This window comes from Scyliorhinus canicula, chromosome 9, assembly GCF_902713615.1.
Source record: "Scyliorhinus canicula chromosome 9, sScyCan1.1, whole genome shotgun sequence".
NCBI classification, from domain to species: Eukaryota; Metazoa; Chordata; class Chondrichthyes; order Carcharhiniformes; family Scyliorhinidae; genus Scyliorhinus; species Scyliorhinus canicula.
Genome location: NC_052154.1, coordinates 198609981 through 198754159, shown reverse-complemented (window position 1 = coordinate 198754159; position 144179 = coordinate 198609981).

The window sequence follows — 144179 nt, the reverse complement described above, 5'->3', positions numbered from 1 at the left end:
ATGGAAGCTCAGAGCGAGAACAAACAGAGTTGTTATCTCTGGGTTGTTGCCCGTGCCACGTGATAGTGAGATGAGGAATAGGGAGAGAGAGCAATTAAACACGTGGCTACAGGGATGGTGCAGGCGGGAGGGATTCAGATTTCTGGATAACTGGGCCTCTTTCTGGGGAAGGTGGGACCTCTATAGACAGGATGGTCTACATCTGAACCTGAGGGGCACCAATATCCTGGGGGGAAGATTTGTTAGTGCTCTTTGGGGGGGTTTTAAACTAATTCAGCAGGGGCATGGGAACCTGGATTGTAGTTTTGGGGTACGGGAGATTGAGAGTATAGAGGTCAGGAGCACAGATTTGACTTCGCAGGAGGGTGCCAGTGTTCAGGTAGGTGGTTTGAAGTGTGTCTACTTCAAATGCCAGGAGTATACGAAATAAGGTAGGGAACTGGCAGCATGGGTTGGTACCTGGGACTTCGACTGTTGTGGCCATTTCAGAGACATGGATAGAGCAGGGACAGGAATGGTTGTTGCAGGTTCCGGGGTTTAGGTGTTTTAGTAAGCTCAGAGAAGGGGGCAAAAGAGGGGGAGGTGTGGCGCTGCTAGTCAAGGACAGTATTACAGTGGCGGAAAGGATGCTAGATGGGGACTCTTCTTCCGAGGTAGTATTGGCTGAGGTTAGAAACAGGAAAGGAGAGGTCACCCTGTTGGGAGTTTTCTATAGGCCACCTAATAGTTCTAGGGATGTAGAGGAAAGGATGGCAAAGATGATTCTGGAAAAGAGCGAAAGTAACAGGGTAGTTGTTATGGGAGACTTTAACTTTCCAAATATTGACTGGAAAAGATATAGTTCGAGTACATTAGATGGGTCGTTCTTTGTACAATGTGTGCAGGAGGGTTTCCTGACACAATATGTTGACAGGCCAACAAGAGGCGAGGCCACATTGGATTTGGTTTTGGGTAATGAACCAGGCCAGGTGTTAGATCTGGAGGTAGGTGAACACTTTGGAGACAGTGACCACAATTCGGTGACCTTTACGTTAGTGATGGAAAGGGATAAGTATACCCCGCAGGGCAAGAGTTATAGCTGGGGGAAGGGCAATTATGATGCCATTAGACATGACTTAGGATGTGTAGGTTGGAGAAGTAGGCTGCAAGGGTTGGGCACACTGGATATGTGGAGCTTGTTCAAGGAACAGCTATTACATGTTCTTGATAAGTACGTACCAGTCAGGCAGGGAGGAAGGGGTCGAGCGAGGGAACCGTGGTTTACCAAAGAAGTGGAATCTCTTGTTAAGAGGAAGAAGGAGGCCTATGTGAAGATGAGGCGTGAAGTTTCAGTTGGGGCGCTTGATAGTTACAAGGAAGCGAGGAAGGATCTAAAGAGAGAGCTAAGAGGAGCAAGGAGGGGACATGAGAAGGACAGTGGTGGGAAGTTGTGTGTGGAGGCTGAGGAGATAAGCGAGATACTAAATGAATACTTTTCGTCAGTATTCACTCAGGAAAAAGATAATATTGTGGAGGAGAATGCTGAGACCCAGGCTATTAGAATAGATGGCATTGAGGTGCGTAGGGAAGAAGTGTTGGCAATTCTGGACAAGGTGAAAATAGATAAGTCCCCGGGGCCTGATGGGATTTATCCTAGGATTCTCTGGGAAGCCAGGGAAGAGATTGCTGAGCCTTTGGCTTTGATTTTTAGGTCATCATTGGCTACAGGAATAGTGCCAGAGGACTGGAGGATAGCAAATGTGGTCCCTTTGTTCAAGAAGGGGAGTAGAGATAACCCCGGTAACTATAGGCCGGTGAGCCTAACGTCTGTGGTGGGTAAAGTCTTGGAGAGGATTATAAGAGATATGATTTATAATCATCTAGATAGGAATAATATGATTAGGGATAGTCAGCATGGTTTTGTGAAGGGTAGGTCATGCCTCACAAACCTTATCGAGTTCTTTGAGAAGGTGACTGAACAGGTGGACAAGGGTAGAGCAGTTGATGTGGTGTATATGGATTTCAGTAAAGCGTTTGATAAGGTTCCCCACGGTCGGCTATTGCAGAAAATACGGAGGCTGGGTATTGAGGGTGATTTAGAGATGTGGATCAGAAATTGGCTAGTTGAAAGAAGACAGAGAGTGGTAGTTGATGGAAAATGTTCAGAATGGAGTTCAGTTACGAGTGGCGTACCACAAGGATCTGTTCTGGGGCCGTTGCTGTTTGTCATTTTTATAAATGACCTAGAGGAGGGCGCAGAAGGATGGGTGAGTAAATTTGCAGACGACACTAAAGTCGGTGGAGTTGTAGACAGTGCGGAAGGATGTTGCAGGTTACAGAGGGACATAGATAAGCTGCAGAACTGGGCTGAGAGGTGGCAAATAGAGTTTAATGTGGAGAAGTGTGAGGTGATTCACTTTGGAAAGAATAACAGGAATGCGGAATATTTGGCTAATGGTAAAATTCTTGGTAGTGTGGATGAGCAGAGGGATCTCGGTGTCCATGTACATAGATCCCTGAAAGTTGCCACCCAGGTTGATAGGGTTGTGAAGAAGGCCTATGGTGTGTTGGCCTTTATTGGTAGAGGGATTGAGTTCCGGAGCCATGAGGTCATGTTGCAGTTGTACAAAACTCTAGTACGGCCGCATTTGGAGTATTGCGTACAGTTCTGGTCGCCTCATTATAGGAAGGACGTGGAAGCTTTGGAACGGGTGCAGAGGAGATTTACCAGGATGTTGCCTGGTATGGAGGGAAAATCTTATGAGGAAAGGCTGATGGACTTGAGGTTGTTTTCGTTAGAGAGAAGAAGGTTAAGAGCTGACTTAATAGAGGCATACAAAATGATCAGAGGGTTAGATAGGGTGGGCAGCGAGAGCCTTCTCCCGCGGATGGAGGTGGCTAGCACTAGGGGACATCGCCTTAAATTGAGGGGTAATAGATATAGGACAGAGGTCAGAGGTGGGTTTTTTACGCAAAGAGTGGTGAGGCCGTGGAATGCCCTACCTGCAACAGTAGTGAACTCGCCAACATTGAGGGCATTTAAAAGTTTATTGGATAAGCATATGGATGATAAGGGCATAGTGTAGGTTAGATGGCCTTTAGTTTTTTTCCATGTCGGTGCAACATCGAGGGCCGAAGGGCCTGTACTGCGCTGTATCGTTCTATGTTCTATGATACACAGGCAGGGTGCCCGATACCCAGGCAGGGTGCCCGATACCCAGGCAGATCGCCCGATACCCAGGCAGGGTGCCCGATACCCAGGCAGGGCACCCGATACCCAGGCAGGGTGCCCGATACCCAGGCAGGACGCCCGATACCCAGGCAGGGTGCCCGATACCCAGGCAGAGCGCCCGATAACCAGGCAGAGTGCCCGATACCCAGGCAGGGCGCCCGATACCCAGGCAGGGCACCCGATACCCAGGCAGGGCGCCCGATACCCAGGCAGGGCGCCCGATACCCAGGCAGGGCGCCCGATACCCAGGCAGAGCGCTCGATACCCAGGCAGGGCGCCCGATACCCAGGCAGAGGGCCCGATACCCAGGCAGGGCGCCCGATACCCAGGCAGAGCGCCCGATACCCAGGCAGGGCGCCCGATACCCAGGCAGGGTGCCCGATACCCAGGCAGGGCGCCCGATACCCAGGCAGGGCGCCCGATACCCAGGCAGGGTGCACGATACCCAGGCAGAGCGCCCGATACCCAGGCAGGGTGCCCGATACCCAGGCAGAGTGCCCGATACACAGGCAGGGCGCCCGATACCTAGGCAGGGTGCCCGATACCCAGGCAGGGCGCCCGATACCCAGGCAGAGCGCCCGATACCCAGGCAGGGTTCCCGATACCCAGGCAGCGCCCCCGATATCCAGGCAGGGCGCCTGATACCCAGGCAGGGTGCCCGATACCCAGGCAGGGCGCCCGATACCCCGGCAGGGTGCCCGATACCCAGGCAGGGTGCGCGATACCCAGGCAGGGTGCCCGATACCCAGGCAGAGTGCCCGATACCCAGGCAGGGCGCCCGATACCCAGGCAGGGCGCCCGATACCCAGGCAGGGTGCCCGATACCCAGGCAGGGCGCCCAATACCCAGGCAGGGTGCACGATACCCAGGCAGGGTGCCCGATACCCAGGCAGGGTGCCCGATACCCAGGCAGGGCGCCCGATACCCAGGCAGGGCGCCCGATACCCAGGCAGGGTGCCAGATACCCAGGCAGGGCGCCCGATACCCAGGCAGAGCGCCCGATACCCAGGCAGGGCGCGCGATACCCAGGCAGGGCGCGCGATACCCAGGCAGGGTGCCCGATACCCAGGCAGAGTGCCCGATATCCAGGCAGGGCGCCCGATACCCAGGCAGGGCGCGCGATACCCAGGCAGGGTGCCCGATACCCAGGCAGAGTGCCCGATATCCAGGCAGGGCGCCCGATACCCAGGCAGGGCGCCCGATACCCAGGCAGGGTGCACGATGCCTTCATCTTGGCACACTCGACGTTTCACGGCCTCTTTGAGGCCACCCCCGGGTTGGGGGGTTGGCACCTGGGCGACAGGGGTACCCGCTGCCACGGTTGATGATGCCTATCCGATGGCCACAGACCGACGTGGAGACCCGCTACAGCAACATCCATTCAGTGACCAGAAGTGCGATCGAGCGGTGTTTTGGCATCCTGAAGATGTGGTTCAGGTGCCTGGACTGCTGTGGACCTGCCCTCCAGTGAGGGTCGCCTGGATTGTGGTGGCCTGCTGCACCCTCCACAATATCACGCAGCAGAAGGACAACGTGTTGGAGGAGGAGGATGAACACCAGGCCTTGTCCATGAGGCCATAAGATATTCGAACAGAATTAGGCCACTCGGCCAATCGAGTCTGCTCCGCCATTTAATCATGGCTGATCATTTTCTCATCCCCATCTCCTGCCTTCGCCCCATAACCCCTGATCCCTTATTAATCAACGAGGCGGAGGATGTGGAGAAGAGCAAAGATGGGCCGGACATGGGGCTCAGACAGTCATGGGATGCCGTACCCCCCTGCCACACCCTGGCTTGATACCTCCTCCGTGATACATACCTGCCACACAATGGGGTGGGGGCCCTGGGTTGGCAATAACAGCAGGTTTGGTCCATGGGATGGAGGATGATGACAGCTGCTCTGCGATGAGCTCCGAGCTCCACATCGTTTGACAACGTCTGATTCCTGCCCTCAGTAGTACCATCCACCTGGGTGATCCCTGCATGCGAGCTGGCTAGTCTATCACACGGTCCCATCGAATCCTTGGGGTGGCAGAGCTGGGGACCGGGGGTGGGGTGGGGGGGGTGCGAGTGGCGTGAGGTAGCACACTGGAGTGAAGAGTGCTGGCTGAACTGCTGTCCACTTCTAATGTCCGCCAATTCCATTCCACCCGCACCCCCTCTACAGCCAGTCCAGACCAGTCCACCCCTCACACCCTTCTGACAGATTTGTGTCGTAGCCTCTATAACTAAGCTGTGCCCTGCACCCATGCTGACTTAACTAGTGTCTATCTTTTCTGGCATTACGGCCCCGAACACTATACCGAGTACTGACTGGCAGAGAGATCTGGCCGTGCATGTCCAGCGATAACTAAACATGGCAACGTGTGGATAAGGTGGTCAGGAAGTCATACGGCATGCTGGCGTTCATCGGTCAGGGCTGTGAATATAAACATTGGCAAGTCATGTTGCAGCTGTACAGGACCTTAGTTAGGCCTCGTTTGGAATATTGATTGATTGATTGATTGATACCAAAGTACAGTGAAAAGTATTTTTCTGCGGCCGAGGGAATGTACACAGTACGTACAAAGCAGACAAAAGAATAATCGACAGAGTACACTGACAATGGGAATGTTGTGTACAATTCTGGTCGCCACACTACCAGAGGATGTAGATGCTTTGGAGAGGGTACAGAAGTGGTTTACTAGGATGTTGCCTGGTATGGAGGGTATTAGCTATGAGGAGAGGTTAGATAATCTCGGTTTGTTCTCACTGGAACGATGGAGGTTGAGAGGCGATCTGATAGATGACTACAAGATTGTGAGTGGCATGGACAGAGTGGACAGTCAGATGCTCTATCCAAGGGTAGGAGAGTCAAGTACTAGGGGACATAGGTTTAAAGTGCGTGGGAAAATGTTTAGAACAGACGTGCGAGGCAAGTTGTTTACACAGAGGGTGGTAAATACATGGAATGCGCTGGCTGGGGAGGTGGTGGGAGCAGTTACGATAGCGGCATTTAAGGGGCATCCGGACAAATATATGAATAGTGTGGGAATGGAAGGATATGGATTCCGTAAGTGCAGACTGTTTTAGTTCAGACAGGTACCATGGTCGGCGCAGGCTTGGAGGGCCGATGGGCCTGTTCCTGTGCTGTATTGTTCTTGTTCTTTGTTCCAAGTGCAATGGAACTGAACCGTCAGCACATGAAATGAAAATCGCTTATTGTCACGAGTAGGCTTCAACGAAGTTACTGTGAAAAGCCCCTAGTCGCCACATTCCAGCGCCTGTCCGGGGAGGCTGGTACGGGAATTGAACCGTGCTGCTGGCCTGCTTGGTCTGCTTTATAAGCCAGCGATTTAGCCTTGTGAGCTAAACCAGCCCCTGGGACCCCACAGTGTGTACAATTAGTTACATACAGGAGGCGAGTGCACGGGGAAAAATCTGCAATTCACTATCCCAGTGTGCAATGGATCCTGGGACAGTGAGTAACTTTAAGGAGGAGATGGACAGATTTTTAATTGATAATGGGTTGAAGGGAGAATGGACAGGACGGTGGACTGAGGCCGAGAGGAGATCAGCCATGATCGTATTGAAGGGCGGAGCGGCCCGAGGGGCTGAATGGCTGACTCTTGTTCCTAGTTCTTGGATGGGATTCTCCGTCCCGGCAGCCGGCCAATGAGGTTTCCCATTGGAGCTTCCCCACACGCCGCAGGAGAGAGTGAGCTGCTGGGGAAACGGAGGATCCAACAACGGAGAATCCAGCCCTATTCGTTACGTTCACCACGAGGATAACTTTGGAAGATTCTGATCCGGGAATTCCAGATTAACCAAGAGCTTTGAGTTCACGAGTGATTGTAATATTCTGAAATAAGAAACACACAGTTGTTGCATAAACTAAATCGAGAATAGGCAGGGAAAGTATCTCCCTGCAGGTGAGAACAGTTCCGTGGTCCCAGAGGACTGAGTGATCATTTGTAGCTGGTGGCAGCTCCCTTTGGCTTTCCAGCTGAACGTCCCACAATGCTCTTCCCCGGGCCTCCTCCTTCATGTCGGAGGCCAAAGATGACTTGCATCACTTTGAAAATCTCTTTACTACCCAAAGTGATTTTTGGACAGTAAAGAGATTTTTCTCCCGAACAGAAGCCTCTTTTTAACTTTTTATAAGATGATTGGTATTCAGAGAGGTCATAAGATCTGGCCTTATCTGTGTCTGTGGTCTGGCGGCTCGGTGGCGCAGTGGTTAGCACTGCTGCCTCACAGCTCCGAGGACCCAGGTTCGATCCTGGCCCCAGGTCACTGTCTGTGTGGAGTTTGCACATTCTCCCCGTGTCTGCGTGGGTTTCACCCCCACAACCCAAAGATGTGCAGGGCAGGTTGAATGGCCACGCTAAATTGCCCCTTAATTGGGAAAAAAAGAATTGTGAACTCTAAATTTAGATTAAAAATCGGAATGTTTGAGCTGGTGACATGTCCTTGACAGAAATAACCGGCCAGTTCCACAAGTAGAGACTTTCAATTCAATGATGATTTCCTGAAGATGGAAATCGCTAACTGTGCTGGTGATGAAGAAGTTGATGACTTTTCCTTCAGCTGCTGCAAGCCTCCATTTTATCTCTCCGCCTCCTCTCGTCCCATTCACCAGGATGTGGAGATGCCGGCGTTTACTGGGATGAGCAGAGTAAGAAGTCTTAAAGTCTTAAGAAGAACTTTAACCAGGTTAAAGTCCAACATGTTTGTTTCAAACCCTAGCTTTTGGAGCACTGCTCCTTCCTCAGGTGAATTCACCTGGTGTTGTGAGACTTCTTACTGTGCCCATTCACCAGAGCAGCACTCTCACTGCCGATACAGTGAAGGCTGCTGGGCACCCTGACTCCCCGCCTTCAACCTGGACAGAAATCCTGGAGTTGAGCTTTTTATTGGATGTTTTCTGGGAAATTGGACTTGAAGGTGTGTTTCTTTATCCCGCTCTGTCTGAACTGAGAAATTAAGACATTTAAAAACTGAATTGGGGGAATTTAGCCACTATTTTAACAGACCTTTCGACTGAAATGCGAACTCCCTCGCGACGCAAAGACTGCCCCTTCCTGTTTATTTTTAGCATTTTTCATCCCTCCATCAGCAGTTAAATTTGGCTTGGAGAAATTGACCCCGGACTTTTTCACCCCAAAATTTGGAAATTTTGGATTTCAGACAGTACGTCCCTGTTAGTTAATGAAATGGAGAATTAATTGGATGGGGGAATCACAAAGAAAAGGCTGAACAATGGTCTCCTGCCCAAAGCAAATCACTCAGCCCAGACTGATCAACTCCAAAATTGATCCTCGTGTATTGGGGGCTCCATTTATGTCCCAAAAGGCCACACCTCAGTCCTGAGCAGCATAAAGAGGAGTTAGTGAGGATATCAGCAATGGAGCAATGGTGATGCCGGGGGGGGGACCCAGAGTTGGGGTTGGAGTTGTGGTAAGGTGAGGGGTATCTGGCAGCAACCCACAGTTTTACTCTGGAATTCAATAGGAGCACCCCCAGCCCCCTCTAGCCCCACATTGACTTGGCTTTTCAATGTCTTTAATAACAGCTGGGTTTGGCTGCAAAGCAACTGAAGAAACTGATCAGTCTGCTGCCAAAGAAATTCAGGCAAAGGAGCCTGAAATAGACTTTGAGGCCTCCCCAATCATTTTAGTTAACATACCTGTGGAATGTCTGTGGAATATCGTGCACCTGGAGACTACAGAGCACCCTAACCAATTACCCAGACAATGACACCCTGTGTGTCAATGACAGTCAGGTGCATCACACACCTTTCAGTGCCTGCTGCCTGCATGAGAAATAGATGGACCACTTTCTGTCACACAGTCAATTATCCCATAACTCAACATATCAGAGCATCATCATCATCATTGTTATCTTGAACCATTAGTTTGCTTGGCATCTTCTCCACTGGCTTGTTTCTTCACTGTCAAACACTGAATCTCATGGACAAAGACTAAATTGGGTCTGAGTCAGGGCAGGATCAGAGGAGATTTGGAAAATTATACTAAAGCTGTCACTTTGTTTTATTCATTGCAGACCCGTCTCACTGGGGCATTTGGATATTAACCTGTTTCGGGGCAATTCTGCTATTTCATCATCTAAAGATGTAATGATGTGAACGATGCTGACAACAGACCATATTTCAATCTCTCACTGCACTGATTCAAGTGTCTGGCTGAATCGCTGCCTCAATTCTTGAACTGTCCAACTGCACATTGAGAAGAATCATGCTTCAGTTGGCCTGGTAGCTCAGGCACTTCAACAGTTTAGGGCTCGACGGGTCACACTGAATTACATCGAATGTACCGGCCAGACCCAACTTGTCCATGTTGGTGTCTATTCTCCACACATCCTCCTACCTTCATCACCTGTCTTCTTCGACATTTCCTTCTATTCTGTTCTCCCTCCTGTATCCAGCTTCCCCTTAACTGCATCTTCTGCCTCAGCGTCTCTCTGTGGTAGCAAGTTCCATATTTAACCACTCTCTGTGCAAGGAGGTTTCTCCTTCCACATGAGCAATTATTGAACATGCAATAAGAAATGAACGTAGCTCTGAATTCAAACTAATTCCTATCTCTGGGGATATTCAAGCACTAATTTATTTCCTCCCGGAACATAATTCTTCCTGTTACTTGCAAGAAATAGGTTCGATGATTGTGTGATAACCTTTAAAAGGCTGTTGGTGCTGGTATTCTATCTGGGGGGAGGGTGTGAGGAGTTAAGAATCTTGGCCGTGCTGGTTGGCAGTGTAGAACAAAGAACAAAGAACAAAGAACAAAGAAAATTACAGCACAGGAACAGGCCCTTCGGCCCTCCCAGCCTGCGCCGATCCAGATCCTTTATCTAAACCTGTTTCCTATTTTCAAAGGTCTACTTCCCGCCCATTCATATACCTGTCTAGATGCTTCTTAAATGATGCTATCGTGCCCGCCTCTACCACCTCTGCTGGTAAAGCGTTCCAGGCACCCACCACCCTCTGCGTAAAAAATTTTCCACGCACATCTCCCTTAAACTTTCCCCCTCTCACCTTGAAATCGTGACCCCTTGTAACTGACACCCCCACCCTTGGGAAAAGCTTGTTGCTATCCACCCTGTCCATACCTCTCATAATTTTGTAGACCTCAATCAAGTCCCCCCTCAACCTCCGTCTTTCCAATGAAAACAATCCTAATCTACTCAACCTTTCTTCAGAGCTAGCACCCTCCATACCAGGCAACATCCTGGTGAACCTCCTCTGCACCCTCTCCAAAGCATCCACATCCTTCTGGTAATGTGGCGACCAGAACTGCACGCAGTATTCCAAATGTGGCCGAACCAAAGTCCTATACAACTGTAACATGACCTGCCAACTCTTGTACTCAATACCCCGTCCGATGAAGGCAAGCATGCTGTATGCCTTCTTGACCACTCTATCAACCTGCGTTGCCACCTTCAGGGTACAATGGACCTGAACTCCCAGATCTCTCTGTACATCAATTTTCCCCAAGACCCTTCCATTGACCATATAGTCCACTCTTGAATTTGATCTTCCAAAATGCATCACCTCGCATTTACCTGGATTGAACTCCATCTGCCATTTCTCTGCCCAACTCTCCAATCTATCTATATTTTGTTGTATTCTCTGACAGTCCTCCTCGCTATCTGCAACTCCACCAATCTTAGTATCATCTGCAAACTTGCTAATCAGACCACCTATACCTTCCTCCAGGTCATTTATGTATATCACAAACAACAGTGGTCCGAGCACGGATCCCTGTGGAACACCACTAGTCACCCTTCTCCATTTTGAGACACTCCCTTCCACCACTACTCTCTGTCTCCTGGTGCCCAGCCAGTTCTTTATCCATCTAGCTAGTATACCCTGAACCCCATTCGACTTCACTTTTTCCATCAACCTGCCATGGGAAACCTTATCAAACGCCTTACCAAAGTCCATGTAGCCGACATCTGCAGCCCTTCCCTCATCAATTAACTTTGTCACTTCCTCAAAGAATTCTATTAGGTTTGTAAGACATGACCTTCCCTGCACAAAACCATGCTGCCTATCACTGATAAGTCTATTTTCTTCCAGATGTGAATAGATCCTATCCCTCAGTATCTTCTCCAACAGTTTGCCTACCACTGACATCAAGCTCACAGGTCTATAATTCCCTGGATTATCCCTGCTACCCTTCTTAAACAAATGGACAACATTAGCAATACTCCAGTCCTCCGGGACCTCACCCGTGCTCAAGGATGCTGCAAAGATATCTGTTAAGGCCCCAGCTATTTCGACCCTCGCTTCCCTCAGCAACCTGGGATAGATCCCATCCGGTCCTGGGGACTTGTCCACCTTAATGTCTTTCAGAATACCCAAAACTTCCCCCTTCCGTATGACAACTTGACCGAGAGTATTTAAACATCCATCCCTAGCCTCAACATCCATCTTGTCCCTCTCCTTTGTGAATACCGATGCAAAGTACTCATTAAGAATCTCACCCATTTCCTTTGAGTCCACGCATAAATTCCCTCTTTTGTCTTTAAGTGGGCCAATCCTTTCTCTAGTTACCCTCTTGCTCCTTACATACGAATAAAATGCTTTGGGATTTTCCTTAACCCTGTTAGCCAAAGATATTTCATGATGACTTTTAGCCCTCTTTATTGCGTGTTTGAGATTTGTCCTACATTCCCGATATTCCTCCAAAGCTTCATCAGTTTTGAGTTGCCTCGTTTATACTCCCGGACTCACAGCCTGGAGATTATGGTATGAGAGGTATGAAATTGAATACAATAAAGCTGATAATTTGTGGTTCCTGGCACCAGTAAAAATGGCCTCCTTCTGTCTGAATTAATATATGAACCCTTTTTAATGGAAGGGCATTTGCTGCATTACAATTTTATTGGGAGAAAGTTTCATTACATCAGGGGTCAGTTCCTGGAGCTATTCCTTTGAATTTATTTCCTGAAATGAGTTTCAGAATTTACTCCTTTAATTAAGCTGTTGTTATACGGGTTAGTGGAAGGGTGGTGTCTGAAGTTGTCTCGACTACAGATTCTCATGTTCAAACCCTTCCATTTACAGTTATCAGCCCTTTAACCATGCAGCTAAACAACATTAAAAATTGGCTTAGCCAGAACTCCCATAATGAGGTCATCCACAGTTGCTACGATCACAATATTTGGGAGTTCACAGTTCCTACACCGCTTAGCATGGCACAATAAGATCATGAGAAATGGGAACAGCAGAGGCCATTCGGCCCCTCGAGCTGCTCTTCCGAGCTGATCATGGCTGATCCAACATTCCTTAAATATACACAAGGACTCTGCCCCCGCAGCTCTCTGTGACACGGACTCTGTCCCCCACAGCTCTCTGTGACACGGACTCTGCCCCCACAGCTCTCTGTGACACGGACTCTGCCCCCACAGCTCTCTGTGACACGGACTCTGTCCCCACAGCTCTCTGTGACACGGACTCTGTCCCCACAGCTCCCTGTGACACGGACTCTGCCCCACAGCTCTCTGTGACACGGACTCTGTCCCCACAGCTCTCTGTGACACGGACTCTGCCCCCACAGCTCCCTGTGACACGGACTCTGCCCCCACAGCTCTCTGTGACACGGACTCTGCCCCCACAGCTCTCTGTGACACAGACTCTGCCCCACAGCTCACTGTGACACGGACTCTGTCCCCACAGCTCTCTGTGACACGGACTCTGTCCCCACAGCTCTCTGTAACACGGACTCTGTCCCCACAGCTCCCTGTGACACGGACTCTGCCCCACAGCTCTCTGTGACACAGACTCTGCCCCCACAGCTCTCTGTGACACGGACTTCCCCACAGCTCTCTGTGACACGGACTCTGCCCCCACAGCTCTCTGTGACACAGACTCTGTCCCCACAGCTCTCTGTGACACGGACTCTGTCCCCCACAGCTCCCTGTGACACGGACTCTGCCCCCACAGCTCCCTGTGACACGGACTCTGCCCACACAGCTCTCTGTGACACGGACTCTGTCCCCACAGCTCTCTGTGACACGGACTCTGCCCCCACAGCTCTCTGTGACACGGACTCTGTCCCCACAGCTCTCTGTGACACAGACTCTGCCCCCCACAGCTCTCTGTGACAGACTCTGCCCCCACAGCTCTCTGTGTCACGGACTCTGCCCCCACAGCTCCCTGTGACACGGACTCTGCCCCCACAGCTCCCTGTGACACGGACTCTGCCCACACAGCTCTCTGTGACACGGACTCTGTCCCCACAGCTCCCTGTGACACGGACTCTGCCCCCACAGCTCTCTGTGACACGGACTCTGTCCCCCACAGCTCTCTGTGACACGGACTCTGCCCCCACAGCTCCCTGTGACACGGACTCTGTCCCCACAGCTCCCTGTGATACGGACTCTGCCCCCACAGCTCTCTGTGACACAGACTCTGTCCCCACAGCTCCCTGTGACACAGACTCTGCCCCCACAGCTCTCTGTGACACAGACTCTGCCCCCACAGCTCTCTGTGACACAGACTCTGTCCCCACAGCTCTCTGTGACACAGGCTCTGCCCCCACAGCTCTCTGTGACACAGACTCTGCCCCCACAGCTATCTGTGACACGAACTCTGCCCCCCACAGCTCCCTGTGACACGGACTCTGCCCCCACAGCTCCCTGTGACACAGACTCTGTCTCCACAGCTGTCTCTGACACGGACTCTGCCCCCCACAGCTCTCTGTGACACGGACTCTGCCCCCACAGCTCTCTGTGACACAGACTCTGCCCCCACAGCTCTCTGTGACACGGACTCTGCCCCCACAGCTCTCTGTGACACGGACTCTGCCCCCACAGCTCTCTGTGACACGGACTCTGCTCCCACAGCTCTCTGTGACACGGACTCTGTCCCACAGCTCTCTGTGACACGGACTCTGTCCCCACAGCTCTCTGTGACACGGACTCTGTCCCCCACAGCTCTCTGTGACACGGACTCTGCCCCCACAGCTGTCTCTGACACGGACTCTGCCCCCACAGCTCTCTGTGACACGGACTCTGCCCCCACAGCTGTCTCTGACACGGACTCTGCCCCCACAGCTCTCTGTGTCACGGACTCTGCCCCACAGCTCTCTGTGTCACGGACTCTGCCCCACAGCTCTCTGTGACACGGAGTTCCAAACACTCACAACCCTCTGACAGAAGAAATTCCTCCTCAGCTCTGTCTTAAACTGGCTCCCCTTTATTCTGAGGTTCTACCCTCTGGTCCTAGACTCTCCCATGATGGGAAACACCCTCTCAGCACTTCCCCTGTCAGCCCGGAGAGAATCCGAGATATTTCAATGAGGTCCCCTTCTGATTCTTCTAAATTCCAACGAGTAGAGTCCTAACCTGTTTAACCTTTGCTCATAACACAATCCCTCCATACCGGGGGTAATCTGAGAGAACCTTCCCTGAACTGCTTCCAATTAAATATTGGGGATGATTGATTGGCTTCATTGCGCTTGGCTCGATGATGTTACCAAGCTGTTAAATCTCGCTAGAGGCCTCTCGAAACACCTCGCAAAATCTAATGGGATTGCACAAGCCATTGCGATCTGGATTTTACCCTCGCTGGCAGAGACCCGATTAACATATTTAAGTGAGCCATTAGGCTCTGGCCCGAGAGGGAGACTTAGAGCTGCTTCTTCCAAGCTTCAGAACCAAAAGTGAAACGAGAAACCCAGCCTTGTCTCTGAAAAACCCTCAGTGTGATCAGGACCAATCACCACTGGTTACCGGGCAAAACACAGCACTTCAAGCCAGTTCACTGGCCGCCAGCCAAGTCAGTCAAAGCGACTCACCACTCATCAATCCTGCTGCTATAATCCTCCGCTCGAATTAAAGGCACAGACCATCCACAAACTGCTTTGCCTTAAAGTCACAGGTCCATTAATCATCCCTGTATCAAAATGGTAATTGCAAAACTAAAAGAAAGGGAACAAGAAAGGAATAAATAAGGAGGAACAGGAAGGATGATGATACCGCCGAAAAGACTGATGTCAAATATCTCTTCAACTCCTCTGCCATTTCCTTCTTCCCCATAACTATCTCTCCAGATTCATTTCTAAAGAGCCTATGTTCACCTTTACCTCTCTGTTCCTTTTTATATATCGAAAGAAGCTCTCATTGGCACTTACACAACAACCTGGGTTTTCGAATATCTTCATGGCTTTGTTCCTCTATTCATGCGTAGACTTCTCCAGTCCAACAAACCTCCCATCTGTTCTTTCCTCCATTTCTGCCCACTTGCATATCCGCAATTTTAATCACTTCATCATTGGTGTCAATCTTCCCAAGGCCCCAAACTTTGGCATTTTCCTAAACTTCTCCGCTTCTCTCTCCCTTCCTGCTCCTTTATGACATTCATTAAAAATTTACCTTTGACCAAACTATTTACTCACATGTCCAAATAGCTGCTATGTGACTCGCTGTCAATTTCTTTTGATTGCACTCCTGAGACATGCCTTGGGACAACCTCATTACATTCAAGGTGCTATATGTCTGCAGGCTGTTGTTGTAAGTGGTTTTCCACACAGCACTTGGTTCATGTCATCTCCTTGACTGGTTGAGGAGGTTGGAGAGGACACAACCATATCTGAACATCTACAGCAGACTGAGGTGAATGCAAGTTTTCGTACACAAACGGCCTTCAGTGCAGACACAGACAGATCAGCGTGATTGGAATAGCTTCAAACATTCCCAGTGGTTCATAAGGTTCTGAAGCTGGGAAGCTTATCAGGCTCGACTAGCGTGATAGGATTCAACATGTGGCCAACTGGGAAAGAGTCCAACAACTTAAATGGCTCCAGTGGAGTAATTGAAAGGATTGCTGGGGGGGGGGGGGGGGGGGGGCATCATTAGTGCATTTCTATGTCCCGAATGGTTGGCTGGGATTTTTTATTAATATCAATTCAACTTTCATCCATTTTCTTGACAATTAGACTTACAGCCATGCACAAACACAGCTGCCTCAATGTTCCTGAGATTGCAATCCCAGAGGTTGATCAGGATTAGTTGGGGTTAGCGGGGGAGTGGCTCTATGCAGGTGTGTAATGACCTCCAATTGGCTTTATTGGTTGGCCAATTGGAGTATGAGCTCCCTCAATGATAGCTCATTGAGGGGGCCCATATAATCACCTGTGTAGGCTTTGTGAGCCAGTCTTAAGTTGACTGGACTGCTAGCAGCACTGTTTGTAGCTGCTCCTGTAATATCGTTATTGTAAATAAATATTGGTGTGGTGACGGGACTCCTGCCTCCTGTGGATTATTACAGTGGCGACGAGGTAAACAAAGAACTTTGCAGAGACCAGCTGCTGCACTCGGAGGGTAAGCTTTGCTATTTCAAAAATGCAGTTTTTTGGGAGGTTAGATGCATTCGACCCGACTATTGAGGACTGGTCCCAGTATGTGGAGAGAATGTGTTACTTCTTTCGGGCCAATGATATAATTACGGACGAAAGGAAACGGGTTATCCTGCTGTTGGCGTGCGGACCCACACTCTTCGCCATTATACGTAGTCTAACTTATCCCGATGCGCCGAACACAAATTCTTTTCAAGAATTAACGGAATTGATGAAAGAGCACTACGGCCCAAAACCACCCTTCATTTTGCGTAGATACAGATTCTACACAGCGAAGCAGGAAGGCAGAGAGTCAGTCACGAATTTCTTGACCTGCCTGAGGTGGCTGGCGGAAAAATGTGAGTTCGGCCCGACGCTAAATGAAATGCTTCGGGACCGGTTAGTGTGTGGTATAAACAACCTCACAATACTGAAGCGCCTGTTGGCGGAAATGGAGCTAGACTACAGGCAGGCGTTACAGCTCGCACTGTCCCTAGACAAGGCAGCAAGTGGGGCGCAGGAACTACAGGGCACGCCAATGGAGGTAGATACCTGTGAGAGGGACTACCACAACGGGTCCAGCTACCAGATAGCCACACTCAGGAAAAGCCTGAGGAATAGAGGGCCAAAGGAAAACCCCAGAACTGCCCCCAAGTCTGCTAGGACTAACTGGAGACAGAGGGAAGTACCGGCTGAGGCTCCCCCAACAGAGATGGACCGTTTCTGGCACCAGACAGAGTGGGGTAACAGCGACAGCAACCCGAGAAGGAGGTGGCAAAAGAGAAATAGCAGGTGGGGATGCAGGGAAGTACACAATCTAGATGCCCCATCCTCCTCCGAAGGGGAACAATTATATAATATTGCGATGAATTAAGATTACCCCACGGGTGAACGGTCGGCCGACAATAATGGAAATAGACACGGGGGCGGCCGTATCAGTAATGGGAGTGGCAGCATTTAGAAAAAATCAAAGATAGACTCCAGCCGCTAACCCTAACAAAAACATCGACGAAACTTAAAACCTACACGGGGAACCCCTGGAAGTTCTAGGCATGACTCATGTACCCGTGGAATATGAGAAACAATTGCTCAGCTTACCGTTGACGATAGTAGAGGGCTCCGGACCGAGCTTAATTGGACGGAACTGGCTGAAAGACCTAAAATTTGATTGGATGAAAATTTTCCAGAGTGGAAGCGGGCAGTTGAGTGGAGTACTCCAAAAATACCCAGAGGTCTTCCAAGAAGGTTTGGGGGAAATCATAGGCGCCAAAGCAACTTTGCATGTGGACCCAGAAGCCCTTCCGAAATTTTGTAAGGCCAGGCCGATACGTTTTGCGTTAAGGAAGAAAGTAGAGGACGAAATAGAAAGATTAAGGCGCGACGGCATTATCAGACCAGTACAGTTCTCGGAATGGGCAGTGCCGGTGGTACCAATTTTGAAGCCAGACAGCTCGATACGTCTCTGTGGAGATTTCAAACAGACGGTAAACAAACACACACTGCTGGACAAATACATGATCCCGAAAATAGATGACCTATATGCCAAATTGGCAGGTGGGCTTTTGTTCACGAAACTGGACATGAGCCACGCCTACCTGCAGTTAAAACTGGACAAGGACTCCCAGAAGTTCGTTACGATCAACACCCTGAAGGGCCTTTTTCGTTATACTAGGCTACCTTTCGGAGTGTCATCAGCCTGTGCTATATTCCAGCGTACGATGGAAAATATTCTGCAGGGACTACCGCAGGTAGCGATTTATTTGGACGATGTCTTAATCACGGGTAGGACAAATAGGGAACACTTAAGGAACCTGGAGGAAGTGCTCAGGCATTTCGCAAAGGCAGGCGTACGGCTAAAAAGGGAAAAATTTGTTTTTCTGGCCCCACAAGTGACGTACCTGGGATATAAAGTAGACGAGTCAGGCTTACATCCATTAGAAGACAGAGTAAGGGCAATAAAAGAAGCCCCAGCTCCCACCACGGTCCAGGAGTTATGATCATTTCTAGGGTTGGTAACCTATTATGGCAAATTTATTGAAAATAGGGCGTCCATCCTAGAACCCCTCCACCAGCTACTAAAAATGGGGCAAGAATGGAAATGGTCCGCCCGCCAAAACCGAGCATTTAGAGACATTAAGGAACAGCTGTCATCCGAAAATGTCCTAGATCATTATGACCCAAGGAAGGAGTTGGTGGTCACTTGTGATGCATCCCCCTACGGGGTAGGAGCCGTCTTAGCCCAGAGAAGAAGGAATGGGGAAGAACGGCCAATAGCCTATGCTTCGAGGACCTTGGCGATGGCTGAGAGGAAGTACGCCCAAATCGAGAAGGGCGGACTGGCGGTGATATTCGCAGTAAAAAAATTTCACCAGTATCTGTACGGGCGGAAATTCACCATAGTGACGGACCATAAGCTGTTATTAGGGTTATTAAAAGAAGACAAGTCATTACCCCCGATTGCATCATCTAGAATCCAACGCTGGCCGTTGCTACTGGCGGCGTATAGATACGTTCTGGAGCACAGACCGGGAACACGAGTAGCAAATGCAGATGCTTTGAGCAGACTTCCCCTCCCGGACACTCTGCCGCTAATACCGAAAGTAGAGGCGACAGTAATGACTCTAAATTTTTTGGACACCCTACCAGTGGACGCACAACATATTCGGTTGTGGACGCAAAAAGACCCAGTTTTAGCCAAAATGAAGCATTTACTGCTAACAGGAGAACTGGAAAGACCAGTGGAGCCCCAGATGCACCCATACTGGAGCAGAAGGGACCAAATAACCGTAGAAGACGGCATCCTATTATGGGGAGCCCGGGTAATAGTCCCAGCTCAGGGCCGTCAGGCAATCTTAACTGAGTTACATCACGGACACCCAGGGGTGTCTAAAATGAAGATGCTAGCTCGAAGTTACGTTTGGTGGCCAGGATTGGACACAGACATAGCAGCCTTGGTACGTCGGTGCCAGGAGTGCCAACAGGGGCAAAGAGTGCCACCAGCTGTGCCATTGCACCTGTGGGAATGGCCAGGCAGACCGTGGACCCGCCTGCATATTGACCATGCCGGCCCTTTCATAGGCTCAATGTTTTTGGTGATAGTGGACGCCCACTCCAAATGGTTGGACGTCCACCGGGTAAACACGGAAAGCACAGCATCGACAATCGAAAAGCTCAGGGCCTCATTTGCAACAGATGGACTTACGGAGGTATTGGTGTCAGACAATGGAACGGCATTCTCAAGTGGGGAATTTGGAAAATTCCTAAAAGAAAACGGAGTCTGCCACATCAAAACAGCCCCTTACCATCCAACGGCCAATGGCCTGGCAGAGAGAGCGGTCCAGACACTAAATGCGGGACTCAAGAAGCAGCCGGCAACGTCAATAGACACAAAGCTCTCCCGCTGGCTGTTTGATTACAGGACTACACCGCATTCCACAACGGGCATACCACCAGCTGAACTCTTAATGGGAGGGCGGCTGCGAACGAGGCTGAGTCTCCTTTTCCCAAATTTAACGGGGAAAGTGGAGAAACAACAGGAGGCCCAACGCAGGGGGCATGATAATAGTCGGCAGCAGAGACATTTCCAGGTGGGGGCACCGGTTTGGGTCAAGAATTATGGGAATGGACCAACGTGGGTCAAAGGCACGGTAGAGTCCCAAACAGGGACCATATCCTATGAGGTTTCAATAGGAGGTAAAGTGCTGAAGAAACACCTAGACCAAATAAGGGCAGCGGAACCAATCTGGAGGCAGGCGAAGCAGGACCGCCTCCAGCTAGGGTAGCCCAGACAGAAAAGATACCCACACCCCAGCCCCGAGCAATTTCTCCAGACCCCGTCATCCAGTCGTCAGAGTCGGAGATGGACACGGTCGACGAGGCCGCCGCGACACCTCTCCCCGAGGAGGAGGAAGAACAACTTCCAAGGAGGTCGTCAAGGAAAAGACGGGCACCTATAAGGTATACCCCACCCACTTCGGAGAACGACCCGGCGGACGACACAGAGGTGACAGACCCAGACATGAGGAGCAGGAAGAAGCTCAGAGGAATGCCAGCTGGCAGGAATTCCTCGGACCTTGGGTGGGGTGGGGGGGGGGGGGGTGTAATGACCTCCAATTAGCTTTATTGGTTGGCCAATTGGAGTATGAGCTCCCTCAATGATAGCTCGTTGAGGGAGCACATATAAGCACCTGTGTAGGCTTTGTGATCCAGTCTTAAATTGACTGGACTGCTAGCAGCACTGTTTGGAGCTGCTCTTGTATATAATTATTGGAAATAAATATTGGTGTGGTGACGGGACTCCTGCCTCCTGTGGATTATTACAAGGTGCATTCCCAATTCGGAGGCCGTCTCTGACACCCACCTCACCCATACCCTCAGAAAGCTCCAGCCTCCACCCCTGCTCCAGAATTGGATGGAGCGATTCCTACTGCCCTCATCCTCCACCCTGTCTGGCCCATTGAGCAAGGGAGGGAGTCACAACCTGAGACTGTAACTCAAGCCCTTTTTCCAGCAGTTTATTCTCCATTTTGTCCCAGGTGATGTTGGTGCTGAATGGAGACTGGCAGGAATGAGAAACTGACATTGAGAGAAAGGTCAGGACAGGAGAAAAGGATAAACTGTTAACACATGGGATAAATCTAACTCCTAAAAGCAGGTAGACTTGGGTTGGGTTTGATGTTAAAATGTGAAATGTTCTCACGCCTGGACACAACCTGTCACTAATCCATCCATTTCTAGTATTAACAGAGATGGAACAGTGAGGGAGTCACCAGCAAACTCGCTCCCTGGAGGCACCTCACTCATTTAAATATTTCAATGAGGTTGGTGCCACATATGTTGTCTCCATTTTAAAACTCAAATAGTTCAATAGAGGTGAGGACATCTATACATGGTTCAGCTCAGTAACTTTCCAGTGTGGCCTGCAGGCCAAGAGACTGAAATGTTTCTGCCCAGTCCCTCAAACTAACTTACTGTTTGATGTACCATCAATTGAATGCGAGACGAGTTGCTGTACAAAAGTATGGCTTTAATCAGCTAGATGTTAGCCCTGCGGTCGATTACAGTATAAGGACGACCGCCGGGAGTACTGGATATTTATACCCCGCCCTGGAGGCGGGGTTAACTCAGCCTCTCGACCAATCGGGGAGCCGTCACATGACTGGTCTCAACCAATCGGTCGAGAGGCACATGGCCAATGGTAAACCGGTGTTCTGCACCAATGGCAGGCAGCTATGCTAATCATACCACCACACTGTTCTTGCTACAATCAGAGACCTGCCCACCGTAATCACAAACTTTGTGACCAGATAGACGTCCCCACTCCTATTGTGAATTGCGCTTTCACGTATCTGATCGTCAGTCCAGAAGTAAAACATTCGAACACGTCAGTAACGAATATTCGTTTATTTACGGCCGGGACAAATCTCTAAGCAGTCGGGTAACTACCTTCGAGAAGTGCCAAAGTCCAAAATATGGACGGTATCTTTATACAATCACAGCTTAGGGGTGGTCACTTTAAATTCCTAGATACACCTATGATTTGGCAAGGATCCAGAACATGTACATATATGGAATTATTCTTCGAGGTCGGGAGGTTATTTTTGACATAATCATTAGCACAAGTCACTATCAATATTAATACAAAGGTTTTTGTATCCCATGGCCATATGGCTCAACTCACTCCAAAGACAGTCCCCCTTACATTTCAATGTTTAATTGTTCCAACTGGTCAAACGAGCTTAATTATGTTTATCTCTGCAATAAAGTAACGGTTCCCATTCATTCCATTCTTTGCCTTTTTGACCTCTCTGCTTTTACAGATACGGGTCAGAACATTAATTAGTACCAATGCCACACTCCCTATATTCCATCCCATAACCTTCTGACATCTTTGCTTTTACAGATACGGTCAGAACACACTCCCTTTATTTCATCCCTTGACCTGTTGACATCTCTTTCACAGAGCTTTTCAGAACTGTTATATTAACCCTATCAGCGAAGTTCCAAATGAAATCCACTTCTACATTCCCCCCTTTGATCATTCCTTGATCACATAACACTCAGGATACTTTAGATGGAAATGAGAGCGAGGCGGAGGTACTCCTCCTCTACTAGGCTCCGGCAGGATGCCACTTCCTCATATAGGTCAGGGGTAGGTGGAACCAGTGTTTCTTTTTCGTCTAGGGCAGATCTCTGAAGCATCTGTGGTAATGCAGTGGCACCCAAACGGTTGCATAGGCATTTCACACCAGTAGCTATGATACAGAGCAACAAACAGATGGTAACGAAGATAATGAGCCCATGGAATAGGTAAGTGGCCCAAGAATTGGACCACATCCAGCTCCACCAGTCAGCCTGACCGGCGAGTCGCAAGCGCTGTACTCCATCTCTGATATGGGTTACCAGACGCGTGATATTCTCTGAACTGTCTGGAATATAACCCATGCAGCCGTCTGTTCGATCGAGAAAGGAACAGATATCAAGGGAATGCCTCCATGGGCATGGGTCGGGACCTGTGTACATACCCAGCAAGAGGAGACACCCACTTTCTTAGCATAGACATAGGACATAAACAGAAAAGAATTTGCCGTTACATGGTGCGTTGCCCGCTTCCTTCTGGAAGGCGAGTAGGGGTGAGTAGTCCTTGATGGTAAAATTTGTACCCTGTCCTTATCAATGCACCGGTGGTTCCACCGGCATGTGCGGCGATCGTAGATCAGAACCATGTACGTAGTCCGGAATCGGGGCTTCTGGTCGTCGGGATGAACGGTGGTCGGGCAGGTGTTGATAGGGGTGGTGATCCATCGGAGATCTGTCGTTGTTCCACATCGTGGGGTTCCTTCTCGGCACAGGGGTGGACGTCGGCTTCCATACGGGCATCTCCTTCTTCCGGATGCAGCGAGAGAGAGCAGGGTGGCGAGTATTGTGACGGTGAAGAGGGGCCTCATCCTGGTACTCGTGTTCCTAGGACTTAAAGGAAAAGTTTAGAACATCATGGATACTTAATTAACTTACAATGGTGCATATGTACCCATGCGTTCCGGCCCTCCACTTTTACTGCAGTGGGGGTAGTGAGTAGAACCTGTAGGGGACCCTCCCATCGAGGTTCCAAACCCTTACGTGTCCAATTTCGAATTAGGACATAATCCCCAGGGTTGATGGAGACGTCATGAGTAATGGAGGGGACTTCTTCCTGGGTGGCACGAACTCGGGAGTGTAATCCTTTCAAAATTCTAGTTAGTGTTAATATATAATTAGCCATCTCGGTAGTCATGTAATGGAATTGAACATTCCGTGGAACACTGCTGTCCCAAGGCGTTCGAAAGGGTCTGCCATATAGTATTTCTGCTGGGCTTAGGCGAGTTTTTCCTGCGGGAGTGGCACGTAGCTGGAAGAGTGCTAAAGGCAGGAGTTTGAGCCAAGTGGCCCCAGTGTCTGCTTGTAGTTTAGCGAGTTTAGTCTTTAGAGTCTGATTAGCCCTTTCCACCACTCCAGCGGCTTGTGGTCTGTAGGCACAATGAAACTGTTGCTTTATTCCTAGCAGAGCACAGAATTCCTTATTGATTTGACCTATGAAGTGGGGACCATTGTCAGAGCTCAGCCGGGCTGGAATTCCAAATCGCGGAACAATTTCTCGCATTAACACCTTAACTACTGTCGAGGCCTTGTTATCCGTAGTCGGGTAGGCCTCGATCCATTTGCTAAAAGTGTCCACAATGACTAACACATATTTATAGCATTGACATCTTTCCAACTCAATGTAATCCATTTGCAGGGTCTCAAATGGACCCTCAGGTAAGGGGGTTGTGCCAGGATCACAGGGGACGGCCTTACCGGGGTTGTGCTGTTGACAGATTAGGCACCGACTGCTAATTTGTTGGGCCATTTCTTGCAGTCGTGGGTGCCACCAGCTTTTTAACAATATGTCCCCTGTGGCACGAGCTCCACAGTGAGTTGCAAAGTGTACACATTCGGTCACCCAGGCTGCTAATGCATCGGTCATACATGTTTGTCCTACCGGGGTGACCCACAGCTTATTTTCAATATCATATATACATCCTAAGTTTTTCCACATATTTACAGCAGTTGCAGGAGCGTCCTCCTGCATTTGGGTTATGTCAGCAATGGTTGGCATAGGTTTTTCAGAGGGGGACTTTCCCGAGGGGGTTTTAGTCTGCCTCATCATTCTAGGCACCATTAGTTTGCCAGATTTAGAAATTTCTTTTGCCTTCTCGTCCGCTCTCCTGTTGCCCGTTTCCACCAGTCCTGTGCCTTTTGTATGCGCTGTGCATTTTATCACCGCTATCTTGTCTGGGAGCATAAGGGCCTACAATAACTGGGTTACTAACTGCTGGTGTGAGATGGGTGTACCAGCGGAGGTTAGAAATCCTCTGTTTTTCCATAATTGCCCGAAATCATGTACTACCCCGAAGGCGTATCGGGAATCTGTATAAATATTAACCTTCCTCCCCTGTGCCAATATGCATGCTCGTATTAATGCAAACAATTCTGTCTGTTGGGCAGAAAAGGGAACTTCAAATGCTGCTGCTTCTACTACGTCACCGTCTTGATCGATGATTGCATAGCCAGATTGTCTATCCCCCCTTTCGCCGACGGAAGAACTTCCATCGGTGAAAAAGGAACAATCTGCACTCGGGATGGGTATATCGGAGAGGTCGTCTCGAACCGAGGAGACTTCCTGCAACAGTTGCAGACAGTCATGAGTTGGGTCGAGCATGTCTGTGGGAGGATGCGTCAAAAAGTCAGCAGGGTTGATAGTGGTGCAGTGGGCAAACTGGACTTTCGGGTTATTAAGGAGAGCAATCTCATATTTGTTCTGACGAGCCATCGTGAGATGCTGAGTCTGTAGCTGTCCCAAAAGGGCCGTAACAGAATGGGAACTATAGACAGTGATATCTTGTTGGAGGGTAATATTAGCAGCCGATTGCTGGCTGTGTGGTTCTGCTAGTGACTGTTTGTGATCAGCGGGCACTAGGACCCTGCGGAGCCATGCAGTGTCAATTTCAACACAGCAGTTTCGAAACTGCCCAGCACAAATCCTTTATCTGTTTATTCTGAGACCAATGTAGTTCTGAACATACTGAGTTACTCATAATACTGATCACATTCCAGGGGCGGTGGCGGAGGTGGCTGTGGGGGCTGTGGAGGCTTCTGACGTCCCCCGCAATTGAACAGATGTTCCTCATCCCCATCGTCCCCCTCCTCCCAACCTTGCTTCGCATTGCTGACCGGCGCCAGGTTTCTTATATTGTTTACATTCCCTTTTTAAGACCTCTACTGCTTTAGCAATTCCCCCTTCAGTGAGGCCAATACCCAATTTTGAGGCATTTGCCTGCCAGCTAGCCAGTATAGATGCATCTTTCATTAACTGACAGTATTCCCTCCACAAGGCAATTAATTTCTTTGCGGTGGGTTCTTGATAATACAGAAAAATGTGTCATTTGAAACATGAAAGTCTGGCAATATCTGGTTTGAGAGGGTACAGGGAAAGATCCCACAAAAGGTTAATAGCAGCTGCAAAGAGCAGGGTTATAAAATGCAGATACTTGCTCACAAGCAGGCCTCAGCAGACACACAGGCTTCATGTGGTAAGCTAAAACAATGGCTCACACCTTCATGGAATGTAACTATCTCAGAAAGCATCTGAAAAAGCATGGATGAGAGTTTCAATTGCATTAAGTGATGAATGTTTAAAACAGGCAAGTCTTTCAAGTCACAACCAAGTTAAATTTTAGCATACAGCTAAGGGCAAAGTTTCACACCTTAATTGAAATAAACTCTCTTAGTAAACAGCTGGAAAGAATGGAAGATGCGCAGTCGAATTTAGTGTCAATTTAAGGGGTAAAATTCTACAAACATCAAGTTAATTAAAAGAAAATTGGAGATGACCTGGCTACGAGAAACAACATTTAAGTCAAAATCAAAGGCAAAGTTATGAACTGGGGACAATTGGAAAATTAAACGATTTGAAACCACAGAAATAAAAGTTAACTATTGAAACAAAAGCATTTTTTAAAATCAGATCTGAGAGGAGACGATATGCCTGAAATGAATAATTAGTTGTAGTAAGATGTTTACATCAAAGATACTTTTAAACTATCAAAGTGAAACAAGCCCATATACAATACAGTCGTTAAAACTTAATAACTCTTCGAAAGAGAATATAAACCCAGGGAGCAGAAGCACCAGCACTCTGCAACAGCAACAGGAGAGAGAGAGAGAGAGAGAGAGACGCAGCCTGCTGGAGAAAGACAAGGAAAGCAGCCGAGTTTAAACAGCTAATTCAACTCAAGAAGACCAGATTTTAAGTGGTTATTAGCTTACTTTACTTCCTTAATAACACAGGACCCAGGACACCAATGCTATCAAGGGGTAAGTAGGTAAAATTCTTCAGTGAAGGTATGGGTTACACCGGGGGATAGGCTCCGAGAACCCCGCCCGTAACTTCCAGAGAACGCTGCCTGGAATCACGGCGGCAGTCCCGTCCAGAGCCCACAGCCCGTTAACCGTCCCCTAGCAATCCTGAGAACCCCGCCCGTAACTCCAGCGAACGCTGCCTGGAATCACGGCGGCTCCTCAGGCTGCCTCTAGCAGTCCTGGCAACCCCGCCCGTAACTCCAGCGAACGCTGCCTGGAATCACGGCGGCAGTCCCAGGCTGCCCCTAGAGACGATAACCACAGGGTTCACTCACTTACCCTCTTTAAAACGGGTTCGCTGGACTGACCTGGATCTCGCAGAGGCTTCTCGACAAACCAACGGCAAGGCTGAGCAACGATCAAACTAGTAGTAGGCGAATACCAAGGTGGAAAACAAATTTTTACTCACGTTGGGGGCCAAATTCGTCCTCTACTTTGAACGAGCTCAGTCGATTACGCCGGTTAGTTGCGCAGACCCCTCTGGAGATCCCCGTACGGGCCACCAAATGTGAATTGCGCTTTCACGTATCTGATCGTCAGTCCAGAAGTAAAACACTCGAACACGTCAGTAACGAATATTCGTTTATTTACGGCCGGGACAAATCTCTAAGCAGTCGGGTAACTACCTTCGAGAAGTGCCAAAGTCCAAAATATGGACGGTATCTTTATACAATCACAGCTTAGGGGTGGTCACTTTAAATTCCTAGATACACCTATGATTTGGCAAGGATCCAGAACATGTACATATATGGAATTATTCTTCGAGGTCGGGAGGTTATTTTTGACATAATCATTAGCACAAGTCACTATCAATATTAATACAAAGGTTTTTGTATCCCATGGCCATATGGCTCAACTCACTCCAAAGACAGTCCCCCTTACATTTCAATGTTTAATTGTTCCAACTGGTCAAACGAGCTTAATTATGTTTATCTCTGCAATAAAGTAACGGTTCCCATTCATTCCATTCTTTGCCTTTTTGACCTCTCTGCTTTTACAGATACGGGTCAGAACATTAATTAGTACCAATGCCACACTCCCTATATTCCATCCCATAACCTTCTGACATCTTTGCTTTTACAGATACGGTCAGAACACACTCCCTTTATTTCATCCCTTGACCTGTTGACATCTCTTTCACAGAGCTTTTCAGAACTGTTATATTAACCCTATCAGCGAAGTTCCAAATGAAATCCACTTCTACACTATAAGAGGATACACTCTCCATGTGGTAACAGGGATAAGTTATTTCCCCATCACATCTGTTTTGCCATTCAATGAGATCGTGGCTGATCTATGCCCTCATTCCATATCCCTGCCTTCACCCCAAATCCCACCACAACTTTTGCTAACAATTGATTTAAAATTTACAATTGACCTAGCACCAATCGGTATTGTGGAGAGGGGTTCCAAACTTTTAGCACTCGTTTTGTAAAAGTGTTTCTTAATTTCATGCCTAATTTTCAGATCTGGCTCTAATTTTTAAGCTATGCCCATAGTCCTGCAATAAAGAACAAAAAACAAAGAACAAAAAAAAAATACAGCACAGGAACAGGCCCTTCGGCCCTCCAAGCCTGTACCGGTCATGATACCGCCCTTGGCCAAAACCCTCAGCCCTTCCTTGTGCCGTATCCCTCTATACCCATCCTATCCATGTGTTTATCAAGATGCCTTTTGAACGCCGTTAATGTATCTGCTTCCACAGCCTCCCCTGGCAACGCATTCCAGGCACTCACCACCCTCTGTGTAAAAGACCTGCCTCGCACATCTCCTCTAAACTTTGCCCCACGGACCTTAAACCGATGCCCCTGCTGAGTGACCCCCCCACCCTGGGAAAGAGCGCCTGCCCATCCACTCTATCCATGCCCCTCATAATCTTGTAGACCTCCATCAGGTCACCCCTCAACCTCCGTCTTTCTAATAATAATAATAATCTTTATTGTCACAAGGAGACTTACATTAACACTGCAGCGACTTTACTGTGAAAATCCCCTAGTCGCCACATTCCAGTGCCTGTTTGGGTACGCAGAGGGAGAATTCAGAATGTCCAAATTACCTAACAGCACGTCTTTTGGGACTTGTGGGAGGAAACCGGAGCCCCCGGAGGAAAACCACGCAGACACGGGGAGAACGTGCAGACTCCGCACAGACAGTGACCCAAGCCGGGAATCGAACCTGGAACCCTGGGGCTGTCATGGTCCTGCTGGTCGTGATAAACCTCCATTACACCCACTCCAAAGCCTCCACATCTGGTAGTGTGGTGACCATTAATCTCCAATGAACAAAAATACATTCCCTCTATCTGCCCTGTGGCCCTTAATATATTAAACATTGTGTTCAAACCATCTCTTCACCTTCCAAATTGAAGAGAATAACCTCTAGTTTGTTTGATCTCTACTCAACCTTTGGAGTCCAGTTGTTATTGTGGTAAATCTGTGCTGTGGTCCCTCCTTCCGAAGCTGCTGTGCCCAGAACTCCCACCGTACTCCAGCTGGAGTTTAAACAGGGCTTTGCATCGTGACTTCCACACCTTTGTATTCTTGTCCTCCAGATATAAAAACCAGAATTCTGTTCACTTTTTTGATTATTTTTCCATACCTATCCATGGTATTCCATTGATCCTTGCGCAAGGTTCCCAAAACTCTGGACCTCAGCTGCTTTTAGCTTTCTTCGTCCATTTAGAAAGAATCCTGTTTTATCCTTTTGAAGTAAAAGTGGATGACCTCACATTGAAATCCATTTGTTACGTGTTCATTTTACCTATTCATTTCATTGATCGATGCCTCTTTGTGATCTCTGTTTCACCTGCACTGCTGACAATGCTGCTTGTGTTTGTGTCATTGACAAACTTAAACATGTGTCTTTCTATCCCATCATCTAAGTTGTTAATTAATAGTTAAGACCCAACACAGGTTCTTGTGGGTTATCACATGCCGTGTCTTTAATAAGGACATGAGGAGTCCACACCAGGCAAAATAAAGAAACATAGGGCACGATTCTCCGGTAAACTGGTAGTGAGCGGGAATTGCTGTGAATTTCCCTGCGCACGGCCCAACGAGGCCGGCAACACAATTCAACATGAATTCACGACTCAATAGAAGGCTCGTCAGCTGATTCGCCGGAACCGCGCTCGCCAACCCCCCGCTAACAAGGTCAGCAGCTCTTAAGTTGCACTTGCTCAACCAACCCCAGCCAGCTCGCAATAATGGTTTTGGATCCCATGTTTGAATGTCTGGATTGCCCACTCAAGACAGGACAGACCGTAAGGATGTGGCCCATTTGCTGCCTAAAACCCCCAATCACTGTCCAAAAAAGGGCGTCCCGTTATCTAAAACTAAGACCTCTGGAACGCTGAGGATGCTGAAGGAACAAAGAAAGAACAAAGAACAAAGAAAAGTACAGCACAGGAACAGGCCCTTCGGCCCTCCAAGCCTGTGCCGACCATGCTGCTCGACTAAACTACAATCTTCTACACTTCCGGGGTCCGTATCCCTCTATTCCCGTCCTATTCATGTATTTGTCAAGATGCCCCTTAAATGTCACTATCGTCCCTGCTTCCACCACCTCCTCCGGCAGCGAGTTCCAGGCACCCACTACCCTCTGTGTAAAAAACCTGCCTCGTACATCTCCTCTAAACCTTGCCCCTCGCACCTTAAACCTATGCCCCCTAGTAATTGACCCCCTCTACCCTGGGAAAAAGCCTCTGACTATCCACTCTGTCTATGCCCCTCATAATTTTGTAGACCTCTATCAGGTCGCCCCTCAACCTCCGTCGTTCCAGTGAGAACAAACCGAGTTTATTCAATCACTCCTCATAGCTAATGCCCTCCATACCAGGCAGCATCCTGGTAAATCTCTTCTGCACCCTCTCGAAAGCCTCCACATCCTTCCGGTAATGTGGCAACCAGAATTGAACACTATACTCCAAGTGTGGCCTAACTAAGGTTCTATACAGCTGCAACATGACTTGCCAATTTTTATACTCAATGCCCCGGCCAATGAAGGCAAGCATGCCGTATGCCTTCTTGACTACCTTCTCCACCTGTGTTGCTCCTTTCAGTGACCTGTGGACCTGTACACCTAGATCTTTCTGACTGTCAATACTCTTGAGGGTTCTACCATTCACTGTATATTCACTGTCATTTTTATATTCCCTACCTGCATGAGACCTTCCAAAATGCATTACCTCACATTTGTCCGGATTAAACTTCACCTGCCATCTCTCCGCCCAAGCAATCTAAATCCTGCTGTATCCTCTGACTGTCTTCATCGCTATCCGCAATTCCACCAACCTTTGTGTCATCTGCAAACTTACTAATCAGACCAGTTACATTTTCCTCCAAATCATTTATATATACTACGAACAGCAAAGGTCCCAGCACTGATCCCTGCGGAACACCACTAATCACAGCCTCCAATTAGAAAAGCACCCTTCCATTTCTACCCTCTGTCTTCTATGACCTAGCCAGTTCTGTATCCACCTTGCCAGCTCACCCCTGATCCCGTGTGACTTCACCTTTTGTACCAGTTTACCATGAGGGACCTTGCCAAAGGCCTTACTGAAGTCCATATAAACAACATCCACTGCCCTACCTGCATCAATCATCTTTGTGACCTCTTCGAAAAACTCTATCAAGTTAGTGAGACACGTCCTCCCCTTCACAAAACCATGCTCCCTCTCACTAATATGTCCATTTGCTTCCAAATGGGAGTAGATCCTGTCTCGAAGAATTCTCTGCAGTAATTTCCTGACCACTGACGTAAGGCTCACCGGCCTGTAATTCCCTGGATTATCCTTGCTACCCTTCTTAAACAAAGGAATAACATTGGCTGTTCTCCAGTCCTCCGGGACATCACCTGAAGACCGTGAGGATCCAAAGATTTTTGTCAAGTCCTCAGCAATTTCCTCACTTGCCTCCTTCAGTATTCTGGGGTAGATCCCATCAGGCCCTGGGGACTTATCTGCCTTCATATTTTTCAAGACGCCTAATACCTTGTCTTTTTGGATCAGTGTGACCCAGGCTATCGACACACACTTCTCCAGACTCAACATCCACCAATTCCTTCACTTTGGTGAATACTGATGCAAACTATTCATTAAGTACCTCACCCATTTCCTCTGGCTCCACACATAGATTCCCTTGCCTATCCTTCAGTGGGCCAACCTTTTCCCTGGCTACCTTCTTGCTTTTTATGTACGTGTAAAAAGCCTTGGGATTTTCCTTAACCCTATTTGCTAATGACTTTTTGTGACCCCTTTTAGCCCTCCTGACTCCTTGCTTGAGTTCCTTCCTACTTTCCTTATATTCCACACAGGCTTCCTCTGTTCCCAGCCTTCTAGCCTGACAAATGCCTCCTTTTTCTTTTTGATGAGGCCTACAATATCTCTCATTATCCAAGATTCCTGAGATTTGCCATATTTATCCTTCTTCCTCACAGGAACATGCTGGTCCTGAATTCTTTTCAACTGACACTTGAAAGCCTCCCACATGTCAGATGTTGATTTACCCTCAAACATCCGCCCCCAATCAAGGTTCTTCAGTTCCTGCCTAATATTGTTATAATTCGCCTTCCCCCAATTTAGCACATTCACCCTGGGACCACTCTTATCCTTGTCCACCAGCACTTTAAAACTTACTGAATTGTGGTCACTGTTCCCGAAATGCTCCCTGACTGAAACTTCTACCACCTGGCCGGGCTCATTCCCCAATACCAGGTCCAGTACAGCCCCTTCCCTAGTTGGACTGTCTACATATTGTTTTAAGAAGCCCTCCTGGATGCTCCTTACAAACTCTGCCCCGTCTAAGCCCCTAGCACTAAGTGAGTCCCAGTCAATATTGGGGATGTTGAAGTCTCCCATCACAACAACCCTGTTGTTTTTACTCCTTTCCAAAATCTGTCTACCTATCTGCTCCTCTATCTCCCGCTGGCTGTTGGGAGGCCTGTAGTAAACCCCCAACATTGTGACTGCACCCTTCTTATTCCTGATCTCTACCCATATAGCCTCACTGCCCTCAGAGGTGTCCTTCCATGGTACAGCTGTGATATTCTCCCTAACTAGTAGCGTATCTCCGCCACCCCTTTTACATCCCCCTCTATGCTGCCTGAAACATCTAAACCCTGGAACGTTTAGCTGCCAATCCTGTCCTTCCCTCAACCAGGTCTCTGTAATGGCAACAACATCATAGTTCCAAGTACTAATCCAAGCTCTAAGTTTATCTGCCTTACCCGTAATACTACTTGCATCAAAACATATGCACTTCAGGTCACCAGACCCGCTGTGTTCAGTAACATCTCCCTGTCTGCTCTGCATCAGAGCCATACTGGCCCTATTCCCTAGTTCTCCCTCAATGCTTTCACCTTCTGACCTATTGCTCAGGTGCACATCCCCCTGCCATACTAGTTTAAACCCTGTAAAGGAGAGTTGGAGCTTCCCAATCATCATCTTGGAGGTTGTGGATGGCATAACATAGACGTCCAGCCACTTTGAGTGAGCGCAGCAGGAATAAATCAGGGCCACTGAACCCTGGAAGGGCTGGTGAAATCAGCATGGAGACGAGCCAAGGGACGCTGTAGCCTTTCCCATGGGTGAAGAGACTCTGCCAGGGGATCTTCTGCTGCTCTGGGCACAGATTGCAGTGCTGGGCAAGCGGTTCAATTTCTGCATCCATCCCCAGCTACCACACAAAGTGCGGACTATAATGGAGGTCTGCCAGAATGGGGTCTTGCCCTTTCTTTGGAACCACGATGCACGTTCCCCACAAGAGGATCTAACTCTCATCGCCAGTGTTATGTTTCAACGCAGTGACCACACGGGCACATGAAGAAAACAAAGAGCGGTTTAATATAACACCAGCCAACACAATACACTCCACTCCCTGAAGGACTCCTGTGACCCTGCCCACATCCAGGCTGGGGTTTTTATATCCTCGTTCATCCTGCTACAGAAGGATGCTCCATTCCTTTAACAGGAGAATATTCACAGAAGGTTGTGGGGAACTAGATCGGACTGGTCCCGGAACGCTCATACATGTTAGAACAGGGAGGCAGAGAGAAAACAGGGAACTACAGACCAGTGAACTTAACGTGGAAGTTGCTGGAGTAAATTATCAAGGATTTGGAAAGCAGTGATGTAATCAGAAAAAGTCAGCATGGATTTATGAAAAGGAAATCATGCTTGACAAATCTCCTCAAATTCTTTGAAGATTTAACTGGTAGAGTTGACCAAGGAGAGTCGGTGGATGTGGTTTATTTAGACTTTCAGAAGATTTTTGACAAGGTCTCACATAGCAGATTAATATGCCACTTTAAAACACATCGGATTATGGGTAGTGTCTTGAGATGGATAGAAAGCTGTATCCCGTACCAGCCTCCCTGAACAGGCGCTGGAATGTGGTGACTAGGGGCTTTTCACAGTAACTTCATTTGAAGCCTACTTGTGACAATAAGCGATTTTCATTTCATTTCATTTCATTTCAAAGCTGGTTAGCAGACAGGAAGCAAAAAGTTGGAATAAACGGGTCTTTTACCAATTGGCAGGCAGTGACTAGTGGGGTATCGCAGGGATCTGTGCTAGGACCCCAACTGTTCACATTATATATTAATGATTTGGACGGAGGAACTAAATGCATTATTTCCAAATGTGGAGATGATACAAAGTTGGGTGGGAGGGTGAGCTGTGAGGAGGATGCAGAGATGGTTCAGTGGGATTTGAACAGGCTGAGTGAGTGGACACATGCATGGCAGATGCAGTATGATGTGAATAAATGGGAGGTTATCCACTTCAGTAACAAAAATAGGAAGGCAGATTATTATTTGAATGGGTGTAAATTGAGAGAGGTAGATACTCAGCGAGACCTTGGTGTCCTTGCCAGTTGCTGAAACTAAACGTGCAGGTACAGCAGGCATTAAAGAAGGCAAATGGTATGTTGGCCTTCATAGTGAGAGGATTGAGTATAGGAGTAAGGAAGTTTTATTGCAATTGTACCGAGCATTGGTACGGCCACACCTGGGGTATTGTGTGTAATTTTGGTTTCCTTATCTGAGGAAGGATGTTATTGCTATGGAGGGAGTGCAGCGAAGGTTTACCAGGCTGATTCCTGGGATGGTGGGACTGTCACATGAGGAGAGACTAAGTCGGTTAGGATTATATTAATTGGAGTTTAGAAGAGTGAGAGGGGATCTCATAGAAACTTACAAAATTCTAACAGGATTAGACAGGGTAGAAAGAATGTTCCCGATGGTGGGGGAGTCCAGAACTCGGGGTCACAGTTTGAGGACAGGGGGTAAACCTTTTAGGACTGAGGTGAGGAGAAATTTCTTCACCCAGAGAGTGGTGAATCTGTGGAATTCGCTCCCACAGAAAGTAGTTGAGGCCAAAACGTAGATCAGTGTGGATCCAGATGACGAGTGGTGTGCTGTCCTCACAGTTAACAAGGCTCGCATCCGGTTTAAACTGGATACCGGCACATCAGCGAACCTCATCTCGAAATCCGATCTCGACACCATCCGCGTCAGACCAAGTATTCTTCCACCGGCCTGCCAGATCCTTGACTACAATGGCAATGCCATAGGTGCCAGTGGCTCGTGTCAACTAGGGGTGTCCAATAAGGCGATCAAGGCGACTCTGCGGTTTGAAATCGTCGGGCCTGACCGAGCATCCCTGCTCAGTGCTCAAGCCTGCAAGCTCCTGAACCTGGTTCAGCGCGTCCACACCATGTCATCGTCACCAGCGACGGCCTCGCCCGATGGAAACTTGCAAGTTGACAAAGATCACATCATCACGCAGTTCCACAGCCTATTAGATGGAATGGGCACGCTCCCATACCGATACAAAATCCTGCTCAAGCCGAACGCCACCCCTGTAATTCATGCACCACGCTGGGTGCCGGCACCCCTCAAGGATCGCCCCAAGCAGCAATTACAGGACCTCCAAGACCAGGGCATCATATCGAAGGTCACAGAGCCAACAGTCTGGGTCAGCTCCATGGTCTGCGTAAAGAAGCCGTCAGGGGAGCTTCGCATCTGCATTGACCCCAAGGATCTAAACCGCAACATCATGCGGGAGCATTACCCGATACCAAAACATGAAGAGTTGACCAGTGAGATGGCTCATACCAAATTCTTTACAACGTTGGATGCCTCCAAGGGTATTTGGTAAATACAGCTGGAACGCATCCAGTCGCAAGCTGCGCACGTTCAACACCCCGTTCAGTCGCTACTGCTACAACCAGATGCCTTTCGGCATCATCTCTGCCTCAGAGGTATTTCACCGCATCATGGAGCAGATGATGGAGGGGATCGAGAGGGTGCGAGTATACGTTGACGATATCATCATCTGGTCCACAACGCCCCAGGAACACATCGCTCGCCTTAAGAAGGTATTCCAGAGAATCTATGAACATGATCTCCAGCTGAACAGGGCCAAATGCTCGTTCGGTCGATCAGACATCAAATTCCTTGGTGACCACATCTCGCAGCAAGGCTGGCGGCCAGATGCTGACAAGGTCTCGGCGATCAACGCCATGAAGACCCCGGAGGACAAGGCGGTCCTCCGCGTCATCGGGATGGTCAACTTCCTCGGGAAATTCATTCCCAATATGGCATCCCAGACCACGGCCCTCCGCCATCTCGTCAAGAAGTCGACGGAATTCCAGTGGCTGCCCACACATGAAGAGGAATGGCGTGAGCTGAAAGCGAAGCTCACCACAGCCCCGGTTCTGGCGTTCTTCGACCCAAACAAGGAAACCAAGATATCAACTGATGCAAGCCAGGACGGTATTGGGGCGGTGCTCCTTCAACGGGATGACTCCTCGTCCTGGGCTCCAATGGCGTATGCCTCTAGGGCCATGACGCCCACTGAGTAACGATACGCTCAGATTGAGAAGGAATGTCTGGGCCTCCTGACAGGGATAGTCAAGTTTCACGACTACGTTTATGGACTGCCAAAATTCTTGGTAGAAACGGACCACAGGCCTCTAGTCCACATTATCCAGAAGGATTTAAATGACATGACACCTCGGTTACAGCGAATTCTTCTTAAGCTGCGCCGCCACGACTTTGAACTTGTCTACACGCCAGGCAAGGAGCTGATTGTTCCAGATGCCCTATCCAGGTCCATTGCCACACCGTGTGAACAAACTGACTTCATCTGCGACATAGAAGCGCAAGTACAATTGTTTGCCACCAACCTTCGGGCCTCTGACGAACGGATGGTCCAAATTCGTGAGGAAACGGTGAAGGATCCTCTGCTGCAGGGGGTGATGCAGCACCTTACAAATGGCTGGCAGAAGGGACAATGTCCCCAGTTCTACAACGTAAAAGACAACCTGATGGTGGTGGAAGGCATCCTTCTGAAACTCGACAGGATCGTAATTCCTCCGAGCATGCAGGCTATGGTGCTGAGCCAACTCCATGGGGGTCACCTTGGGGTCAGGAAATGCCGACGCAGAGCTCGGGAGGTGGTCTATTGGCCAGGCATCAGCCAGGACATTGCCAACACAGTCCACAACAGCCACTCGAGTGGAAAGAGCCGTGAAGAAGGCTTATAGTGTGTTAGCGTTTATTAACAGGGGGCTTGAGTTTAAGAGCCGCGGGGTTATGCTGCAACTATACATGACCCTGGTGAGACCACATTTGGAGTAGTGTGTGCAGTTCTGGTCACCTCATTATAGGAAGGATGTGGAAGCATTGGAAAGGGTGCAAAGGAGATTCACCAGGATGCTGCCTGGTTTGCAGGATAGGTCTTATGAGGAAAGGTTGAGGGAGCGCGGACTTTTCTCTTTAGAGCAGAGGAGGATGAGAGGCGACTTAATAGAGGTTTATAAGATGATGAGGAGAATAGATAGAGTGGACGTTCAGAGACTATTTCCTTGGGTGGATGTAGCTGTTACAATGGGGCATAACTATAAGATTCAGGGTGGGAGATATAGGAGGAATATCCGAGGTAGGTTCTTTACTCAGAGAGTGGTTAGGGTGTGGAATGGACTGCCTGCTGTGATAGTGGAGTCAGACACTTTAGGAATTTTCAAGCGGTTATTGGATAGACACATGGAGCACACCAGAATGACAGGGAGTGGGTTGGTTGATCTTGGTTTTGGACAAAGCTCGGCATAACATCGAGGGCCGAAGGGCCTGTACTGTTCTATGACACGTGTTGTCTATGCTGTGAACTATTTATACTGCACTACTGCTGTCTAGCCACTCCTGTGTGGAAAAGAGACCAAGATCCTCTGGGAGCTAGTATATATAGTGGGATCTTGTGGTGCCCTCTCGTGGCAGTGCCATAGCTCAGTGTTATGATTAACCTTTTAGTTACATGTCTGTCTATATATCATTACAGCTACAATCTCTCAGCTCTCATATCATCCTCTCTATTGTGCAATTTCTCCAATGCCTCTATTAAGTTAAATTAAGAAGTTGCTGTTGAACGACAATTGAAAGAGTGCATGAGGATATAAAAAATGTGTAGAGAGGGTGAGGGTGGAAGGCAAGACTCTCAGGCACAGGCGTGGGCGAGTCTTACAAGGAGGCAGAACAGTGAGGAGAGAAATTAATTGCAGAGACAACTTTCACTTTCCAAGAAAAAAGAGCCCAGCCGGTTTAGTTTTAAGTTAATGTTTACTGGCCTCACATCCCTACTCAATTATACAGACAGCATCCAGTATTGGTTGGAAACCTGGTCTTCGAGCTAAAGCATTCATTGCAGCGTGGATTTTCGCAAATTGAAGACGTGTTTCATTATAAAACTCAATAACAGAATACAATGACAAATGAAAGCTAATCCTTCAGATTGCTGCTGTAAACTCAGTCCTGCTGTCCAACATTATTGTGTTTCACCTGGGAATTCAGACAATAAGGTTAAACAGCTGTCTGTCACTGAGCAGCTAATGAATGACTTGAGGCCCATGCTGCTGTGATGCAGACTTTAATTCATCAATTTTCAGACTGAATCAGCTTCTCCATGTCAACTACAGTTTAACCTGCCAGCGCAGCCCTTTAAAAAAAATTGTTTGTAAGAGCAATTTGGTGATTCAATTTGAAGAAAACAAATAGTTTCTTGGGTTAGATTATTCGAGTCTTGGTTGAACAATTTAATAAAGAGTGTCTGGATGTGTCGATTAAATGAATGAGCAAATGGCTCACAACTGGTATTCCCTCTAAACAGTGAGGCTGACTCTGAGGTGAGTGCAACAATCAAACCAACACTGGAACAGTGTAGAAACTTGCAATTCCCCCCACACACTGTGCAGAAATTGCCCTTTTTAAGTTACTGAATCTGCGTGGCTGTGTAAAATATTTTTTAAAGGGGCCATGTAAAATCTGAAATAAAATCACGAGTTCTGAAAATAAATTAGAGGGAGCGTTGCTCACAAACTTGCTGGTTTAGCTCAGTTGGCTGGACAGCTGGTCAGTGATGCAGAGCGAGGCCAGCAGCGTGGGTTCAATCTCCATACCGGCTGAGGTTATTGAAGATTCCGCCTTCTCAACATTGCCCCTCGCCTGAAGTGTGGTGATCCTCAGGTTAAATCCCCATCAGTCAGTTCTCCCCCTCAGAGGGGAAACAGTGTATGGTCATCTGGGACTGTGGCGACTTTACCTCATTGTTAAAGACTTTTTTTTAATTGTTTGTCTTATGCAGAGACCGCATGGCATCCACCTGACGTCATCACTACATCAACATTGTGGCTCCGTCTTCCACCTCTGAAGCATTAGGTTGGCATATTCCTAATCCCACTCCAGAAACCTGAGCTCAAAACCTACCACTCCAGCCGATAGTGAGGGAAGGCTGCATGGTTAGACATGTTGATGGATCTCTGTGTCTATTCGGAATCCTGGATATCCCCGGATATTTGGATCTGTTCCCAAATAACAGAGGTAAACTCTGTGCTTTTTGGCAAAGTCCACTGGAACTTTATTTGTCAGCTGTGCCACTGGTAAACTCATTTTCAATACATAATTTAGAAATTTTCTAACCAGCTCTGCAGCAAGCTAGTAAGATTGATCGTCTTTAGCGAATACAGTAGTTGAGTTTTCATCCAATTACAGATTGCAGTAATTCTTCAAATCATAATATACAGGATAAAATAACTAAGTAATTTAAACAAAAGAAATATGGTGATTAGCAAAAGCAAACAGCAAAGGAAATAGGTTTCAGAAATATAGATGGTGGTCGCGGGATGCATTTTCCACCCGGTAAGTGATTCTTAAGGAGATTATTATCTTAAGGATTAGCCTTCTTTTTACTTTGATTGGCTTTAACTAATTTATAATTTACTCAATTAAGCCAAAATGCCAGTCCATCAATTTAAGAGATATATGTATTTAAATGTATTGGTGCAAATTTCCCATTCCATCGCTTGCCAATTTTCCAAATTATCCACATCTCCATCTAACATTTAATTAGAAAAACACAGTTTTTGTTGAGACATTATCCCCTTAGACTCGCTGTTACCATAGAAACGGGACTACCCGTACTGGGACAGCCACACCAGTTCTTACAATAAAATGGGGCCTAGGTGGATTGGCCATATTAAATTGCCCCTTAATTGGAAAAAAATTAATTGGGTATTCTAAAAATTAAAAAAAATAAAACCTTCTGCCCTTACTCTGTCCATATCCCTCTATTTCCTCCCTATTCATGTATCCATCCAGATGCTCCTTAAATGTTGCCAATGTGCTGCTTACACCACATCTTCCGGCAGCGAGTTCCAGGCACCCAACACTCTGTGGAAAAACTCACCCCACACATCTCCCTTAAACTTTCCCCCTCTCACCTTGAACCTGTGCCCCCTGTATAATTGACACTCCCACCCTTGGAAAAAGCCTCTGACTATCCACCCTGTCTACGCCTCTCATACTTTTGTAGCCCTCTATCAGGTCTCCCCTCAGCTTCTGACCTTCCAATGAAAACAATCCTCGTTTATTCAACCTCTCCTGATAGTCAACACCCTCGAGATTAGGCAACATCCTGGTGAATCTGTATCAACACTGATATAGCTGGTATAGTGATACAGCACTGATATAGCTGGTATAGTGATACAGCACTGATATAGCTGGTATAGTGATACAGCACTGATATAGCTGGTATAGTGATACAGCACTGATATAGCTGGTATAGTGATACAGCACTGATAGAGCCTGATATAGAACATAGAACGATACAGCGCAGTACAGGCCCTTCGGCCCACGATGTTGCACCGACATGGGAAGTCAAAAACTAAAGGCCATCTAACCTACACTATGCCCTTATCATCCATATGCTTATCCAATAAACTTTTAAATGCCCTCAATGTTGGCGAGTTCACGACTGTTGCAGGTAGGGCATTCCACGGCCTCACCACTCTGCGTAAAAAACCTACCTCTGACGTCTGTCCTATATCTATTACCCCTCAATTTAAGGCTATGTCCCCTCGTGCTAGCCACCTCCATCCGCGGGAGAAGGCTCTCGCTGTCCACCCTATCTAACCCTCTGATCATTTTGTATGCCTCTATTAAGTCACCTCTTAACCTTCTTCTCTCTAATGAAAACAACCTCAAGTCCATCAGCCTTTCCTCATAAGATTTTCAATCCATACCAGGCAACATCCTGGTAAATCTCCTCTGCACCCGTTCCAAAGCTTCCAAGTCCTTCCTATAATGAGGCGACCAGAACTGTACGCAATACTCCAAATGCGGCCGTACCAGAGTTTTGTACAGTTGCAACATGACCTCATGGCTCCGGAACTCAATCCCTCTACCAATAAAGGCCTATGGTGACCTGAAATGAAATGGAAATCGCTTATTGTCACGAGTAGGCTTCAATGAAGTTACTGTGAAAAGACCCTAGTCGCCACATTACGGCGCTTGTTCTGGGAGGCCGGTACGGGAATTGAACCGTGCTGCTGGCCTGCCTTGGTCTGCTTCAAAACCAGCGATTTTGCCCAGTGTGCTAATGTATCCATCTTGCCAGCTCACCCCTGATCCCGTGTGACTTCACCTTTTGTACCAGTCTGCCATGAGGGAGCTTGTCAAAGGCCTTACTGAAGACCAAATAGACAGCATCCACTGCCCTACCTCCATCAATCATCTTTATGACCTCTTCGATAAACTCTGTCAAGTTAGTGAGACACGACCTCCCCTTCACAAAACTATGCTACCTCTTGCTAATACGTCCATTTGCTTCCAAATGGGAGTAGATCCTGTTTCGAAGAATTCTCTCTAGTAATTTCCCTACCATTGACGTAAGGCACACCGGCCTGTAGTTCCCTGGATTATCCTTGCTACCCTTCTTAAACAAAGGAACAACATTGGCTATTCTCCAGTCCTCCGGGACATCACCTGAAGACAGTGAGGATCCAAAGATTTCTGTCAAATATAGCTTGATATAGTGATACAGCACTGATGGTGCTGTAGCATGGTAGCCTTGTGGATAGCACAATCGCTTCACATCTCCAGGTTCGATTCTGGCTTGGGTCGCTGTCTGTGTGGAGTCTGCACATCCTCCCCATGTGTGCGTGGGTTTCCCCCGGGTGCTCCGGTTTCCTCCCACAGTCCAAAGATGTGCAGGTTGGGTGGATTGGCCATGATAAATTGCCCTTAGTGTCCAACATTGCCCTTAGTGTTGGGTGGGGTTACTGGGTTATGGGGATAGGGTGGAGGTGTTAACCTTGGGTAGGGTGCTCTTTCCAGGAGCCAGTGCAGACTCGATGGGCCGAATGGCCTCCTTCTGCACTGTAAATTCTATGATATAGCTTGATACAGTGATATGGCACTGATATAGCTGGTATAGTGATATAGCACTGATATAGCTTATTATAGTTATGCAGCACTCTTATAGCTTGATGCAGTGATGTAGCACTGATATAGCTTGCTGACGAATACACATTTGATAGATCTTTGTTACCATCAACTTCACCAAACTCAGTGAAAATGAGCACATGATAGATTAAATTGTTCCACAGTAATGGACATCACCCTCAATCACTTGCTTCGCCCTTTTCCAAACACTGTGTTGGAAGTATTTCAATCTGCCATTGTGAGCTGATTTACCCATGTTCCCTGGTCCTCGGTTCCCCTGATGTTCAGAGATGGTCCAGGAGGCCGAGGTAGAGATACAACATTTATCTGGAATGAAATTACTTGCCACATTCATCTCCAACATTACATTCTCCTTACAAATACTAACATTGAATAAAGGAGATTGGGAAACAAAGAACGCAACACATTGAACAAGGGACTGGAATCGATTAATTAGGCCATTGAACACAAGTTGGTTCTTCAACAAGCGACTGGAATCAAGGAATACAGGGTATCATTTGCTCTACTTCACTGAAAAGGAAACATCTAAATTGGAAGAATTTTCTGATTAAAAATGTTGAAAGCCTGAAAGGTATCTATTCTAAAAACATCAGTTGTAAGCGATGAAGAGAAATCTAATTGGTACTTTTCTATCTGATTGTGTTCTGGTCGGGAGCTATTGCCTCCAATCTTTCGTTATTCTCTCATTTAATTTAAAAAGAAAGCAGCTGTGTGCAAATGCAATAAACCAGTGTGAGGCGATGAAGGAGCTGCTTACATCTTTAATGTGAAATTAATGAGGATAGTGGCTATGGCTTGATTTAATGGCAGAGGTGTTGTGAGGTTTTATCCTGAACTTTCTTTGAAAATGCTTTCAAATCTGCTAACTTCAGATGTATTCACTGGGATATTATTTTGCAATTTAAGACTGCGGGATCTGAATTAGAGATTGTTTCTTGGAGCAACATGTTGTGGGACAAACCAGTGAGCGGGCTATTCTGCATTTGGTACTGTGTAATGAAGAGGGATTAATTAATGACATCATTATTATGGATCCTCGAGGGAAGAGTGATCATAGCATAATAGAATTCCAAGTTCAGTTTGAGGGCGAGAAACTGGAGTCCCACACCAGTGTTACAGAACATAGAACATAGAACAGTACAGCACAGAACAGGCCCTTCGGCCCTCGATGTTCTAGGGTTTTACATTAACACGAGGACAGATTTAGCCCCAATGGACTGGGCAGAAAGACTAAAGTTAGGACAGTTGATGAGCAATGGTAGTTGTTTAAGGAGATATTCAATTCCTCCCAAATTAAATATATCCCAGAGAGGAAGAACAATTGTGATAGGGGGAAACACCCATGGCGAAGTACAGACGTTAAAGATAACATAAGAACATAAGAACTAGGAGCAGGAGTAGGCCATCTGGCCCCTCGAGCCTGCTCCACCATTCAATGAAATCATGGCTGATCTTTTGTGGACTCAGCTCCACTTTCCGGCCCGAACACCATAACCCTTAATCCCTTTATTCTTCAAAAACCTATCTATCTTTACCTTAAAAACATTTAATGAGGAAGCCTCAACTGCTTCACTGGGCAAGGAATTCCATAGATTCACAACCCTTTGGGTGAAGAAGTTCCTTCTAAACTCAGTCTTAAATCTACTTCCCCTTACTTTGAGGCTATGCCCCCTAGTTCTGCTGTCACCCGCCAGTGGAAACAACCTGCCCGCATCTATCCTATCTATTCCCTTCACAATTTTATATGATTCTGTAAGAATTCCCCGCATCCTTCTAAATTCCAACGAGTACTGTCCCAGTCTACTCAACCTCTCCTCATAATCCAACCCCTTCAGCTCTTGGATAAACCTAGAGAATCTCCTCTGCACACCCTCCAGTGCCAGTACGTCCTTTCTCAGGTAAGGAGACCAAAACTGAACACAATACTCCAGGTGTGGCCTCACTAACACCTTATACAATTGCAGCATAACCTCCCTAGTCTTAAACTCCATCCCTCTAGCAATGAAGGACAAAACTCCATTTGCTTCTTAATCACCTGTTGCACCTGTAAACCAACTTTTTGCGACTCATGCGCTAGCACACCAAGGTCTCTCTGCACAGCAGCATGCTTTAATATTTTATCATTTAAATAATAATCCCTTTTGTTGCTATTCGTACCAAAATGGATAACCTCACATTTGTCAACATTGTATTCCATCTGCCAGACCCTAGCCCATTCACTTAACCTATCCAAATCCCTCTTCCGACTTCCGGTATCCTCTGCACTTTTTGCTTCACCACTCATCTTAGTGTCATCTGCAAACTTGGACAGATTGCACTTGGTCCCCAACTCCAAATGATCTGTGTAAATTGTGAACAATTGTGGGCCCAACACGGATCCCTGAGGGACACCACTAGCTACTGATTGCCAACCAGTGAAACACCCATTAATCCCCACTCTTTGCTTTCTATTAATTAACCAATCCTCTGTCCATGCTACTACTTTACCGTTAATGCCATGCATCTTTATCTTATGCAGCAACCTTTAGTGTGGTACCTTGTCAAAAGCTTTCTCGAAATCCAGATATATCATATCCATTGGCTCCCCGTTATCTACCACACTGGTAATGTCCTCAAAAAATTCCACAAAATTAGTTAAGCACGACCTGCCCTTTATGAACCCATGCTGCGTCTGCCCAATGGGACAATTTCTATCCAGATGCCTCGCTATTTCTTCCTTGATGATCGATTCCAGCAGCTTCCCTACTACCGAAGTTAAGCTCAGTGGCCTATAATTACCCGCTCTCTGCCTACCTCCTTTTTTAAACAGTGGTGTCACGCTTGCTTATTTCCAATCCACCAGGAGCACCCCAGAGTCTAGTGAATTTTGGTGAATTATCACTAGTGCATTTGCAATTTCCCTAGCCATCTCTTTTAGCACTCTGGGATGCATTCCATCAGGGCCAGGAGACTTGTCTACCTTTAGCCCCATTAGCTTGCCCATCACTACCTCCTTAGTGATAACAATCCTCTCAAGGTCCTCACCTGTCATAGCCTCATTTCTATCAGACACTGGCATGTTATTTGTGTCTTCCACTGTGAAGACCGACCCAAAAAACCTGTTCAGTTCCTCAGCAATTTCCTCATCTTCCATTATTAAATCTCCCTTCTCATCCTCTAAAGGACCAATATTTACCTCAGCCACTCTTTTTTGTTTTATATATTTGTAGAAACTTTTACTGTCTGTTTTTTATTCTGAGCAAGTTTACTCTCATAATCTATCTTACTCTTCTTTATAGCTTTTTTAGTAGCATTCTGTTGCCCCCTAAAGATTTCCCAGTCCTCTAGTCTGCCACTAACCTTTGCCACTTTATATGCCTTTTCCTTCAATTTAATATTCTCCCTTATTTCCTTACATATCTACAGTCGATTTTCCCTCTTTCTACCGTCCTTCCTTTTTGTTGGTATAAACCTTTGCTGAGCACTGTGAAAAATCGCTTGGAAGGTTCTCCACTGTTCCTCAACTGTTCCACCATAAAATCTTTGCTCCCAGTCTACCTTAGCTAGTTCTTCTCTCATCCCATTGTAATCTCCTTTGTTTAAGCACAAAACACTAGTATTTGATTTTACCTTCTCACCCTCCATCTGTATTTTAAATTCCACCATATTGTGATCACTCCTTCCGAGAGGATCCCTAACTATGAGATCATTAATCAATCCTGTCTCATTGCACAGGACCAGATCTAGGACCGCTTGTTCCCTCGTAGGTTCCATTACATACTGTTCTAGGAAACTATCGTGGATACATTCTATAAACTCCTCAAGGCCGCCTTGACCAACCTGGTTAAACCAATCGACATGTAGACTAAAATCCCCCATGATAACTGCTGTACCATTTCTACATCACCAGTTATTTCTTTGTTTATTTCCTGCCCCACCATAATGTTACTATTTGGTGACCTGTAGACTACTCCTATCAGTGACTTTTTCACCTTACTATTCCTGATTTCCAGCCAAATGGATTCAACCTTATCCTCCATAACACCGATTTCGTCCCTTACTATTGCCCGGATGTCATCCTTAAATAACAGAGCTACACCACCTCCTTTACCATCCACTCTGTCCTTCCGAATAGTTTGATACCCTTGAATATTTAACTCCCAGTCGTGACCATCCTTTAACCATGTTTCAGTAATGGCCACTAAATCATAGTCATTCACGATGATTTGCGCCATCAATTCATTTACCTTATTCCGAATACTACGAGCATTCAGGTAAAGTACACTTATGTTGGATTTTATACCTCTGTTTTGAATCTTAATACCTTGATCAGTAACCTCTCCTAAGTTATTTTTCCTCTTAACTTTTCTCCTAATTTTCCTTGTCGTTGAACCCATATCTTCATGTAACATCGCATGATGTCGCATCGCTTTTCATTTATGTTTTACTTTCCGTTTTATTCCTTTTGGTATTACTGGGCCTATTCACTGAGCTCCCCTCAGTCACTGTACCTTGTACTGTCGCCCATTTTGATTTTTGACTATGGCTTCTCTGCCTTACACTTTCCCCCTTACTGCCTTTTGCTTCTGTCCCTGTTTTACTACCTTCCAACTTCCTGCATCGGTTCCCAGCCCCCGGCCACATTAGTTTAAACCCTCCCCAACAGCTCTAGCAAACCGCCCCCCCAGGACATCAGTTCCAGTTCTTCCCAGACATAACCCGTCCAGTTTGTACAGGTCCCAATGCCACAGGAATCTGAAACCCTCCCCTGACACCATCCCTTCAGCCACGTATTCATCCTATATATCCTGTCATTTCTACTCTGACTAGCATGTGGCACCGGTAGTAATCCTGAGATCACTACCTTCAATGTCCGATTTCTTAACTTCCTTCCTTGTTCCCTGAATTCTGCTTTTAGGACCTTGTCCCTTTCGTTAACCTATGTCGTTTGTACCGATGTGCACCAATACCACTGGCTGTTCCCCCTCCCCCTCCAGAATGTCCTGTACCCTCCCCACTGCACAGAACCAACAGTGGTGGCACGAGTTTGGCTGTTGCTGCTTTCCCCTGAGAGGCCATTCCCCTCAACAGTATCCAAAGCGGGATATCTGTTCTGCAGGGGAATGGCCACAGGAGATTCCTGCACTACATGACTCGCTCTTTTGCTCTGTCTGGTGGTCACCCATTCCCTTCCTGCCAGCGGAGTCTGAGCCTGCGGTTTGACCACCTCTCTACATGTGCTATCCACGATGCTCTCCGATTCACGGATGCTCCACAGTGTCTCCAGCCGCCGCTCCAGCTCTGAAACGCGAGCTTCCAAGAGCTGTAACTGCAGACACTTCCTGACACTGGAGACTGGAACTGTCCCCAGCCTGCCACATGGAGCAAGAGGAGCAGACCATGGCTTGGAGCTGTCCTGCCATGATTTATTCCTTTAAATTAAACTTTTGAAATTAAACTTTAGAAAGATGGTTTTGTGTCGGATTATATCCAATCTATTGTATACTATTTAATTAGTTTGATCCCTGAGTATTTATCTTACATGATCTGACAAAAAATTAAATAGTTATTTAACTGAAATTAAAAAAGTTATTTAATTGAAATTTAAAAAGTTATTTAAATCCACTTAAAAATAGTAATTTAAATCAAATTAAAACTAGTAACTCGACAAATATTCAAATTTAGCCCAGTCTGCCTTTGAGCAAATCAGGTCACAGTCTCTTGTGACGTTACTTTACCGGGCTTTTTTCAATTTTGAAATAAACAAACAGACAAGCAGCTGTCCTACCTGCAGCGCAGTGCCCCACGCAATGTCCCGAGCAGGTCCGCTTCTCTCTGCTCCTGGAAGGTAATATAAAGATAAAATCTAAGGCAAACCATATTGTGGCAGGCTAGAAGATTCGGAAACTTTAAAGATCAAGAAAGGGTTACTAAAAATGTTACAAAAAGAATAAAGGTAAATTATGAAAGAAAACTAGAGCAAAATATAAAAAAGGCTAGCAAAAACTTATCTAAGTTTATCAAACGGAAGAAAGTACCTAAAATAAATGTTCATCCCTTGGAGAATGAGACTTGGGGCTAATGGTGGGGAATACAGAAATGGCGGAGGCACTAAATCATTATTTTGCCTCAGTTTTCATGGTGGAGGACACTAGTAACAGGTAATGCAGATGTAACAGAAAGGGAGGAACTTAGAAAAATCATCAATAGGGAAAATACTGAGAAAACTATTGGTATTAAAGGCAGACAAGTCCCCTGATGGCCTACATCCTGGTGTGTGAAATGAAATGGCAGTGGAGATAATGGATTCATTGGTTAGAATATTCCAAAATTCCCTGCATTTGGGAAAGGTTCCAGTGGATTGCAAAAATGCTAATATAGCACTCTTATTCAAAGAGGGAGGGAGGTAGTAAGTAGGAAATATAGAACCCAGTTAATTTAACATTTATCATTGGGAAATTGTTTGAATCCATTGTCAAGGAGGTAATAATAGGACTTTGGAAAGTCAAAAAGCAATTCTTCAGAATCAGTATGGTTTTATGAAAGGTGTAAAAAGCCAAGTGGAAACTGGACATCCTGTAGATGTACTATATCTGGACTTCCAGAAACATAGAAAATAGGAGCAGGAGGAGGCCATTCAGCCCTTCAAGCCTGCTCCGCCATTCATTATGATCATGGCTGATCATCCAACTCAATACCCTGATCCCACTTCCCCCCCATATCCCTTGATCCCCTTCACCCCAAGTGCGATAGCTAACTGCTTCCAGAAAACATACACTGCAGGATTCTCCGTCGGCAGGACCCTCCGCTTAGCCAGCAGTGCCCCAATGCCCGCGGATTTCTCAACAGCGTGGGATGACCAAAATGGGAACCCCCATTGGCTGGATGCCAGAACAGGGGATCCCACTGCTGGCGGGGGTGGGCTGTCCCAGGAAATGGGACTGGCGAGTCAGAGAAACCTTCCCACAATGTTTCGGCTTAACTATTTCCTGTGGCAACAAATTCCACAGGCCGACCACTCTGGCCGAAGAAACTTCTCTTCATCTCTGTCCTAAATGGTCTACCCCGAATCCTCAGACTGTGACCCCTGGTTCTGGACACCCTCCATCGGGAACATCCTTCCTGCAGCTACCCTGTCCAGTCCTGTTAGAATTTTATAGGTTTCTATGAGATACCCACTCATTCTTCTGAACTCCAGCGAGAACAATCCTAAATGACTCAATCTCTCCCCATACGTCAGTCCCTCCATCCCAGGACTCAGTCTGGTAAACCTTTGCCGTTCTCCCTCGAGAGTAAGAATATCCTTGTCAGCAAACGAGACCAAAACTGCCCACAATATTCCAAGTGTGTCCTCACCAAGGCCCTGTATAATTTCAGCAAGATATGCCTGCTTCTGTACTCAAATCCTCTCGCAATGAAGGCCAACATTTGCCTTCTTTACCACCTGCTCTATCTGCATGCTTACCTTCAGCAAATGGTGTATGAGGATATTCAGATCTCATTGCACATTCCCCTATCCCAATTTACAGCTACTCAGATAATAGCCTGACTTGTTTTAGCGACCAAAGTGGATAACTTCACATTTATCCAAATTTTACTGCATCTGCCATTCCCACTCACTCAACTTGTCCAAATCACACTGAAGGATCTCTGCATCCTCCTCACAGCTCACCCTCCCACCCAATTTGGTATCACATGCAAATTTGGAGATATTACATTTTGTTGCAAAATCTCGAGCTTAGAAGAATGAGAGGCAATCTTATTGAGGTGTATAAGATGTAAAATAGGTATTGACAAAGCAGATGTGAAGCGGTTGCTTCCTCTAGTGGGGTAATCTAGAATGAGAAGTCGCAGTTTTAGGATACTGGGTAACAGATTTAAAACTGAGATGAGGAGAAATTATTTATTTCAAAGGATTCTGAATCTGTGGATTTCACTACGGCAGAGAAGGGTGGATGCCGGGACATTGAGCAAATTTAAGGAGGAGATGGACAGATTTTTTATTAGTAATGGGTTGAAGGGTTATGGAGACCTGCAGGATGGTGGATTTGAGGACAGGATGAGATCAGCCATGGGGACAGGATGAGGGCAGCAGGGTAGCATGGTGGTTAGCATCAATGCTTCACAGCTCCAGGGTCCCAGGTTCGATTCCCGGCTGGGTCACTGCCTGTGTGGAGTCTGCACGTCCTCCCCCTGTGTGCGTGGGTTTCCTCCGGGTGCTCCGGTTTCCTCCCACAGTCCAAAGATGTGCAGGTTAGGTGGATTGGCCATGATAAATTGCCCGTAGTGACCTAATAAAAGTAATGTTAAGGGGGGGGGTTGTTGGGTTACGGGTATAGGGTGGATACGTGGGTTTGAGTAGGGTGATCATGGCTTGGCACAACATTGAGGGCCGAAGGGCCTGTTCTGTGCTGTACTGTTCTAAGTTCTAAGCCATGATCGTATTGAATGCTGAAGCGGGCTCGAGGGGCTGAATGGTCGACTCCAATGGGCGGGATTCCCCGCCACGCCACATTTCTGCCCTGACCGGCCGGTGGAATTCTCCATTACTCCGGCCGGTCAATGGAGTTTCCCATTGTGGGGCAGCTGACAGGAAACCTCCGAGCAGCGGTATAACGGAGCATTACCCCGGCGGACAATCCCAGCCCTTGTTCTAAAGCATTTTACAGCAGTATTTTGTGCAGAAACGTCCTCAAACAGCAACGAGATAACTTCCATTTAAATTGTGTCATAGTCATGTTGGCCAAGGGATAGGTTTTGACCATAAACCTGAGGAGAACTCGCTCTTCTTTGAAACAATGCCATGGAATCGTTTACATCCACACAAGGGGACAGACAGTGAAAATGATAGTTTTAATATAAACATCGGGCCAAACAATTTCTCCCTCTCTCCAGTTCCGAAGAAGAATCATTTAGACCCGAGACATCAACATTGTTCCACAGATACTGTCAGAACCTGCCGGGTTTTTCCAACATTTTCAGATTTTACTTCACTTGATTCTGTAGATTTCCTGAATTGTGATAAAATTACCTCCATAAATATCAAAACAAAATATGCAGTTTTGCACTTTAAAACATAACAGTGACAACGCTGAGGGGTTTGTGCATCACTTTTGCTTGTAAGATGCTTTAGAACACAAGAACTATGAGCTGGAATGGGCCATTCAGCCCTTCAAGCCTGCTCCAGCATTCAGTCCGATCACGGCTGATCTTCTCTGTGCCTCAACTCCACTATCCTGCCCGTTCTCCAGAACCCTTCACTGAACTCTTCAGACCAAATATTGGCAGCGAGTTTCTTTTAAAATGATTTCCTACATTCTCGTTTGGGGAGGGTTAAGTAGGAGCAGGGGTGGGGGGGGGGGGCAGGGCGGGCGGGGGCAGGGGGGGCGGGGGGCGTGGGGGGGGCGGGGGGGGCGGGTGTGGAAGGATTCAGCTGTTGTGGAAAGTAGATTATCAAAGTTAAATGAGGAGGTAAGAGTGCAGGTTAGTGATGTAGCAGGTGGTTACTAGAAAATAAAGGTGAGGGACAGAGCGGGTGAATGTCTTCTTGCAACAAGGAATTTTAAAAGAGTAGGGAAACTTGGCAATTGAACAAATTTAAAAGCTTTGTATCTGAATGCACAAAGCATTCAGAACAAATGTAATGAGGTAACGGCGCAAATAAAGACAAAAGGGGGATGATTTGATGGCTTTGTTTTGGAGATTGTTTCTTGGGGCAATATATTGTGGAGCCAACCAGGGCTGTTCTGGATTTGATATTGTGTAATAAGGAGGGATTAATTAATGACATCATAGTTCAAGATTTTCTGGGGAATAGTGACCATAATATGATAGAATTCAAAATTCAGTTTGAAGGGGAGAAAGTGGAGTCCCACACAAGTGTTCTGGAATTAAAGAAAGGAAATTGCACAGGAATGAGGACAGATCAGCATAAGTGGACTGGGCAGGAAAACTAAAAGATAGGACGACTGATGAGCAGTGGCAGTTGTTGAAGGAGATACTCAATTCCTCACAACTAAAATATATCCAGCATGTGCTGAGTCTACAAATCCTCCCCGTGTGTGCGTGGGTTTCCCCCGGGTGCAGGTTAGGTGGATTGGCCATGATAAATTGCTCTTAGTGTCCAAAATTGCCCTTAGTGTTGGGTGGGGTTACTGGGTTATTGGGATAGGGGGAGGTGTTGACCTTGGGTAGGGTGCTCTTGCCTAGAGCCGGTGCAGACTCGATGGGCCGAATGGCCTCCTTCTGCACTGTAAATTCTATGATAATCTATGATTCTATACACTCCAGAAGATTTCCAGTAGATTGGAAGGTAGCTAGTGTAACCCTTAAAAAAGGTGGGAGAGAGAAAACAGGGAATTATAGATCGGTTAGTCTGACATCATGGTGGGGAAAATGCTGGAGTTAATTATTAAGGATGAAATAACTGAGCATTTAAAAAGTGGGGACAGGATCGGTCCAAGTCAGCATGGGTTCACTGAAGAGAAATCACGCTTGACAAATCTTCTGGAATTTTTTGAGGATGTGCCCAGTAGAGTGGACAAGGGTGAATCAGTGGATGTTGTGTATCTGGACTTTTAAAAGGCTTTTGACAAGGTCCCACACAAGAGATTAGTGAGCAACATTAAAGCTCATGGTATTGGGGGTAAGGTATTATTAGAACATAAGAACTAGGAGCAGGAGTGGGCCATCTGGCCCCTCGAGCCTGCTCCGCCATTCAATGAGATCATGGCTGATCTTTTGTGGACTCAGCTCCACTTTCCGGCCCGAACACCATAACCCTTAATCCCTTGATTCTTCAAAAAACTATCTATCTTTACCTTGAAAACATGTAATGAAGGAGCCTCAACTGCTTCACTGGGCAAGGAATTCCATAGATTCACAACCCTTTGGGTGAAGAAGTTCCTCCTAAACTCAGTCCTAAATCTACTTCCCCTTATTTTGAGGCTATGTCCCCTAGTTCTGCTGTCACCCGCCAGTGGAAACAACCTGCCCGCATCTATCCTATCTATTCCCTTCATAATTTTAAATGTTTCTATAAGATCCCCCCTCATCCTTCTAAATTTCAATGAGTACAGTCCCAATCTACTCAACCTCTCCTCATAATCCAACCCCTTCAGATCTGGGATTAACCTAGTGAATCTCCTCTGCACACCCTCCAGCGCCAGTACGTCCTTTCTCAAGTAAGGAGACCAAAACTGAACACAATACTCCAGGTGTGGCCTCACTAACACCTTATACAATTGCAACATAACCTCCCTAGTCTTAAACTCCATCCCTCTAGCAATGAAGGACAAAATTCCATTTGCTTTCTTAATCACCTGTTGCACCTGTAAACCAACTTTCTGTGACTCATGCACTAGCACACCCAGGTCTCTCTGCACAGCGGCATGCTTTAATATTTTATCGATTAAATAATAATCCCGTTTGCTGTTATTCCTACCAAAATGGATAACCTCACATTTGTGAAGGTTGTATAAGGTATTGTATAAGGTAGTGCCGTGGATAGAGAACTGGTTGGCAGATAGGAAGCAGAGAGTGGGAATAAACGGGTCCTTTTCAGAGTGGCAGGCAGTGACTAGTGGGGTACCGCATGGTTCAGTGCTGGGACCCCAGCTGTTCACAATATGCATGAATGATTTGGACAAAGGAATTGCAACATCTCCAAGTTTGCAGACAGCACTAAGCTGGGTGGCAGTGTGCGCTGTGAGGAGGATGCAAAGAGGCTGCAGGGTGACTTGGACAGGCTGGCTGAGTGGGCAAATACTTGGCAAATGCACTATAATGTAGGTAAATGTGAGGTTATCCACTTTGGTGGCAAAAGGGAAGGCAGATTATTATCTGAATGGGGGCAGTTTAGGAAAAGGGGAAGTGTAATGACACCTGGATGTCATGGTGGGACAGTCGCTGAAGGTTGGGATGCAGGTACAGCAGGCGGTGAGGGTTGGGATGCAGGTACAGCAGGCGGTGAGGATTGGCCTGCAGGTACAGCAGGCGGTGAGGGTTGGGATGCAGGTACAGCAGGCAGTGAGGGTTGGGATGCAGGTACAGCAGGCGGTGAGGGTTGGCATTCGGGTACAGCAGGCGGTGAGGGTTGGCATGCAGGTACAGCAGGCAGTGAGGGTTGGGATGCAGGTACAGCAGGCGGTGAGGGTTGGGATGCAGGTACAGCAGGCGGTGAGGGTTGGGATGCAGGTACAGCAGGCGGTGAGGGTTGGCATGCAGGTACAGCAGGCGGTGAGGGTTGGGATGCCGGTACAGCAGGCGGTGAGGATTGGGATGCGGGTACAGCAGGCGGTGAGGGTTGGGAAGCATGTACAGCAGGCAGTGAGGGTTGGGATGCAGGTACAGCAGGCGGTGAGGGTTGGGATGCAGGTACAGCAGGCAGTGAGGGTTGGGATGCAGGTACAGCAGGCGGTGAGGGTTGGGATGCAGGTACAGCAGGCAGTGAGGGTTGGGATGCAGGTACAGCAGGCGGTGAGGGTTGGCATGCAGGGACAGCAGGCAGTGAGGGTTGGGATGCAGGGACAGCAGGCAGTGAGGGTTGGGATGCAGGTACAGCAGGCAGTGAGGGTTGGCATGCAGGTACAGCAGGCGGTGAGGGTTGGGATGCAGGTACAGCAGGCAGTGAGGGTTGGGATGCAGGTACAGCAGGCGGTGAGGGAAGCTAATGGCAACCTGGCCTTCGTAGCGAGAGGATTGAGTATAGGAGTGGGGATACCTTGCTGCAGTTATACAGGGCCTTGGTGAGGCCACACCTTGAGTACTGTGGGCAGTTTTGGTCTCCTAGTTTGAGGAAGGACATTCCTGCTATTGAGGGTGTCCAGCGAAGGTTCCCCAGACTAATTCCCGGGATGGCAGGACTGACAAATGGAGAAAGACTGGATGGACTGGGTTTGTACTCACTGGGGTTTAGAGGAATGAGAGGGGATCTCATAGAAACATATAAAATCCTGATGGGACTGGACAGGCTGGATGTGGGAAGAATGTTCCGGATGTTGGGGACGTCCAGAACTAGGGGTCACAGCCTGAGAATAAGGGGTCAGCCATTCAGGACTGAGGTGTGCAAGAATTTCTTTTCTCAGAGAGTTGTGAACTTGTGGAATTCTCTACCACAGAAAGCTGTTGGGGCCGGATTGTTGGATATATTCAAGAGGCGGCTAAAGGGATCAAGGGGTATGGAGAGAAAGCGGGAGTGGGATACTGAATTTGCATGATCAGCCATGGTCACATTGAATGGTGATACAGGCTCGATGGGCCAAATGGCCTCCTCCTGCTCCTATTTACTATGTTTCTATCCCAGTGAGGAAGATGGGAAGAGGGGTAAAAAACATCCATGGCTGAACGAGGAGGTGAAGGACAATACAAAGACAAAAACGAAGGTATATCATGTTGCGAAGGCCAGTGTAAGGCTGTAAGATTGGGAAACTTTCAAACATAAATAAAGCGATCCTGAAAAATTTATAAAAAGAGTTATGCTAAATTATGAAAGGAAACCAGCACAAAGTATCAAGAAGGATAACAAAAGTAAATAAAAGGGAAGAGAGTCTCTAAAGTGAATGTTCTTCCCTCCGATGAAACTAGAGAGTTAATAGTGGGGAAAACGGAGATGCTAACTCAATACGATGCCTCAGTTTTCACAGTGAAGAACACGATTACCATCCCTATGGGAACGGGCAATTCAGAGGCAACAGAAAGTGTAAAACTGAGAACAATCAGCATAGAGCAGCACGGTGACGCAGTGGTTAGCACTGCTGCCTCATGGCGCTGAGGTCCCAGGATCGATCCCGGCTCTGGGTCACTGTCCATGTGGAGTTTGCACATGCTCCCCATATCTGCGTGGGTTTCGTCCCCACAACCCAAAGATGTGCAGATTAGGTGGATTGGCCACGCTAAATTGCCCCTTAATGGGTAAAAATAATTGGACACTTTAAATTTATATATAAAAAAAGAAAAATCAGCATCAATAGGGAAACGGTGCTCAACGAATTGTTGGGATTGAGGGCAGACAAGTTCCACAGGCTGTTAAATGAATTGGCAGCGGAGATAATAATAATCTTTATTAGTGTCACAAGTAGGCTTACATTAACACTGCAATGAAATTATTTTGAAAATCCCCTCATTGCCATACACCAGCAGCTGTTCAGGTGCAGAGAGGGAGAATTCAGAATGTCCAATTCATCTAGCAAGCACCTGGAGGTAACGCACGCAGACACGGGGAAAACGTGCAGACTCCGCACAGACAGTGGGATCCATTGGTTACGATATTCCAAAATTCCCGAGACATGGGAAAGGTTCCAATGGATTGAGAAAATGCTAATGTAATGTCCTTACATTGTAATGCTACATGACTCTCAGGTCCCGGTTGAGGCCGTACACATTTGTGCGGAACTTGGCTATAAATTTCTGCTCAGTGATTCTGCATTCTGCACCTTTCCAAGATCTGCCGCCCAATCTGTTCCTCTATCTCTCTGCTACTATTGGGGGGGGGGTCTATAGAAAACTCCCAATAAAGTGACTGCTCCTTTCTTGTTTCTGACTTCCACCCATACTGACTCAGTAGACAAACCCTCCTCAACTACCTCCTTTTCTGCAGCTGTGGTGCACTCCCAAATTAACAGTGTCACTCCCCCTCCTCTTTTACCTCCCTCCCTATTCTTCTTAAAACAACTCAACCCTGGAACATCCAACAACCATTCCTGCTCCTGTGAAATCCATGTCTCCATAATAGCCACAAAATCCTAGTTCCAAGTCCTGATCCATTCTCTAAGTTCATCTCCCTTATTCCTGACACTCCTTGCATTGAAACAGACACACTTTAACCCATTCCACCGAGTACAACTTTTCCCTATCAACTGTCTATCCTTCCTCACAGTCTTGCTGCATACTCTTTCTGCCTGTTCAACAGCTTCCCTATCCTCTGATCCATAGCACAGGGGCGGGATTCTCCCATTCGGCGGTGGAGTGTCTACGCCATCAGAAACGCCGTTGCATTTCACGACGGCGTGAATGGGCCACTGGGAGTACTGATTCTGGCCCCTACAGGGGGCCAACAGGGTGCTGGAGCGCTTCATGCCGCTCCAGCCTCCCATCCCACCGTGAACTGGGCGCCATGGGATCTGCGCATGCACAGTGGCGCCGGCGCCGAACCACGCATGCACGGTGGCTTCCCACAATGCGTTGGCCCCGGCGCAACATGGGGCGGGAGTTCAGGGGTCAGCACGGAAGGAAATAGGCCCGAGGAGCAAGAGGCCGGCCCACCAATCGCCGGACCCCGATCGCGGGCCAGTCCCCATCGGAGGCCCTACAGGGGTCGGAGCCCCCCACCTCCTCCTCCCTTCCCCACATGCCGCCCCCTGATCCTGTGCGCAGTGTTCCCATCGGCTGCGACCAGGTGTGGACAGCGCTAGTGGGACTCTGCCTTTTTAGAGCGGATGCTCGGCCCATCCAGGCTGGAGAATCAGCAGGCCAGCCGCGTACAGTGACAAGCCACCGGTGACACGCCAAACGCGCTGGCACCAATGGCGCCAGTTGCTTGCTCTGCGGAGAATCATGTGGGGGCGTCGGGGCGTCGGGGCGTCGGGGCCAGTTTTGGGGATTCTCTGACCCGGGCTGGGAGAATCCCACACCAGGTTCCCATTCCCCTGCCAAAGTAGCGACTATTCCTTTGAATAAATGCAATCCCAATTTTTAGGATGTGTATTTTTATAATTTAGATTGTGCAATTTCACACATGAGATATTTTAATCACATGGGAAAAGATAGCGATGAAAAGAGTTTTCAGAAAGCATTTTGAATGAGCTATGGGAATTCGGAGAGACTCCGGTAATGTTTCCTCAGAGGGGGAAAACTGGATGGATTAAATCTGAAAGTGACAAAGGCCCGGATGGAGATTTCAACAGCACAGAGATTTTTTAGTAAGGATGGAGGTTTGGAGTGTTGGGGGGGCGGGGGGAGTAGATGGAAACATGCATTCCCGGTGATGGATCAAATGTGGTGTGTGGTGTCAAATTCTCATGTTTTTTCCACAGCAAAGATTTACATGACTCTGTTCGAATACTATGGACCGGCAGCTACAGTTTCATTAAAATGTATTTACTTTCATTTCAAAGCCCAAAGTAAGTAAGAAAGTATTGAATGGACCCATCAACTCCCACTGAATCAGTACAAGAGTATATTAATTGTTAAAGCTACTGGGAAAACAAAGAGACTTGTCAGTAAGAGGCAGTGACTCCAGCTTCGCATTTCAAAAGCTTTTGAATGTCAAGAATAGATAACACTTGTTTTCCTCTTTTCTTCTTGTTTCTCAGTTTGGAAACTCGAGGGGAGACGCACACAAGACGGTGAAACGCACAGCAGCAGCCTTAGTTGGGATTTGCAAAACTCCTGCAGTGTTAAATCAAACATTCTCTTCCTGTCATTGCCGTGGCCTTTCCTGAGGGACCCGACTGTGTATCTCACAGAAATGAGGATGGTTTCCTGTCTCATATAATTTGTTTATTGTACATGGGCTGTGAGGAATGTTGGGATTCTGTCGCTAACCAGATGTCACACAGGGAACTATAAAAAGGACTTTAAAGCATCCATTCTTCAAAGCTCTGATTGGATTTGATTTGATTTATTGGCACATGTACCAAAGTACAATGAAAACTATTTTTCTGCGGCCGAGGGAATGTACACAGTACGTACATAGTAGACAAAAAGAATAATCAACAGAGAACATTAACAAATGGGACATCGACAAACAGTGATTGTTACAGTGCAGAACAAGGGGCCAAACAAAGCAATTACATGAGCAAGAGCAGCATAGGGCATCGTGAATAGTGTTCTTACAGGGAACAGATCACTCCGAGGGGGAGTCGTTGAGGAGTCTGGTAGCTGTGGGGAAGAAGCTGTTCCTATGTCTGGATGTGCGGGTCTTCAGACTTCTGTACCTTCTGCCTGATGGAAGGGTCTGGAAGAAGGCAATGCCAGGGTGGGAGGGGTCTCTGATAATGCTGTCTGCCTTCCTGAGGCAGCGGGAGGTGGAGACAGAATCAATGTGGGGGTGGCGAGTTTGTGTGATGCATTGGGTTGAGTTCACCACACTCTGCAGTTTCTTGCGATCTTGGGCCGAGCAGTTGCCACACCAGGCTGTGATGCAGCTGGATAAGATGCTCTCTATCGCACATCTGTAGACGTTTGTCAGAGTTGATGCAGACATGCCAAATTTATTTAGTTTCCGTAGAAAGTAGAGACGTTGTTGGGCTTTCTTGACTGTTGCATAAACGTGAGTGGACCAGGACAGACTGTTGGTGATGGCGATGATGGAACCATCAATTCACCAGACACATGCTTTCCAATATGAACAGTAGTTTTAATCTACTTACTACAGAGCCAGCCTGTTACCCGTTGATGAACTCTCGGTGAACTGCAGGCTGACTCTGGACAAGGGTATTTATACAGCAGCAAAAGGGGGAGGAGTCATGGGCGGAATCAAGGGTGGAGCCCCGTACAAACTCCTGAGCATTCCCAGAGCTACTCCCCATAGTGGTCAGATAGCGCTACTGCGCTTACAAAGATACAGTGTGAATTACCAAGTTACATTCACCACATTCACCCCCATCAAATAAAATCAAGTCCGGCGGGGGTGGTGGTCTACAAAGTCAGTCTGTCCAGTGGTTGAATTGTCCGCTGTGATCTGTGGAGCACCGGGGTTGCAGCCTCTTGCGGTGGCTGGATGGGTGTTTTGTGCTGGGGTATGATGGCGGACTCCAGGGAGGGTTGTATCCGAGCTTCATACTCTCCTATTTCGACCGGGGACTGGGGGCGCTGGGGGCTGGCCGGCGCGGGTGCCCGGAACTGGTGGAGCGAGCTCGTGGGCTCGGGAGCGCGAGGGGGCGGCAGCATGGGGTGTAGGGTGAGGGGTCCTTCTGTGGGGGTAGAGGGGGCGCTGGATCCGGCGGGTGCCAGATCCCGGAGGGATACTGTGTCTTGCCGGCCATCTGGGAACTCGACGAATGCGTACTGGAGGTTGGAGTGGAGCAGGCGCACATTCTCAACAAGGGGGTCGGTTTTGTGCGCCCTGACGTGTTTCCTCAGGAGTACGGGGCCCGGTGTCCTCAGCCATGCCGGAAGTGAGACTCCCGTGGTAGTGCCCCTGGAAAAAATGAAGAGCCTCTCATGAGGGGTCTGATTGGTCGCTGTGCATAAGAGGGACCTAATAGCGTGGAGCGCGTCTGGGAGGACTTCCTGCCACTGGGAAACTTGGAGCTTTCTAGACCGGAGGGTCAGTAGGACGGTCTTCCAGACCGTCGCGTTCTCCCTCTCCACCTGCCCGTTCCCCCTGGGGTTGTAGCTGGTAGTCCTGCTCGAGGCAATGCCCTTGTCGAGCAGGTACTGACGCAGCTCGTCACTCATGAAGGACGAACCCCGGTCGCTGTGTACGTAGCTGGGGAAACCAAACAGGGTGAAGATGCTATGCAGGGCCCTAATGACTGTGTGGGAGGTCATGTCGGGGCACGGGATAGCAAATAGGAAACGGGAGAACTCGTGACGTTTAAAAAGTAAACGTTCTTGTTAGTTGAGGGGAGTTTCCCTTTGAAATCAATCGCGAGGCGTTCAAAGGGCCTAGAAGCCTTGACCAGGTGGGCCCTGTCTGGTCTATAGAAGTGCGGCTTGCACTCCGCACAGATCGGGCAGTCCCTGGTGACCGCTTTTACCTCCTCGTTGGAGAAAGGCAGGTTTCGGGCCCTGATGTAGTGGGCGAGCCGGGTGACCCCCGGGTGGCAGAGGTCATTGTGGATGCTTTTTAATCGGTCGATCTGCGCGCTGGCGCATGTCCCACGGGATAGGGCATCCGGAGGCTCGTTGAGCTTCCCGGGTCGATACTTAATGTCGTAATTGTAGGTGGAGAGTTCGATCCTCTACCTCAGAATTTTGTTGTTTTTAATTTTGCCCCTTTGCGAGTTGTCAAACATAAAGGCAACCGATCTTTGGTCGGTGATGAGGGTGAACCTCCTACCTGCGAGGTAGTGTCTCCAGTAACGGATAGCCTCCACAATGGCTTGTGCTTCCTTCTCGACTGAGGAGTGTCGGAGTTCTGAAGCGGAAAGGGTACGGGAGAAAAATGCAACTGGTCTCCCTGCCTGATTTAACGTGGCTGCTAGAGCTACCTCTGAGGCGTCGCTCTCTACCTGAAATGGAGTGGATTCATCCACCACCCGCATGACCGCTTTGGCGATGTCCTCTTTGATGCCGTCGAAGACCTGGCGTGCCTCGGCTGACACGGGAAATCGTGTGGCCCTAAAGAGTGGGCGGGCTTTGTCCGCATATTGAGAGACCCACTGGGCGTAGTAGGAGAAGAAGCCCAAGCACCGTTTGAGGGCCTTGGGGCAATGGGGGAGGGGGAGTTCTAAGAGGGGGCGCATACGGTCCGGGTCTGGGCCCAGGACTCCGTTTTCCACGACATAGCCGAGGATGGCCAGTCTGGTTGTGCGGAAAATGCATTTCTCCTTGTTATGCGTGAGTTTCCGTTTCTGTGCCGTCTGGAGAAAACGGTGGAGGTTGGCGTCGTGGTCCTGCTGGTCATAGCCACAGATGGTGACATTGTCCAAGTACGGAAACGTGGCCCGCAGCCCGTACTGGTCCACCATTCGGTCCATTGCTCGTTGGAACACCGAGACCCCATTAGTGACGCCGAAAGGGACCCGGAGGAAATGGAAGAGGCGGCCATCGGCCTCGAATGCCGTGTAGTGGCGGTCCTCCGGGCGGATTGGGAGCTGGTGGTATGCAGACTTCAGATCCACCGTGGAAAAGAGCTGGTACTGGGCGATCTGGTTTACCATGTCTGCAATCCTGGGGAGGGGATACGCGTCGAGGAGCGTAAATCTATTTATGGTCTGGCTATAGTCGACAACCATGCGGAATTTTTCCCCGGTCTTAACGACCACCACCTGAGCTCTCCAGGGACTATTGCTGGCCTCTATAATCCCCTCACTGAGAAGCCTTCGGACCTCTGCTCTGATAAATACCCTATTCTGCAGGCTGTACTGCCTGCTGCGGGTGGCTACGGGTTTACAGTCCTTAGTGAGATTGGCGAAGAGAGGAGGTGGGGGATTCGCAGCGTAGCGAGGCTGCAGATAGTGAGTGGGGGTAGGGGCCCGCCGAAGCTGAGGGTGAGGCTCTTAAGGTTACATTGAAAGTCTAGGCCTAATAAGATTGGCGCGCAGAGGTCGGGCAAAACGTAGAGTTGGAATTTTGAGTAGCTAGTGCCTCGGATTGTGAGTGTCGCGGCGGTGCGCCCCTGGATCTGGACCGAATGGGAGCCTGAAGCGAGCGAGATAGTTTGCTGCGCGGGGAAAACGGGGAGCAAACAGCGTCTTACCAGGTCTGGATGTATGAAGCTCTCAGTGCTCCCGGAGTCGAAGAGGCATGGCGTTTAGTACCCGTTGATTTGGACCTCTGCCATCGAGTTTCGCAGATGCTTCGGGCGTGATTGGTCCAGAGTAACTGCGCTGAGTTGCGGGTAGTCGGCGGCTCGATCAGCTGTGCTGGAGTGGCCCCGTGGTGACTGCCCTCTGAGTTCATAGTCGTACTCTTCCGATGAGTTGTCCGAGTGTGTAGATGCAGGTCGGGCCCGTGGATCGCACGTGGCGGGCGGCGTGGAAGATGGCGTCCATGAGTAGCACGTGGCCGGCAACGTGGTGGAGGTTTGCCAAGATGGCGGCCCCCATGGATCGCACGTGGCAGGAGGGGGCGGGGTCGGGGCAGAGGCCGCAGGGTTTCGGGCCCCGCGGGCCTGCGGGTGTGGGGAGCGATTACTTTGTGCCGCTGGGGAGTTGGAAGCTGGGGCCCTTTTTGCGAGGCACACTCTTGCGTAGTGGCCTTTCCGCCCGCAGCTTCTGCAGGTCGCGTTGCGGGCCGGGCAGTGCTGGTTCTGGCCGCAGAAATGGCAGGCTGGAGCAGCATAGTGGCTGGCTGGAGCAGCATAGTGGCTGGCTGGAGCAGCATAGTGACTGGCTGGGGCAGCATGGTGGCTGGGTGGCCGCGTCGCACAGGCCTGGGGGAGTCACTGGTCGGGGGCCCATGATTGGGTCGCGGGGTCCGCGGGGAACGAGTTAAGGCAGCGGAAGGAGACCTCCATCGTGGTAGCAGCTTCCACAGTTGTTTCTAAGTCTTGGGCCCCCTTTTCCAGCAGCCGTTGGCGCACATAATTAGACCTGAGGCCCGCTACAAAAACATCGCGTACAGCAAGTTCCCTGTGTTCAGCCGCGGTAACCGCTTGATAGTTACAGTCATTTGACAAATTATTGAGTTCCTTAAAAATTCGGTGAGTGATTCTGTAGGCCGCTGGCAGCGAGTCGTGAACACATGGCGTGCGTAAACTTCGTTAATGGGCCTTATATATATCTTATCGAGTACCGCTAGCGCTGCAGTATATGAACCGGCCGAGGTTAGTTGCGTAGAGATTCTGTGGCTCACCCTCGTGTGCAGTAGACTTAACTTCTGTTCCTCTGTCGTTTCAGCTGTGCTCGCTTCTGCCAGGTCGGCCTTAAAGCACCGCAGCCAGTGGGAGAAGATTTCTTTAGCCTCTGCACCCTGTGGGTCGAGTTCCAGGCGTCCAGGCTTGAGGGCCGATTCCATGGTCGATCCTGACTGTTCTTAAGTAGATTAAATTGATGGAACCATCAATTCACCAGACACATGCTTTCCGATATGAACAGTGGTTTTAATCTACTTACTACAGAGCCAGCCTGTTACCCGTTGATGAACTCTCAGTGAACTGCAGGCTGACTCTGGACAAGGGTATTTATACAGCAGCACAAGGGGGAGGAGTCATGGGCGGAGCCAAGGGTGGAGCCCCGTACAAACTCCTGAGCATTCCCAGAGCTACTCCCCCTAGTGGTCAGATAGTGCTACTGCGCTTACAAAGATACAGTGTGAATTACCAAGTTACATTCACCACAGGTGACCCCCAGGAACTTAAAGCTATCGATCATCTCCACTTCGGAGCCATTGATGCAGACGGGTGTATGTGTCGTGCTGCGCTTCCTGAAGTCGATGATCAGTTACTTGGTGTTTCCGACATTTAGAGGAAGTGAGTTATCCCCCTTCTGTAGTCTGATTCGTCATTTGAGATACGACCCGCCACAGTCGTATCATCCTCAAACTTATAGATTGAATTGGAGTTAAATCTTGCCACACAGTCATATGTGTATAGGGAGTACAGTAGAGGACTGAGCACACTTCCTTGCAGGGCTATTGTGGAGGAGGTGTTGTTACCTATCCTGACAGATTGCGGTCCGTTGCTGAGGAAGGCAAGGATCCAGCTGCACAGGGAGGGGTCAAGTCCAAGATTGCAGAGTTTAGTTATTAGTCTTGTTGGGATAATGGTGTTGAAGGCGGAGCTGTAGCCTATGAACAGCAGTCTTACATAGGTGTCCTTGTTGTTGAGGTGTTTGAGTGTTGATTGTAGAGCCAGGGAGATAGTATCTGCTGTGGACCGGTTGCAGTCTGGGAGGCTGGTGTTGATCCGTCTCATGACCAGCCACTTGAAGCATTTCATGATAATAGACGTCATGATAACAGTGCGAACCTCAACATGGTTCTTGTATCATTTCTGACGGCTTCACTTAGAGTCAGATAGATTGCAAGTACCAGATGTTGATACAAAATTATGAGAGGTATGGAGAGCAACAAGCTTTTTCCAAGAGTGGGGGTGTCAATTACAAGGGGTCACGATTTCAAGGTGAGAGGGGGAAAGTTTAAGGGAGATGTGCGTGGAAAGTTTTTTACGCAGAGGGTGGTGGGTGCCTGGAACGCTTTACCAACAGAGGTGGTAGAGGCGGGCATGATAGCATCATTTAAGATGCATCGAGACAGATATATGAACGGGTGGGGAACAGAGGGAAGTAGATCCTTGGAAAATAGGCAACAGGTTTAGATAAAAGATCTGAATCGGCACAGGCTAGGAGGGCCGAAGGGCCTGTTCCTGTGCTGTAATTTTCTTTGTTCTTTGATATTATTATGTTTATATTGCAATGTATATTACAGGAGCAGTTTATTGCATATTACAGGAGCAGTTTATTATATATTACAGGGGCAGTTTATTGTACAGGAGCAGTTTATTATATATATCGGGGAAGTTTAATATATATTACAGGAGCAGTTTATTGTATATATCGGGGAAGTTTAATATATATTACAGGGGCAGTTTATTGTATATTACAGGAACAGTTTATTATATATATCGGGGAAGTTTAATATATATTACAGGGGCAGTTTATTGTACAGGAGCAGTTTATTATATATATCGGGGAAGTTTAATATATATTACAGGAGCAGTTTATTGTATATTACAGGAACAGTTTATTATACATTACAGGAGCAGTTTATTCTATATTACGGGGCGGTTTATTGTATATTACAGGAACAGTTTATTTATATTATGGGGCGGTTTATTGTATATTACAGGAACAGTTTTTTTATATTACAGGAACAGTTTTTTAATATTACAGGAACAGTTTATTTATATCACATGAACAGTTTATTAACTTCAACAGGATGATTTATCCTGAAATGTAGGTTTGTTTTTCTTTCTCGATAGTGAAAATATGTTTTGACAACTCAGTCAATTCTGTCTGTAATGACTGACAGCACTATGCCAAGCTCAACATGGTTCTTATATAATTTCTGATGGCTTCACTTAGAGTCAGATAGATTGCAAGTATCGGATGTTAAACAAAAGAACACCAATGTGCTTGTTTCTAAAGTCGTGGTTATTAGAAACAAAAGCATTCACAGATTGGGTGATATCTGTAAGCAAATTGAATTGTCTATGCTAACTTCACGGAATCATCATTACCACCCCTGGTTCTGAAAGCCAGACGTAAACAATATTTGATGGACAATATTGTGTCTTCATTTTCCTCACAATCACTGGGTACTGCAATAGACCTTCTCAGTCCTGCATATCCCTGAAATTTGTTTGTTTGCAGATGAAAGATGCGATCACACTCGAGAGGGTTTCAGAGGAGATTTATGAAGATGTTGCCTGGACTGGAGCATTTTAGAGAGGAGGAAAGATTAGATAAAAGAGAGTTCTTCTTTCTGGAACAGGGCAGGATGAGGGGAGACCGAAGTTAATTGTATAACTTACAATCCAGAATGATAAAACAACAAAACAGGGAAATCAGAATAATGGTCCAGCCTCTTCTTTCCTTCTTGGGAAGGATCTGGATGGAGTGAATAGGGAAGATCTATTCCCCATGGTTGAGGGATTCATAACCAGGGGGCCTAGGCTGGATAGGAGGTTCAGAGGGATTTCACAGGAATCTCTTTCCACCCACATGGTGATGGAAAGGGGATTATGAAGCAAAGAGGTGCCGTGGGCAGGGAAAGAAGCCAACACAACCTCAGCAATTTTCTCTGCTGGGTTTTCCCTCCAGTGCTGTTTTCATCAATATTTTAAAATACTTTCTTTCACTATTTGGTGAAAGTTGTGGTTCCCTGCCCACTATAGCAGTGACTCCACTCCTGCTGTTCAGCTGTCGGACATTTTAATTGGCCACCACCCATAATAAGCTCTCCCAATATCACTCTCTCTCAATACCACTCTCTCCCAATATTGCTCCCTCCCAATATCCATTCCCTCCCAAGTTCACTCCCCCCCACTATCAGTCCCTCCAATATCACTCCCTCCAATATCACTCCCTCCAATATCACTTTCTCTCTTTCAAGTCCAAAGATGTGCAGGTTGGGTGGATTGGTCATGATAAATTGCCCTTAGTGTCCAAAATTCTATGATAAACCTAGGACAAAAGTTCGGCACAACATCGTGGGCCGAAGGGCCTGTTCTGTGCTGTATTTCTCTATCTATCTATCTATCTATCTATCTATCTATCTATCTATCTATCTATCTATCTATCTATCTATCTATCTCTCAATACCACTCCCTCCCAATATCAAACCACCTGCCTGATCAATAAAATCCTGCATAATAAACAGAGACAAAATTATTGTGACTTGGAAAAATAGGGGCTGTCACAGTGGCACAGTGCTTAGCACTGCTGCCTCACAGCTCCAGGGTCCCAGGTTCGATTTTCGTCTTGGGTCACTGTCTGTGCGGAGTCTGCACATTCTCCGTGTGTGTGCGTGGGTTTCCTCTGGATGGTCCGGTTCCCAACCACAGTCCAAAGATGTGCAGGTTAGGTAGATTGGCTGTGATGTGCTGGGGCTTGGGTGGGTGATTGGGCCTCTGTAGAGAGCTGTTTTGGAGGTCAGTGCAGACTCGATGGTCGAATGGCCTCCTTCTGCATTGTAGGAATTCTATGGTGTCTATGGAAATGATGGCCAGGACAAATTTGTTTGAGTTAAATCATGCATGATTGACATGGTTTAGGTCTTTGTTGGAATAATGGAGAGGATTACTGAAGGTCAGCTGGTGGATATTGTCCAGAGGGATGGTGGAAAGGTTGTTTGTTAAAAGACCACATGCCAGATCTATCAGTAAGTTTGAAGCCAGTAGAATTAAAGGAGAAGAGCCAACTCGGAGATGAAATTGACCAAGAGACAGAAGGCAGAGAGAATGGCAAATGGCTGTTTTTGGACTGGAGGGATGTATAAAGTGACGTTCCCGAGAAATCAGTGTTGAGATCACTATTCTTTTTGATCAATATTAATGTGACCTCATTATACAGGGCGCATTTTTCCCAAGTTTGCAGGTGATATGAAAGTTTGAAATGCAATAACTGGGGTGAGGATTGAAATAGACTTTGGAAGGACATTGAGAGACTGGTGAAAATGGGCAGACACGTATAACTGAATGGAAAGGAATGGGAAATGATGCATTTTTAGTTGGATGAATGAGTAGAGGCACTCTATGAACCAAATGAAAGAATTCTAAAGTGGTTGAGAGAGCAGAGACCTGGGGCCATATGAACAAAGAACAAAACAGTACAGGAACAGGCCGTTCGACCCTCCAAGCCTGTATTGGTCACGATACCAACCTTTGCCAAAACCCTCAGCACTTCCTAGTGCCGTATCCCTCTATACCCATCCTATCCATGTGTTTGTCAAGATGCCTTTTGAACGCCGTTAATGTATCTGCTTCCACACCCTCCCCTGGCAACGCGTTCCAGGCACTCACCACCCTCTGTGTAAAAAACCTGCCTCGCACATCTCCTCTAAACTTTGCCCCATGGACCTTAAACCTCTACCCCATAGTGACTGACCCCCTCCACTCTGGGAAAGACTGCCTGTCCTATCCACTCTATCCAAGCCCCTCATAATGTTGTAGACCTCTATCAGGTCACCCCTCAACCTCTGTCGTTTTAATGAAAACAGTCTGAGTCTATTCAGCCTCCACAAAGCTAACACCCTCCAGACCAGGCAACATCCTGGTAACCCTCCTCTGCACCCTCTCCAAAGCCTCCACATCCTTCTGGAAGTGTGGCGACCAGAATTGTGCACAATATTCCAAATGCGGCCTGACCAAGGTTCTATACAACTGTAACATGACTTGCCAGTTTTTATACTCGATGCCCCGTCCAATGAAGGCAAGCATTCCGTATGCTTTCTTGACCACCTTGTCCACTTGTGTTGCCACCTTCAAAGATCTGTGGACCTGCACGACCAGATCTCTCTTTAGAAAGCAAAGAGTGGGATTAATGGGTGTTTCTCTGGTTGGCAATCAGTAGCTAGTGGTGTCCCTCTGGGATCCGTGTTGGGCCCACAATTGTTCACAATTTACATAGATGATTTGGAGTTGGGGTCCAAGGGCAATGTGTCCAAGTTTGCAGATGATACTAAGAGGAGTGGTAAAGCGAAAAGTGCAGAGGATACTGGAAGTCTGCAAAGGGATTTGGATAGGTTAAGTGAATGGGCTAGGGTCTGGCAGATGGAATACAATGTTGACAAATGTGAGGTTATCCATTTTGGTAGGAATAACAGCAAACGGGATTATTATTTAAATGATAAAATATTAAAGCATGCTGCTGTGCAGAGAGACCTGGGTGTGCTAGTGTACGAGTCACAGAAAGTTGGTTTACAGGTGCAACAGGTGTTTAAGAAGGCAAATAGAATTTTGCCCTTCATTGCTAGAGGGATTGAGTTTAAGACTAGGGAGGTTATGCTGCAATTGTATAAGGTGTTAGTAAGGCCATACCTGGAGTATTGTGTTCAGTTTTGGTCTCCTTACTTGAGAAAATACATACTGGCACTGGAGGGTGTGCAGAGGAGATTCACTAGGTTAATCCCAGAGATGAAGGGGTTGGATTATGAGGAGAGGTTGAGTAGACTGGGACTGTACTCATTGGAATTTAGAAGGATGAGGGGGGATCTTATAGAAACATATAAAATTATGAAGGCAATAGATAGGATAGATGCGGGTAGGTTGTTTCCACTGGCAGGTGAAAGCAGAACTAGGGGGCATAGCCTCAAAATAAGGGGAAGTAGATTTAGGACTGAGTTTAGGAGGAACTTCTTCACCCAAAGGGTTGTGAATCTATGGAATTCCTTGCCCAGTGAAGCAGTTGAGGCTTCTTCATTTAATGTTTTTAAGGTAAAGATAGATAGTTTTTTGAAGAATAAAGGGATTAAGGGTTATGGTGTTCGGGCAGGAAAGTGGAGCTGAGTCCACAAAATTCACAATGAGTCCATGATCTCATTGAATGGTGAAGCAGGCTCGAGGGGCCAGATGGCCTACTCCTGCTCCTAGTTCTTATGTTCTTATGTTCTCTGATTTTCTATATTCCTAAGAGTTTTGCCATTTACAGCATATTTCCCCAAAATGCATTCCCTCACATTGTCCGGATTAAACTGCATTTGCCATTTCTCTGCCCAAGTCTCCAACCTATCTATGTCCTGCTGTATCCTCTGACAATCCTCAACACTATCGGCCACTCCACCAACCTTGGCGTCATCTGCGAACCTACTAATCAGACCGGCTACATTTACCTACAAATCATTTATATACACCACAAAAAGTAGAGGCCCCAGCACCGATCCCTGTGGACATCACTAGTCACAACCTTCCATTCAAAAAAACACCCTTTTAATGCTAGCCTTTGCCTTCTGTGACTGAGTCAGTTCTGTATCCATCTTACTACCTCACCCCTGATCCTGTGTGACTTCACCTTTTGTTCCAGTCTGCCATGAGGCACCTTGTCAAAGGCTTTACTGAAGTTCATGCAAACAACATCCACCGTCCCCTCATCAATCATCTTTGTCACCTCTTCAAAAAACTCGATCAAGTTAGTGAGGCACGACACCCCCTTCACAAAACCATGCTGTCTATCGCTAATGAGTCCATTTGTTTTTCAAATGGGTATAAATCCTGTCCCTGAGAATTCTCTCCAATAATTTACCTACTACTCACCGGCCTATAGTTTCCAGGATTATCCCTGCTACTTTTCTTAAACAGCGGTACCACATTAGCTATTCAGCAGTCTTTTGGGATCTCGCCTGTAGCCAATGAGGATACAAAGATATCAGTCAAAGTCCCAGCAATTTTCTCTCTTGCTTCCCTCAGTATTCTGGGATAAATCCCATCTGACCCAGGACACCTATGTACCTTAATATATTTTAAAAGACCCAATACTTCCTCCTTTTCGATGTTAACATGATTCAGACTGTCCACACACCCGGCCCAAGAATCATCTTCCACAAAGTCATGGACACAAATCTTTGAAGGTGACCAAAGAAGTTGAGAAGGTTTGTGAAAAAACATTGTGAGGATTTGTTAAATCCTTGTCTGCTCTGTGTTTCTCCTTTTTAATTCCTGTCCAGCATCAGGACAGATTTTGGTTTTGAACTGACCGACCTCCCCCTCGCCAGCTGCTACTTGGGCTGACCAGGAAGACCCCTTGATTCAATGTTCTGTGAACGAGCCCATGGGTTAATTTTGATGGAGTTAGCGAGCAGCCAATCAGAATGTTTTAAACTGGGACACCTTTTCTTCTTGATTGGGATTGGTGGTGTCTTTCAGAAATTTCTGAAACAGAAGGCAGTTTCCATTTTGTCTCAGTTCTGTAGAACATTGGAAAGCAGCAGAAGCAGTATCCAGCCAGTTCTCTGAAGGTTTAACTCTTGATTTAAATGCTTCAAACATTCCCTTCAGCAAGGCCTTTGCAAGTTCAATCTCTCCCTGAAAGATTGGAACTCTTTTGAAAAATGAAAAATGAAAATCGCTTATTGTCACGAGTAGGCTTCAAATGAGGTTACTGTGAAAAGCCCCTAGTCGCCACATTCCGGCGCCTGTTCGGGGAGGCTGTCTTCTCTTTCATACTTTGACTGGAGTGAGCAGGGCTGGACATTCTCCCTGTCAGGCCTGTGAAAGTTTAACTGCTGATTGAAAGGCTGGGGAGCTGAAATTGACCTTTCTCTCTGCATTCAGTTTGCTCAGCTCCAGTCCAGCGCCACCTGAAATTAAATGAAATGAAAATTGCTTATTGTCACGAGTAGGCTTCAATGAAGTTACTGTGAAAAGCCCCTAGTCGCCACATTCCGGCGCCTGACCGGGGAGGCTGGTACGGGAATCGAACCGTGCTGCTGGCCTGCTTTAAAAGCCAGTGATTTAGCCAAGTGAGCTAAACCAGCCCCTGGTGGCAGAAGGACTGTTTGAAAATCCATTTCAACCCTCATGTGGAGAACTGCAGATTGAACTCAGTGAGGCTAATGGTCCATCTGATGGGTGCAAGTAAGAATTGCATTGTCCTGAGGGGAATGATCTGTGTTTGTCCAGATCAATGGAAGTGAAGGTGATTCCTGGAGAAATCATACAGCCTGAGAGATCTAATTGAAGGTAGATAATTAAAGATCCCAAACCCACCAATAGTTAGCGACACGTCAGTTTTGGAGAAGAACATAATCTGCAAAGACCCCAATCTCAGCAGCGAAGATACTCTAATTTCCCAGCCTAATTCCTGTTACTTTTTATCATTTCCTACCCCCACAGTGTGTCTGTCCTGTATGTGTCTGGGGTGGGGGGGGGGGGGGTGGTTAGGGGAATAGTTAGTTTGGCAGGTCTATTTTTGCCATTCCATGCTTATTTCTTCTTGTGTTTTAAATAAATACTTCTCTTAATATTTTATTTACAAATCTGGTGCCTGTAACTCATTGGAGTAGTCAAAGGTCAAAGGTTTAAGGAAAATGCACAAATTATTGGTTAATTCATTTACCTTGGGACTCAGGGGTCTGTGGGGCTGGAATTGACCATGCGCTCACCCAGGATGTCGTAACAACATACAGAATGATTGGCTTTATAAACCGAACTTAGACTCCAAAATGTAAGATTTCACCCTCTGATTCTAATTCTTGATTGAAGCAGCATCCATATCAATCTTTTAGAATAAGTTTGATATGCAGTTAAGGAAAGCGGGATAAAGGCCCTGGGAAGTGGCCGATAATATTGAATTTGGACAAGTGTTCATGTGGAGGTTAAGCACTATTGAACTAACTGAACCAGCTGTCCACTTTGCATAGCTGGTGGTACAGTGGTAACCAGGTGGTCTTGTGAGTCCCCAACACTGAAGTCTCATCATGTCAAACATGGTCAAGGAAACCTCCTGCTAACATCCAAAACAGAGGGCAGTAGAGCGGAGCTGCTGATTGGCTGTTGCAGAGAAAATTTGCATCAGTGCATTGCGGTCACTGCATCCAGAACGTGTCCCTGAGAAAGACACCCTTCGTGTTCAAGTGGAGGCAAACATCCAGCAGAGGGCAGTAGAGCGGAGCTGCTGATTGGCAGTTGCGGGGAAAATTTGCATCAGAGCATTGCGGTCACTGTATCTTGAAGGGGGTTTGTGGAGGAGCTGTTGTCAAGTGACAGTTAATGTCCATCACCACGAGTGGATCAGTAACAAAGAACAAAGAAAGGTACAGCACAGGAACAGGCCTTTCGGCCCTCCAAGTCCGTGCCGACCATGCTGCCCGTCTAAACTAAAATTCTCTACACCTCCGGGGTCCGTATCCCTCTATTCCCATCCTATTCATGTATTTGTCAAGATGCTCCTTAAAACATCACCATAGTCCCTGCTTCCACCACCTCCTCCGGCAGCGATTTCCAGGCACCCACTACCCTCTGTGTAAAAAAACTTGCCTCATACATCTCCTCTAAACCTTGCCCCTCGCACCTTAAACCTATGCCCCTAGTAATTGACCCCTCTACCCTGGGAAAAGCCTCTGACTATCCACTCTGTCTATGCCGCTCATAATTTTGTCAACCTCGATTAGGTCGCCCCTCAACCTCCGACGTTCCAATGAGAACAAACCGAGTTTATTCAACCGCTCCTCATAGCTAATGCCCTCCATACCAGACAACATCCTGGTAAATCTCTTCTGCACCCTCTCTAAAGCCTCCACATCCTTCTGGTAGTGTGGCGACCAGAATTGAACACTATACTCCAAGTGTGGCCTAACTAAGGTTCTATACAGCTGCAACATGACTTGCCAATTTATATACTCAATGCCCCAGCCAATGAAGGCAAGCCTGGTGTATGCCTTCTTGACTACTTTCTCCACCTGTGTTGCCCCTTTCAGTGACCTGTGGACCTGTACACCTGGATTTCTCTGACTGCCAATACTCTTGAGGGTTCTATCATTCACTGTATATTCCCTACCTGTATTAGACCATCCAAAATGCATTACCTCACATTTGTCCGGATTAAACTCCATCTGCCATTTCTCCACCCAAGTTTCCAAATGATCTAAATCCTGCTGTATCCTCTGACAGTCCTCATCGCTATCCACAATACCACCAACCTTTATGTCGTCCGCAAACTTACTAATCAGACCAGTTACATTTTCCTCCAAATCATTTATATAGACTATGAACAGCAAAGGTCCCAGCACTGATCCCTTTGGAACACCCCTAGTCACAGTCTTCCAATTAGAAAAGCTACTCTCTGCCTTCTATGGCCTAGCCAGTTCTGTATCCATCTTGCCAGCTCACCCCTGATCCCGTGTGACTTCACCTTTTGTACCAGTCTGCCATGAGGGACCTTGTCAAATGCCTTACTGAAGTCCATATAGACAGCATCCACTGTCCTGCGTGCATCAATCATCTTTGTGACCTCTTCGAAAAACTCTATCAAGTTAGTGAGACATGACCTCCCCTTCACAAAATCATGCTGCCTCTCACTAATACATCCATTTGCTTCCAAATGGGAGTAGATCCTGACTTGAAGAATTCTCTCTAGTAATTTCCCTACCTCTGACGTAAGGCTTACCGGCCTGTAGAACATAGAACATAGAACATAGAACGATACAGCGCAGTACAGGCCCTTCGGCCCTCGATGTTGCACCGACATGGAAAAAATCTAAAGGCCATCTAACCTACACTATGCCCTTATCATCCATATGCTTATCCAATAAATTTTTAAATGCCCTCAATGTTGGCATGTTCACTACTGTTGCAGGTAGGGCATTCCACGGCCTCACCACTCTTTGCGTAAAAAACCCACCTCTGACCCCTGTCCTATATCTATTACCCCTCAATTTAAGGCTATGTCCCCTCGTGCTAGCCACCTCCATCCGCGGGAGAAGGCTCTCGCTGTCCACCCTATCTAACCCTCTGATCATTTTGTATGCCTCTATTAAGTCACCTCTTAACCTTCTTCTCTCTAACGAAAACAACCTCAAGTCCATCAGCCTTTCCTCATAAGATTTTCCCTCTATACCAGGCAACATCCTGGTAAATCTCCTCTGCACCCGTTCCAAAGCTTCCACGTCCTTCCTATAATGAGGCGACCAGAACTGTACGCAATACTCCAAATGCGGCCGTACTAGAGTTTTGTACAACTGCAACATGACCTCATGGCTCCGGAACTCAATCCCTCTACCAATAAAGGCCAACACACCATAGGCCTTCTTCACAACCCTATCAACCTGGGTGGCAACTTTCAGGGATCTATGTACATGGACACCGAGATCCCTCTGCTCATCCACACTACCAAGAATTTTACCATTAGCCAAATATTCCGCATTTCTGTTATTCTTTCCAAAGTGAATCACCTCACACTTCTCCACATTAAACTCCATTTGCCACCTCTCAGCCCAGCTCTGCAGCTTATCTATGTCCCTCTGTAACCTGCAACATCCTTCCGCACTGTCTACAACTCCACTGACTTTAGTGTCGTCTGCAAATTTACTCACCCATCCTTCTGCGCCCTCCTCTAGGTCATTTATAAAAATGACAAACAGCAACGGCCCCAGAACAGATCCTTGCGGTACGCCACTCGTAACTGAACTCCATTCTGAACATTTCCCATCAACTACCACTCTCTGTCTTCTTTCAACTAGCCAATTTCTGATCCACATCTCTAAATCACCCTCAATCCCCAGCCTCCGTATTTTCTGCAATAGACGACCGTGGGGAACCTTATCAAACGCTTTACTGAAATCCATATACACCACATCAACTGCTCTACCCTCGTCTACCTGTTCAGTCACCTTCTCAAAGAACTCGATAAGGTTTGTGAGGCATGACCTACCCTTCACAAAACCATGCTGACTGTCCCTAATCATATTATTCCTATCTAGATGATTATAAATCGTATCTTTTATAATCCTCTCCAAGACTTTACCCACCACAGACGTTAGGCTCACCGGCCTATAGTTACCGGGGTTATCTCTACTCCCCTTCTTGAACAAAGGGACCACATTTGCTATCCTCCAGTCCTCTGGCACTATTCCTGTAGCCAATGATGACCTAAAAATCAAAGCCAAAGGCTCAGCAATCTCTTCCCTGGCTTCCCAGAGAATCCTAGGATAAATCCCATCCGGCCCCGGGGACTTATCTACTTTCACCTTGTCCAGAATTGCCAACACTTCTTCCCTACGCACCTCAATGCCATCTATTCTAATAGCCTGGGTCTCAGCATTCTCCTCCACAATATTATCTTTTTCTTGAGTGAATACTGACGAAAAGTATTCATTTAGTATCTCGCTTATCTCCTCAGCCTCCACACACAACTTCCCACCACTGTCCTTGACTGGCCCTACTCTTACCCTAGTCATTCTTTTATTCCTGACATACCTATAGAAAGCTTTTGGGTTTTCCTTGATCCTACCTGCCAAAGACTTCTCATGTCCCCTCCTTGCTCGTCTCAGCTCTCTCTTTAGATCCTTCCTCGCTTCCTTGTAAATATCAAGCGCCCCAACTGAAACTTCACGCCTCATCTTCACATAGGCCTCCTTCTTCCTCTAAACAAGAGATTCCACTTCTTTGGTAAACCACGGTTCCCTCGCTCGACCCCTTCCTCCCTGCCTGACTGGTACGTACTTATCAAGAACATGCAATAGCTGTTCCTTGAACAAGCTCCACATATCCAGTGTGCCCAACCCTTGCAGCCTACTTCTCCAACCAACACATCCTAAGTCATGTCTAATGGCATCATAATTGCCCTTCCCCAAGCTATAACTCTTGCCCTGCGGGGTATACTTATCCCTTTCCATCACTAACGTAAAGGTCACCGAATTGTGGTCACTGTTTCCAAAGTGCTCACCTACCTCCAGATCTAACACCTGGCCTGGTTCATTACCCAAAACCAAATCCAATGTGGCCTCGCCTCTTGTTGGCCTGTCAACATATTGTGTCAGGAAACCCTCCTGCACACATTGTACAAAGAATGACCCATCTAATGTACTCGAACTATATCTTTTCCAGTCAATATTTGGAAAGTTAAAGTCTCCCATAACAACTACCCTGTTACTTTCGCTCTTTTCCAGAATCATCTTCGCCATCCTTTCCTCTACATCCCTAGAACTATTAGGTGGCCTATAGAAAACTCCCAACAGGGTGACCTCTCCTTTCCTGTTTCTAACCTCAGCCCATACTACCTCAGAAGAAGAGTCCCCATCTAGCATCCTTTCCGCCACCGTAATACTGTCCTTGACTAGCAGCGCCACACCTCCCCCTCTTTTGCCCCCTTCTCTGAGCTTACTAAAACACCTAAACCCCGGAACCTGCAACAACCATTCCTGTCCCTGCTCTATCCATGTCTCTGAAATGGCCACAACATCGAAGTCCCAGGTACCAACCCATGCTGCCAGTTCCCCTACCTTATTTCGTATACTCCTGGCATTGAAGTAGACACACTTCAAACCACCTACCTGAACACTGGCACCCTCCTGCGAAGTCAAATCTGTGCTCCTGACCTCTATACTCTCAATCTCCCGTACCCTAAAATTACAATCCAGGTTCCCATGCCCCTGCTGAATTAGTTTAAACCCCCCCAAAGAGCACTAACAAATCTCCCCCCCAGGATATTGGTGCCCCTCAGGTTCAGATGTAGACCATCCTGTCTATAGAGGTCCCACCTTCCCCAGAAAGAGCCCCAGTTATCCAGAAATCTGAATCCCTCCTGCCTGCACCATCCCTGTAGCCACGTGTTTAATTGCTCTCTCTCCCTATTCCTCATCTCACTATCACGTGGCACGGGCAACAACCCAGAGATAACAACTCTGTTTGTTCTCGCTCTGAGCTTCCATCCTAGCTCCCTAAAGGCCTGCCTGACATCCTTGTCCCCTTTCCTACCTATGTCGTTAGTGCCAATGTGGACTACGACTTGGGGCTGCTCCCCCTCCCCCTTAAGGACCCGTAAAACACGATCCAAGACATCACGTACCCTTGCACCTGGGAGGCAACATACCAAACGTGAGTCTCTCTCGCTCCCACAAAATCTCCTATCTGTGCCCCTGACTATTGAGTCCCCAATTACTAATGTTCTACTCCTTTCCCCCTTCCCTTCTGAGCAACAGGGACAGACTCCGTGCCAGAGGCCCGTACCCCATGGCTTACCCCTGGTAAGTCGTCCCCCCCACAAGTATCCAAAACGGTATACTTGTTACTCAGGGGAACGACCGCAGGGGGTCCCTGCACTGACTGCTTCTTCCCAGTCCCTCTTACAGTTACCCATCTATCTCCAGTCTTTGGTGTAACTATTTCCCTGAAGCTCCTATCTATGACCCCCTCTGCCTCCCGAATGATCCGAAGTTCATCCAGCTCAAGCTCCAGGTCCCTAACACGGTTTTTGAGGAGCTGGAGTTGGGTGCACTTCCCACAGATGAAATCAGCAGGGACACTGACGGCGTCCCTCACCTCAAACATTCTGCAGGAGGAGCATTGTACTGCCTTCCCTGACATCACCTCTAGATTTAAAAAAAACAAGAAAAAGAAAAAGAAAGGAAGAGCTTACCTGATATTACCTCAAACCCTGCTCCCGCTCAAAGGTAAGCAAATTTAAAGGCACTCACTCACCTTCACGACAGGCCCCTGCTCCCGCTTCCCAACCACCGTGGGGTGGTGGGGTTGGTTAGAGGAGGAGGTAGGGTGGGAAACACTCACGAAGTGTTTCGGGTTTAACTGTCACTTGCCAACAGCCTCTCCACAAACCACCTTCAACTTAGGCTGACCGCACTGCACGTATGCAAATTTCCCCAGAACAGCTGATCAGTAACTCTGCTCTGCTGCCCTTTGCTGGATGATTGCCTTCACTCAAACTCCTCGGGTCCCCTTCGCAGATTCACCTTCAACTTAGGCTGACCGCACTGCACGTATGCAAATTTCCCCAGAACAGCTGATCAGTAGCTCTGCTCTGCTGCCCTCTGCTGGATGATTGCCTTCACTCAAACTCCTCGGGTCCCCTTCGCAGATTCACCTTCAACTTAGGCTGACCGCACTGCACGTATGCAAATTTCCCCAGAACAGCTGATCAGTAACTCTGCTCTGCTGCCCTTTGCTGGATGATTGCCTTCACTCAAACTCCTCGGGTCCCCTTCGCAGATTCACCTTCAACTTAGGCTGACCGCACTGCACGTATGCAAATTTCCCCAGAACAGCTGATCAGTAGCTCTGCTCTGCTGCCCTCTGCTGGATGATTGCCTTCACTCAAACTCCTCGGGTCCCCTTCGCAGATTCACCTTCAACTTAGGCTGACCGCACTGCACGTATGCAAATTTCCCCAGAACAGCTGATCAGTAGCTCTGCTCTGCTGCCCTTTGCTGGATGATTGCCTTCACTCAAACTCCTCGGGTCCCCTTCGCAGATTCACCTTCAATTTAGGCTGACCGCACTGCACGTATGCAAATTTCCCCAGAACAGCTGATCAGTAGCTCTGCTCTGCTGCCCTCTGCTGGATGATTGCCTTCACTCAAACTCCTCGGGTCCCCTTCGCAGATTCACCTTCAACTTAGGCTGACCGCACTGCACGTATGCAAATTTCCCCAGAACAGCTGATCAGTAACTCTGCTCTGCTGCCCTCTGCTGGATGATTGCCTTCACTCAAACTCCTCGGGTCCCCTTCGCAGATTCACCTTCAACTTAGGCTGACCGCACTGCACGTATGCAAATTTCCCCAGAACAGCTGATCAGTAGCTCTGCTCTGCTGCCCTCTGCTGGATGATTGCCTTCACTCAAACTCCTCGGGTCCCCTTCGCAGATTCACCTTCAACTTAGGCTGACCGCACTGCACATATGCAAATTTCCCCAGAACAGCTGATCAGTAGCTCTGCTCTGCTGCCCTTTGCTGGATGATTGCCTTCACTCAAACTCCTCGGGTCCCCTTCGCAGATTCACCTTCAATTTAGGCTGACCGCACTGCACGTATGCAAATTTCCCCAGAACAGCTGATCAGTAGCTCTGCTCTGCTGCCCTCTGCTGGATGATTGCCTTCACTCAAACTCCTTGGGTCCCCTTCGCAGATTCACCTTCAACTTAGGCTGACCGCACTGCACGTATGCAAATTTCCCCAGAACAGCTGATCAGTAACTCTGCTCTGCTGCCCTTTGCTGGATGATTGCCTTCACTCAAACTCCTCGGGTCCCCTTCGCAGATTCACCTTCAACTTAGGCTGACCGCACTGCACGTATGCAAATTTCCCCAGAACAGCTGATCAGTAGCTCTGCTCTGCTGCCCTCTGCTGGATGATTGCCTTCACTCAAACTCCTCGGGTCCCCTTCGCAGATTCACCTTCAACTTAGGCTGACCGCACTGCACGTATGCAAATTTCCCCAGAACAGCTGATCAGTAACTCTGCTCTGCTGCCCTCTGCTGGATGATTGCCTTCACTCAAACTCCTCGGGTCCCCTTCGCAGATTCACCTTCAACTTAGGCTGACCGCACTGCACGTATGCAAATTTCCCCAGAACAGCTGATCAGTAACCCTGCTCTGCTGCCCTCTGCTGGATGATTGCCTTCACTCAAACTCCTCGGGTCCCCTTCGCAGATTCACCTTCAACTTAGGCTGACCGCACTGCACGTATGCAAATTTCCCCAGAACAGCTGATCAGTAACTCTGCTCTGCTGCCCTCTGCTGGATGACTGCCTTCACTCAAACTCCTCGGGTCCCCTTCGCAGATTCACCTTCAACTTAGGCTGACCGCACTGCACGTATGCAAATTTCCCCAGAACAGCTGATCAGTAGCTCTGCTCTGCTGCCCTCTGCTGGATGATTGCCTTCACTCAAACTCCTCGGGTCCCCTTCGCAGATTCACCTTCAACTTAGGCTGACCGCACTGCACGTATGCAAATTTCCCCAGAACAGCTGATCAGTAGCTCTGCTCTGCTGCCCTCTGCTGGATGATTGCCTTCACTCAAACTCCTCGGGTCCCCTTCGCAGATTCACCTTCAACTTAGGCTGACCGCACTGCACGTATGCAAATTTCCCCAGAACAGCTGATCAGTAACTCTGCTCTGCTGCCCTCTGCTGGATGATTGCCTTCACTCAAACTCCTCGGGTCCCCTTCGCAGATTCACCTTCAACTTAGGCTGACCGCACTGCACGTATGCAAATTTCCCCAGAACAGCTGATCAGTAGCTCTGCTCTGCTGCCCTCTGCTGGATGATTGCCTTCACTCAAACTCCTCGGGTCCCCTTCGCAGATTCACCTTCAACTTAGGCTGACCGCACTGCACGTATGCAAATTTCCCCAGAACAGCTGATCAGTAACTCTGCTCTGCTGCCCTCTGCTGGATGATTGCCTTCACTCAAACTCCTCGGGTCCCCTTCGCAGATTCACCTTCAACTTAGGCTGACCGCACTGCACGTATGCAAATTTCCCCAGAACAGCTGATCAGTAGCTCTGCTCTGCTGCCCTCTGCTGGATGATTGCCTTCACTCAAACTCCTCGGGTCCCCTTCGCAGATTCACCTTCAACTTAGGCTGACCGCACTGCACGTATGCAAATTTCCCCAGAACAGCTGATCAGTAGCTCTGCTCTGCTGCCCTCTGCTGGATGATTGCCTTCACTCAAACTCCTCGGGTCCCCTTCGCAGATTCACCTTCAACTTAGGCTGACCGCACTGCACGTATGCAAATTTCCCCAGAACAGCTGATCAGTAGCTCTGCTCTGCTGCCCTTTGCTGGATGATTGCCTTCACTCAAACTCCTCGGGTCCCCTTCGCAGATTCACCTTCAACTTAGGCTGACCGCACTGCACGTATGCAAATTTCCCCAGAACAGCTGATCAGTAGCTCTGCTCTGCTGCCCTCTGCTGGATGATTGCCTTCACTCAAACTCCTCGGGTCCCCTTCGCAGATTCACCTTCAACTTAGGCTGACCGCACTGCACGTATGCAAATTTCCCCAGAACAGCTGATCAGTAACTCTGCTCTGCTGCCCTCTGCTGGATGATTGCCTTCACTCAAACTCCTCGGGTCCCCTTCGCAGATTCACCTTCAACTTAGGCTGACCGCACTGCACGTATGCAAATTTCCCCAGAACAGCTGATCAGTAGCTCTGCTCTGCTGCCCTCTGCTGGATGATTGCCTTCACTCAAACTCCTCGGGTCCCCTTCGCAGATTCACCTTCAACTTAGGCTGACCGCACTGCACGTATGCAAATTTCCCCAGAACAGCTGATCAGTAACTCTGCTCTGCTGCCCTCTGCTGGATGATTGCCTTCACTCAAACTCCTCGGGTCCCCTTCGCAGATTCACCTTCAACTTAGGCTGACCGCACTGCACGTATGCAAATTTCCCCAGAACAGCTGATCAGTAGCTCTGCTCTGCTGCCCTCTGCTGGATGATTGCCTTCACTCAAACTCCTCGGGTCCCCTTCGCAGATTCACCTTCAACTTAGGCTGACCGCACTGCACGTATGCAAATTTCCCCAGAACAGCTGATCAGTAACTCTGCTCTGCTGCCCTCTGCTGGATGATTGCCTTCACTCAAACTCCTCGGGTCCCCTTCGCAGATTCACCTTCAACTTAGGCTGACCGCACTGCACGTATGCAAATTTCCCCAGAACCGCTGATCAGTAGCTCTGCTCTGCTGCCCTCTGCTGGATGATTGCCTTCACTCAAACTCCTCGGGTCCCCTTCGCAGATTCACCTTCAACTTAGGCTGACCGCACTGCACGTATGCAAATTTCCCCAGAACAGCTGATCAGTAACTCTGCTCTGCTGCCCTCTGCTGGATGATTGCCTTCACTCAAACTCCTCAGATCCCCTTCGCAGATTCACCTTCAACTTAGGCTGACCGCACTGCACGTATGCAAATTTCCCCAGAACAGCTGATCAGTAGCTCTGCTCTGCTGCCCTCTGCTGGATGATTGCCTTCACTCAAACTCCTCGGGTCCCCTTCGCAGATTCACCTTCAACTTAGGCTGACCGCACTGCACGTATGCAAATTTCCCCAGAACAGCTGATCAGTAGCTCTGCTCTGCTGCCCTCTGCTGGATGATTGCCTTCACTCAAACTCCTCGGGTCCCCTTCGCAGATTCACCTTCAACTTAGGCTGACCGCACTGCACGTATGCAAATTTCCCCAGAACAGCTGATCAGTAGCTCTGCTCTGCTGCCCTCTGCTGGATGATTGCCTTCACTCAAACTCCTCGGGTCCCCTTCGCAGATTCACCTTCAACTTAGGCTGACCGCACTGCACGTATGCAAATTTCCCCAGAACAGCTGATCAGTAGCTCTGCTCTGCTGCCCTCTGCTGGATGATTGCCTTCACTCAAACTCCTCGGGTCCCCTTCGCAGATTCACCTTCAACTTAGGCTGACCGCACTACACGTATGCAAATTTCCCCAGAACAGCTGATCAGTAGCTCTGCTCTGCTGCCCTCTGCTGGATGATTGCCTTCACTCAAACTTCTCGGGTCCCCTTCGCAGATTCACCTTCAACTTAGGCTGACCGCACTGCACGTATGCAAATTTCCCCAGAACAGCTGATCAGTAGCTCTGCTCTGCTGCCCTCTGCTGGATGATTGCCTTCACTCAAACTCCTCGGGTCCCCTTCGCAGATTCACCTTCAACTTAGGCTGACCGCACTGCACGTATGCAAATTTCCCCAGAACATCTGATCAGTAGCTCTGCTCTGCTGCCCTCTGCTGGATGATTGCCTTCACTCAAACTCCTCGGGTCCCCTTCGCAGATTCACCTTCAACTTAGGCTGACCGCACTGCACGTATGCAAATTTCCCCAGAACAGCTGATCAGTAGCTCTGCTCTGCTGCCCTCTGCTGGATGATTGCCTTCACTCAAACTCCTCGGGTCCCCTTCGCAGATTCACCTTCAACTTAGGCTGACCGCACTGCACGTATGCAAATTTCCCCAGAACAGCTGATCAGTAGCTCTGCTCTGCTGCCCTTTGCTGGATTATCCTTGCTACCCTTCTTAAACAAAGGAACAACATTGGCTATTCTCCAGTCCTCCGGGACATCACCTGAAGACAGTGAGGATCCAAAGATTTCTGTCAAGGCCTCAGCAATTTCCTCTCTAGCCTCCTTCAGTATTCTGGGGTAGATCCCATCAGGCCCTGGGGACTTATCTACCTTAATGTTTTTCAATTCACACCTCTTTAACCTGGAGTTACCTCTCTCTCTGCATCTTTGATGATTTGATTGCCTGCAGGTGCTCGCATTCCGGGGCATCTCTGACTGTGTCTATATAAACATTTCTGGAACAAGCCTTTCCATTCACCTGAAGAAGGAGCCGTGCTCCGAAAGCTCGTGTTTGAAACAAACCTGTTGGACTTTAACCTGGTGTTGTAAGACTTCTTACAATGTTTTTCAAGACGCCTAATACATTGTCTTTTTGGATCTCAATGTGACCCAGGCTATCTACACACCTTTCTCCAGACTCAACATCCACTAATTCCTTCTCTTTGGTGAATACTGATCCAAAGTATTCCTTTAGTACCTTGCCCATGTCCTCTGGCTCCACACACAGATTCCCTTGCCTATCCTTCAGTGGGCCAACCCTTTCCATGGCTACCCTCTTGCTTTTTATGTACGTGTAAAAAGCCTTGGGATTTTCCTTAACCCTATTTGCCAATGACTTTTTGTGACCCCTTTTAGCCCTCCTGACTCCTTGCTTAAGTTCATTCCTACTTTCCTTATATTCCACACAGTCTTCGTCTGTTCCTAGCCTTCTCGCCCTGACAAATGCCTCCTTTTTCTTTTTGACTAGACCTACAATATCTCTCATTATCCAAGGTTCCTGTAATTTGCCGTATTTATCCTTCTTCACAGGAACATGCCGGCCCTGAATTCCTTTCAACTGACATTTGAAAGCCTCCCACATGTCAGATGTTGATTTACCCTCAAACATCCTCCCCTAATCTAGGTTCTTCAGTTCCTGCCTAATATTGTTAGAATTAGCCTTCCCCCAATTTAGCACATTCACCCTAGGACCACTCTTATCCTTGTCCACCAGCACTTTAAAACTCACTGAATTGTGGTCACGGTTCCTGAAATGCTCCCCTCCTGAAACTTTTACCACCTGGCCGGGCTCATTCCACAATACCAGGTCCAATACAACCCCTTCCCTATTTGGACTATCTACATATTGTTTTAAGAAGCCCTCCTGGATGCTCCTTACAAATTGTGACCCGTCTAAGCCCCCAGCACTAAGTGAGTCCCAGTCAATATTGGGGAAGTTAAAGTCTCCCAACACAGCAACCCTGTTGTTTTTATTCCTTTCCAAAATCTGTCTACCTATCTGCTCCTCTCTCTCCCGCTGGCTGTTTGGAGGCCTGTTGTAAACCCCCAACATTGTGACTGCACCCTTCTTATTCCTGATCTCCACCCATATAGCCTCGCTGCCCTCTGAGGTGTCCTCCCGCAGTACAGCTGTGATATTCTCCCTAACCAGTAGCGCAATTCCGTCACCCCTTTTACCTCCCCCTCTATCCCACCTGAAACATCTAAATCCTGGAATGTTTAGCTGCCAATTCTGCCTTTCCTCAACCAGGTCTCTGTAATGGCAACAACATCATAGCAACAAAAAACACAGTCGGTGCTCCCACCCTCGGTCACCACACTGAGGTCAGTGGCGCTGCTTTAAAGAAGTCGTCGGCCAAATTAGGGTTCAGCAAAATACAGTTGGTGCTGCAGCCTGGAATGACCACCCAATGGAACCGATCTCCTCCCTGCTGGTGTGAGGGATCTTCAGCCCAGGAGGGGCCCAGCAACCCCTCAATGTCCCCATCCTGGAACAAGCTCACCAGTTAGAATGAGGAAGGCCCGACAGTTGGGAGAACTGGGCAGGGCCGGGCCCTCGGCCTGGGAGGGTCCCAGCTGGGCAGGGCCGGGCCCTCAGCCTGGGAGGGTCCCAGCTGGGCAGGGCCGGGCCCTCGGCCTGGGAGGGGCCCAGCTGGGCAGGGCCGGGCCCTCGGCCTGGGAGGGTCCCAGCTGGACAGGGCCGGGCCCTCAGCCTGGGAGGGTCCCAGCTGGGCAGGGCCGGGCCCTCAGCCTGGGAGGGTCCCAGCTGGGCAGGGCCGGGCCCTCAGCCTGGGAGAACATAACAACATAAGAACTATGAGCAGGAGTAGGCCATCTGGCCCCTCGAGCCTGCTCCGCCATTCAATTAGATCATGGCTGATCTTTTGTGGACTCAGCTCCACTTTCCGGCCCGAACACCATAACCCTTAATCCCTTTATTCTTCAAAAAACTACCTATCTCTATCTTAAAAACATGTAATGAAGGAGCCTCAACTGCTTCACTGGGCAAGGAATTCCATAGATTCACAACCCTTTGGGTGAAGAAGTTCCTCCTAAACTCAGTCCTAAATCTACTTCCCCTTATTTTGAGGCTATGTCCCCTAGTTCTGCTGTCACCCGCCAGTGGAAACAACCTGCCCGCATCTATCCTATCTATTCCCTTCATAATTTTATATGTTTCTATAAGACCCCCCCCTCATCCTTCTAAATTCCAACGAGTACAGTCCCAGTCTACTCTCCCACTCCCCATAATCCAACCCCTTCAGCTCTGGGAGGGGCCCCGCTGGGCAGAACCGGGCCCTCAGCCTGGGAAGGGCGCAGCATTCAAACAGTACAAAGGTGCTTTACTCCCACCTTGTTTTGCAGCCTCCTTCCTGTTGTTGTTGTTGTTGTTCCTCTCTCCTTCTGCTCTCCTCACTCTCTCTCTCCTTCCTGCAGGCAAGTCAGCAGCAGCCAACACTCAGCAACAGAGACAGAGAGCAGCTGCAGCCACTCAAGGCAGAATGGCCATGCTAAATTGCCCCTTAATTGTAAAAAAAATAATTTGGGTACTCTTAAAAAATTTTTTAAAATAAGTGCCTCAAACCAACATATCTCTGAGAATATTTTCCAAAATCCCACCAAAATCACCACGTTTTGAAAGCTCCCATAATTCTGCCACTAAGTTACCTGCCGATTGATTTACTTTTTGAATCCTTGAAAACTCACCGAGGACTTCAAGCTTTGGTGATTCTGGACCCAAGCAACTGAATCTGCAAATTAAATCTTCCTTGGCTCTGAGGTGTGGCCACATTCCTCATCAACTTATAAATCTTCACCCGCCACACACACACTCAGGAGAATCGAGTGCTGTTTTGTCTCATATTCTACTCCATTTGCTGAAAAGAAAATGCTGCACCATCTCCACATATTCAGCACAGTCCCCACTTCTTTCATCAAACTCATCAACTGCCCTGAACACATCCATGGTGCTGCTAACTTGGAATTCCATTGAATAATTCCACAATAAAAACTAGCTACTTGCTGAATGCTGCCTCATGTTGTCACCCTAAAAATCGAAAAACCTCGTTATCTCCCCGTCACCAAATGATGTGGTTACTTCAGACCACAAAGCAGGCAGTCAAATGTGTTGTTTAAAAGAAAGAACTTCTTTATCTGATGAATAATGAAGTTTAATAATAACAGTCAGTAACAACTCGGAAAACAGGAGTTCTGGTAAAATGGGTCTTGCTCACAAGTCACCCTCTTGCAGACTGAACAACCCCCCAAAGTCTGCACATGTAGGGCAGCACTGCAACACAGTGTTTAGCACTGCTGCCTCCTCGCTAGGGACCCGGGTTCGATTCCCGGGTTGGGGTGCTATCTGTGTGGAGTCTGCATGTTCTCCCCGTGTGTGCGTGGGTTTTCCGGGTGCTCCGGTTTCCTTCCACAGTCCAAAGATGTGCAGGTTAGGTGGATTGGCCGTGATAAAGTGCCCCTTAGTGTCCAAAGGTTAAGTGGGGTTATGGGGTTGTAGGGATGAGGCGGTGGAGTGGGTCTGGGTAGGGTGCTCTTTCAGACGGTCGGTGTCGACTCGATGGGCTAAATGGCCTCATTCTGCATTGTAGGGATTCCAGGATTCAGAACCCTTAACAATGCCAGCAAAACAATTACACAGGACAAAGGTTTATTAGAACATTTTGTGCTCTAAATAACACTCCAACATAAATTAATAAATATTCTTGACTAATTGATTACAAAACAATTCCTCATTTGAATATTTTAACTCACAGCGATCCAAATGGAAAATAGGCACACAGAACCCGAGTTCCAGTTACCCTTGTGGCTTTTAGAAAGCTTTGCATTTAACATCAGTGGGTTCTTAACACAGCCGGACTGCTGATTTATTCAAAGTTTTTTATACATGTTTGTAAGTTCTTATATGTTTAGTTTAAATAAATAACCCGACAATGTGCTTACCTGAGTGATTAGTGCCTTTATATCATTAAAACACAAAAGTGCAAACCAAGATATTCCCAAATTGGATTTCTGCTATTTTCTAGACAGCGTCTTAATGTCCATAGTACATCCCTCTGTGGAAATCTATCAAACTTTGGCCATTCTAAGGGCAGCACAGTAGCACAGTGGTTAGCACAATTGCTTCACAGCTCCAGGGTCCCAGGTTCGATTCCCGGCTGGGTCACTGTCTGTGCAGAGTGTCCAAAATTGCCCTTAGTGTTGGTTGAGTGGGGTTACTGGGTTATGGGGATAGGGTGGTGTGGGCTTGGGTAGGGTGCTCTTTCCAAGAGCTGGTGCAGACTCGATGGGCTGAATGGCCTCCTTCTGCCCTGTGAATTCTATGAAATTCTATGATTTCTCGGAGGTGTCCTCTCACTCATCTCTCTGCTGGTAAATTTTATCCAAGACCGTGAATACAAGGTCCAGTCCTTCCTCAGCATCTGATTGACAAACCTGCAGTTCATAGAATGTCTATGTTTGTTCGGGAGTGTCGATGCCGATGCCAAACATTGTTTCCTCTTTTAGTCAGGGTCAAAACGCTTTCCAAATATCCACTTCATTCTTCCACTGTTCTTGAAGTTAAAATTCTGAGAACACTAATGGTTATTCATACCCTGACAATTCACACTTGCTTTCAACCATTTTTCACGGAACTGCACAGACTTAAATCTCTTGTCTGCCAACTTTCACCTTTTGGTCACCAGTTTCTACGACCACAGCCAGTTGGTGAATGAAGAAACCAGGAGTCAATCTTTCCTTGGTTCTTAATTTATTCACAAAGTGAATGTAAGAAATATACAGCTCCTATTTCATGTTTATACTTAACCTTAATTTATGCAATTAATAACCTGGAAGAAGATTACTCCAACAGGGCGGCACTCCCTCAGCACTGTGCTGATCCAACCACCCACGGAGCAATAAGCAATGTTAAAAATCAAAGACAGATCCTGCCTTTGTATCGATCTGCTCATTATCACAGAGCCATTCTATAAATAAACAATGCATCTCACATTTGAGACAGATTAAGCTATCTCTGCATATGTCATACTTCACAAATCCAGTTATAGAATATTAACAAGAATGCTGCTTCTGTGCTAAAGGTGAGTTCAACACAATCATCTTTCAATCCTAAATATTACTTGATTAATTCAGGAACTATTTAATCCACTATGAGATTAAAAGGTTGCTGTAAATGAAGGGAAATAGACAGTAACTGATGAAAAGAGCCTTTGAGTTTAAATCATAAGAATCTGGTTTTAATACCACAGCTGAGTTTTAAGAATGGTGCTATTTCGCTCAGAGCTCTGAGAGTGCATCTTTTGAATTGTTTGGGAGAAAAAAAAGCATGTTCCTCATAGTGGAGAGGGGAATATATTTAATATCTTGATGCAGGAGCACAGATTGTATCACACTCAAGGGAAGGTTTTGCATTCAGGAAACTCGAGTCCTTAGAACAGGCTTCACATTGAATTGGCAACGGATTCAACTTTCCAGCAAAGTTCAGTTTCCTGCACTTTGTTTATGAAAATTTAATTCAGCATTTATTCCAATCTGGCATTTGTTCTGGAAAATACAGAATGTGTCATTTGAAACATAGAGGTCTGCCAACATCTGATCGAGGAGAGTGCAGGGAAAGATCCCACAAGAGGTTGGTGGCAGCTGAAGGGCACAGAAACTGTGGGCAGCAATTTCAGTCTATCAGAATGGTTATTACAACCTGCAGCAGGAGAAAGGCAACAGAAAAAAGTTTTAAAAAATCTCTTTGTGTTGTTGGAAAATTGTGATGGACTGCCCCTTTAAGACCCGAAGTCCGATCCTTATCAGAGGTCCCGATCAGAACAGCTGAAACAAAGAAACCAGCGTGGACTTCAGACTCCTCCCCTTTTTCTCCCCACGAGGCAAGAAGCAAGAACAAAGACACCAGCAGCAGAACACCAGCGGCACCCGAAGAAGCAAGAAGGACAGCTCAGCCACAGCAGCCGGAAAAGAGAAAACTGCACCAGGAGAGATGACCAGGAGGCTTGAAAGTGAAAGAGAGAGAGAGAGAGTCTGAAGGCCTCACCAACCAACCAACCAGACAACATCAAAAAGTAAATAATGTTTTTAATTTAATGAGATAAAAAGAGTATGTTAATAATAAAATAATTTAACCTGAAAAAGTGGTTATTAGCTTACTTCACTTCCTTAAGAACGCAGGACCCTGGACATCAATGCCATTAAGGGGTAAGTAAGTAAAATTCTTCAGTGAAGGTAGGAGTTATACCGGGGGATAACTTGAAAGGAGAGTTTGACCCGATTAGCACTCTCAGAGGCCTGTACTGGAGTCAGGGAGGTAGTTCCCTGTTCGCGGTTTTTAGAATATTGGCCCGTAAGGTTCTTTGGTATAAAGGGAATTCTAAAACATATAGGTGAATTTAAAAAACATGGCGCCCAGCGTGGAGGCCTAGAATATTAGAAGTTTCTAGGTAAAGCGAGGCTAGAATATTAGAAGTTTCTAGTTAAGCGGAGTAGGGGCTAGAATATTAGAAGTTTCTAGTTCCCAAGAAAAGCCTAGAATATTAGAAGTTTCTAGGTAAAGCGAGGCTAGAATATTAGAAGTTTCTAGGTAAAGCGAGGCTAGAATATTAGAAGTTTCTAGTTAAGCAGAGTAGGGGCTAAAGAATAAATCATCCTCAGAGTAAGGCGGATTGTGCGGACATTTTCTGGAAAATAGGGACGCTTATATTCAGAAACCAATAATCAATCGACCCTTAACTAGAGCAGGAAGATAGTGCCTTGGTCAGCCTTGGATAGGGCCCAGAAAGGGTACTTATCCTTAATTTCAGAGTGCACCTGAAAGGGACAACCAGGAACAGAACTAAAAATCCGAAAATGGCAATTAGGGTAATTCTCATGCCCTGGGATACGGTCAAGAGAAATGTAGAAATGAAAAGGGAATGGAAGAAATTAAAAGAGCAAAAGAAATCCTGGACAGGAGATATGTATCCAGACGGAGATATCTCCCTCTTTGTTAGAGTGCCAAAAGCCCTGCAATATACAGATTCAGTCAGGGTCCTTAAAGCACTTTGTCAGTTTGCATTTGAAAAGCGAGCTGAATCACTAATCGTATTTGGACACAGACAGAAGCATGCAGCTGCTCAAGTGGGCAAAGTGTGTTCCAAACTGATTAAAATCATTGACGGAGTAAACAGGACAGAAATAATACAGATCCATAGTAAACACAAAATTAACTCTGAAGTGGTAGGCAAATATATAAAACAACTGCAGAAAAATGAACCATTAGAAATGGAAAGTGACGAGGAATCAGGCCTAGAATCAGATAGCCGAGAGAATTCGGACTCCTGTGAAAATTTCCCAACGGGATACAATTTTCCATACCCAGATCCAAGTCTGTTTCAGGAAGAAAATTGGCCTCAGCAATCTGCCACACATAAGAAAGAAGCGTTTATCGATCATTTCGTTGAACCACAAGAAAGTGAAGAGGAACAAGGCATAGTTGGGATTATGGCGCCTCCTGTGATGGGACAGGAAGAATTATCATCCTCATCCGAGAATGAGGAAATAGTCAAACCAAAGAGAGGAATAGGGAATAGAAAAAATTCTAAACCATTAGAAATAGGGGATTATAGCGATCACTGGAAACACCAACAACCTTCCACTTATCAACCAGTAAATAAGGATGTACCGTATTATATGTATAATCCAGAAGCAGAAATGGTACACCATAGAGATCAGGAAGGATGGGAAAGAGAGGTTACAGCTAGGGGACTTAAAATAGGAGAAATATTAGGCGGAAGTCAACAAATTGATTCTTCGAAATTACTAGAATTACCAAACGTTACCCCCAAAGCTAAAATTTGGCAAATGAGCAAAGGGTATGACAGTTTCGGAAGAGCCATGAGTAGGGTAAGGAACAGCACAGAAACACAAGGCCAGATAATAGCAGCACTAAGACCACAGGAAAGGATACAGAATCGTCCAAGACCCCAAAAAACTGCTCCTACTCCAATGGATAGGGCAAGTTATGCTCCACGAGATAGCCAGGTACCAAGTGCAAGGTTTGAAGAATATATAGAATCGGTGGAAGAGTTTGCACAACATGGTACCCCCTATTTTGAGGAAGAACCGGTACGACGACGGATACATTTCTCCGAATATAGGGACCCAGATAGAGGTGCCCCTTTGAGAACACCATGCCCCAGAAGTGAGAAAATAGTTCAGTCATTTACACCAGGTCCAGAGGAAGGACAGGGAGGCATGGTACCGTATAAAATAGTAGCAGCCGTAATGAAGACAGCAGGCCCAAAGAAACATGGGGAGAGTAGAATTGAGTATTCACAGAGGTTAAAACAGTTAGCGAAGAAAATGGGGGCATCAGGAGAATCCACCAAATTGATTGATTTACATACAGTGGGAGAAATAGTTACAGGCGAAGTCGCAGATTTAATAAATGAGTTAGATTTGGGAAATGAGAGAGCTAATTTAATGAAAGAGATGACAGAGGCAGCATATGCAGGGGAACACCTCACACCATATATCGACCGAATATATGAGGTTAATAAGGAAGAGGGGGTCGATGTAGTCAGATTCCTGAGGGAATTAGGACCCAAGATTCCAGGAGGAAAAAGCCTCTCAATAATACTGTTAACGACCTCTAGAAGAGAAATAGGAAGAGAACTGGTTAAATTTGATTTGGCAGGCAAAGCATTTAAGGATAAACACACAAAAGGGGAACAAAAAAGAGCAGCTGCCCAAAATAATGTTTCAACACAAAATGCTCAGATTAGACCACCAAACCGACAGATACCTGACAAATCGGAACAAAATCCAGCACAACCAGCAATGCCACAACATGGGTATAATTTGCGGTCACAAGGGCCACCTCCACCACAAAATCTAGATTATTTACCAAGGGGACAATTCCTAGCCCTCAGTCGGGAGGAAAGAGACAGATTCATTGAGGATAGGAGAAGAAGAGCAGCTGGTCAGGGGAGGATTGAGCAAGGTAGATATCAACCACCAGAAGGGTATCCGGGACGCTCGCGAGGGGGATTCCGAGGAGGAGGCAGAGGAGGCCCCGGTATATATGGACAGGATTCGGCTTCTCCCCTTAAACAGGCTATACAAAATCTAACAACAGAAACAGACAAAGGAGAATTAGTAGTAGTATACAAGGGGGAAAGATGTATAGTGGACACAGGGGCTGAGATATCAATGATAAGGGAAGAAGCTGGAAATCCGACAGGAAAGAAATACATAGTAGAAGGAGCATTAGGGAATAAGGATATTAGACCAGAAGTTAGATTGGGAGAATTACTGGCAATATCAGGAACTGATAATCTGATGGCAGGGAAAGATTTAATAAAAATAGATACTGGAAAAATAAGGATATTAAAACCAATTGATAACATGGAGGAAATAAGGAAACAGAAAGAGAAAAGTATTTTAAATGACGAAGCTTGGAAGAAGATGGAAGAAGTACTGATGGGAGCAAACCTAGCGATAGGTAAGAATGACACAGGTTTGCTTAGCCAGCAATTTCAACACACAATTCACGGGGGACAACACAGACCTCAAAAACAGTATCCTTTGCCTAGAGGAGCTAAGAGCGAGCTGGAGATAATAATCAAGGAATTGGAGCAGCAGGGGATTATTCAAGGGGTCACATATGCCTCAACAAATAGTCCACTTCAGGTAGTAAGAAAACCAGATGGTACATTTAGAATGGTAACAAATTACAAAGCTTTAAATAAAGTCACAAAGAAGGACAAGAGATATTTAATAAATCCACAAGCTACCTTAGAGCAAGTCGCGGGAAAAACTTACTTAACTAGTATAGATTTGGCGAATGGATTCTGGAGTGTTCCATTAGACCCAGACAGCAGGGAGAAAACAGCATTCACCTTTGGAACTAAGCATTATGTATATTGTAGACTTCCACAGGGATATGTTAATTCTCCAAATCACTTTCAGGCAATAATCAGGGAGCTGATTCAAGATGATTTGGCCTTAGTATATATCGATGATATATTAATTGGAGATGACGATCAGGACATACATGTGGAAAGAGTGGCCAGGATCATTAAGACACTTGGTGAAGCAGGCTTTAAAATAGGGCTAAAGAAATGTCAAATTGGGAGAAGCGAAGTCAACTATTTGGGTTATTCAGTATCGAAGGAAGGTAGAGAGGCCAGTATTGAAATGAGGAAGAAGATAGCTGAAATTACTGCGCCGGTTTCGAAAAAAGGGGTTCAAAAAATAATGGGAATGTTGGGATATCTAAGGCCAGTAGTGAAGGACTTCAGTCTCTATGCTAAAGCCATTTATCAAACCTTGAAAGGGGATTTTATTTGGACCCGCGAGGCCCAGAGAGGGTTAGATCAGTTAAAGGCAGCAATTGCGATATCGGGGTCATTAGTTGGGAGACAAGAAGAGGATGATTTAAGCATTAAATTAGACATATATAAAAATGGATATGGTATGGTACTTGCTAATCTTAGCAATCAGACACCTATCAAACATCTGACAGGAAACTGGTCGAGAGCTGAACAAAAGTTTTCAAACATCGAGAAATGTCTAGCAGCTATAACAAAGAGAATAGCAGAGATAGAAAACTTGTCGGGTGGTAAGAAAATTTATGTCACCACTGAGTTTTTGGAGTTAAAGGAGCTAACCAAGAGACAGATTTGCCAGCAAGGCGCGAATACAGCTCGATGGGAAAGATGGGAAACCATTCTTCTAAACCCTGACTTAATGTTTGTTCATAATATTCAAAAGGGACAGAAACTTGATGAGCCAGTTAGTAAAACGGAGTTGGTGAATGCTTGGGTATTATATACTGATGGTAGTAAAGTCAAGAAGGACGAAGAACAAGCCAGATGGGCATTCATTTTAAAAAATTCAGGAAACATAGTAGTGGAGGAACAGGGAGTAATCATTGGATCAGCTCAGACAGCTGAGGTAGAGGGAGTATTGCAAGGGTTGAAGGAGTGTCACCAGCGAAAGCTGCAGGAAGTTACCGTTGTAACCGATAGCTTTTTCGTGCAGCAAGGATTGGAGAAAGATTTGGAGTTTTGGAAACTAAACGGTTGGACGAACGGTAGAAATAAACTACTGGAACAGAAAGAACAGTGGGAAGAGATAGATAAAATTTTAGCCGATATGGAGATCCAGACAATTCATCAAAAAGCACACACAAAAGGAATTGGGGAACTGTGTAAGGGGAATCAGGAAGTGGATGAATTAGCCAGACTTAGGACAATAATCTTGGGGACTCTTGGGAACTCAGCAGCCGACCATCAAATGATAATTAAGCAAGTACATGAAGCCACAGGACATGGGGGTCATGTTGTAGTCTCAAGGGAGTTGAAGAAGTTGGGACTTAAAATAGCCTATTGGAGACAACATTTAACTGCAGTAAGGAGAAAATGTGAGAGATGTATGGCCTGTGGAGGACAGAGAGGAAATAAAACATATGGGAGCATAAAAACTGAGAAACCAATGCAGGAATGGTCATTAGATTATGCAGGACCACTTTTTCCCAGAAGCAGCAAAGGTAATTTGTATTTTTTAGTCAAAGCTGATAGCTGCACGGGAGAAATTGACCTTAGAGCAACCAGCAAAGCAAATGGAGCCACAACCAAAAGGGTATTGGCAGAAATGATGACCTCCAGAGGTAGACCAGAATCGATCCGAATGGACAACGCGCCACACTTTAGAAACAATACTGTTATTAACTTTTGTGCTGACAGAGGAATAACAATCAATTGGGCCGTGAAATATGCACCTGAGAGTAATGGAATGGCTGAGAGGTCTGTAAGAAAAGTAAAGGATTGGATCATAAAGAATCAGAATAATAAAGGCTGGGATAAAGACATTGAAAGAATAGTATTTGATCTTAATAGCAACCTTGGAACCTCTGTCCCCCAGGGACAAGGAGACCCAAGTGAATCTGGGAATTATCAAGTAGGAGACGAAGTTTGGGTGAAGTTACCAACTAAGACTGCGGGGAAAATCATTCGCGAGACTGTAAAATGTAAAGACAAGATTGTTCAGATTCTGGGTACACATACAATTGAATTAGAGAAGCATGGTGTCTGGAGCAAAAGAAATTGTGTCACGCTTGAAACACACGACCCAGTGAGCATCAGAGGAGTTTGAGATTCTTCGAATCTCACTCAGGGGTGCAATGACAGAAGGAGGCTTGACTACATCAAGGATATGGAATATAAACCAGTTCAAAAAGAAATGATGGCAAAAGGAATCCGGAAGTCCTGGAGAGGGCACTTCTGGGATAATCCGAATTAAAGAATAGGGCCCTCTCCACCCTTGATCTGTTCATTTGCTTTTTCAGGTGGAAAAAATTAATAACAAACCAGGTCGCAAGAAGGAAGAGAACTACACTCCAGAGAAGAATCTGTTCGACAGGATTGGGGGGGAAACTAATGATATAATTGGCTACAAATTTGAGGGAATTAAATGCAAATTAGAATATCAAATTATAACTGGACAGTGAAACCCCCGGTCAGACATCTCTAACTGGACATTAGTTGATGGATGATCTGTGGTCTCCATGGGGTATGTACTACGCAGTGGAATCATTAAGGTCTCGGCAGCAGATAGCAGCGACTGACGAGGAACCCCAATATGATCAATGATAATAGGTTAAGAATTTCAGTAGCTTGATACTACGGCGGGAAAATTGTTACCAATGCAACAAAACAATATTGCATTGAAGAGCTATAATCGTTGATAAGAAAAATTTTTTATTTTCATGTAAATTGATAGGGACTGTTGTATATATATGAGAAGGGGGGTATGTGTGTCGGTAAATAACTTGATCCGCATTTCTAAACTGTGAATGTTTTAATAGAGGGTTAGTTAGTATGTAATAATGATTGTTCCAAAAGCCAAGAAGCGATGTTTCGATATTGATATTAAATTGTTAACAGTTGAAAATATGTAAAGTGTAACACACAGTCTATTGGTTAGGTAATGAATAAGGTGTTAAGATAAGATAAAAATTTTACTATGTATAGAACAATAGGGAGAATTTGTTTGGGAAGAAAAAAAAAAGAGACGGTTCAATGCGGTTTTGTAAAGGCTGAAATGAAAAATATACACGTTGTCAGAAAGATGTTCTCTCATGTAAACCAGGGGTTGGCAGACTTACATGATTCACGACAATGTTAGACATTAATGGGGAAGTTAGGAATACAAGCAGGATCAATTGAACATTTTAAATTAATAAGACTAGGGGATCAGTGGGGGGTAAAAGATATCACAATTACCACATTCCAATCAGAAATGGAAAACAAGTTGGACTGGAACGGAAAACAAGACTCGTATTGACACTGGTCGGTGATATGCATACAAATGACAATGATCAGGGATGTAGGTTAGTACAATTGGATGGGGGGACAATAAACCAAATTATAGTAATGTTTCAAATGTCAAGACGGGGTGTTCTGGAAAATACAGAATGTGTCATTTGAAACATAGAGGTCTGCCAACATCTGATCGAGGAGAGTGCAGGGAAAGATCCCACAAGAGGTTGGTGGCAGCTGAAGGGCACAGAAACTGTGGGCAGCAATTTCAGTCTATCAGAATGGTTATTACAACCTGCAGCAGGAGAAAGGCAACAGAAAAAAGTTTTTAAAAATCTCTTTGTGTTGTTGGAAAATTGTGATGGACTGCCCCTTTAAGACCCGAAGTCCGATCCTTATCAGAGGTCCCGATCAGAACAGCTGAAACAAAGAAACCAGCGTGGACTTCAGACTCCTCCCCTTTTTCTCCCCACGAGGCAAGAAGCAAGAACAAAGACACCAGCAGCAGAACACCAGCGGCACCCGAAGAAGCAAGAAGGACAGCTCAGCCACAGCAGCCGGAAAAGAGAAAACTGCACCAGGAGAGATGACCAGGAGGCTTGAAAGTGAAAGAGAGAGAGAGAGAGTCTGAAGGCCTCACCAACCAACCAACCAGACAACATCAAAAAGTAAATAATGTTTTTAATTTAATGAGATAAAAAGAGTATGTTAATAATAAAATAATTTAACCTGAAAAAGTGGTTATTAGCTTACTTCACTTCCTTAAGAACGCAGGACCCTGGACATCAATGCCATTAAGGGGTAAGTAAGTAAAATTCTTCAGTGAAGGTAGGAGTTATACCGGGGGATAACTTGAAAGGAGAGTTTGACCCGATTAGCACTCTCAGAGGCCTGTACTGGAGTCAGGGAGGTAGTTCCCTGTTCGCGGTTTTTAGAATATTGGCCCGTAAGGTTCTTTGGTATAAAGGGAATTCTAAAACATATAGGTGAATTTAAAAAACACATTCAGCATTTAGAGCTGCATTAAGCAGAGATCACAAGATTAACCTCCAACAGGAGGCTCCAGCATATTGAGTTTGCTGTTTTATTATAGTTTTAAAGGTGCCCCCATGCAGGGAAGGACACAGGAGTGACATCAATCGTTACTTTCCAGGAAAATGTATATCATTGGGAAAAGCATGAGGCCTCTCTTGAACAGAGAATGACAAACATTCTACAGCAATGAAACAGGTCATGCGGCCAATGTTCATGCTCCACAAGAGCCTCCTCAAGCTCATGTCACCTAACCCTAATCAATATGGGGCGGGAGTCTCCGTCCCCCGCCGGGTCGGGGAATCGCCCGGGCCGGCATCAACCCCGCCCCCGCCGTGTCCTGAATTCTCCGTCCCCCGAGATTCGGCAGGGGCGTGAATCGCGCTGCGCCGGTCGGTGGGCCCCCTGCGGTGATTCTCCGGCCCGCGATGGGCTGAAGTCCCGCAGCTGACAGGCCTCTCCCGCTAACGCTGGATTCTCCACCCAATCGCGAATCGCCTTTCCGGCATTGCGAAACAGAGAATCCAGCCTCATCCTTCATTCTTCGAAACTTCAGAGATTATGGACACAATTTATTAAAGCCTCTCATCGTGTGTCACCCCAGGAATCAATCGAGGAATCTCCACTGTAATACCGCCAGGGAATACATCCTTCCTGGTACTTAGCGAGCTTTCCCTGAAATTAATCTATGCTACTCAGCTCAATACCCTTGTGGTAGTGAATTCCACATTCCCACCATTTTCCTTGTAAATGTAAATCGGTTTTGTGCCGATTTCCCAAGGGATTTATGAGTGATCATTTGATGACATGTTACAGGCCTGAAATGATGGGCTGGATTCTCCAGGTCCGCTGACGATAGTGGAGTGCGCAATGTGGCAGAGAACCCGCGTTGGCCAAAAACCCGGGATTAGCACCATTCCAATGCTCCAGTACCCATGAGCAGCATCCAGTTTTGCACCCCGCTCCAGCGGGAGGATGCACTGGATCAAATTGACCCACTTAATGGGCAGGACACTGGATTCCCCAGGCCCACGTGAAATTCCAGTTCTTTGGGCCGTGATTCACATGGCTGAGAATTGGTGCAGGTATTTCTCAGCGTGGTCCTGGTCCCGTGCACCTTACACTGGGCCAAGGTGGTAACTCTTTTAAGGAGTTGCCCCAATGTCCATTGGAGGGCCCCTCTCCCCCACAGTGCAAATCCTGTCCACCCCACCCCCACCAGACCTCCATACTGGCTCTCTCACCAGAGACCCTCCCATAAGAGGGACCCATGCAAGGAAGCCCACATCTGAGAGATTCCTGCCTGGCAGCTAGAGAGCAGTCCTGGCAGAGAATGTAAAAAAAAATCATTGCTTTAAAACTCACCTGTGCCCTACACCTGCTGACTCAGGCAGAGAAAGCACCACCTGTAAATTCCTTGAAAGAGAAAACCACATTAGCTAGGTTTAAACCCCTCAGATCTTTGATCTGCAAGATTTTCATTCATATCAAAGTGAAATTGAATTTACCAGGCTGTTATTAACAGCTTGCGCACATACCCAGTTGTCTGGATTGTTTAATCTATTTCCCTTCATGCTTGAATGGATTTTAAGTAGCCAGCTGTGACACTAACCATGATATTTATGAACAACTAACTATGATCGACAACTCTTGGATCAAATCCTAGAGAGTTAAGTGCTCTCACTTCCTCTTTTTCTTTGCAGAGGGGTGTCGTCTATGGTGGGGGTCTCTGTAATGGGGAGTTTCTGGTGGGGGTCTCTGTAATGGGGAGTTTCTGGTGGGGGTCTCTGTAATGGGGAGTTTCTGGTGGGGGTCTCTGTAATGGGGAGTTTCTGGTGGGGGTCTCTGTATTGAGGATGTCTAGTGGGAAGTCGGGTCACTCTCATACTGTGGCTGGGGGGGGGGGGGGAATCCCATGGTGGGGTGGGCGGATTTGCATTGTAGGGTGGGAGGCGGCCCAGCCAACGGGACTTGCCATTGGGCTGTCCACTCAAAATGGCGACCGGACAGCGAGATTCACGACAGAGTTCCTTGTTTTCCCCGCTATGCATAAATTTGCACAGCAAGGGTTAATGAATCGCCTCTAATTTGCATGCCCAGCACAAGCATGATTCAGATGCGACCCATCCCCAGTGGGAGAACATAGCCTCCCAAATGGAGAATTCCAGACGGTAACTCTTTCTCTCCACAGGCACCACCTGACCTGTTGAGAATTTCTATTTTTTTCCAGATTTCCAGTATCCACATTTGTTTTGTGTGTGAGGGGAGTAGGAGTCCACTCTGTATATTTTTATAAATTATATATAGATAGCCTCATACATATTTAAAAATAATAAAATGGTTGAATCAATGTCTGTTGTGAACCCTGAATACAAGGAGTTATCTGGCAGTATTGAAGAAACGTAAACATTGTTATCTCTGAAGAGACACAGTGACATTCCTGTAGACTGGACAGACCAAATTCAAAGAGATTTATACAAAGGCCAACTGCATTTCATAGACCATTTTAACCGACTGGCAGCTACTTATCTGCTCGGGCGAAGGACCCCGCAACCTTCCTTTCAATTCTTAATGTTTAGGCATTTAAAAAACTTGTGGATCCAGACAAGGGATTCACATCTTTTGTCAAAGACAATGTGGAAAGGTGGGAGGAATGTGAAATGGGCTTCTGGCTTGTGAAACCAGTAATATTGTTGTCTTGCTGAAGTGAAAATCTCAGTCTGGTGTTTACTATCTAACTGGCTGCCTCACAGAAAAGGAACTCTGTCTCGGTTGAATACTAGCTCCATCTATATTACTCCCACTGAAATTTCTGACAAAACTGCTTAATCTCTGCGTGCCAATCTCATTGTGCGTGGTCAACATCACTGGAAAAATGAATTATACCTCATTGGTTTTCAGCCCACTGACCTTCAGAAATCTGAGTCAGGTAGAAATAACTGTCCAAGGTGATTGAATGTCAGATCTGGGGGTGGGGGAGTCATAGGTTGAGGATTTGAGATTGGGGGTGTGGTCGGACCTTGGGGGAGATTTAGATGGGTGGGCTTTGGGGAGCCAGACCTTTGAGGGGGGAGATGGAGGTGGGTCACCCTTGTGGGCGGGTCAGATCTTGGAGGAGGGAATGGGTCGGACCTTGTGGGGGATGGTTGGTTCAAATCATTCAAGGTTTGCAGTTTAAATTACAATTCCGGATGGTTCCCAGCACCGCATACTTGCCCAGGGGAGTTTGAACATCTGAGCGATTTCTGTGCAAACCCTTAACTGAGAAATTCTGAATGAGATTCCCCAGCGTTCCTTTGGGGTATCCTCCCCTGCACCCCCACCTCCCCCTCCGCTCCCCCACCTCCGCCCCTGCAGTGGGTGGCAGACCCAAGTGTAGATATGGGGTGGGTGACTGGGAGTTGGATTCTCCGCCCTGCTACCCCATTTTTCAGCCTCGACGCACCAGTGGATTCTCCGTTATGCCGGCCGGTCAATGGGGTTTCCCAATGTGGGGCAGCCCCACGCTGTCGGGAAACCCCCGGGCGTCGGCATAACCGAAAATCACCCTGGCGGAGAATCCCGCCCCCGGGTGTGCGGAGGAATGGCAGGGAGAAGGGATAAATCGGGAAGTCCTTGTTAGGCCTCCAATGGCAGGGGTGGCTGTAAAGGGACAACACCCAATGAATCCTGTCACATCAGACACATAGCACTGTGGGTAAAATCAGGAGGAGGTATTTACTTGGCCAGTACTGACTACTTTAGAGCTGCAATTAGTACACGATGGCTGGGTTTCACAACACATCCCCCACCGCTGGTAAGATTGTGGTGAGCTAGAGAGGGTGGCTGGGTAGGCAGTGGGAATGGTGTCTGTCCGGTGGTTTGACGGTTCGCTGGGTGGAGAAGTCGATGCTGGTGGTGTCGGTGTCAGCGACGTCGGTGCTGGCGGTGTTGGTGTTGGCCAGTGGCTGGATGACTCTGGGAGCGTGCCAAAGTCTTCCTCGTCCTGTGGCGCGGGCAGGGGAAGGAGGGTTGGACCTGGTGGAGCTGATGCTGGGAGTGCCGGGGGAGGGGAGGGTGTGGGTGGGGAAGTGTGTGGGAGTGGAACCCGATGGAGCCAGGTTCCTGAGTGAGACCGTATCCTGGCGGCCGTCAGGCAACTCCACATAGGCATACTGGGGGTTGGCGTGGAGCAGGTGTACCCTGTCCACCAAGGGGTCTGCCTTGTGGAGTCGGACATGCCTATGTAGAAGAACTGGTCCTGGAGCTGCGAGCCAAGTGGGGAGCGACACCCCAGATGTGGACTTCCTAGGGAAGGTAAAAACACGTTCATGGGGTGTGTTATTTGTGGCAGTGCACTGTAGAGACCGTATGGAGTGCAGTGCATCCGGGAGGACCTGCTGCCAGTGAGCAGCTGGGAGGTTTCTGGACCGTAGGGCCAGCTGGACGGCCCTCTAAAGCGTCCCATTCTCTCTCTCTACCTGCCCGTTTCCCCGGGGGTTGTAGCTGGTCGTTCTGCTGGAGGCGATACCCCTGCTGAGCAGGAAATGACGCAGCTCATCACTCAGGAATGAGGATCCCCTATCGCTGTGGATGTAGTCGGGGAAACCGAACAGAGCAAAGATGGAGTTGAGGGCCTTGATGATGGTGGCGGAAGTCATATCGGGGCATGAGATGGCGAAGGGAAAGCTGGAGAATTCATCGACCATACTGAGGATATATGTGTTGCGGTCGGTGGAGGGGAGGGGCCCTTTGAAATCCACGCTGAGGCGTTCAAAGGGGCGGGATGCCTTCACCAGGCGCGCATGGTCCGGCCGGTAGAAGTGCGGCTTGCACTCCGCACAGACATGGCAGTTCCTGGTGACTGTCCGTACTTCCGCGACGGAGTAGGGCAGATTGCGGGCTTTGACGAGGTGGTATAATCGAGGCCAGCAACAGCCCCTGGACAGCCCAAGTGGTGGTGGTTAAAACTGGGGAGAAACACAGGATGGTTTTGGACTACAGCCAGACCATCAATCGGTACACGCAGCTCGACGCGTACCCCCTCCCACGCATATCTGATATGGTCAATCAGATTGCACAGTACCGGGTCTTCTCAACGATCGACCTTAAATCCGCCTACCACCAGCTCCCCATCCGTAAATTGGACCGTCCCTACACTGCCTTCGAGGAAGACGGTCGCCTCTATCAATTTCGTAGGGTTCCCTTCGGTGTCACTAACGGGGTCTCGGTATTCCAAAGAGAAACAGACCGAATGGTTGACCGGAATGGACTGCGGGCCACGTTTCCGTACCTGAACCACACCATCTGCGGCCATGACCAGCAGGACCACGTCGCCAACCTTGCCAAATTTCTCCACACCGCCATTCTCCTCAACCTCACCTACAATAAGGAGAAGTGCGTGTTCAGTACCAACCGCTTAGCCATCCTCGGCTACGTAGTCCAAAACGTACTCCTGGGGCCCGATCCCGATCGTATGCGCCCCCTCATGGAGCTCACCCTACCCCACTGCCCCAAGGCCCTCAAACGCTGCCTTGGGTTCTTCTCCTACTATGCGTAGGAGGCCACGCATCTGACTAATAAATTGATGCACTATCAATTGCAAGAAAGACTCAGATTGGGTACAACTGTGGCTTTATTACAGTGAGATGCGTGGCCTCCTGCTGCAGCTGACAGAATGGCTGATCAGGAGGAGTCATGCCTATTTGTACGGCTCCTTGTGGGCGGAGCTCGCCGGAAGGGGCTACCGGCGAACCTGTAGTGTAGATCCTACTGTACATCCCCTAATACAGGTGCACACAGTTAACAAAGTGGATCACCACATCCAACACCGAAATCCCTGAAAACACAGCTCCTTTCCGGGAGGGAAGGAGCTTCGAATCAGCTCGGAGTTATTGTGCAGCAAGAAGATGTCTGTGTAGCATTTCCTCACACGTGGGCTGCTGTATGTTGGATATTTTACAGCTTTTCCAGTGTGAATTCAGCTTCTGCACCACACATAAATAAATGATATTGCTCTCCTTGGAATAGCAAAACTACAGACTTTCAACAGTGAAATATCTTTATGCCAGTTTGCTTTATAAAACTTGCATCTACTCAGAGGCCTGGTGATTTGTAAGCATTGAAGGTCTTGTGTGAAATATTGGAAATTAATAATTGAAATCATGGTGACATTAACTGGTAAAGTCGTGGGCTATCAGATAAATCACAGGGATTGCCAAATGTAATCTCTTTATATCTTCGCCAACAGCAGCTTTCAATTGTCGAACAAGTAAAAGAAAGGGGAAATTTGGACCATAAACCTGAGCTAAACGTCACTTCAGGATGTCACAGATATGTCCTGGCTTCACTTTGCGACAGGCAGCGTTCCTGAGGAATTACTCGCAGGAATTGATGTGCAGGAGTCCAGTTTCTGATACTTACGCCAAAGTTCTGCCTCAGATAGGCTGGTTAGCTATGTTGCTTCACAGCTCCAGGGTCCCAGGATTGATTCCCGGCTTGGGTCACTGTCTGTGCGGAGTCTGCACGTTCTCCCCGTGTCTGCGTGGGTTTCCTCCGGGTGCTCCGGTTTCCTCCCACAATTCAAAGATGTGCGGATCAGGTGAATTGGACATTCTGAATTCTCCCTCCATGTACCCGAACAGGCGTCGGAATGTGGCAACTGGGGGATTTTCACAGTAACTTCATTGCAGTGTTAATGCAAACCTATTTGAACATAGAACATTACAGCGCAGTACAGGCCCTTCGGCCCTCGATGTTGCACCAACCTGTGAAACCCCTCTAAAGCCCATCTACACTATTCCCTTATCATCCATATGTCTGCCCAATGACCATTTAAATGCCCTTAAATTTGGCAAGTCCACTATTGTTGCAGGCAGGGCATTCCACACCCTTACTACTCTCTGAGTAAAGAACCTATCTCTGACACCTGTCCTATATCTATCTCCCCTCAATTTAAAGCTATGTCCCCTTGTGCTAGCCATCACCATCCGAGAAAAAAGGCTCTCACTGTCCACCCTATCTAATCCTCTGATCATCTTATATGCCTCAATTAAGTCACCTCTCAGCCTTCTTCTCTCTAACGAAAACAGCCTTAAATCCCTCAGCCTTTCCTCATCAGATCTTCCCTCCATACCAGTAAACCTCCTCTGCACCCTTTCCAATGCTTCCACATCCTTCCTATAATGCGGCGACCAGAACTGCACGCAATACTCCAAATGCGGCCGCACCAGAGTTTTGTACAGCTGCAACATGACCTCATGGCTCCAAAACTCAATCCCTCTACCAATAAAAGCTAACACACCGTACACCTTCTTAACAACCCTATCAATTTGGGTGGCAACTTTCAGGGATCTATGTACATGGACACCGAGATCTCTCTGCTCATCCACACTACCAAGAATCTTACCATTAGTCCAGTACTCTGTCTTCCTGTTACTCCTTCCAAAATGAATCACTTTTCTGCATTAAACTCCATTTGCCACCTCTCAGCCCAGCTCTGCAGCTTATCTATGTCCCTCTGTAACCTGCAACATCCTTCCGCACTGTCTACAACTCCACCGACTTTAGTGTCGTCTGCAAATTTACTCACCGATCCTTCTGTGCCCTTCTCCAGGTTATTTATAAAAATGACAAACAGCAGTGGCCCCAAAAGAGATCCTTGTGTTACACCACTAGTAACTGAACTCCAGGCTGAACATTTTCCATCAACCACCACCCTCTGTCTTCTTTCAGCTAGCCAATTACTGATCCGAACCGCTAAATCACCCTGAATCCTATGGGGAACCATATCAAATGCTTTATTGACATCCATATACACCACATCAACTGCTTTACCCTCGTCCACCTGTTTGATCACCTTCTCGAAGAACTCAATAAGGTTTGTGAGGCACGGCCTACCCTTCACAAAACCGTGTTGACTATCCCTAATCAAATTATTCCTTTCCAGATGATTATAAATCCTATCTCTTATAAACCTTTCCAAGACTTTGCCCACAACAGAAGTAAGGCTCACTGGTCTATAGTTACCGGGGTTATCTCTACTCCCCTTCTTGAACAAGGGGACAACATTTGTTATCCTCCAGTTTTCTGGCACTATTCCTGTAGACAATGACAACATAAAGATCAAAGCCAAAGGCTCAACAATCTCCTCCCTAGCTTCCCAGAGAATCCTAGGATAAATCCCATCCGGCCCAGGGGACTTATCTATTTTCACACTTTCCAGAATTACTAACACCTCCTCCTTATGAACTTCAAGCCCTTCTAGTCTAGTCGCCTGTATCTCAGTATTCTCCTCGACAATAAAGATGACTATTATTTGATTGCCTACTCTTGCAACATTGCTTATTCAATGAAGTCTTGCCTTGCTGTCTCCACACTCTTGATACTGAGGCAATATCCACCATGGACAACAATCAGAGTGCAGTTTACAGATGGCTGCAGGTATAGGAGGTGATCCTGAACCCGCACTGAGCCCACATTCTCCGTCCACAAAAAATACGTTGCATGCTCACAATCCAGGGAGAATCAGAAATCGCGACATTACGCTGGGGTCATTTACAGACTAACGTAAACATGAACATGGTGGCCTCGCCTCCGAGGAGGTGTGGGTTTAGGCAATCGTGATTTTCCAGCGACCTCACTACTCAGGGTGCACTGGAGCGGACATGGGGACACGGATAAGTTCAACTCAGGGTTGGGGCTGAGGGTCAGTCACACAATCCCCGAGGGGAGGAGTTGTTAGAAGGACTTCCCTTCCATTCACTTTGGTGCAGCTCTTGTTTTAAGGTGATCTGCAGACTGACATCACTTCCTGTGCCCTCCTTGCTGGGCCTGTGCTGAAATCACCACAGGAGGAGTGACTGTCCTTCGTAGGAGCTGGAAAATGGCTGGGAAGGGGTGACTCAGCAGTGGGGGCAACTTTGAGGTTCCTGGGTGGGGTCCCATGAGAGGCCAGACTACACGGGCAGAATGGGGTTGTCCACAATGGGTTGCATCCCTGCCTCATGAGGAATAAAGAGAGAGAGAGGCGAGACTTCATTACAGAGCAAGGATTCAACCTTTTTCTCCATAGAACCCAGGTCATCTCCCACTACTGCCCTGATGTCATCCTTAAATATCAGAGCTACACCTTCCTGCCTGTTCTTCCGAATTGTCTGATACCCCTGGATATTTAGCACCCAGTCGTGACCATCGTGCAACCATAATGGCCACTAAATCAGACTCATTTGCGATGATTTGTGCCATCAACTCATTTATCTTGTTTCCAATGCGATGAGCATTCAGGTAAAATTAGGGGCTGTTTAGCACAGGGCTAAATCGCTGGCTTTGAAAGCAGACCAAGCAGGCCAGCAGCACGGTTAGATTCCCGTAACAGCCTCCCCGAACAGGCGCCGGAATGTGGCGACTAGGGGCTTTTCACAGTAACTTCATTTGAAGCCTACTCGTGACAATAAGCGATTTTCATTTCAGGTGCCTTCAAACTAGTTGTTATTCCTTCTTTTTGAATCCCAACACCTCCATTAATAACCTCCGCAGGTCTGGCAAAATCTGTAGGGAGAGAAAGGAACTAACGTTCCGAGTCCAGGTGACCCTTTGTCATTAGTCAAAATCACAGAATCGCAGGATTCATTCGGCCCATCTTCCTGCCTTTTCCCAGCATCCCTGCCCATTGTGGCTGTTTAAATAATTATCGAATGGCTGGATTGAACCTGCCTGCACCACACTTCAGGCCATGTGATCCAGACCCTAACGACAGGCCCTGTGCAAAACTTCTTTCTTACATCACATTTGCTACTTTTGCAAATTAGCAAAGGGTGAACTGCAAATCGTAATTGACGTGAGAGGAATATTGTTTCAAATTTAAATGTTGCTACTGTGCACTCCAATCATGGAAGACCTCAAATTATAGAATCATAGAATCCCTACAGGGCAGAAGGAGTCCATTCGGCCCACGTGTCTGCACCAACCCTTTGATTGAGCACTCTACTTTGGCCCAATCTCCTGTCCTATTCCTGCAACCCCACCTAAGGACAATTTATCATGGCCAATCCACCTAACGAGCACAACTTTGGACTGTGGGAGGAAACCGGAGCACCCGGAGGAAACCCACGCACACACGGGGAGGACGTGCAGACTCCACACAGACAGTGACCCAGCCGGGAATCGAACTTCGGACGCTGGAGCTCCGAGGCAGCAGTGCTAACCACTGTGTCACCGCGCCACACAAAATATACCAATGGACACCGAGTGCTTCCTCTCAGGGGTCAGTGAAGAGTGGCAGGCTGGAGTGTTAGGCAGGAGTGGCCCAGGCTGGAGTGTTAGGCAGGAGTGGCAGGCAGGAGTGTCAGGCAGGAGTGGCAGGCAGGAGTGGCAGGCAGGAGTGGCAGGCAGGAGTGGCAGGCAGGAGTGGCAGGCAGGAGTGTCAGACAGGAGTGGCAGGCAGGAGTGGCAGGCTGGAGTGGCTGGCAGGAGTGGCAGGCAGGAGTGGCAGGCAGGAATGGCAGGCAGGAGTGGCAGACAGGAGTGGCAGACAGGAGTGGCAGGCAGGAGTGGCAGGCAGGAGTGGCAAGCAGGAATGGCAAGCTGGAGTGGCAGGCAGGAATGGCAGGCAGGAGTGGCTGGTAGGAGTGGCAGGCAGGACTGGCAGGCTGGAGTGGCAGGCAGGAGTGGCAGGCAGGAATGGCAGGCAGGAATGGCAGGCAGGAGTGGCAGGCAGGAGTGGCAGACAGGACTGGCAGGCAGGAGTGGCAGGCAGGAGTGGCAAGCAGGAGTGGCAGGCAGGAGTGGCAGGCAGGAGTGGCATGCATGAGTGGCAGACAGGAGTGGCAGGCAGGGGTTGCAGGCAGGAATGGCAGGCAGGAGTGGCAGGCAGGAATGGCAGGCAGGAGTGGCAGGCAGGAGTGGCAGGCAGGAATGGCAGGCAGGAATGGCAGGCAGGAATGGCAGGCTGGAGTGGCAGGCAGGAGTGGCAGGCAGGAATGGCAGGCAGGAGTGGCAGGCAGGAGTGGCAGGCAGGAATGGCAGGCAGGAGTGGCAAGCAGGGGTGGCAGGCAGGAATAGTAGGCAGCAATGGCAGGCAGGAGTGGCAGGCAGGAGTGGCAGGCAGGAGTGGCAAGCAGTAGTGGCAGGCAGGAGTGGCAGGCAGGAATGGCAGGCAGGGGTGGCAGGCAGGAATGGCAGGCAGGAATGGCAGGCAGGAGTGGCAGGCAGGAGTGACAGGCAGGAGTGGCAGGCAGGAATGGCAGGCAGGAGTGACAGGCAGGAGTGGAAGGCAGGAATGGCAGGCAGGAGTGGCAGTCAGGAATGGCAGGCTGGAGTGGCAGGCAGGAATGGCAGGCAAGAGTGGCAGGCAGGAGTGGCAGGCAGGAGTGGCAGGCAGGAGTGGCAGGCAGGAGTGGCAGGCAGGAATGGCAGGCAGGAGTGGCAGGCAGGAATGGCATGCAGGAGTGGCAGGCAGAAATGGCAGGCAGGAGTGGCAGGCAGGAGTGGCAGGCAGGAATGGCAGGCAGGAGTGGCAGGCAGGAATGGCAGGCAGGAGTGGCAGGCAGGAGTGGCAGGCAGGAGTGGCAGGCAGGAATGGCAGGCAGGAGTGGCAGGCAGGAGTGGCAGGCAGGAGGGCCAAACAACCCCCTCAGCTGGGTTAACAAAGCAGAAAATACCAAAAAATCTCAGAAGGACTGTCAGTAACTATGGAGAGAGAAACTGGCCAGAATTCCCCGGCCATTGAGATTCTCTGGAGCTGCCGGCGGTGCCCCCCGCTCCTCTCCCCCCTGCCACTCCTCCCCCCCTCCCCTCCCCCGCATCCCCATGGGTTTCCTGGCAGTGTGCTGTGGCTTCAATGGAAAATCCCATTGACAAGTGGCGGGATAGAGAATCCTGCTGTCAGAGCACGGCGCCCCATGGAGGAATGCGCGGCCGGGGGACTGGAGAATCCAGCCCTGAGTTAACAAGTGGACAGGAGTCTTGCTCGGAGCTGGGTGATTGGCCACTGACTGTGCTGCAAACCCAGTGTGCTGGAAAAATTTCACTTTTTCCTTGATTGACAGATGAAAGGTGGGCACTGACATTAGTCCTGTGAGAATAGATTCTCATTGCAAATGATTACAATCAAACTGTAATTTTTCCACAACACAATTCCTTCTGTGAAACAAAAACTGCTTATTTTCTTCCACTTGTCGATATCTCACTAATGAACAATTTCACAGTTTAATTATGCCATCTAGTGATTGTGGCAGAAGCTACAGTTTATTGTGATTGTCTTTAGACACTTAGCCTTTTAAATTGTTCTTTTCAGAATTTGGGAGTTTCAGCAGAATCCCATATGTGCGCTGTGTGAAATGTTGGCTGCTCGTCAGCCCACTGCACATTTGCAGATTCAGCGTTTTAATGTGATATTCGCATCTGTGCTGACCGGCTTCGAATGCATTCAGCATCAGCGTCGAGCTGAACCTTCCCAAATTCATCATCCTAACTGCTGACACTTTGAGCATTTGAATGAAAGATGAGGCACTTGCCTCATCGCCCAGTAAATAACCACGGCACTTGTTGGGTTCTGAATAAACATGAGCTATTAGATTTTGCAGCAAGCTTTCCTGAAACTCCCAAGTATCATTGTGACCCATAAAAGTTGAAGTGAAAGAGGCTGCTCCTTAAATTAAAATATCAAACTGAGAAGTGATTAGCCTGGTTAGGATCACAATGCATTTTTAGATGCAGGTGAAGGACATCTGTTTGTGAAGCAAGTCCCCAATATATCCTGTGATTGTCCCGAATTACGGATTTGTGAAAGCTTTCAGAAGTAAATTGTTAAAAATATTGATAAAAATTAAACGTTTTCACAGTGGTTAGCACTGTTGCTTCATAACACCAGGGTCCCAAGTTCAATTCCCATCTTGGGTCACTCTGTGTGGAGTCTGCACGTTCTTCCCGTGTCTGCGTGGATTTCCTCCGGGTGCTCCGGTTTCCTCCCACAGCCCAAAGATGTGCAGGTTAGGTGGATTGGCCGTGCTAAATTGTCCTTAGTGTCCAAAAAGGTTAGGTGGGGTTACTGGGTTATGGGGATAAGGTGGAGGATGCTCTTTCCAAGGGCCGATGTAGACTTGATGGCCCAAATGGCCTCCTTCTGCACTGTAAATTCTATGGTCTATGATCTATTTTCTTTCCAGCTGGAACAAAATAGCAAAGTTTTTGCGGTGGCACATTGGTTAGCACTGCTGCCTACGGCACTGAGGCCCCGGGTTCGATCGTAGCCCCGGATCACTGTCCATGTGGAGTTTGCACATTATCCCCATGTCTGCGTGGGTCTCACTCCACAACAAGCAGATGTGCAGGATAGGTGGATAAGCCACGGTAAATCACCCCTTAATTGGGAAAAAAATGAATTGGGTACTCTAAATTTATAAAAAAAGAAAAAGCTGATGACTCTGTGAGCTCTCCCTCACAGAACCACTTTTTACTTAACTTACAATCGTTCTAATCTTTTAAAATTTATTTCTAAGACTAACATTGTTACTAACTTCTCTCTTTTACCTTTTCTTACAGGCTTGAACATCCTCTGTGGCCTGTGGAGTCCTTTTGACCCTACCCGCCCTGACCTCCAGGATCTGGAAGCAGATCGGGCCTGTATTATTCCTAATATTTGAATAAAGCTTGTAGTCTTACAGTTGAAGTTGATGCTTTATTTCTATGAGTTTGTTCTCTCTCCAGCGCTTATACTATGTTATATCTGAGCTGCCTGCCTGTGTCCTTCACACCAGCTGTCGGTCCTGTGAAAAGAGAGACTACTTCCTGTTTGTCAATATATATATATATATATATATATATCTCTGGTGCTCCCTCTAGTGGTTACTTAGTTGTAGTGTATTTACCTTAACCCCTTGTGTATTTACAGTGATGCATATCATTACATCCCCCTTTTTTCTTTTTACATATTTTCTGTACTTTGTTAAAGAAAATTGCACAAAACAGGTAGATAAATGATGATATGTACAAGTTGTGATGATATTGATGGTTATACAATACCTCAAGAAGAAACGTTCAATGAAGCATCAGTTACCACAAAGGACACTGACACAAGTAACTTTGAGAATGCTGTTACATTGTCCTGCATGTGTCGAGCTGTACCATACCGTACAAGTTGTTGTTTCATTGTTGTTGTTTTTGTTGTTTTTCTTGTTGTTTTTGTTGTTGTGCTTGTTGTGCTTCTTGTGGTTTTTGTTGTTCTTGTTGTGCTCAATGACTGTTCCGTGTGGATAATTCGAGTCATTCTCAAAGTTACTTGTGTCAGTGTCCTTTGTGGTAACTGATGCTTCATTGAACGTTTCTTCTTGAGGATTGTGAGAATGACCGGATGTTGCATTGATCTTGGTGACATCACTCCTTTGTGGTTGATGTGATTCCTCTTTGATTCCTTGATGCTCCTCTTCTGGAGTCATTTCAGGTTCACTTGAATCATCTTTGGTTTCTTGATGCTCCTCTTCTGGAGTCAAAATCTTCAAGATTTCATTTTCTTGTGGATCGGTTACAGTAGATGAGGTTTTAATTGATGTGGTCTCACTGGACTCAAGAGTAGGTTGACTTTGATTGTTGAGTGCTTCTGTACTCGACCCCACACCTGGTATCATGTATTATTCCTTGTGTCTTAATAGAGCTCATAGTCTTACAGTTGAAGTAGATGCTTTATTTCCATGAGTTTGTTCTCTCTCCAATGCTTATGCTATGTAACATCTGAGCTGCCTGTCTGTGACCTTCTCACCAGCTGTCATTCCTGGGAAGAGAGAGACTACTTCCTGTTTGTCTATGTATATATACATCTCTGGTGCTTTCGCTAGTGGTTACTTAGTTGTGGTGTATTTACCTTAACCCCTTGTGTATAATCAGTGATAAATATCACTACAGGGCCGAAACCGGAATTGAAGCCTCGATTTGGACCCGACCCGGACATTAGAGCTTCCAACCCGGCCTAACAACCAACACCAGCCCCCGGATCGCCTGGCCCAGTCCCCGGAGCTCCTGACCCGGCCCTTGACGATGAGACACGGCCCAACTCCACCCCGAGAGGCCCCACCCAGCGACCCGACCCTGAGAGGCCCCACCCAGTGACCTGACACAGAGAGGCCCCGCCCAGTGACCCAGAGAGGCCCCGCCCAGTGACCTGACTCAGGGAGGCCCCGCCCAACAACCCGACCCTGAGAGACCTGCCTAGTGACCGGGAGAGGCCCCACCCAGCGACCTGACCCCCAGAGACCCGCCCAGTGACCTGACCAGGGTCAGCCCCGCACAGTGACATGGAGGGACCCTGCCCAGTGGCTCAACGCCGGGAGACCCGCCCAGCGACCCAACCCGGAGAGGCCCCGCCCAGTAACCTGACCCAGAGAGGCCCCACCCAGTGACCTGACCCAGAGAGGCCCCGCCCAGTGACCCGGAGAGGCCCCACCCAGCGACCTGACCCCGAGAGGCCCCACCCAGTGACCTGACCCAGAGAGGCCCCGCCCAGTGACCCAGAGAGGCCCCGCCCAGTGACCTGACCCAGGGAGGCCCCGCCCAATGACCCGACCCTGAGAGACCTGCCTAGTGACCGGGAGAGGCCCCACCCAGCGACCTGACCCCCAGAGACCCGCCCAGTGACCTGACCAGGGTCGGCCCCGCACAGTGACATGGAGGGACCCTGCCCAGTGGCTCAACGCCGGGAGACCCGCCCAGCGACCCAACCCGGAGAGGCCCCGCCCAGTAACCTGACCCCGAGAGGCCCCACCCAGTGACCTGACCCAGAGAGGCCCCGCCCAGCGACCCGGAGAGGCCCCACCCAGCGACCTGACCCCGAGAGGCCCCACCCAGTGACCTGACCCAGAGAGGCCCCGCCCAGCGACCCGGAGAGGCCCCACCCAGTGACCTGACCCCAAGAGGCCCCACCCAGTGACCTGACCCAGAGAGGCCCCGCCCAGTGACCCGGAGAGGCCCCACCCAGTGACCCGGAGAGGCCCCGCCCCAGCGACCCGACCCAGCGAAGCACTGCCCAGCGACCTGACCCGGAGAGACTCCGCCCAGCGACCCGACCCGGAGCAGCCCCGCCCAGTGACCCGGAGAGGCCCCGCCCAGCGACCCAGAGAGGTCCCGCCCAGCGACCTGGAGAGACCCCGCCCAGCGACCCGGAGAGGCCCCGCCCAGCGACTCAACCTGGAGAGACCCCGCCCAGCAACCCGGAGAGGCCCCGCCCAGCGACTCAACCTGGAGAGACCCCGCCCAGCGACCCGGAGAGACCCTGCCCAGCGACCCGGAGAGACCCCGCCCAGCGACCCGGAGAGACCCCGCCCAGCGACCCAACCTGGAGAGGCCCCGCCCAGCGACCCGGAGAGGCCCCGCCCAGTGACCCGGAGAGACCCCGCCCAGCGACCCGGAGAGGCCCCGCCCAGTGACCCGACCAGGAGAGGCCCCGCCCAGCGACCCAGAGAGGCCCCGCCCAGCGACCTGGAGAGACCCGCCCAGCGACCCGGAGAGACCCCGCCCAGCGACCCAGAGAGGCCCCGCCCAGCGACCCGGAGAGACCCGCCCAGCGACCCGGAGAGACCCCGCCCAGCGACCTGGAGAGACCCGCCCAGCGACCTGGAGAGACCCCGCCCAGCGACCCAGAGAGGCCCCGCCCAGCGACCCGGAGAGACCCGCCCAGCGACCCGGAGAGACCCCGCCCAGCGACCCGGAGAGACCCGCCCAGCGACCCGGAGAGACCCCGCCCAGCGACCCAGAGAGACCCCGCCCAGCGACCCGGAGAGGCCCCGCCCAGCGACCCGGAGAGACCCCGCCCAGCGACCCAGAGAGGCCCCGCCCAGCGACCCGGAGAGACCCGCCCAGCGACCCGGAGAGACCCCGCCCAGCGACCCAGAGAGGCCCCGCCCAGCGACCCAGAGAGGCCCCGCCCAGCGACCCAGAGAGACCCCGCCCAGCGACCCGGAGAGGCCCCGCCCAGCGACCCGACCCTGAGAGACCCCGCCCATCGACCCGACCCCAAGAGCACCCGCACAGCAACACAGTTATAAACAACTACGAAACAGAACACCCGGAGGCCTTGTTCATTGTGGCCGGAGACTTCAACAAGGCTAACCTCAAGAGTGTACTGGTAAAATTCCACCAGCACATCCCCTGTCCCACCAGGGGAGACCACACGCTTGACCACTGCTACTTAAAAAGCAAGGGCGCCGACCGTTCCATCCCCCGACCGCATATTGAGAAATCAGACCATAAGACATAAAACTTACAAGCAGAAACTCAAGCGGGAGAATCCAGCTAAGAAGGTTGTGCAGTGCTGGTCCGAGGAGACAGAAGAGCTCTTACGTGACTGCTTAGAGACAGTGGACTGGTCCCTATTTAAGAACTCAGCGACCATGTAAATGAGTATGGCACCACCATCACAGACTTCATCAGCAAATGTGTGGACAACTGCATGCCAAAGAAAGCAGTACATACGTTCCCCAACCGGAAACCATGGCTCAATCGCGAGACTGACTCCCTACTGAAGGACAGATCCGAGGCGTTCAAGGCAGACGACCCTGACCTATACATGGAATCCAGGTACGACCACCACAAAGCCATCCGAGATGCCAAGAGAGAATATCAAACTAAGCTAGAGTCACAGACAGACTCTTGGCAATTGTGGCAAGGACTAATGTAATGTAAGAGTACCCTTTAAGAAATGGGTGTTTAAGAAATGTACCTTTAAGAAATGGAGCTGCTCATGTTACTGGAGTGATGTCAGAGTGTGGGTGGAGCTGAGCTCTACTTCTGCTTTTTTGGTTTCAGTTTGAGAAAGCTTGGATGTGTTTGTGTTTTTCAGTGAGCTGAATCTGAAGTTACAAGTAAGCTGCATTGCTGTTGATCTCTGCCATACAAAGACTATCTTTGGATCATTTGGGTGAACACAGAATTGTAAAAAGGTCTCACTATTGAATGTAAACCCTGATGTGCTCCATTTTGAAGGTTTGTTAAGTCTTTTGGATGTTAAAAGGACAGCATACATGTTATTTAGTACTGTATTCTTTGGGGGGTGTATTTGATTTACTGGTTGCTAAGATATTCAATGTTTGCTTTGAAAAGGTTAACTTGAGTTCATAGAATAAACATTGTTTTGTTTTAAAAAAACACTGGCCCATTTTCTGCTGTACCACACCTGTAGAGTGGGTCGTGCGCTCCCCATACCACAATCTAGTAAAATTTGTGGGTCAGGTGAACTCCATGATACACTCTGGGGTTCTCTAAACCCTGGCCCATAACATTATGCAGCAGCGCACCCCCCCTCCCCGATGAACTCAATGCATTCTATGCTCGGTTCGAGCAGGTAACCAACAATCCGCTGTCGCGTGCCCCAGCAGTCCATAGCTCACCCATCCCACCATCACAGCTTCCGAAGTAAGATCGGCCTTCCTGAAAGTGAACCCATGGAAGGCGATGGGCCCGGACGGGATCCCTGGTCAAGCACTCAGAGCCTGCACAGACCAGCTGGCAGAGATATTCAGAGACATCTTTAACCCGTCCCTACTCTACTCTGAAGTCCCCACCTGCTTCAAGAAGACCACCATCATATCAGTACTAAAGAAGAACCAGGCAACATGCCTCAATGACTACCGTCCGGTGGCCCTGACTTCAGTTGTAATGAAGTGCTTCGAGAGGTTGGTCATGAAGCGCATCACCTCCATACTCCCAGAACGCTTTCGTCCACTGCAATTCGCATACCGACGCAACCGGTCCACAACAGACGCCATCTCCCTGGCCCTACACTCATCCCGAGAGCATCTCGACATCAAGGACTCCTACATCAGACTCCTATTTATTGGCTACAGCTCCGCCTTCAACACCATAATCCCAGCCAAGCTCATATCAAAGCTCCAAAACCTAGGACTTGGCTCTCCACTCTGCAACTGGATCCTTGACTTTCTGACCCACAGACCACAATAACTAAGGATGAACACCAACACCTCCAACACAATAGTCCTCAATACCGGGGCCCCGCAAGGCTGCGTACATAGCCCCCTACTCTACTCCCTGTACGCACACGACTGCGTGGCAAAACTTGGTTCCAACTCCATCTACAAGCTTGCTGACGATACGACCATAGTGGGCCGGATCTCGAATAACGAGGAGTCCGAATACAGGAGGGAGATAGAGAACCTAGTGGAGTGGTGCAGCGACAACAATCTCTCCCTCAATTCCAGCAAAACTAAAGAGCTGGTCATTGACTTCAGGAAGCAAAGTACTGTACACACCCCTGTCAGCATCAACGGGGCAAAGGTGGAGATAGTCAACAGTTTCAAATTCCCAGGGGTACACATCACCAAAAATCTGTCCTGGTCCACCCACGTCGATGCTATCACCAAGAAAGCACAACAGCGCCTATACTTACTCAGGAAACTAAGGAAATTCGGCATGTCCACATTAACCCTTACCAACTTTTACAGATGCACCATAGAAAACATCCTACCTGGCTGCATCACAGCCTGGTATGGCAACTGCTCGGCCCAGGACCGCAAGGAACTTCAGAGAATCGTGAACATAGCCCAGTCCATCACACGAGCCTGCCTCCCATCCATTGACTCCATCTACACCTCCCGCTGCCTGGGGAAAACGGGCAGCATAATCAAAGACCCCTCCGACCTGGCTTACTCACTCTTCCAACTTCTTCCATCGAGCAGGAGACACAAAAGTCTGAGAACACGCACAAACAGACTCAAAAACAGCTTCTTCCCCACTGTCACCAGACTCCTTAATGACCCTCTTATGGACTGACCTCATTAACACTACACCCTGTATGCTTCACCCGATGCCGGTGTTATGTAGTTACATTGTGTACCTTGTGTTGCCCTATTATGTATTTTCTTTTATTTCCTTTTCTTTTCATGTACTTAATGATCTGTTGAGCTGCTCGTAGAAAAATACTTTTCGCTGTACCTTGGTAGACCAAACAATAAACAAATCCAATCCAATCCACTCGCACGGTAGCATCGTGGGCAGCACAGTTACCTCACAGCGATAGGGTCCCAGGTTCGATTCCCGGCTGGGTCACTGTCTGTGCGGACTCTGTGCATCCTCCCCGTGTGTGCGTGGGTTTCCTCCTCCGGTTTCCTCCCACAGTCCAAAGATGTGTGGGTTTGGTGGATTGGCCATGATAAATTGCCGTTAATGTCCAAAAAATGTTAATTGGGAGTTCCTGGGTTATGGGGATAGGATAGATACGTAGGCTTCAGTAGGGTACGCTTTGTAAGGGCCGGTGCATACTCGATGGGCCGAATGGCCTCCTTCTGCACTGTAAATTTTATGATTCTATGAATCCAATCCAATTGTAATGAATGGATTGGATTTTACTGCAGAGCATCAGTAGAAAGGTATGGAATAGATTCCTCACAAGATTACAGGTAATAACTCCCCTTGTTTTGAGTGCACCACACTTTTTGGATGGTATTTTAGCAGTAATATGAACAAGTCTTGTGTAATCTATTTCCTCCCACCTTCCCGGAGAGCTGTACCACTGTATCTGCAACTAATTCCCTTCTCTCACTCACTCCTGTGTCTCATATAAAAGATGCTGTTCCGCCCACTCCTCATGTCCTGGGGATTTGTCCAGGTCCTGGAGTTTTAATATCCTCTCCCACACTTTGTATTGTTGACACTCTCGCGTAAAGTTTTTATTTTAATTGAAACGAGGCTGAGGATTTACAAGGATAATGCCAGAACTGAGGGAATAGACTGGTTTGGGGCTCTTTCTGGAGGAACGACCTGCATCCCCTCCAACTTCCCATAACCATCACATATCTACCAGGGCAGCAGGGTAGCATGGTGGTTAGCATAAATGCTTCACAGCTCCAGGGTCCCAGGTTCAGTTCCCGGCTGGGTCACTGTCTGTGCGGAGTCTGCACGTCCTCCCCGTGTGTGCGTGGGTTTCCTCCGGGTGCTCCGGTTTCCTCCCACAGTCCAAAGATGTGCGGGTTAGGTGGATTGGCCATGCTAAATTGCCCGTAGTGTTCTAAAAAGTAAGGTTAAGGGGGAGTTGTTGGGTTACGGGTATAGGGTGGATACGTGGGTTTGAGTAGGGTGATCATTGCTCGGCACAACATCAAGGGCCGAAGGGCCTGTTCTGTGCTGTACTGTTCTATGTTCTATGTTCTAGGTAAACTGCTGGAGGTTTTTAAAATGATAGGGGGTCAGATGTTTCCACGTGAGGGGGAGCTCAGAACTCGACAATAGTCACAAACAAATCCAATCATCATTTCTGGAGAGACTTCTTTCCCCAGAGTGATGGAAATGTTGAATTTGGCCCCACCTGGAATGGTTTACGCCAGTGTTTTTCAAACTTTTTTTTCAGGGATCCACTTTTACCAACCGGCGGACCTTCACGACCGGCCATAATTGGTTACTTTTAATGCGGCAGGTAGGCTGCTTGGTCCTCACAATCTCTCTTGCGTCGTTTCTGCGAAGGACTTCAGCTGACAATTTATGTTCTTGCTGCATCTTTTGAACAAAATCAAGAGGTTTGTCCTCGAACTCTCCAAGCTTAGTAAGAAGTCTTACAACATCAGGATAAAGTCCAACAGGTTTGTTTCAAACACGAGCTTTCGGAGCGCAGCTCCTTCCTCAGGTGACCAAGCTTAATCAGCAAATGCCTTTGAAGAATTGAGGGTTTTAAACTTCATGGCCCGGATTCTCTGAAATCCCGGCCGAGTGTTTCACGCCGGCATCAACAGGCCTCCTGGCCGAGCGATTCAGTGACCCACAGGGGGCCAGCACGGAGCCAGAGCTGCACATGGGTCCGCGCAGGCACGCAACGGTGTCTCTGCGCCAGCGCCGAGCAACATGGCGGAGATCTGCAGCGTTCCTGCGTGGAAGGAGGTAGGCCCCCTCCAGATGGCGCCCACCCGCCGATCGATAGCCCCCGATCGTGGGCCTGGACGCTGTGGAGGCACCCCCCGGAGTCTGATCCGCCTGCCCCCACAGCCAGGATGATCACCGTGGCTGCTGGTCCGATCTCCCACCGGTTGGTACCAGGTTAGAAACATGGCGGCCAGTCGGCTGCGGAGAATCGCCGCGGGAGCGCTTTGACCAGCGCCATGATGACCGCACAGGTAACCGGAGAATCGCATCGCGGTGTCGGAGCTGCGTGGCAGGAATTTTGTGAATCACCGCCGATTCTCCAACCTGACGCGGGCTTAGAGAATCCCTGGTGGTACGCAGGAATCGCGCACCCATGCCAGCTTCCCCAACTCTAACGCCGATTTCCGGGCGCCCGCGGAATTCCCACCATGCTGGTCGGGACCATTGACAGAACCCCCCCCCCTCCCCCCCCGCGCTGATTCTCCAGGCCCCGATGGGTCCGAGTGGCCAACGAGTTTGGCCAGGTTGCGCCAGCGTGGGTTACTCAAGTCCCACACGGCGGGACCTGGAAGGTGAGTCTGCGGGGGAGCGGGAATCGCTGTCCTGGAGGGGGGGGTCCGACCCTAGGGGGGGGACCCCAGAGTGGCCTGTGCCACAATCCGAGCCTACCGATCGGTGGGTGGGCTGGGGTCGTGGCGGCCTATTTTACTCCGCGCCAGGCCCCTGCATGGTTCCGATATATTGCCCGGGGCCGGTGTAGAGAAGGGAACACCCACACATGCACGGAAATACATCGGCCATGGCGCGCACGCGTGGAATCACGCTGGCTGGAGCTGCGGGGACCACTCCGGCACCAACCTAGCCCCCCAGGAAGGAGAGCATTCCCCATTATCGGGGACTGTTGGCGCTGGATTGGTTGGCGCCGCTTTTTACGCCTGCGTGGGGACGTAGCCCCATTATTGGAGAATCCCGCCCCATGTGTCACTACTTCCTTGCATATAACACACATGGGCTTTATATACTGATTTTCATTGGCACAATTAAAGCCATATCTCAAGAAATCATCTTTTCCCTGCTTTTTTCCCAATTTTAGTTTCTTCTTAATTGTTTGTTCACCAGAGGCCCTGAGCTCGGGATACAACTCACACCAGCATTGCCTTGTCCTACCGTGGACTCTCGTTAGAAGCTCTTTCCAGCAGATTTAGGTGTAAGCTCCTGGTCTGTTTGTATCTCTGGCCCTCTCTACCTTATTACAAAATGAGCCATCGTCAGTTCTTCACACAGTCCTGTTTCCAGTAGCTCCAAAATGGAGGAATTTCACGGCTATGATGTGTGTGGATGTGTGACTCTCTTTCTGCCTCTGTCTCTGGCAGAAAGACTCATTGTTCATATTGAAAGGTCGGTCGCAGCCGACATTCTTTTTTTCATTTTGAAACTTTATTTCTGATACCTAATTTTTCCAAATTTATGACCTTTTACTGCTAATAATTAAAACAACTTCAGTTGAACATGCACATCCTTACATTTACAGAAAGGGAAGGATTCTCCAATAATGGGCCTATGTCCGCACGCCGGTGTGAAAAGTGGTGCCGGCTACTCCGGTGTCAACCTTCCCCGATAATGAGGAATGCTCCCCTTTCTCGGGGGCTAGGTCGACACTGGAATGGCCTCCACAGCTCCAGCCAGCGCGCAACGGCCGGCGCGAGTTTGCGCATGCACGGGGGGTTCCCTTATCCGTGCAGCTCCCGAGCAATATGGCAAGGGGGGTTCCCTTATCCGTGCAGCTCCCGAGCAATATGGCAAGGGGGCTTCCCTTATCCGCGCCAACTCCCGAGCAATAGGGCGGAGTCCTACAGGGACCCGGCGCAGAGGAACATAGGCCGTGACGGAACCAGCCCGCTCGGAGGGTAGACTCCCGGCCGGGGGTGAGGCCACCGTGGGTTCCCCCCCCCCCCCCCCCCCCCCCCCCCGGGGTCGGATCCCCCTGCCCCACCTTCAGGACGGCCCCCGCAGACTCACCTTGCAGGTCCCGAGTTAAACATCCGAGGGTATCAAACTATTCGGAAGGACAGAGTGGATGGTAAGGGAGGTGGTGTAGCTCTGTTATTTAAGGATGACATCCGGGCAATAGGAAGGGATGACATCGGTGCTATGGAGGATAAGGTTGAATCCATTTGGGTGGAAACCAGGAATAGTAAGGCGAAAAAGTCACTGATAGGAGTAGTCTATCGGCCACCAAATAGTAACGTTATGGTGGGGCAGGCAATAAACAAAGAAATAACTGATGCATGTAGAAATGGTACAGCAGTTATCATGGGGGATTTTATTCTACATGTCGATTGGTTTAACCAGGTCGGTCAAGGCAGACTTGGGGAGGAGTTTATAGAATGTATAATGAACTTGGTAATTTGATGCAATGAGGTAATTCGGTGCAGAGTGGGAGAAGGTGCTTTTTCGGAGGTGCTTTTTAACCCTGGTAAGTGACTGGTAAGTAGTTTTTCTTTTCATTGTCTAATTTATTTATTTTTATTTTGAAATTGTAGTTGTATAAGTTACCTAAGGTTTAAGGCATGGCAGGAGATCCCAGACCCGTGTCATGCTCCTCGTGTGCGATGTGGGAGCTCAGGGACACGTCCACTGTCCCTGGCTCCTTCACGTGGAAGAAGTATGTTCAGTTGCAGCTCCTTGTTAGACCGCTTGACGGCTCTGGAGCTGCGGATGGACTCACTTTGGAGCATCCGCGATGCTGAGGAGGTCGTGGATAGCACGTTTAGCGAGTTGGTCACACCGCGAGTTGGTCACACTGAAGGAGATAGCAAATGGGTGACCAAAAGACAGAGCAAGAGTAGGAAGGCAGTGCAGGTGTCCCCTGCGGTCATCTCCCTGCAAAACAGATATACCTCCTTGGATAATGTTGGGGGAGATGGTTCACCAGGGGAAGGCAGCAGCAAGGTTCATGGCACCGTGGCTGGCTCTGCTGCACAGCAGGGCAGGAAGAAAAATGGCAGCGCTATAGTGATAGGGGACTTGATCGTAAGGGGAATAGACAGGCGGTTCTGTGGACGCAATCGAGACTCCAGGATGGTATGTTGCCTCCCTGGTTCAAGGGTCAAGGATGTCTCGGAGTGGCTGCAGGACATTCTGGGGGGGGGGGGGGGGGAGGGTGAACAGCCAGCTGTCGTGGTGCGCATAGGCACCAACGATATAGGTAAAAAACGGGATGAGGTCCTACAAGCGGAATTCAGGGAGTTAGGAGTTAAACTAAAAAGTAGGACCTCAAAGGTAGTAATCTCAGGATTGCTACCAGTGCCACGAGCTAGTCAGAGTAGGAATGTCAGGATAGATAGGATGAATGCGTGGCTCGAGAGATGGTGCAAGAGGGAGGGATTCAAATTCCTGGGGCATTGGGACCGGTTCTGGGGGAGGTGGGACCAGTACAAACTGGACTGTCTGCACCTGGGCAGGACTGGAACCAATGTCCTTGGGGGGTGTTTACTAGATCTATTGGGGAGGGTTTAAACTAACATGGCAGGGGGATGGGAACCGATGCAGGAAGTTGGAAGGAAGTAAAACAGGGACAGAAGCAAAAGGAAGTAAGGGGGAAAGTGCAAGGCAGAGAAGACATAATGGGCTAGGGTCTGGCAGATGGAATACATTGTTGACAAATGTGAGGTTATCCATTTTGGTAGGAATAACAGCAAACGGGATTATTATTTAAACGATAAAATATTAAAGCATGCCGCTGTGCAGAGAGACCTGGGTGTGCTAGTGCATGAGTCACAGAAAGTTGGTTTACAGGTGCAACAGGTGATTAAGAAGGCAAATGGAATTTTGTCCTTCATTGCTAGAGGGATGGAGTTTAAGACTAGGGAGGTTATGTTGCAATTGTATAAGGTGTTAGTGAGGCCACACCTGGAGTATTGTGCTCAGTTTTTGTCTCCTTACTTGAGAAAGGACGTACTGGCGCTGGAGGGTGTGCAGAGGAGATTCACTAGGTTAATCCCAGAGCTGAAGGGGTTGGATTATGAGGAGAGGTTGAGTAGACTGGGACTGTACTTGTTGGAATTTAGGACGATGAAGGGGGATCTTATAGAAACATTTAAAATTATGAAGGGAATAGATAGGATAGATGCGGGCAGGTTGTTTCCACTGGCGGGTGACAGCAGAACTAGGGGACATAGCCTCAAAATAAGGGGAAGTAGATTTAGGACTGAGTTTAGGAGAAACTTCTTCACCCAAAGGGTTGTGAAAAAAACCGACGCTGTCGAATTCGGCAGCCGGCGTCGGAGCGGCAGGGTGGGATTCATGCCGTCCCCTGGCGATTCTCTGACCTGGCGGGGGGGGTTCGGAGAATACCGTCCAAGTTTTACTTTACAAACTCCGAATTTAGGGGAGATGAAGTAACTTGTTAAACACTCACGATGTCACACTATTTGTTACTGGTTCCACTGCATTGCACGATCCAAACATCCAAGTCACTTCCTGCTCCATTCTCACCAAAAGCTCTGACTTCCTGCTTTCCAGAGCATGGACACAAAGTGATACCTGCAGGTTTCCCCAGTGTTCACCTGTGTCTGACCTATTGACTGGCCTCTGTTAATCAGTATTCAGATAAACTGGCCTGGCTTCCTCTCACATCCTTCAATAAGCATCTAACTGAGACTATGGGCAGCATTTTTAACACTTAAAGGTGGAGAAAATGGATTTGAGTGGGCACAGAATGATCACACTGCAGCAGACATGCCAGAGGTAGGATGAGGAGTGGTGGTGATGGTGGGGGATGGAGGGGGGGTGGAATGATCAGATCAAGACCTTTATTTTTATTCATTCTTGGGACGTGGGCATTGCTGGATGTGTCAGCATTTATTGTCCATCCCTAATTGCCAATGAGGGGGAAGTTAAGAGTCAACCACGTTGCTGTGGGTCTGGAGTCACATGTAGTTCAGACCGGGTAAGGGTGGCAGATTTCCTTCCCTAAAGGACATTAATGAAGCAGATGGGGTTTTAATGGTTTCATGGTCATCATTGGACTTTTAATTCCAGATTTTTATTAAATTCAAATTTCATTATCTGCAGTGGTGGGATTTGAACCTCGGTCCCCAGAGTACTCTGGGTCCCTGGATTACTCGTCCAGTGACAATACCACTACACTACCGCCACTATTGCCAGAGTGTCAGCCTGTAGGTCCACTCACTGAGCCGTCAGGGACAAGGCCAGATGTCTGTAGGCAGACTCCCAACAGCCGAACATGGGGAACAAGCACTCCGAACAGGCTTAGAGGCCTTCCCACTGGATAAAAGCAAATTACTGCGGATGCTGGAATCTGAAACGAAAGGGAAAATGCAGGAAAATCTCAGCAAGTCTGGCAGCATCTGTCGGGAGAGAAAAGAGCTATCGTTTCGAGTCCGATGACTCTTTGTCATCTAGCCCTTCCCACTTGCCTGATTTCATAGAACATAGAACATAGAACAGTACAGCACAGAACAGGCCCTTCGGCCCTCGATGTTGTGCCGAGCAATGATCACCCTACTTAAACCCACGTAACCCATATATCAGCTGCAATCAGTTGAGGAAAGGTTCCTCCTGGCAGCTGAGGGCATTTTTTATTTGGAAGTCTATAAATTTGCAGGGAGAGCACTTGCTTCTTGAGCCATCATCTCTCTCTTACCTGAAGAGGCAGCCCCACTGCTTAGTGCTGGAGGGCCTCCCATTGATCCTCCAGCTCTGAGAGCTCCTCAATCATTCTTAGTTAGACACCAAGCCCAAACTCTGGCACAATTTGGGGAAAATTTGGTGCAGGTGATTATCGCCCCTACAGCAGGGGTTCTGACCCCTGTGTGACCGCGATGCCTAAATCTGCTCCACAGTGGACAATGTAGAGCAGGCAGCAGTTCTTCTAATATGGTCAACTATGGCCGATTGTTTCTGGATTCACACTGCTGACTCTCAGGGTAAATCATACATGAACAATTCAAGGAGCATCTCCCTGCTCATCAAATTTCAATTGCAGATTGTAGTGTGAATAGACACAGAAGGGGCCATTCAGCCCCTCGAGCATGCTCCGCCATTCAATAGGATCATGGCTGCTCTGTGTGTTTTGAATTCCACATTCCCATCTACCTTGATAACATTTGACCCTGTTGTTTGACAAGAATCTATCTACCTCCACCTTAAAAATATTCAGTGGCCTCCCCAGCCCGCATCCTCCTGCGGCAGAGAGCTCCCGAGAGAAACAGTCCCCTAGTCTCTGTCAGAAAAGGATGGCCACTAATTTTCTAACAGTTCCCCCGAGTTCTGTCATCACCCACAAGAGGAAACGTCCTTTCCACATTCACCCTGTCAAGAACATAAGAACATAAGAACATAAGAACTAGGAGCAGGAGTAGGCCATCTGGCCCCTCGAGCCTGCTCCGCCATTCAATGAGATCATGGCTGATCTTTTGTGGACTCAGCTCCACTTTCCGGCCCGAACACCATAACCCTTAATCCCTTTATTCTTCAAAAAACTATCTATCTTTACCTTAAAAACATGTAATGAAGGAGCCTCAACTGCTTCACTGGGCAAGGAATTCCATAGATTCACAACCCTTTGGGTGAAGAAGTTCCTCCTAAACTCAGTCCTAAATCTACTTCCCCTTATTTTGAGGCTATGTCCCCTAGTTCTGCTTTCACCCGCCAGTGGAAACAACCTGCCCGCATCTATCCTATCTATTCCCTTCATAATTTTAAATGTTTCTATAAGATCCCCCCTCATCCTTCTAAATTCCAACGAGTACAGTCCCAGTCTACTCAACCTCTCCTCATAATCCAATCCCTTCAGCTCTGGGATTAACCTAGTGAATCTCCTCTGCACACCAGTACGTCCTTTCTCAAGTAAGGAGACCAAAACTGAACACAATACTCCAGGTGTGCTCCAGGTCAAGACCACTCACGATCTTATATAATCCATTCATCACCCCTACACTCTTCTAAACTCTGGTGGAAACAAGGGTCAGGACCTACCCACCATCCATTCTGCAAATCAGAGACCACATTCATGAACAAATTGGCAGTTGTTTATGAACCTAGGTTAATAAGTTATTTTTACAAACGTTGGTGCTCTGTCAGGGCAACTGAACCCCACCAGATGGTATAGCTCCTGACAGTCCAGAAGCCAACACAATTGTTCTCAGTGAAATAGATGATCTTTATTCATTTAGCCTTTATTCATCAGTTGCGATTATCACCTTTGGCAAGACCATGTCACAGATGGTAACAGAATTACCATAAATTCTAAACATGGTTTGGCAACCACTTGCTCGCAAGTGATAAGACCTTTGAACAGAAGAGCTCATGAATGAGTCATGGGGCCTCTGGTGACAGTTTCTCATCTGCCATCAGCTGCTCATTCTATTTTTGCTGCAACAGAATTCAACAATCTACTTGTAGTTACCCACCCTCCTGATAGATACTTAGATCTTGACATGTCTGGACTGCAGTCTTCACTGTGGTAATCCTTTGCCAAGTTATTGAATTCACCAATATAATTCCAGATTAAACCATAGGGACCAATTTCCCTTGAAAGAAGAAATAGAAGGTGCAAGTCAGCAAGATCATGTACAATCGGAAGTAAGATATAGTAGGTGTTTTTGTACTAAAATCGGTAGTAGGTGTTTTTTTTGATTAATAAGACCATAAGAAATAGGAACACGAGGAGGCCATTCAGTCCCTCGAGCTGCACCTCCATTTTGGCGTTGTCCAACCTGCGCATGCGCGGCTGACGTCATCGGCCGCGTCAGCCGCTCTGACGCTTGACGTGCGGCCTTGATGACCGCCACCAAGGCCGCGCCGCCGTGACGCATGGGGCCGCGCTCCGAGCCCCGCCCGGGCGGGAGAATCGGCCCCGGAAGTGGCCGTGAAGGCTGCCGTGGGTCACGGCCTGTCCCACGGCAGCCTTTTCGCGCACAATAGGTTTGACCCCGGCGTGCGGACATAATCCCAACAACAGAGAATCCAGCTCACTGTGGGGGGCTGGGGGGGGGGCACTGTGGGCTGGGGGTGGGGGTGAGGCACTGTGGGCTGGGGGTGGGGGGGGGGGCACTGTGGGCTGGGGGTGGGGGTGAGGCACTGTGGGATGGGGGTGGGGGGGGGCACTGTGGGCTGGGGGGGGGGGGAGGACACTGTGGGCTGGGTGGTGTGGGTAGGGTGGGGGAACACTGTGGGCTGGGGGTGGGGGGAGGACACTGTGGGCTGGGGGGCGGGGGGGACACTGTGGGCTGGGGGGTGGGGGGGAGGATACTGTGGGCTGGGGGGAGGAAACTGTGGGCTGGGGGTGGGGGGGAGGACACTGTGGGCTGGGGGTGGGGGGGGAGGACACTGTGGGCTGGGGGTGGGGGGACACTGTGGGCTGGGTGGTGGGGTGGGTGGGGGGACACTGTGGGCTGGGGGTGGGGGGACACTGTGGGCTGGGGGGGGTGGGGCACTGTGGGCTGGGGGGGGTGTAATGACCTCCAATTGGCTTTATTGGTTGGCCAATTGGAGTATGAGCTCCCTCAATGATAGCTCATTGAGGGGGCCCATATAAGCACCTGTGTAGGCTTTGTGAGCCAGTCTTAAGTTGACTGGACTGCTAGCAGCACTGTTTGTAGCTGCTCTTGTATATAGATATTGGCAATAAATATTGGTGTGGTGACGGGACTCCTGCCTCCTGTGGATTATTACAGGGGCGACGAGGTAAACAAAGAACTTTGCAGAGACCAGCTGCCGCACTCGGAGGGTAAGCCTTGCTATTTCAAAAATGCTGTTTTTTGGGAGGTTAGAGACATTCGACCCGGCTATTGAGGACTGGTCCCAGTACGTGGAGAGAATGTGTTACTTCTCCCGGGCCAATGATATAATTACGGACGAAAGGAGACAGGTTATCCTGCTGTTGGCGTGCGGACCCACACCCTTCACCTAACTTATACCGATGCGCCGGATACGAATTCTTTCCAAGAATTAACGGAATTGATGAAAGAGCACTATGACCCAAAACCACCCTTCATTTTGCGTAGGTACAGATTCTACACAGCCAAGCGGGAAGACAGGGAGTCAGTCACAAATTTCTTGACCTGCCTGAGAAGGCTGGTGGAAAAATGTGAGTTCGGCCCGACGCTAAATGAAATGCTTCGGGACCGGTTAGTGTGTGGTATAAACAACCTCACAATACTGAAGCGCCTGTTGGCGGAAACGCAGCTAGACTGCAGGCAGGCGTTACAGCTCGCACTGTCCCTAGACAAGGCAGCAAGTGGGGCGCAGGAACTACAGGGCACGCCAATGGAGGTAGTTACCTGTGAGAGGGACTACCACAACGGGTCCAGCTACCAGATAGCCGCTCTCAGGAAAAGCCTGAGGAATAGAGGGAAAAAGGAAAACCCCAGAACTGCCCCCAAGTCTGCTAGGACTAACTGGAGACAGAGGGAAGTACCGGCTGAGGCTCCCCCAACAGAGAAGGACTGTTTCTGGCACCAGACAGAGTGGGGTAACAGCGACAGAAACCCTAGAAGGAGTTGGCAAAAGAGGAATAGCAGGTGGGGACGCAGGGAAGTACACAACCTAGACGCCCCATCCTCCTCCGAAGGGGAACAATTATATAATATTGCGATGAAGAAAGCAGAACCTATCAAGATTACCCCACAGGTGAACGGTTGGCCGACAATAATGGAAATAGACACGGGGCAGCCGTGTCAGTAATGGGAGTGGCAGCATTTTAAAAAATCAAAGATGGACTCCAGCCACTAACCCTAACAAAAACATCGACGAAACTTAAAACCTACACGGGGGAACCCCTGGAAGTTCTAGGCACGACTCATGTACCCGTGGAATATGAGAAACAATTGCTCAGCTTACCGTTGACGATAGTAGAGGGCTCCGGACCGAGCTTAATTGGACGGAACTGGCTGAAAGACCTAAAATTAGGTTGGATGAAAATTTTCCAGAGTGGAAGCGGGCAGTTGAGTGGAGTACTCCAATAATAACCGGAGGTCTTCCAAGAAGGTTTGGGGGAAATCATAGGCGCCAAAGCAACTTTGCATGTGGACCCAGAAGCCCTTCCGAAATTTTGTAAGGCCAGGGCGGTACCTTTCGCGTTAAGGAAGAAAGTAGATGACGAAATAGAAAGGTTACGATGCGACGGCATTATCAGACCAGTACAGTTCTCGGAATGGGAAGCGCCGGTGGTACCAATTTTGAAGCCAGATGGTTCGATACGTCTCTGTGGAGATTTCAAACAGACGGTAAACAAATACGCACTGCTGGACAAATACCCGATCCCGAAAATAGATGACCTATATGCCAAATTGGCAGGTGGGCTTTTGTTCACGAAACTGGACATGAGCCATGCCTACCTGCAGTTAAAACTGGACAAGGACTCCCAGAAGTTCGCTACGATCAACACCCTGAAGGGCCTTTTTCGTTATACTAGGCTACCTTTCGGAGTGTCATCAGCCTGCGCTATATTCCAGCGTACGATGGAAAATATTGTGCAGGGACTACTGCAGGTGGCGATTTATTTGGACGATGTCTTAATCACGGGTAGGACAAACAGGGAACACTTAAGGAACCTGGAGGAAGTGCTCAGGCGTTTCGCAAAGGCAGGCGAATGGCTAAAAATGGAAAAATTTGTTTTTCTGGCCCCACAAGTGACGTACCTGGGATATAAAGTAGACGAGTCGGGCTTACACCCATTGGAAGACAGAGTAAGGGCAATAAAAGAAGCCCCAGCTCCCACCACAGTCCAGGAGTTACGATCATTTCTAGGGTTGGTAACCTATTATGGAAAATTTATTGAAAATAGGGCGTCCATCCTAGAACCCCTCCACCAGCTACTAAAAAGGGGCAAGAATGGAAATGGTCCGCCCGCCAAAACCGAGCATTTAGGGACATTAAGGAACAGCTGTCATCCGAAAATGTCCTAGAGCATTATGACCCAAGGAAGGAGTTGGTGGTCACTTGTGATGCATCCCCCTACGGGGTAGGAGCCGTCTTAGCCCATAGAGGAAGGAATGGGGAAGAACGGCCATTAGCCTATGCTTCGAGGACCTTGGCGATGGCTGAGAGGAAGTACGCCCAAATCGAGAAGGAAGGACTGGCGGTGATATTTGCAGTAAAAAAAATTTCACCAGTATCTGTACGGGCGGAAATTCACCATAGTGACGGACCATAAGCCGTTATTAGGGTTATTAAAAGAAGACAAGTCAATACCCCCAATTGCATCAGCTAGAATCCAATGCTGGGCGTTGCTACTGGCGACGTATAGATACGTTCTGGAGCACAGACCGGGAACGCGAGTAGCACATGCAGATGCTTTGAGCAGACTTCCCCTCCCGGACACTCCGCCGCAAATACCAAAAGTAGAGGAGACAGTAATGACTCTAAATTTTTTGGACACCCTACCAGTAGACGCACAACATATTCAGTTGTGGACGCAAAAAGACCCAGTTTTAGCCAAGATGAAGAATTTACTGCTGACAGGGGAACTGGAAAGACCAGTGGAGCCCCAGATGCACCCATACTGGAGCAGAAGGGACCAAATAACCGTAGAAGACGGTATCCTATTATGGGGAGCCCGGATAATCGTCCCAGCTCAGGGCCATCAGGCAATCTTAACCGAGTTACATCACGGACACCCAGGGGTGTCTAAAATGAAGATGCTAGCTCGAAGTTACGTTTGGTGGCCAGGTTTGGACACAGACATAGCAGCCTTGGTACTTCGGTGCCAGGAGTGCCAACAGGGGCAAAGAGTGCCACCAGCGGCGCCATTGCACCCGTGGGAATGGCCAGGCAGACCGTGGACCCGCCTGCATATTGACCATGCCGGCCCTTTCATGGGCTCAATGTTTGGTGTTGGACAAAAGAACGGCATTCACAAGTGGGGAATTTGGAAAATTCCTAAAAGAAAACGGAGTCCGCCACATCAAGACGGCCCCTTACCATCCAGCGTCCAACGGCCTGGCAGAGAGAGCGGTCCAGACACTTAAAGCGGGACTCAAGAAGCAGCCGGCAGCGTCAATGGACACAAAGCTCTCCCGCTGGCTATTTGATTACAGGACCACACCGCATTCTACAACGGGCATACCGCCAGCTGAACTCTTAATGGGAAGGCGGCTGCGAACGAGGCTGAGTCTCCTTTTCCCAAATTTAACGGGGAAAGTGGAGAAACATCAGGAGGCCCAACGCAGGGGGCATGATAATAGTCGGCAGCAGAGGCATTTCCAGGTGGGGGCACCGGTTTGGGTCAAGAATTATGGGAATGGACCAACGTGGGTCAAAGGCACGGTAGAGTCCCAAACAGGGCCCATGTCCTATGAGGTTTTGATAGGAGGTAAGGTGCTGAAGAAACACCTAGACCAAATAAGGGCAGCGGAACCACACCTGGAGGCAGGCGAAACAGGACCGCCTCAAGCTGGGATAGCCCAGACGTAAAGGATACCCACACCCCAGCCCCGAGCAATTTCTCCAGACCCCGTCATCCAGTCGTCAGAGTCGGAGATGGACACGGTCGACGAGGCCGCCGCGACACCTCTCCCCGAGGAGTAGGAAGAACAATTTCCAAGGAGGTCGTCAAGGAAAAGACGGGCACCTATAAAGACCCTGCCCACTTCGGAGAACGACCCGGCGGACGACACAGAGATGACAGACCCGGACATGAGGAGCAGGAAGAAGCTCAGAGGAATGTCAGCTGGCAGGAATTCCTCGGACCTTGGGGGAGGAGGGGTGTTATGACCTCCAATTAGCATTATTGGTTGGCCAATTGGAGTATGAGCTCCCTCAATGATAGCTCGTTGAGAGGGCCCATATAAGCACCTGTGTAGGCTTTGTGATCCAGTCTTAAGTTGACTGGACTGCTAGCAGCACTGTTGGAGCTGCTCTTGTATCTAGTTATTGGCAATAAATATTGGTGTGGTGATGGGACTCCTGCCTCCTGTGGATTATTACAGGGGGACACTATGGGCTGGGGGGTGGGGGCGGGTGGGTGGACACTGTGGGCTGGGGTGTGGGTGGGTGGACACTGGGGGGTGGGGAGGTGACACTGTGGGCTGGGGGGTGGGTGGGGGGACACTGTGGGCTGGGGTGTGGGTGGGTGGACACTGGGGGGTGGGGGGGGTGACACTGTGGGCTGGGGGATTCTCTTCGTCCAGTTTGGTCAAATGTTTGCTTCTGATCTATAAATTGGATGTAATTTTATGTCATTAATTTTGGGGTGAGGGTAAAACATGGAATTGGAAATTTGATTTGCTTTTCATTGTTTTCTCTGGTTTTAGATGCTGCATTTTTATTTCTGATCTGATTCGCTCAGCCTGATTCGGTGATCAGTTAATACATGATTTGGGGAACTAAATGAACACAGGTGTATGTGGAAGGACGCAAAGTGGTTTAATATTTCTTTGTAGAGATCAGCTCATGGTTTTGCTGCAGTCTCCCAGTAGGCTCCACTCTGTGACAGCCGTTATGCTATCAGGGCCGCTGAGCACAAAATCCATGTTGATTAATAGTCTGAAAGCTCGGTGCGTAATTAAAATTAATGAAGAATACAGAATATGGAAATGATGCATTATTACAGGAATTAGCTATTAATTTTAATCCAGTGTGTCACCCGATAGAATTCAAAAACATAAGTAAATCTTTGTTTTGTAACAGAACTCATTTATATGTCAAGAAGCAGAAATAAATGTGATGAATCCTTAAATCTTTTGAAATTAGGGATCATCAGACTAATACTTTGAGATTGACTTTCGTTCATCTGTTGCTTATTTAGTCGTGATGTTGTCCGGAACCAAGGGACCTTCTTCCATTACCGGCACATCCTTTTTTTCAGGCAGAATTTATTTGAAATGATATTGTGAAGAAGGCTGATCCTGGCCCAGATGCTGTCAGATAGAGGTGGCAACAGGAGAGGTACGGAGGACTGGAGGATAGTCAATGTGGTTCCATTATTCAAGAAGGGAGGAAGGGATTAACCAGGAAACTACAGGCCAGTCAGTCTGACCTCAGTGGTGGGGAAACTATTGGAAGCAATTCTGAGAGACAGAATTTTTTAAACACAAGAAATGAGAGATATATGTGGTGAATGTACATCATGTAATTCACACTGTATAATATTGTGTCCTTGTGGGCTCTGTCTGTGAGCCATTGTGTGGCTCTGCCCACAGGGGGAGATGAGGAGCTTGTACAGGGCTCCATCCTCGGCTCCGCCCATGGCCCTTCCCACTGCCAGAAGTATAACGTGCTGCAGCCTTGTGAGTCTGCCCTCAGTTCTTTTGGTCGCAGGCAGGCTCAGTTGTAAGTCTATTAAAGTCACAGTTTACTTCCTATCGTGTCTCGAATGAATTGATGGTCACATCAATATAGAAAAATAATCCAACAAGAACTACACCCAAATTCCCCTTGTATCCCCCATATCCCCACTCATATCACCCTCTCAACAGTGGATGGTAATTAACTCTCTGAAGTGAGAGCTAAATGTGCCGGCTCAGGCAGAATCCCTGCACCAACCTCCTGACCGTCTATTTGACCTTTTGCAGGTACAAAAAGTCCATAAGGTCACCCAGCCAGGCCGAGGCACTAGACAAGCGGATACTCTCCATCCCAGCGGAACCCGCCTTTGGGTTATCAGGGAGGCAAAGGAGAACGCAAACACCCTCACCCCCATCAGGAGACTCGATGAGTCCGACATTCCAAAAATGGCCACCAACGGACGAGGTTCCAGATCGTTGTTAAGAACTGCTGACATGATGTTAAAGAAGGAAACTCAAACGTTTACCATCGTTGGACAAGACCAGAACATGTGGGTATGGTTGGCGGACCCATAAGAACACCGTTCACACCTGTTCCTTACTCTGTCAAAGAACCCGCTCATCCTACTTTTAGTTAGATGAAATTGGGTACTGCCAGAACCTTCCCCCTCTGGAGGCACACCTTTTGAATTCTCGGCAACCGACCCATCCATATCCAATCATTCATTAATTGTTCACTCTGGCGAAGAATGATTTCGCGAGAAAAATAGGAAGGCATTGGCACAAACATAGAAACCTCGGCAGAATGTTCACCGTTATAGTTTGAACTCTGCCAGACGGGGATAAAGGGAGGCTCCTCCATCTCTGAAAATCAAGTCTCACCCTATCTCACAAACTTATAAAGTTTAACTTATGAAGCCTATGCCAATCACAGGCCACCTGGATGCCCGGAAGCGACCTCTGGCCTGGAAGAAGGGTAAAAAATACCCCCAGATTGGCTCCCCTCCCTCGGGGAGTAACCGGAAAGTACTCAGTTTCCCCCAGGTTTAACTTACAGCCCGAGAAAGAGGCAAAGCTCCTCAGCCGTCTCACACTCTCGTCTCGTGACATACAGGAGCAGATTGTCTTGTTATGCTCTTGGTGTAGCATAAGCTGCTGCCTTGATGTTCACTCTGACAAAGGAAGGTTCAGACATGGAGATAACTTCAACACGTTTATTAAACTATTTATAATTCTCCTACTCAGGTTCGCCACTACTGTTAATCCTTCTATAGCTACTCAGACTGACGAACCAGTCTGCTACAATCCACGTGGCGGGTGTGATATTGAATCAACCCTGTGTCTGTACTCACTGAGTGTCTCCACTGGAAAGAGGAAGATCATGTGTGCTGTGTCCTTTATATATGGGTTGGTGCAATGCCCCCCTGTGGTAGTGTTACCTCTGTGTGTATCGTGAATGCCCATTGGTCGTGTCCTATCTAACTGACCTATTGGTTGAGTGTCTGTGTGTCATGTCTCTGGTTCTCCCTCTAGTGTCTAGCTAGTCTGTGTGTGCTTACATTAACCCCTTGTGTATCTACAGTGATGCATATCAGCACACAGGTCATCAGCATAGAGCACACCCTATGTCTCCCCCCTCCATCCCGATCAATCCCCTTCCAACCACCATCATCAGAGGTTCTATCTCCAGAGCGGAAAAGAAGCAGCAACAATGAGCACCCCTGTCCTGGACCCGGTGTCCCAATCTTGTTGTATTAGTATGGACACTAGCCATGGGGTTGATGTGCAGCAGCTGCACCCATGAATTAAAGTTTTATTCCAACCCGACCTCCCAAGTGCCTCAATGAGGTCTGTCCACTCCACTCTATCAAATGCTTTCACTGCATCCACAGCTATAATCACCTCTGACTCAGGGGCTGAGAAGGCGAGAAGACAACATTCAGAAGCTGCCGTATATTAGAGGATAGTTGTCTACCCTTCACAAAGGGTCCTTGACCACAAAGGGTCTGGTCCTCTACCGCTATATCTGAGACACAGGAACAGACCCTCAGGCCCTGCAAGCCTGCACCGACCATGGTATCAGCTTAAATTAAAACCGTCTGCACTCACGGACTCCGTATCCTTCCATTTCCACCCTATCCATATATTTGCCTCGATGTCTAGATGCCCCTTAAATGCCTCTATTGTACCGGCTCCCACCATCTCCCCAGGCAGCACGTTCCATATATTTACCACCCTCTGTGTAAACAACTTGCCTCGCACGTCTAAACTTTTCCCCACGCACTTTTAACGTATGTCCCCTAGTACTTGACTCTCCTACCCTGGGAAAGAGCATCTGACTGTCCACTCTGTCCATGCCACTCGCAATCTTGAAGTCATCTATCAGGTCACTTCTGTTGTTCCAGTGAGAACAGACCGAGTTTATCTAATCTCTCCTTATAGTTAACGCCCTCCATACCAGGCAACATCCTAGTAAACCACTTCTGTACCTGTCATAACATACATCCATGTATATGAGGGAGTGCAGACAGGCAGTGATTGACACAAGGATGACCAGTAAGCACACAGAACACAGCAGCCAATCACTAGACAGGACACGACCGCTATAAAGCCAGAGGGCAGCAGTTTTCCCACAATCTTGGGATCCAGCCTCTGAGACAGTCAGAGCTCGTGAGCAGTAGCCAGTACAAACACCATGTGGTAGTCAGTTAGTCTGGTCAGGCTAGCCTCAGGTCTCCAGTCAAGTCAGCCCACAGTTGGTTATGTAAAATAGTTAGATTTTAAATAAAATCATGTTGCATCTCATCAAGTGTTGGAAGTCTGTCTCTCGCTACACTGCATCAAATGCAGTCCACCTAGACCCAGCTTACCCAACACATCAGTACCCTCTCCAAAGCATCCACATCCTTCTGGTAGTGTAGCGACCAGAATTGTACACAATATTCCAAATGAGGCCTAACTAAGGTCCTGTACAGCAACAACATAACTTGCCAATGTTAACATTCAATGCCCTGACCGATGAAGGCCAGCATGCTGTATGCCTTCTTGACCACCTGATCCACGTGTTGCCACTTTCAGTGATCGGTGAGCATGCCCAGATCTCTCTGCCTGTCAGCACTCACAAGAGTTCTACCATTTACTGTGTAATGCATTGGACCTTCCAAAGTGCATTACCCCACATTTGTCCGGATTAAACTCCATCTGCCATTTCTCCGCCCAAGACTCCAATCAGTTTATATCCTGCTGTATCCTCTGACAATCCTCTTCACTATCCGCAACTCCAATTTTTGTGTCGTCTGTGAACTTACTAATCAGACCAGCTACATTTTCTTCCAAATTATTTATACACACCACAAACAACAAAGGTCCCAGCACTGATCCCTGTGGAACGCCGCTAGTCACAGCCTTACATTTAGAAAAGCCCCTTCTACTGCTACCCTCTGTATTCTGTGCCCAAGCCAGTTCTGTATCCAACTTGCCAGCTCTCCTCTGATCCCGTGTGACTTCACATTGTGTACCATGAGGTACCTTGTCAAAGCTTTATTGAAGTAAATGTTTTCAACATCTACTGCCTTTCCCTCATCTATCATCTTTGTCACATGACCCTAACCACAAAGCCAGCACCTTAGCCAGCACCTTGGCATCCACGTTTAGCAGCGAAATGGGCCTGTAAGAATCACACTCCATGGGGTCCTAAACTTCCTTTAAAATAAGGGACATGGAGGCCTTTATAAGTATATCAGTAAGGCAACCTCAACCTAAAGTGTCATAGAACATATCTACCATTATTGGTATCAGCTGGCCTGAGAACCTTTATTAAATTTCAACCAGATACCGAGCAGGTCTGGGGGCTTTGTTCATCTGCATTAACCCAATCACCGACTGCACCTCATCCGAGCCTCGCAAAGCCTCGAGCTCCTCCCTACTCACCTCCTCGGGAAGGACAACCTATCCAGAAACAGCGTCATATCTGAGACACCCCCCCCCCCCCCCCCCCCGCCCCCCGCTGCTCTGACCTACACAGTGTTCTGGAGAAAGTCTCAAATCCGCACATCTCTCGGTAGCGATGTTCCCATTGTTCGGTACCGATGTTCCTGATGTCACCTTGTTAGGTAGTGATGTTCTCGTTGTTCGGTAGCGATGTTCCCATTGTTAGGTAGCGATGTTCCCATTGTTAGGTAGCGATGTTCTCGTTGTTCGGTAGCGATGTTCCCATTGTTAGGTAGCGATGTTCCCATTGGTAGGTAGCGATGTTCCCATTGGTAGGTAGCGATGTTCCCATTGTTAGGTAGCGATGTTCCCATTGTTAGGTAGCGATGTTCTCGTTGTTCGGTAGCGATGTTCCCATTGTTAGGGAGCGATGTTCCCATTGTTAGGTAGTGATGTTCCCATTGTTAGGTAGTGATGTTCCCATTGTTAGGTAGCGATGTTCTCGTTGTTCGGTAGCGATGTTCCCATTGTTAGGGAGCGATGTTCCCATTGTTAGGGAGCGATGTTCTCGTTGTTCGGTAGCGATGTTCTCGTTGTTCGGTAGTGATGTTCCCATTGTTAGGTAGCGATGTTCCCATTGTTAGGTAGCGATGTGCCCATTGTTAGGTAGCGATGTTCCCATTGTTAGGTAGCGATGTTCCCATTGTTAAGTAGTGATGTTCCCATTGTTAGGGAACGATGTTCCCATTGTTAGGGAGCGATGTTCCCATTGTTAGGTAGCGATGTTCCCATTGTTAGGTAGCGATGTTCCCATTGTTAGGTAGCGATGTTCCCATTGATAGGTAGCGATGTTCCCATTGTTAGGTAGCGATGTTCCCATTGTTATGTAGTGATGTTCCCATTGTTAGGTAGCGATGTTCCCATTGTTAGGGAGCGATGTTCCCATTGTTAGGTAGCGATGTTCCCATTGATAGGTAGCGATGTTCCCATTGTTAGGGAGCGATGTTCCCATTGTTAGGTAGCGATGTTCCCATTGTTAGGGAGCGATGTTCCCATTGTTAGGGAGCGATGTTCCCATTGTTAGGTAGCGATGTTCCCATTGTTAGGTAGCGATGTTCCCATTGTTAGGGAGCGATGTTCCCATTGTTAAATTGCGATGTTCTCATTGTTAGGTAGCGATGTTCCCATTGTTAAATTGCGATGTTCTCGTTGTTCGGTAGCGATGTTCCCATTGTTAGGGAGCGATGTTCCCATTGTTAGGTAGCGATGTTCCCATTGTTAGGTAGCGATGATCCCATTGTTAGGGAGCGATGTTCCCATTGTTAGGGAGCGATGTTCTCATTGTTAGGGAGCGATGTTCCCATTGTTATGTAGCGATGTTCCCATTGTTAGGGAGCGATGTTCCCATTGTTAGGGAGCGATGTTCCCATTGTTAGGTAGCGATGTTCCCATTGTTAGGTAGCGATGTTCCCATTGTTAGGGAGCGATGTTCCCATTGTTAGGGAGCGATGTTCCCATTGTTAGGGAGCGATGTTCCCATTGTTAGGGAGCGATGTTCCCATTGTTAGGGAGCGATGTTCCCATTGTTAGGGAGCGATGTTCCCATTGTTAAGTAGCGATGTTCCCATTGTTAGGGAGCGATTTTCCCATTGTTAGGTAGCGATGTTCCCATTGTTAGGGAGCGATGTTCCCATTGTTAGGTAGCGATGTTCCCATTGTTAGGGAGCGATGTTCCCATTGTTAGGGAGCGATGTTCCCATTGTTAAGTAGCGATGTTCCCATTGTTAGGGAGCGATGTTCCCATTGTTAAGTAGCGATGTTCCCATTGTTAGGGAGAGATGTTCCCATTGTTAAGTAGCAATGTTCCCATTGTAAAGTAGCGATGTTCCCATTGTTAGGGAGCGATGTTCCCATTGTTAGGTAGCGATGTTCCCATTGTTAGGTAGCGATGTTCCCATTGTTAGGTAGCGACGTTCCCATTGTTAGGTAGCGATGTTCCCATTGTTAGGGAGCGATGTTCCCATTGTTAGGTAGCGATGTTCCCATTGTTAGGTAGCGATGTTCCCATTGTTAGGGAGCGATGTTCCCATTGTTAGGTAGCGATGTTCCCATTGTTAGGTAGCGACGTTCCCATTGTTAGGGAGCGATGTTCCCATTGTTAGGTAGCGACGTTCCCATTGTTAGGGAGCGATGTTCCCATTGTTAGGTAGCGACGTTCCCATTGTTAGGTAGCGATGTTCCCATTGTTAGGTAGCGACGTTCCCATTGTTAGGGAGCGATGTTCCAATTGTTCGGTAATGATGCTCCTACTCACCAGCTGCCCTGCCCTTGGTGGTAACGGTTGTAGCTTTGCCTTTGGCAGATACCGTTGAAGGACTCTTGGCGAATTGCTGCAATCCATTTCCTGTACACGTTGTTTCCACAACGCGCCATTCAGTGGTTGAGGGAGTGAATATTTAAGGTAGATCACAGAATCGCAGAAAAATACAGGGCAGAAAAGGCCCTTCGGCCCATCGAGTCTGCACCGCAGCATGGAAGGCCCTGACCTGCCAATCCTAATCCCATTTGCCAGCACTTGGCTCAAATCCTCAAATGTTCAGACGTACCAAGTGCTCATCCAGGTATGTTTAAAGGATGTGATGCAACCTGCCTCTCCCACCATCCCAGGCAGGGCATTCCACACCGTCACCACCCTCTGGGTAAAAGAGTTTTCTCTCAAATCCCCCCAAAATCTCCTGCCCCTCACCTTGAATTTATGTCCCTTCGTAATCGTCCCTTCAAGTAATGGGAACGGCTGCTCCCTATCCACCCTGTCCATGCCCCTCATAATCTTGCACACCTCGATCAGGCCGCTCCTCAATCTTCTCTGCTCGAACAAAAACAACCCAAGCCTATCCAGCTTCTCTTTATGACTTAAATGTTCCATCCAGGCAACTAGTTTGTGTTTATGATACTTTCACTTCCCATTCTGCACAGACATAATCTATAATGGCTAGAAGACGAGGAAGCAATGGAATTTATTTCAAAATAATCTGGACATTATTTGATCGAAGGGATGGCAATTATCTGGAAGGACTGTTATGTCAGTGATATAGTATTGTGAGAAAGTTCTATTCATCTACGTCATAATATATCATTAGAGCAACTTGATTGAATTGGTGTCTCACTGACAGAATTCTGTGTCAAATATTTATCATTCTATATTTAATATCTTTAAGTGTAGAATTACTCTTTTATCTTATTGCCCTAGATAAGCAGAAGCAGTATGATTAATCACACTGATCTATAAGCATGTTGAGTATCCTGTGAGATTATCAAAATATTACCACAAGCACAAATCGGAAATTATTATTTCTGTGATATCACTTCAGATTCCAGGATGGATCGACAGAATTATGCAAGAAAAATTAAAAACACAAAGGATCAGACTAAAATCTTTAGTTATAAAGAACAAAGAACATTCCAGCACAGGAACAGGCCCTTCGGCCCATCAAGCCTGCACTGATCCACATTCCTTAATTAGACCGACTATGGTATCCCTCGATCTGTGTCCCTCCATTCTCTGCCCATTCATGTGTCTATTAAGCTACATCTTAAACGCGTTCCAGGCACCTACAATCATCTGCATGAAAAATGATCCCTGTGCATCTTTCCTAAACTTTCCTCCTCTTACCTTGAACCTGTGTCCCCTATTAATTGACACTTCCACCCTTGGGAAAAAGTCTCTGACTGTCCACCGTGTCTGTGCCTCTCATAATTTTGTAGACCTCTGTCAGGTCTCCCCTCAACCTCCGTCTTTCCAACGAAACAATCCGAGTTTTTTCAACCTCTCCTCTTTGCCAACACCCTCGAGACCAGACAACATCCTGATAAACCTTCTTTGCACGCACTCCAAAGCTTCCATGTCCTTCTGATAATGTAGTGACCACAACTGCATGCAATATTACAATATAACAATACGACAATAATACTACAAGATGCACTGCAGTAACTCAGCAAGGTTCCTTCGACAGCACCTTCCAAACCATGACCACTGCCGTCTAGAAGGACAAGAGCAGCATATACCTAGGAACCCCATCACCTGGAGGTTCCTCTCCAAGTCACTCACCATCCTGACTTGGAAATATATCTATATATTCACTGTCGTTGGGACAAAATCCTGGAACTCACTCTCGAACAGCATAGTGGGTGTACTTACACCTGAAGGACTGCAGCGATTCAAGAAGGCAGCTCACCACCACCTTTTGAAGGGAAAATAGGGATGGACAATAAATGCTGGCCTAATCAGAGACATCCACATCCTGTAAATTAATTAAAATAAAATTCCAAATGTGACCTAACTAAAGTTTTCTACAACTGTAACATGACCAGCCAACTGTTGTACTCAATGCTCTGGTCGATGAAGGCCAGCATACCATATGCCTTCTTGACAACCTTATCCATCTGCATTGCCACTTTCATGGAACTATGGACCTGGACACCCAGATCCCTCTGTATGTCAATGTTCTTAAGGGTTCTGCCATTTAGTGTATAATTCACACCTGAATTTGATCTTCTAAAATGCATCACCTCGCATTTGCTCGGATTAAACTCCATCTGCTATTTCAAGCCCAACTCTCCAATCTATATTCTGCTGTATTCTCTGACAGTCTCATTCACTATCTGCAACTCCGCCAATCTTAGTGTCATCTGCAAACTTGTTCATCAGACCACCTATACCTTCGTCCAGATCATTTATGTAAATCACAAACAACAGTGGCCCCAGCACTGATCCCTGTGGAACATCACTAGTTACAGATCTCCATTCGGAAAAACTCCCTTCCACTGTTACTCTCTCTCTCATGTTGTCACACCAGTTCTTTATCAATCCAGCTCGCACACCCTGAATCCCATGCGACTTTACCTATTGTACCAGTCTGCCATGTGGGACCTTGTCAAACGTCTTACTAAAGTCCATGTAGATGACATCCACAGCCTGTTCCTCATCAATTAATTTTGTCTCCTCAAAAAACTCTGTCATAAGACCACAAGATATAGGAGCAGAATTAGGCAACTCAACCCATCGAGTCTGCTCTGCCATTCAGTCATGGCTGATATTTTTCTCATCCCCATTCTCCTGCCTTCT